This window comes from Meriones unguiculatus, chromosome 2 (genome assembly GCF_030254825.1).
Source record: "Meriones unguiculatus strain TT.TT164.6M chromosome 2, Bangor_MerUng_6.1, whole genome shotgun sequence".
NCBI classification, from domain to species: Eukaryota; Metazoa; Chordata; class Mammalia; order Rodentia; family Muridae; genus Meriones; species Meriones unguiculatus.
The window spans coordinates 9739991-9884169 of record NC_083350.1 but is presented as its reverse complement, the minus strand read 5'-3'; the positions used below and the strand labels follow the sequence as shown (position 1 = coordinate 9884169).

Below are 144179 nucleotides of genomic sequence, written 5' to 3'. Positions count from 1 at the left end.
AAGAAGCTATGGGAAGTTTTAGGGAGAAATTATGGATATTAAGTAACATATTTTAAAAGATTCACATTAACCGCACAGGGGGAGGGAGAGGGAGGAGGATGTAATTATCAAAATGAGAGCTAAGGCACCTAGACTAAAGTTAGTGGTGATGGAAATGTTTTAACTGTAAGTGCTTGATAAATTCAACAAGATTTGCAGAGGCTGCAGAGAAAGACGAACAAGCATGGCATGGAGTACGGCATGGAAGAGTTAACTCAAGTAGCTGATAAGACAGAGTTCCCATTTGCTACAGTGAGGAAGAAAGTGGAAAGTTAAATTCAAGGTCATTGACATTAGGGGTGTAATTTTACACACAACTTAACATGTCTGTTAGGATGTACAAGTGACTATGTAAGAGGTGTGTAGGAGTATGATCTGAGTTAGACGAGAGGGACAACAGTTACAGACTTCAGATCTGTCTTCCTAAAGCAGTCTGTACCTTAGGATTAGGTAGGACTGTGAGCAACAGAATAACAGCTTCACTCTGGAACACAGAAACTAGGACTTTCGTGTGTCTTTCACAAAAACTGAAGATGAATGGTCCAGGAATGTGACTCCGCCATCGCCAGGGAGCTGGGCTCCTTCTGTCCGGTTTGCTCTGGTAATAAAGATCTTACTATGTGTTCTTTCTCAGTTTTCAGTGGCTGCCTGGGCTGCTGCCATCTGTCTCCATGTACGACAACTGGAAGGGGAGAAGGGAAAAATCTAAAATCTGCTTGTGATGCCTCTGAGCTCAGCCCTCTGGACAGAGCTGAGTCATCTAAACACACTTGGATACAAAGGGGCTATGAAATGAAGCTGTTACTTCATTTCACGTGGAAAGCCACATGGGAGCTAAAAACTGACATTCTTTCTACTAGGGGTCACTTATATCACATACAATGTCTACATCATGAGGTCACTTGGATGTAGTAAAAGAAAGGTAAGCTCATACGTGCCTGAAACATAGATATTTCTATTGCCTCAGTCTTGCTGCAAAGGTCAAAATTGTATTTTGCTCTCAAAAGCCTATTGCTGTGGAATGAGCCATCCCAAACCCAGTGACATAATTACTGCTCTTTTACTTTACTTATGCACCTTTGGATTTGTAAGTGTTTATCTGAGTGGTGGTTTATTTGCTTTTTTCTCCTATTGATTTCCCTTTCTGAGGCTACAGTTGCTACCATCGAAGGGTCATGGGTCAGTTTTGTTTTCTCTGTCCATTAAAGATTTAAAAGGCAGGAAGTAAATCACAGTCAGGAAATGCGAGCAAGCATAATTAAAAGCTTAGGAAAGCACACAAACACCACAAAGAGACAGACTCCACACAAGTTTCTAGGGGGATTTTGAAATTGAAATTCATCCCTCCCTCAGGGGATGGGCATTTTGGATAATTTTGGTAGCCTGGGACAGGTCCCCTTACCTTAGTCTTGGACTGGTCAGCATAGACCAAAAAAATAAAAATAAAAAATAAAGGGGGCTGTGAGCAGTCATGTTCAGGACCTGGCTAGGACATGTCCAACCAAGTCAGGCAGAAGGGGGCGCCCACCAGAAGAAAAGAAAACCCATCAGGTCTTTGTCCCCAGTGGTTAAGAAGCTAGAAGTTTGCCATTCAGTGGTTTATTTATGGCCTCATCCCTATCCAACAACTTGGTGTCTGGCTCCTACATCGTTTCCCTCACACTCCACCCAGTACTTTAACTGTTATTTAGGGATTGTCACAACAGTATTTCTGGCTGTTTTCTGCTGACAAAATGAGCAAACAACACGGAGACAAACAGCAGTCATAATGCTTCAGAAGAGGGTTATGTAACAAGTCGAGGCTGAACTTGGTAGATGACAGAGAGAAGGACAACCACCTGATGGTGTCATGTCCCCTTACTGTGTACGACACTAGTAAGGTAACACCTGTATCACATATAAAGTGAGATTGTTATAATCTGTTATATCAAAACTAAGAGCATGGTTTGAAAAAAAGAAAAATGAAAAGACAGTTGGAGCCATTTTTCCTTTGTTAGAGAAAGAGAACAAGCAAGAAAACCACCCTAGAACCCTCTCCACGTTTTCTTACAGGAATCAACGAGGCTGCTGATATCTTTGCCACCATCCTCCACTGTAAGCTGTTCATTGAAAAGAAGGCCATTGGTGTGTCCCAGGAGCTGGAGGAACCTCTCATCAGCCAGTCTCAGTTCAGAAGCCAGCTGTTGGATCTCTTTTCTCACAACCCTATGGCAAACATCAAGAGATAAGATTAACAGGGAGAGGTCTCCAACATCATGGTTGATATGTCTTGTTTAATAATGTGAAATGTAATTGACTAATTGGCTGAACTGTGCACCAGAGTCTTGCGGGGGAGAGGGAAGGTTGGTCAGTGAGAGCGACAGCATCATTAGCCTATACCTCCCAATAATACATGCTGCTTCCCATATGGCAAATATAATTCTTGCTGGGACACCAAGGTCCGTACTGTGTGAAATCTGAATCCCATTCTTCTTTAGGGCAGAGCCAGATACCATTTATAATTTATTGTCTGGAGGGAATTGTAATCCCACTGGATTTTGGTCTATATGTTTACTCATGGATGTCCAGTGGGCATACTATAGGTACTTTGAATAATTTCTCCTCACCCTGTGAGTTTGATGATTGCCTGTCCAGTCATAGAACATTGGTGATCAGGCCATAGGATGTCTCATTACAGTAATGCAAGGTCATTTACAGAGAGAAGAGGGATGGACTGTAGGTGGTGAGAACATTGCTAGACTTAGCTTCAGTATTTAGGACGGTGGGCCAATTCAGATCCTATTTGAATTAGGGTACCTTGTTGAGCCTGGGCACATGTTCTTTCTCAGGTTGTGTGGAGGCATATTACTGGAAGAGCTTTTCTGTGGGCACTATCCAATCCTTTAATCTTGCGTTTTTGTTAGTCAGGATATTTAGCCCCTCCATTACTCTTGAAACAATAAGCCAACTGTATCTCCTGTGGCAGCCTTTTTTGGAGTTAATGGCAAATTTGGAGTTAATGGCATCTGGACAGTGGAATTCGGCCATTTGGATATTTTCCAAAGTCCAGTCTCTCATAAACTGACCTTGGTGGTCCTACAGTGGACTGCTCTGACCCTGAGAAACTCTGTGCAACCATAATAACCAGACAGCAAGCTCTGTGTAACCTTGAGTGAGCTCTCCTACATTTTGACCAAATAAAGCTCCTACGTGAGAAACTGCTTGTACTTTTTTGCCTCCTTAAGTGTTAACCTGACATCCATTAAATCGACACTTTGATCAGCATATAGACTTGGTGTCCTTCCCTGTGTCGCCCTGTCTTTCTCTCTCCCAGCCCTCTCTCAGGTGGTATTCAGGTGTCACTGCTGGCCGGTGACAGTCTCCTGTCTTAGATGGAGAGGCCTTTTCTACATTTGTACAGCCCATGAGGTAGGCTAGTTCCAGATGGCTGGTGGGCCCATCTAGTCACTAAGTAAAGTTGGTCTTGGGAGCCTGGAAGTCCACCAAGTCACTCCTAGCAAGTGGGGTTGTTTATTAGGGTCCTTCCATGAGTGTCCCTGCAGGGCAGGGAACTCTAAGGACAGTGTTCTGCATTGCAGTGAACCTTACATAACTATCAGGTTCCTGGCTGGATTTACAGATTACAGCCAGTTAGCCATCCCTGTCCATGAGCATTCATTGTTCTGGCAGTAACACAGACAGGGGCCTGACAATTTTGGTCTTTAAAATAGGTTCCATCCAGAAAGGGAATGAATGGAGTGGTTTTGTTAGTGTCAAGGCCAAGGTAGAAGAGTATTCCTGAGAAGGATTCTTTGTAAAGGTCTAGAGTGGTCCTTTTCCATTACAGGGCAACATACACACAAACACACACACACACACAAACACACAAACCAAACACACATACACACATACAAACACACATATACACACACATACACACACACAAACACACACACACACACACATAAGCAGTTATGAATGAGGAGTGAGGCTGAAAACCTGTATGTATCTCTCATTAGGGACTGGTATTGGAATACATGCCCCAGTAGCAATGGGATCAGTGATGCTACAGGAATCATTGATGCCACAAGCATCGCTTCCATCAGTTCATTCCCTGTAGCTTGGCTCAAAGAAATCAGGATTCTGGGCCTAGGAATGGGGAAAGGGACTGGATTAGAAAAGGTTCTTTGAGAACCACAAGAGGTTATTGAGGGGAGTTGTACCACTGAGAATGCTGTTGCATGCTTGGTAACCGAAGGCTTTACCTACGGCAGAGACTGAAAACTGCAATGGCCCAGCCAACTGGTCTCATTTAGTTTTGCAGAATGCTAGTGTTTGAGAAGCCACCTGAAGTCCTCACAGGTGCAGCTGGAGTTGGCAGTTTCCTGAGAGTCTGCCGGAACTCAGGTGAGCCAGTTGCAGTAGACAGGTTGACACAGTTTGGTGGGTTTCATCCTGTGGGTAGGCAAGGCTGGCACTAAATCCTCAGGACAGATCATGGGAAGTCCTTTTTGTTCTTCCCCTGGAAGCCCTGACTGAAGCCCTGACAAAATCTGTTGAAATGTTGTCAGTTGGGGGATGTGAGTCACAAATTGGACTATTTTGGGGTCTGGTACAAAGTCGTGTGTAGGAAGGTCAGCCATGTGGGTTTTGAAAATCATGAGACCTTGAGGATCAAGCATATTTCTAAGTCTGATCTGCACTAGGGGCAATAGTGGAACCCACAGAGATGGGGTTCCTTGAATTAGTTTCTTTAGGTGTATCTTTAACAGATCACTAGCCTTTCGAACCTTCTGGAGGACTGGGGTCACTGGGCACAATGTAGATGTCCATGCTTTAGTCACACCCTCAGTAATTTTGGCTTTGAAGGCAGCCCCATTGTCACTATGAACACTTTTAGGTAATCCAAATAAGAAAATTATTTCAGAGAGAAACCCCCTAGTCACTTCTATGGGTCTTTATGTTTCACACAGGAAAGCCTCTATCCATCCAGTAGAGGTGTCACCAGGACTATCAGATATTTGAAACTGGGTCCACTGGGCATGTGTGTGAAATCCCGCTGCCAGTCCAGGATAACTGACCTGCCTGTGAGTCCTTGGGGACTAGAGATACCTATTAAAGGGGACTGATTTTTCTAGTATGTCCTTGTACCACTGGTTAGATGGTTTCTTTTGAGCTCTGTGCTGTGGACATTCTTTTTGCCAGGATAAGTGTGTTCTTCTGATCCAAGTGACACATCTGATACAGGAATTTTCAGAGTTCCCATGGTGGGGTCTTTGGTAATGACAGTTGGTCATTAGGTATTACCTCCATCCTCAGGAGTTGTGTGGCATCTGATCTCAGAGGCAAAGGCCATTCCCTCAAAAGCAGCGGTTCTCAGCCTTCCTGCTGCTGCGACCCTTTAATACAGTTCCTCATGCTGTGGTGACCCTCAACCATAAAATTATTTTTGTTGCTACTTCATAACTGTAATTTTGCTGCTGTTACAAATCATAATGTTAATATCTGATATGCAGGATACCTGATATGTCACTCGACTCCCAAGAGGTCGCAACCCACAAGTTGAGAACCCCTGCTCTGAAGAATATTCAGGTTTCATGGGAGGCAGCAAAGTTTCCTCCCAGAGAATGAGGCGCTCTGTGCATACCAGGGAAGTCCTCTTGGTTTCAGAATTAACTATTGTTTTTCCCTTTGCCACTGGGTCATCCCCATCTGGTGTCCAGGATAGTAGATTGCAGCCACTTGAGGGAGCAAAGGGACTGCATCTGGGAGCCTCGGAATTTCTTGGGAGTGTTTTGTGGAGTCCTGGCTGCAGCGAGAAGGTCTCTTCCTTCCATTATGGCCCCATGGGTGTGGAGGATGGGGACGCTGTATGCAGGTTCTGTATAGATTCTGACTCTTGTTTCTTGGGATAGTTCCAGAGCTTGAGTGGGAGCGATCGGCTCTGCTAGCTGGGCACTGGAGTTTTCAGGTATTGTTTCTGATGTAAGAACATAAAAGTGAGTGCCTATTGTGTATCCCTACATGTCGAATTCCTTCTCTTACAGTCTCCATCCATATAAAGGACCAGACCAGGGTTTTCTGATCTGGAGGATCGGTATGGGATGGATAGCTCCCCATGAAGCCCTCTCCCGGAAGCAGTGAGGCTTCCTTCCCTTCCCGTTGTGTCTGATAAGTAACTGGATTCTGGTCTTGAGAGAAAGCCCTGATACTTAGGGAGCCTGCTGTCAGCCAGCCATGAATTTGCCTTTGAATTTAGAACGCCCTCTATGTCATAGAGTGTATGGACCATGAGAGGGCGCCTAAGCGTAAACCTTTGAGCCTCAGGGATCCGAGTCTAGCCTCAGCGACATCCGGGCCATCCCTTTGCTACCTGTTCGAATTCCTTCGTTGGGCTTCCGTCCGACAGGCTGTGGGGAAACACGTGTGAATTACTCACTGCCCTATCTTTCAGGAACATACAGACATGGGGAATGTAGACTGGGTGGGCCAGCCCAAGGCAGGGGCTTTTACCACACATTTTAAGTCTTGGGAAAGTTTATTTGGACTCCGGATTCCTTTTAACCTTAGTAGTGAGTCTCTGAGCCTGAACTTCCATAAACACTCGACACAGAGAATGTCGCCCTAAGCAGAGGTCCAAACGATACAATAGCCTGTAACTGCTAAAAATGCCTTCATCTGTCGAAGGGTTTGAGGGAGCCACAAGGCCAAAATGGACCTGACTCTTGCAGCCCGAAGGCTCTGGTCCCTTTTGGCAAGACAAGGCTCAAGCAAGTAACCTTGGTTTTGCCTATCTGGGTTGTTTTGTTTTGTTTTGTTTTTTGTTTTTGTTTGTTTGTTTGTTTGTTTGTTTGTTTGTTGCTAAGATATGCGGCAGCCCCTGCCAGCCAGGAAATTAAGGAAGAATTCTGTTTGTCCTCGGGAAATGATTTCTTCTGTTGGTCCACTTAGGAGGATATCATCTCCGTATTGAATAGGAATGACCGACCGGTGAGTCCATCCCATCCAATCTTGAGGTGGAGCTCAGCCAAATAAATGGGGGCATCTCTAAACCCTGTGAAAGGACAGTCCAAGAGACTTGTCCTCGTCCTACTCTACTACAGGAAGGGTCTTGAAAACCAAACAGAAGAATGTCTCGATGGAGCAGACTACAAAAGAAGCATCTTTAAGACTGCATTAGGGGGAATCTGAGTGAGGAGAGCACAAAGACTAGGAAGTGCTAGATGGAGTGGGGTCACTGTGCCGTTAGTCAGACTGAGGTCTTGGACTAACCTTCATTTGTTGAAGCCTTCGCTAGCACCAAGAACAGGACTGTTGTCTGGACTACAGCATTCATTCGATGACTCTTGTTTTAGTCCTTGAAATGGGAAATAGCCCGTCTGACTAGAATAGCAGAACTTGTTTTTGATGCGGGAAATAGATAGTCTTCAAGGTATATGACTCCTGGACTGTCTCTTTAAGACCTCCCTATCATGTTGCCGTTTGTCCATATAAAGGCCTTGACAGTGCTTTTTTATTAGAGATAAGCAATAGCGCTGCTGTGGAGGGAGAAGCATTTTGACTTTGAGCTTGATAAGAGGTTTTTCCTCAACAAAGGGACATGGGAACTATTTAAAAAGAATAATAGAAGTGGAAGTTTCTCTAGGAATGAGCAAATACATTTTAAAGTGAGTAAAGTTACATTTTAGCTGCTGCCCCAATTTGCCCTGAATGGCTGTGGTTCTTTGGAATCTGGGACAAGGGGGAGATGACAGTGCCCCCAAATCAATCATAAAGTTCACCTTATAGTCCTCTACAGTCAAAATTATCCAGGGCTCTCTAGATTAACGGACCCAATGAGAGTCAGCAAGGGAGGCCCGGGACTTATCGTTGTGGACAGCATAGTGTGCTTTGAAACGGCTCAGTGGTTAAGAGCACTGCTTGCTCTTCCAGAGATCCTGAATTCAATTCCCAGCGACCACATGATGGCTCATAACCATCTATAAGCCCTCTTCTGGCATGTAGGCGGAGAGCTTGATGGTGTGAGACCTGATTGGTTCTGGGGTCATCAATTCTTCTGATGATTTCCCTTGTAAACACAGCAGGGTCTCAAGGGAAGAACCAGTTTCTGAGGGCAATTCCAATAGAAATTATCCTCCCATCCACAGGGCAATGAACTCCTAGGTTTTGGCTCTGCTCCTTGTGAGGAAACCCTTATCAGGTTGGATCTCCGTAGCCATTAATTCTCCATGACACTTGTCCTTTTTCATTTATTTTTCCTGGTCCCAGTTATAAAAGCACAGCCTGGACAAACTGTATGAGAGCCTCCTTCTCTTCCGGAGTCTATGGTATAGCTGGGAGTAGGTAAGACTTTTTACCTTAGCCTTCCTGAGCCCCTACTGACACAGTGGAGGAAATTTGCCTTCTTCCATTCTCCTGGTCATTGATTGGGTTCCAGTGGGGACTTGGGAAGGGAATGGCTCTCTGAAAAGTGAGAAAATCTTTAGCCCTCAGACAGCTCAATCCAGTATTCTCCTCTTTGCTAAAGGGCTCAGGGTTTGTGCTAACTTCTCTCCAGGCCAATTCATGTGTCTGGCTTAGCGGATGATTCAGATGATTGAACATGTTGGTCCAGATCAGAGTTCTCAACCTGTGGGTTACAGCTGCTTTGTGGGCTGACAGACCCTTTCACAGGGTCTCCTAAGAGACCAATGCAAAACACAAATACTTTCATTACCATCCATAACAATAGATAAATGACAGTTACAAAGTAACAGCAAAAGTAACGCTGTGGTTGGGGCCCACCACAACATGAGGAACTGTATCTAGGAAGGTTGAGCTCCACTGTTCTCAATGCATCTCCCAAATTTCTCTCCTAATGTCATTCAGTTCTGCTAGGGAAAAGGAAATGTGGACATTTATGACTGTTTTCTCCCCCTGGCATCTTCTTAAGAGGAAACATCCCTCCCAAGGGTTGGGGAGAAGGATAGTTCCTCTTTCTCATTAGAAAAGAAGTAGGGGCAAGTATATGCAGAGTACCAGGGGCCTTGACCCCCCAGAGATCAAGATAGGTTTCTGGAGGCTTTTTCTTTACTACCAGGATTTTCTTGAGTGAGACTTTTTGTCCCCTTTGCATATCATTCTCCCCTGGCTTGGGGTGTATAGCAGTTATGTATGATATGTCCTGCAGTTTTTGGCAAGTTCTGGATGCTGTCTGAGGTGAGGAGAAGATGTACAGAGGTGATTTCAGAGAACTTTCCACCAACAAAATGAGTCTAATTCAAAGATGGTATTAGAATTGAGAGTTTCTTCCAAGGACTATTTTTCATCATTCCCTCGAGTAGCCAGGTCAAGCACTGATAAAGAAAGATCAAGATCTTGTTTCTAAGCACTTGGGCGTTTACCTTGCTCCTGTCCAGGAGGTAAACCAGTAGAGAAATCTTGGAGGACTCTCTCCCCCACCTGTGACGTGAAAATACAATTGGCAGAGAGAAATGGAGGGTCACCTAACCCTCCTCTTATCCCTCAGCCCTAAATCCATAAATGCAGCTCTGACCTATGATAGGGGCAATCATCATGAGCTCTTTAGAGTCCCCTGGGACAGAGTGGCAATGATTCAAGCTCACCCACATTTGTGGTGCTGGTCCCTGTTATTTTTGTTTGTACACTAGAGATTTTTTTATGCCTCCATTCCAGAAAATATCTCAGCTTTCTCCTGGCTTTATCCATAACAGGTGGACCGAACTGAGAATAGTCTGTTATCTAAGAGAGAACTTTCTGCCTTTTCCAGGAAATCATATAACGGTGTCAGGTACTCTTGTTTTTGATATATGCTAAAGCAATCGCTCATCTCAGGCAGAGGGAAGTGGGACCTTAGTGCATCTCAAACAATGACCTGAACAAATAATTCGCCCAAATGAAGGTGATGGTCTCCCGCAAATTCTGGAAGTTCCCAGCTAGCCAAGAGAAACGGGGAAGGTGTGTGAGGTCTGCGGCGAAAGAAAGCAGGGAGGAGCTCCTCTGGCCACGGATCTGCCTGTTTGCATGCCCGGTTCTTCTTTGGCAGGGGCTCACAAAAGATTACAAGGAAAGGGCAGAATTTAGACACACAAAGAGAAAACAATGATCCCGTCTGCTTCCAAGCCACTGCTGGCTGTCCAAATATCTCTAAAGAAAGTTACCTTCTGTCTCAGGCAATAGAGACAGGTTTGGTTTCCTAGGAGGCTCCTCCTTGTTATGAAAACCAGTAGAGGGCACCACAAAGATCCTTCTCGGGAAGACAGTCTCTAGATGAGCCACTTAGGTCCCACAAGGCGTTTCCCCGCATTCTTTTCAAGTCAGGCCAGCAGGGGGAGCTAGTTAATCTTTATTGACAAGCCTTTGGTAGGGGTGGCACACAGCATTTAAACTACCAAAAAACTTAATCTGCTTAAAGAGCTCTTGTACAATTTTAAGCGCTTTGCTAATGGCCCCATTCTGATTTAGATAAGTGAAATAAGCACAGGGAGGGAAGATACGGGTCTGACAGAACCCTGCTGCCAGTTAGAGAAGACTATAATTAACAGGATAAAGGTGAAGATTTACATCTCACTAGGAGTAAAGTTCATGGAGTCCCCCTGGAGTCAAGTAAGAGAGCTTCTTCATTCCTAGGGGTGGTGCCAGCGAGTAATCCTGGCCAGAACTATCTGGGGAGGGGAATGGGGCGGGTGGGGGGAGGGGGGCGGGGGGAAACGTTCGTCTCTAACACAAAGCATTGTGGGTAAAATCTTCCACTGGGAATTCTTTTTATCAGAGAAAAGGGAGAAACAAAATTACCAGACAGGGAGTTCCACCACACTAATCTTGGCGAAGAGGGTTTTGCTTTTTGTTTTTTTGTTTTTCTATTTTAGGATCAAAGGAAAGGCCCTGGTCAAGTCAATGGTGACTTTCTCTCTGCCTTTCACGGTTTGATTTGGTATACACTGACCTTAATGAGTCAGTGATTCTCAGAGGAAATCCCGGAGGACACGCCTCCTAGAATGCTACGATCTAGGGGTCCTGGGTTGGGTTAGTTTTCTCTGCTGATTAAGGAGAGGCTGGAGAGAGATTACAATCACCGTGAGCAATCGAAGTTTCTCACAAGCACAAGAGCACACGCTCACAGGCACATGCGCGTACGCGCGTAGACACACACACAGAGAGAGAGAGAGATTGCCAACAAGTGGGGAGGGGATTTGGAAATTTAAGTCCTTTTCCCCTGGAGGGCTGGATTTTTCAATGTTTTAGTGTGGCCTGGGACAAATCTTTTGGATTGCTCAGTTTAGAAACAGAAGAGTGAGCTGCCTGACTCACAACTCGTGTCCAGAGCCTGCCTAGGACACCTCTGGGCAGGTCAGCTGGAATCCCTCCCCTCCCCTCCCCTCCCCCCCCCCCCCCCCCCGTCTTGGATGAAGTTAAGAAGCTGGAAGTATGCCATCCCGTTTAGTTACGGCCTCTTTCCCTTTCTGTCCGCCTGTGGGACCTGTATGCCCCTAGTGTTTCCTCGCAGTCACATGGTAGTTTTAGCAGGAAAGTCTAGGGTGGTTTCGCTGCAAACTCTAGTCTTTCGGAGGACCAAGAGACAGCCAGGCTTAGATGGGAGACTGGGATGGCCATGCCTGTGTTACTCCGTGAAGTGTCAAGACACGGCTCCCGACAGCCCCCCTGCGTCAGCCCCCCTGCGTCTTAAATCTTTTCATGCAGTCTCTCAAGCAGCATAGCTAGACTCGCTACAGATGAATACAAGGGTCACATGATCATAAATGCAGAAGCCACTGGAATTTTGAGGAACCACTCGTTGCTGCTCTACACTCTAGGTTGTAGGGTCTGGTGGCCCGCATCTTATTTTAGGAGGACCCAACACCACAGCACCCATCGGGAGGCACAAGTTCGTGGGGGGTTATCGCTGCATCTATGCACATTAGCTGTTATGTGCTCTAATGACCAGGCGGGCTGGTACATGTTATGGATCTGCACCATCTAAAAAGCAGGTCAAAACATTATTTTACTCAAGTACAGAATTATAGCCTCCTCACTGGGATCGTGGCAAAGCGCCCCACAGGGATGTGGCAATGGAGATTTGCGGAAAGTCAAGTGAATAAACAGCTTACCCTGGTGCTGTCATGGGAACTGCGTCAAACTACCATTGGATTTCCACTCGTGTGCACAGATGTGCTATGTTCCAACGCTGAAAAACATGGTCATATTAAGGCCTCACTAGAACACCACAAGAAGAGTGCATCAACAGATGAGTCAGAGCAAATGTCAAGGCTACAGACTGTAGACTTTGGTAGATTTCGCCTCCGTGATTCTGTCATATCTCTACCCACTGGCTCACTTAGCAGCTATGCCTGTGACTTTGAAAATTATGCCCTTCTAGAGGAACTCTTCTGCTCTGGGTACCTGACATTAATTTCCTAAATACAGCTCAGACAATATCTTCTCCAAGGCCTTCTCTGTCTCCCATTTCTAAGGGCTTGAGCTGTCTCTGCCCTTCTTAGTGGCTTGTATATGCTTCTTGTACATGTATGGGGTATATGACATGGGCTTATGTTTCTAGCATACATCCAAGAGCATAAGTGCTTTGAGTACATATGCTGTATTACATACATGCTTGCATATATTTCTAATTATATACGTGTTTATTTCTAAACATCACTTTAATAACTGTTTCCCTAATTGAGTTAAGCTTAAATAAAAGTATAGGCATTTGAAAAAAAAATATTTTTATCCCAGAGAAAGGTCTAGTTCCATTTAGTTAGTGAGTTTGTTAATTTGAGAATTACACTGGTTTGGGTCAACTTGACACAAGCTTTGAGTCACCTGGGAAGAGAAACGTCAACGGATGAACTGCCTTGATGAACCTGGTCTGCTGGCATATCTGTGGGGTATTCTCTTGAGTAATGATTGATATGGGAAGTCCAAACCATGATGGACAGTGCCATCTCTGGCAGGTGAGCCTGGGCTGTCCAAGAAAAGTAACCCAGCAAGCTCGAGGAAACAAGCCAACAGAGACTCCTCCATGGTCTCCGCCTTGGTTCCTGCCTCCAGGTTCCTGCTTTGAGTTCCTGACTTAGTTTCCCTCAATGATGGATGGTGATGTGGGAGTGTAAGCTGAAATAAACTCTTTTATCCTCAAACCGCTTTTGACCGATGTTTCATGACAACAACAGAGAAGCAAACTGGGACAGAAATTGGTACCAAAGAGTGGGTCTTGCTATGATGGACATGATCACATTATTATAGGAGGATTTGGGAACTTTGAACTGAACACCTGTTGAGTGCTGGAAAGTTAGTGAGCTGATATGGGAACTTGGAAGATGATGTTGAAAAAATGCAGGGGAAGGAGGCCTATCTTGTAAAGTTTCACAAGAAACAAAAGGCTATCGGGCTGTTAGTGATATTTAAATCAAGAACCTGTGGGAGGGAAACCTTTGCTTTACTGGAACAACGAATGCTGTAATTAAGGAAGCCAGCATCGTTGAAGTGAAATCTCTGGAAAGTGTTTCCTCTGAGGTCTGGTGGGACAGGGAAGGCTGCACCTCAAGCTGGCAACCAGACTTGCTAATGTGTAAGAATCTTCCACTCGGCACTGGTTTTGGCAGCGTAACAGCTTCAGTGTTGAAAGGGTCATGGAGAACAGGTGAGGCTGGGCACCACGTAGCAGGTTGAAGATGCTGAAGAGAGGTCAAGAGGCCACTGGTAAAGGAGAAGCCTCAACTGCAGTGGAGAGCCCAGCATCCTGGAGATGCCAGAAATATGGGGTGACTATCAAGGACAGCAGCAAGTGTGGTACAGAGCCAGCCTGAGCCTGCACGATAAGCTGTGTGAGCTGGGGATGGTGGAGCCAGAGAGGTCGCGCTACCCAAGCCATCCAGCGTACCGAAGATCATGAGTGAGTCCCAGATGCCAGACACAGAGCTGTGAGATCTGACTTATACTGTACCCTGCTTCTTCCCTCTTGGAGTAAAAATGTAATAACTTAATTTTTATTTTTCAGAAACTCAGTTTTTAAAACTTTGTGTATTTTAAAAGAGACTTTGAATTTTAAAGTGTTTAAAGACTGTGGGACTTTTAAAATTATATGTTTTGTGTTTTTTGGGGGGGGTTGTTGTTTGTTTTGAGACAGGGTTTTTCTGTGTAGCTTTGGCTGTCCTGGACACGCAGGCTGGCCTTGAACTCACAGAGATTTGCCTCCTTCTGCCTCCCCAAATGCTGGGATTACAGGCGTGCACCACTGTGCCTGGTTTATATGTTTTATATTGTTATATTAACACCATGTCTTGGAAGTCATGTGTGCTTCTTGTTAAATATAAACATGAGGTGGCAGTGGTTAGTTTGAGGAAGGAGCTGACCTGTGTTACCCTTTGACAAAAGAGCCTCAAGACCATGATCCAGCCTTGAGGTGAGAGAACATTAGAAAGGAACAATGCTATTGTATTAAAAACTTCAGATCCTGGCCTCAAATGGAAGAAAAGGCTTCCCTTAAAAACCTGGAGAGGAGCGTGAGTGAGAGGGGCAGGTCAGAAAAAGCAAGAGACGGCCACCGTGGACAGAATGACTACAGGAGAAAAATCCTCTGAGCAAAGGAAAATATCTTGTGTTTTAAGTTTTTGGAGGCTAGCTGGAAGTTTCACATCACGTGATTTAGTTCAATATAGTATACATGACAAAGAACAGGGAGGAGCCAGGTCCGGATGGAGGCCGTAAAGTAGAAGCTATAGTGATGTATACGCAAGGAAGAAATTCTTGTTTATCCCAGGGAGTGCTGCAAGAATGTAGACCCCATAGCCCACTTTTCCAGGCTTTGGGGCCTGGCTTCTTAGACTGACCAGCCGAAAAGAACAGGCCATGATCTAAATGCTTCCTATGTCTCTAACATCCAGGTGTGCTCCACTTTATGTGTTTTAAATATTGGCCATCTCCTAACTTTTACAAATAAATAAAGGGTGGTGGCCACTGCTCAGATTAGCCAGTTTGTAGTACTGTATTCCTGACCTTCCTTTTCTTTTTTCTGCCCCCATTCTTTTCTTTCTTCCTTTTTTTCATCATATTTTAAAATAAACAGCACATTACAGATACAGAGAATGATAATCTTTCGGATTTTTGTCCCCTCTTTTCCTCCTCAGAAATAACATTTATTTGTTTGTTTGGTTGGTTGGTTGGTTTTGTTTTTTGAGACAGGATTTTTCTGTAGCCCTGGCTGTTCTGGAACTCCCTCTGTAGACCAGGCTGACCTCAAATTCAAAGCCTCCACCTCTCAAGTGCTGGGATTAAAGGCATGCTCCAACTTTTCCGGCAATAGCCTTTATTTTTAAACTGTCAATTCCAACGTCCATTTTATACCTTTGTTTTATTACATGTATTCCAGAATAATACATAGTACTTTTTGTATGTTTACACCATTTTTACACGTGGTAGATGCTGCTGGTTGAGTATTTGTGAGTAGAAGACTAGTGTGTAGAATATTTAAGTAAAGAATAATCTTAAGATTGAGAGGATTTGATTCCAAAGAGCCACCCAATTCCAAGAGGAGTCATGTAGCCCCTATGGGCACCAGCCAGTTCCAATTGGAGTCACAGTAGGAATTCCCCTTTCTGGCTATAAAAGGGGCCTTTGGGCTCCCCTCAGGGTTGCTGCCATTTTGAAGGTGGTGACCCCAGCACACTGGACTTCTGGAGAATAAGCCATCTTTTATTGAGTCTGGGTTTTTCCTTCAGCGAATTTCAGACCCTAACAAGATCATCCTGGAAGCATGGCAACACAGGGAAAGAGAGAGATTCTGCTAGCAATGCGCTCCCAGTAAACACTCCGGCTAAGCCCATTATCTAACAGTTTGAATATTTCCCTCGGTACAGCAAACCTGTTTTGATGTGGAGTCTAACTTTACTGGAGTTTGCTGTGTGTGCCTATGTGCATGTGTTACACGTGGGCCCCACGGTTGAGCTGCATCACCAGCTCTCTTTTACTTGTTTTGACACAGTCCCACTAACGCCTTTCTTCAGCTTAGCCTTTAGCCCAGGCTAGCCCTGAGTTAAAATTTGTCTTCCTCATCCTCCCAAGAATGATTACAGGCCTGTCCCACCAGGTCTATCTGGGACTGCTCATTTTTAAAAAATGGATTCCAAAACCCTATCTCTGTCTTCCCCCTGCCAGAAATCAGTTCCCTTGTTTTGCTTTTTAATTACCAGTTAATCACTCTCACATGTTTGCCTTTCTGTCTTTGTGGAACTTTACTTGCATTTCAGTAATTGCCTAATTGTATTTATGGTTACTGTTCTCTTATGCACCCAAACGGCCTCACAGATGTACACGTTAGTTCCCTGCCCTCCGATGACATGCTGTGTGACATGCAGGTGTTTTAAGTCTTGAGCTGCTATGCATTGCTAGAGGTGATTCTCTGTCTGCTATTGCCTGTGGTGGGCTTTATTCAGTCATCCTGACTTGAAGTCTGCTCCACACGGGGTTTTGTTGTCTTGCTTACAACAGTTACATGAAAACATACCAGTTGTCTACAGACACACAGCAGTGGTTTAGAGAGACTATTTTTTTGTTGTTGTTTTGTTTTTGTTTGCTTGTTTCTGAGACAGGGTTTCTCTCTGTATCAAGCCCTGGCTGTCCTGGATTCACTTTAGACCAGGCTGGCCTCGAACTCACAGAGATCTGCCTGCCTTTGCCTCCCACGCGCAGGGTTTAAAGGCACGTGCCACCATGCCCAACTTAGCGAGACTATTTTTAGCATTATTATTATTGTGTGTGGGTGTGAGTGTGGGGGTGTGTAAAATGTGTGTGCATGTGTGTGATGTGTGTGAGTGTGGCACACAGTGGTGGTTTAATATTTATAACATTATTATTATTGTATGGAGGGGTGTGTGTATAAAATATGTATGTAAGTGTATGTGTGAGATAACGTGTGTATGAGTGTGTATGTAGATGTGTGTGTGTGAGTGTGAGAATGCTCATGTCATGAGATGTGTGTGTCAGTCAGAGGAAATCTTTGTAGAGTCATTTCTCTCCCTCCCCCTTTATATGAGTTCTAGGAATTGAGCTCAGGCTTCGGCAGCCAGCTTTACCTGCTGAGCCATCTCACCAGCCTTTGTTTTTAGAGTTTACATATATAGTTTTAACTATTGGAGTAAATTTAACCCAGACAGTTCCTGAAAGTTTTAAACAAATGAGCTAGCTAGAGACTAATTCAGAAGTCAAAAGTGATGGGTATAAGCTGGTCATATCTACTTCAGACTTATGGCAATCAATAAATGGTACTTTCATAACACTATAAGTAGATTATAAAACTCTCATCAATGATACCTTTTTTAGGACTCTGATCTGCTGAGGCAGCAGAATTGAAGGAAGGTCAAGCTAGAGCAGTCAGAGAAGCAGCCAGACAGAGCTGTTTACTTTGTCCTAACAGCAATTATTTTATACTCCTCCTGTCACTCGAGGTTATAAATTCATTTCTATCAATTAAACACAATTTATGCTCATCAAGGCATCCTTTGTAGCACTCTGCTTGTCAGCTAAGGTTTAGCTCACCAGCGTTCATGTCTTTCACAGCTACTGTTACATTAGAAGCTCTATAAATGTCAAAATGCTTTCTTAGCCTGATAGACTGTGAGGCTCTTTGGGGAGATGCAAATGGATTTGTTTTGCTTTGTTCTGCTTTGTTTATGTATTTGAGACAGAATCTGCATTTTTATCTTAGGCTAGACTTGAGTACACCATACTGCCTCAGCCTCAGGAGGGCCAGGGCTACAGGTCTGTGCTGTCACACCCAGGATGTCTGCCACATTTTTGAGTCTTGTAGATATGGCAGGAAAATTAGACTCACAAAATCTCAACAATATGGCTACTTCAACAAGACATAAACAATGAGAACACCAATTGGCATTCCAGTATAGATGGGGAAATCACACAGGGCTCCACCACTAGATGAAAAGCTATTGGCAGCTAATGGCTGCTGAGAGAGGGAGAATTCATCACCCCCAGAGACAAGCGTTCTAATTTGCATATATATGTGAGACAAAGAGACAGAGAGACAAAGACAGAGATAGAGACAGGCATAGAAAGAATAATAATTAAAGAATAAGAGGCAGTAAAATTGAAAGGGTGTAGAAGGAGGAAGGGACATTGGAGAGGCTGGAATGAAAGTGGGAGAATGATGGAATTACTTATTATTCTAAAAATTTTTAAATAGCATCTTCGGGAATGGAGATGTGGTTCAGTAGTAGGATGGTGACCTAGCAAACAAAAATATCTGGGTCCAAACCCCTGTAATGTAAAACCAACCAACAAAATGTTCAAAACTATGTCTTACTGCTACAATTTAGTTGTTAATGTAGCTGGATTTCTCTTTGTAGTTGGTAGGTGTTTGGATTTCCTCTTTTGTGAATTGCCTACCTCTCTCTCTTTTTCTATTTATACATTGGTTTCTCTTTTTTTTGTTGTTGTTGATGATTTGTAAAAATTGCCTTTATAATATAGACAAAAATACATTTCTTAATTTTCAACATTAAACACAGCTTTGCTCCCTATCCCCAAAATATATCAATTTTTGTTGTTGTTTGTTTTGTTTTCAAAGACAGGGTTTCTCTGTGTAGCCTGTCCAGAACTCACTTTGTAGATCAGGCTGGCCTGGAACTCACAGAGTTCCACCTGCCTCTGCCTCCCAAGTGCTGGGATAAGGGCATGTGCCACCATCACCCAGGTGACATCAGTATTTTTACACGCTGAGTTAATGAATCATGTGTTTGCCTCTGATTCTCAAGTCTTCTGGAAAGCCCATCTTTCCATAAGACTTAGCCATTGCATTTACATTTTGCTTCCTCTATTACATTAGACTGTGAAGCCAGTAACAACAAACTACTAAAATAATTCACACAAGCTCTGAATAACTAAAACATATAAAATAAAATTTAAACTGGAATTTCAGTTTGGGGAATTAGGTTTTGTTTCTCAAACGGCAAATAAAAAACTAGTTCGATACACAATTTGAGAACGTTTGGGTTCAGCCTCAGCCTAAGATAAGTCCCCTTGAGAAATAGCACTTCTAGAGTTCTAATGTCTGATTATTTTGAGAAACAATTGGCCTGGTATCATGAAAAAGTTTCACAAGGTTCACGAAACAACCTTTATCCTGAGACTCTGGCTCTAGACTTTGAAATGTGCGCAAGTGTGGTGACATTTCCACAGCCAAGGCCTGTTCGCTGGAGTGATGTCCCTCTTTTCTAGGCTTCTCAGCCACGCGGCTCTTCCAGGAAGTCACAGCGGATCCCCCTGGTCAGCGGCGCTGGCCCGGGTTCATTCTTCATAATTTAATAATTCATCCAGCAGGTGCAGCGCAAACAGATCTTAAGAACAGGATATGTTCCTGGAAGAGCCTGGAGCGCATTACTGCCTTTTTCGTTTTCTTTCAGATCCTGGCAAGCAATTTGAATGCTGAGTGATTCAGAAGTTCCAGGATATTCAGGCACCAGAGATTTATTTGTTTTATCTTTGTTCTTCTTTCTTTTGCCAAGTGATTTCAATCCATGGGATTCATTAAAGGGCCATAGATATCAATAAGCAGCTAAGTGTAGCCAGTCCCTGAGCTATAGAGTTGGGCCTGTGACATACGCAGAGCGTAAGGCATGCTGTCTGACATAAGCATCGCCATAGCTTCATCTCCCTGGGGTGCAGAGACCTGACTTCCACTGTGAATGCTTACGCCCAGCTTAAATTGTCTGGATCCAAGTATTCGCCTCTGGAAAAATAGAACAAGTTGATGTATAAAAAATATTTCTGAAGTTTCAAGTAGACCAGAAGTTCCTCATGCATGTTGACCCAACATTGCCATTCCTGTCCTCACTCTCATGTGAAGATCTTACTGTCATTTAGGATTTTTGCTCATGTATCTAAAAACTGAAAATTTCATTTTTAAATATTTTCATTAAACTGGTAAGATATTGGAATGATAAAACTTAGAACAAAATAAAACATCCATGATGTGAAGTAAATCCAAAGTCTAAGCATACCTTTGGTTCCTAGAAGGCCAAGACTGTTTCTCCATTTCTCTGTCTCCAGGTTTAAGGACACATTTCTCAGCACACAGCTGAAGTTTCAGGAGTTGTAATGGCTAAGAATGATTGGTAACGTGACTTCATCTGGAATTAACTATAACCCAAGTGGCTGGGTATACCTGAAGAGTTGGTTTGTTGTTGTTGTTGTTGTTGTTGTTGTTGTTGTTGTTGTTGTTGTTCTTCTTCTTCTTCTTCTTCTTCTTCTTCTTCTTCTTCTTAATTAACGATTTTGAGGTGGGGAGACCCATCTTTAATCCAGACCTTTTGAGGTGGGAAGATCCACCTTTAATCTGGGCCACCACTTCTGGTGGCAGCCTTCATAAGGACATGGAAGAAGGAAATTTGCTCTCTTTGCTATTGCCTGGCTGCCATCACTCTCACAAGTAAGTTTATTCCTTCACTGGCATTAGAGCCTACTGCTTCAGGGTTCTAGTGTGTACTGAAGACCAGCTGAAACATCAAGCCTTGGAGACTGGACAGTTAATGAATTCTTGCCATTTGTAGACAGCCATTGTTGGACAAGCTGTGAAGTACTCTCATAAATGCGCTCTCTCTCTCTCTCTCTCTCTCTCTCTCTCTGTGTGTGTGTGTGTGTGTGTGTGTGTGTGTTGTTCATTCTATCAGTTCTGCATCTCTAGAGAGTCCTGACTCATACAGAAGTGTTGACTGAAAGAACAAATAAAAGCAGGCAGTGTGTGCCTATGGAGGAGATTTTATTAAACAATTTACAGCATGTGATCCAGGAGCACAGTTGCAAACTCTCCACCGCTTGAGAATTCAGAAATAGAAAATGAGCAGTTTTGGCCAGTTGAACACATTAGCAGATCTCAGGGGCCCAAAGGTCTAGATCTAATTCCTCTGGGGCTGTTGGTGACATGTCATGCAGCTCTTTGAAGCGCACGCTGAGCAGACGCTGCTAGGAAACGTCACATTGACTTTGGTTAGGTGTGTCTTGAGTGTTCTGTCTTGGGCTATTTAAAAACTGATCTTACTAGGCATACTAAACTCACTTTCTTAGGTCCTCTAAATATTTATCTGTTTCTGAGGAGGAAGCTTGAATGTTCGGGAACTAAGAGTAAGATATACAGATGGCTAGAGTTGGAAGGAATTTAAATGAACTAGCAAAACAAGGCCACGTGATGGACTGGGAGGCAATGTGTGCTCTAGTTGTCTCCATTGGCTCTAGGTACAAATGAAATTGACAGAGCACTTTATCTCTGAAGGAAGCTTGGGTGCCATGCAGGGCTTCCTCCCCCTTCTCTCCCTCCCCCTCCTCCCCTTCTTTTTTTGACTTGAATTCAGATAACAGCCTTTAAGATTTTGTCATTTGAAAGCATCATTAACTGGCAGTTTGGGGATAGGGCTGCTAGTATTTTGCTCACACCCCAATGGACACATACCCACATGGGTATGGGCAGCACTCATTGGGTTCAGGAGCTTATTAATAACAAATGTTCAGTAAATAAAAGAAGGAAGTGAACCCTGGAGAGAGATGGGGTGGCAACATCAGGGAGAGTTGGAGAGAGGATATGGGTGGATATGATCAATATATATTGTACAAATGTATAGAACTTTCAAAAATAATTTTAAAACATGATGTCTTTAAAACCAGCCTTAATTCTCCTACCTGACAGTAAGAAAAGGGGTTTGCCACCCTCCCTTTTCTTTGAGTGTTCACCTTAGAAACCTTCTGATTGTGAGCTCATGCTTGTCTTACCTGTCTGTTTAAAATGCAGCCAAATCTTCTGAAAGTTTAAGAAGCATCTTAGCAGAAGGTTCATCAAGAACCCTGGGAGCATCTTGACATGTAATCAAGATGTCTCCCTGCTCCTAAGTCCAGCTTCAATGGAGCAGTAGAAAGCTGAGTTCTTTGCGCTCCTGGATGCAGTTTACAACAGTACCACTTTACTTATGTATTTCCATGGCTGGTCGACACGGTTACCAGGAAAATTAGGGGTGAATGGTATGTTGCCAAGTCCTCTTACTCAAGGATAGTTACTCTTTATGTGTGTGTGTGTGTGTGTGTGTGTGTGTGTGTGTGTGTGTGTTGAGTTATGTATGTTTGACTGTATAAAAGAGCAAGGATTTTTTTTTTCTGTCTTTTTGATTGTTTTGGAGACCTTCTGTGATAAAAGGCACATTCTAGTTTAAGGTTATTCAATATTATGGCTTTCTGTTTCTTCCTTTGTGTGGCAATAATTTTATGGGTTTGGAGACTTTGTATTAAATTCCATTTTGTCCTAAATAATAACAAACTTAACGCTACCCCTAACCCCGATCATGTCTTTCCGGCTTCAGCCCGGCCCGTTCCCACCTGTGCTAATGTGGGTGATGAAACAGCCATCTGCTTATCTTCCCATTCAGCCGTCTGGACCTGCGATGCATCTGTCTGTCCAAGCCGACCCTAGAACGGGCCTTCCCTGCCCTCTCACCTTGTTCCCGGATTTGCCTCCGCACCTTCTTTCTCAGCCTTTCCTCCACATGCTCTGACTACGCAGAGCCAGTTTCTTCCCTGCAGCTGGTTTGCGTTGAGCATCTTATCAATGTAGACTTTATCCAGATTTCTATCATCTCACTACTGAAGACTCTTGAAACCAGAGGCAATCACTTAACCCTCTGTTTATTTCCATAGACCTACCTGCAGAGAAGTATTTACTGTGGGGTGTAAGTCATGAGAGTTAATATTAGTCATCAACACTATGTATCGGCCAGATTTCCAAGGAAAGCAAGATTTTCAGGCAAACTGTTGCCTACAAAATAGTCAAACCCAGTGAATATATTATTATCCAATAAATTCTGACATTGTGGAAAGACACAGGATGTTTATCTATACTAATGGTGTAGCGATCCAAAAATGGTTGACACTAACCTTAACCAAAACCCTAACCATAAATCCTAACTCCAGCCCTAACTCTAACCTTGACCCAAGTCCTGGCCCTAACCCTAACAACCCTAATCTTGATCCTACCCTGAATAACTTTAATCCTAACCTTAAACTCAACCCTTAACTCTAACTTTTAACCATTGATTCCTGACCTTTGACCCACTCACTGATCCATGGCCCATGACCTTAACCCCAATCCCAATCTCTAACACCTAGCTCCTAATCTTAACTCATTGCAAATGCTGAGAAAACACTGCAGGCATAAGTCACTGGGAGATTACTCGATTGGGGACAAGTCCTTATTAGGAGTGGTGGTGAGCCTGTTTACCCATTCTGCATGAGCACACAGCTAGAAGGAATGATCCCAGAAGAGTTTGTTCTCACCAGACACCAGGTCTACCAGATCTTGATCTTAGACCTTAACTGTGCTTTTATATAGGAGATAATCAATGGCTGTCTAATTGGACTTAAGACTCACTCAAAAGAAGATAGTTGGTACTGGATGCTGTAAATCCACCCAACTACCAGTGGCTGGAGTGGTCATAGACCAAAGGAGAACCTACTATGTCTATATTTTCTAAACTAATGTAATTTCTAACTATCATCTTAATACTTATATTTATACCCACAGATAAAGGTAACTCTCCCCTGTCATCAAAGAAGCATCTTACTGCAACAGACAGAGACTATTACAGAGCTCCACAGCTGGTCAAATGCAGATAACAAATGCCCACGGGGTGCTCATCACCAACCGATGCATCTGCAGTGAACTCCCTACACTAAGGCTCAGGAAATATTGCAGTGGTGGAGGTAGAAGACTATAAGAGCCCAAGACCCAGGGTGCCTGCTGCTAGACAGTGTCCCCTAGACATCGCAGGGAAAATGAACCTATGAACTCTCAGCAATACATTTGTCTGAATAGTACAAATCCAATCTCATTATCAGTTGACAAGCCAAGGTGGATGGATTCAGTCTTCCAAAGCTCAGGTCTAGATGAAGAACTACAAGCAGTCAATGATGGATGAAAGTGGGAGAATCATTTTTCCAGGGATGAGCTTCCACACAGGTTGTCCAATTGTCCAACCTCGTGTGGTCAGACCAGAGCACATGTACATATGAACAACAATAAATGAACTCAGTAGAAAGAGAGAGAGAGAGAGAGAGTGTCACATCAGAACAGCAATTCTGTCGAATCCAGGTGTCTGAAGGATGAGTTGTTTCTTTTGTATCTTTTTGTTTACACAATTTTCTAATTTTTTAATAGTGAGCAATATCAACTAGAATTTAGCCTTTCTTATACTTGCCACAAAAAAATAAATAAATAAATAAGACCTGGAGTTGGGAGGAGATGTGATGTCAGGTCTTGGGGAAGTTAGAGGGTAGGTGAAAGGTGGAAATAATCAAGACATATTGAATACATGTATGAAATTTTCAAGTAATAAATAAAAATGAAAATAAAATGAGAATTTTCATTTTCCAAAATCATTTCTAATCTCAGGTACTTAAAAGTTTGGGTGAAATCTGTGCAAGTTAGTTTAGGGTACAGTGGTCTGGGTTCCCCCGGTGCTTGGCTGAAGAAAGTCTTTTTCTCTGTAGGGTGTAACCGAGGTAAAGAGCCTGGGCATGCAGGAGGAGGGTTAAGTGGGATGGGGAAAGGAACTGTGCTAGCAAAGGCTGCATCAACACAGCCTAGAGAGTAGCAAGCACAGAAAGGACCAGAAGAACTGAGAGGATGGAGGCAGCTTCCAGGGAGACAGTGGGCTCTGCAGAACACAGAGCAGTGTGAGCCTAATGCATATTGGGGGAACCTCTGTCCAGATAGCGCAGGTGAGAGGGTCCATATGGAGAGCATCCAGGATGACATGCTGACATTAATGACCCATTTGGGAAAGACAAGAGCAGAAAGGATGAGATCACCTTCACTTTTTTGCAGCCTCAGCTGATGAGTGTCCAGAGAGATTACCTAAGAATATCGCTTAGGATCTGTTATGTATGTGTGTGCAGAAAAGAGAGGAGACCCAGGTTTCTGGACTTTTTTTTAATACCTGATTTTATAGTTATTCTCTGCACTTAAATAATTCATAAACACAAGAAGAGGATGCAAAATGTGGGGACTGAAAATGGAACCAAGAGACAGAAATCATATCAGGAAAATGAGTCAGGGCATGGAGAGTTTCCCAATTTGTCCTGACACTGGACAACAGCACTGGGGTTCATGGTGGAATGTTTGAGACAAACTCATTATTCTATCGGCATTGCTGTGTCCTCAGTGTTTCCCTTGCCCTTTATTGTCCCCTGTCACAATCGTTGCACGTTTGTTCATTTCCTGTGGCTGTTTTCCTTCATTCTAGATAGATCTCTCCAGCACTGCCCAGTGGGCTGGCAGGTAACAAAATGGGTTCTGTATTCATAGATTCTGTTGCATATATATGAGGACAGAAGGACCTCTTGGCTAGACAACTGAATTGCAAGCTTATTACTACTTCTCTTCTCTTAGGTTAAGAATGGCTACAGAGGGCCAGGCATGGTGAGTGGTACATGCCTTTAATCCCAGCACTTGAGAGGCAAAGGCAGGCAGATCTCTGAATTCAAAGCCAACCTGGTCTACCTAGCTAGTTCCAAAATAGCCAGGGCTACACAGGGAAACCATCTCCTAAAATAGCAACCTCCTTCTCTCAAACAAACAAACAAACAAACAAACAATGGCTACAGAAGTTTTCTTGTTTCTATCATCTGGGTGCAGAATATTAGACTTAGAGCCAAGTGATTTGGTAACTTCCAGATTTCTCCCAATCTGAAAGTGATGAGCTGACAAGTTGGTTCAAGAATGAATGACCTCTGCATGCCTGGCTACAGGGTTGTTATTCAGCCAAGAGCCCACAGCCAGAGGGCACGAAGGATTCCATGGTGTTTGCGTAACCAGCAGACAGCACCACGGCAAAATCTGGTAAATCATACATCGTCTTGAAGAGGGCCAGAGTTGACCCACTCCAGAGCTGTGCTGACACAGACAAGAAGGCTTGTCCCATCTTTTTCTCCTCCAAAGCCTGCAAGTAGTTCGAACCTTCAAGCTACCCAGTAAGAGTACCAAGAGATGATCGTCCCGGTAATCAAAAGCTCCACAACCGGGCTGGCCACTTCTTTCCACACTCAGTTGAATTTGCCAACTCAGCAGAATAAAGCTACAAGAATCAGCCCCCACCGCACAACAACAACGGAGATTTTAATGCATGATTAGTGTGATCTTTGGAGTGAGGACTTCATTTCAGGCCCTAGGTACTTTTGTTTACATTTTGAATACTTGCTCCAGAGATTCAGTGCGAAGCCAGAGATCAGGGTTGTCCCTGCGTGCCTTTTGCTTTTCTGTCAGGACACCTGCGAAGAGCCCCACACAGACCTGTAAGAAAGCTCCACACTGAGCGGGGGGCTTCCAGCAGAGCCACTTCAGAGGACGTGAACAGATGTGAACAGCAATTTCCACATGGCTCTGGAATGTGGGGAATTTATTCTTTTGTGGCTGAGCCCACTGTCTGCAGAAGCTGCTGCTCTGGGTCTTTGCTGTGAGTTTTCCTCACAGGTCAAAGCATTTTCACCACAAAGGCAGAATCATCCTCTGTGAGTAAATAGCGTGAAACCTGGGAAGATGTGCGCCTTTCCACGAGGGGCAAGCGATGATGATGGTGCGCTACTGGGCACTTGCTTATTTCGCCCACAACAGGAATCTGCTGTTTTCTTGTCTCACCCAAGGAACATATACGGTGCTCGCCATGTGCGAAAGCACATGATTCAAGCACCATGGAATGCTTTCCAAGCATCAAAAAAACATACCTTAGAAAATGTTTTCCTGGGAAATTGTATCTCAACAACCTGGATGTAAAAGACCCCTCCCCCTTGCTTAATTGTCAATAACAATAGATTCTATGAGTGATTAGTAGAAACGGAGGTATTAAACAATTATATTGCTCAAATTGCAATGAACCTAAAAACAAAACAAAACAAAAACTACACATGTTGGAGGAAGATCAACGCAGTGTGCGCCTTCGTGTTTTCTGCAGTGGCTTTGGACGGCTTTCCTCTCACCCCACACATCTGCAGCAGGAGTTGCAGCAAGGTCTACTCCCGAGCGGCAATCCTCGCTGCTCCTGTCTGCCGAGTCTTTCTGTTTGGCTTCAAAATTATGATTTGTAGGTCTGTGTTCTAAACTGCTTCTTTTGGGGGAGATCCTGCTGCATCTTCTCTTTGCCCTGTAACATTCTATAGTCACCACTAGAACCTGTTACAGCTAAAAAGAAAAGAATGAATGAATCGTCCTTGGTAACCAACCACTTACTCTAGTGCCTATGACACATCACCTGGTCAGGTGGGGGGTCAGACAGTAAGCATTTGCACAGAACACGCCCATCAGAAAGAACCCCAAGTCCTAAATCCTCTTTGTCTCCTGTACTTCTTTGTGGACCATTCATGGTATCACAGAACCCTGAGCCTGCGGCTCAACAGGACCCAGAAACTATTTAGTTACCTGCCAGTACTGGGCATATCAGACATAAAATGAATACACTGTGACTAGTGTCGGGACAGGGGACATTAGAGATGCCAGGACAACTCTGGAGATAGAGCAGAGGCAGGGGGAGCCTCGGGGAACGTCTACAGAATGCTGTTCCTAGTGTTTTCTTTTTAAAAATAAAACAAAGCAGAAGAGTTTTACCTCTTTGAAAGCGTTAATCTATTAAGTAAAAGTGAAAGCACATGGAAATCCAGCAGCTGTAGAAGAAGATAAAGAAGACAATCAACACTAGGGTGGAGACAGGAAACACCTCAGGCAGGAGATGAGCTCACAGACCAACCAGAGGAGGCACAGTGACTGGATGATGAGATACAACGCCAGGCTCAGCAGCACCCGGTGGCCCAGGTCACTCCGTTTGCCATTCTCCCTGTAATAACTGGAATAGGCTCTGGGCAAAACTGTGGGCAGGGCATACTTGGCATTCACCCAGGTGCCATACCCCACCCCCAGGGTTCTGACTGATCTCAAGCCTTGGCCAGAACCCAGAGCACCCAGGATGTCCACTGTCCTCTGAACTGGAACCTCTAGGGTCCTCCCTACATACACTGATGCCTGATGGGACACAGCAGAAGTCTGAGTGGAGCCCTCTGGAGTGGAATCCATTGCCTTACGAGGAAATGGGACTTGAGCCACTAAGTGGATATCTTATATTTATAATTTTATTTAATTTCAACCCATTTTCTTAGGAACTTTCACAACAAAGTACTCTTTTAAAAGGAAAGTTTCCATAATGAGATTTTTCAGTGTTTCATCTTTTGTACACAGATGTGACTTGCATCGTTTGCTTTTCTTTGAAGTGCTGAGGAGCTCAGAGCAGAGCAGAGCCTGATATTTATTTTTATTGGTTTCACAGCAGGCTGGCTTTCCCCAGTCTTTATCACCAGACTCAGAGACAAAAACAAGGGCAGCACATGCCTGCCTTTCAAAATGTGCAGAAGAGTTCTGCAAACTGAGGTTCCTGCGGGGACCTAAGATGAGGGTGAAGAATGAGTGGCAGGAAGGGAAGGTGGAAAACAATAGTCCTGGCACAGCTGAAAGGTTGGCTGGGTGGAATCCCTTTTTGTAATAAGGGCTGCCCCCATGGCATCCACTGGCCTCTGCCGTCAGTGGCACACCCTGCCTTCCTCACAGTGGATGCTCCTAGACATTGCCAAGTTTCCCATGGCAAAGGGGAGGGCAGGGCAAGGTGGTTTGCTTACGAACCACTGAGCAGACCCTGGCACTATCACTCCTGAGATCTCCGGTGGGATGCTCTGTGAGTGTGCAGGCCTTACCTGTCTTCTATCCAGGCCTCTTGGCTGGTGTCAACTTTTCAGTACAGGCAGCAACATGAGCCCCACTGCCCGGATGGTCTAGAAATTCTCAATACTGCTTTTCTCTATCACCAAGTGAGCCTAAAAACAGCTCCTTTTAGGGGTGTTTTATTATCTTAAAAGCTGAAAAAGCAACCAAGGTTGCCAATCTCCTTTCTTTCTGATAAAATGTTTTGAGCCTCTACCTATCTAGAAATGTGAGATTTTGAAGTTCTGTGTTATTTTGCTTTCAAGGACCGACAGCCTAAAGCAGAGGTTCTCAACCCTCCTAACGCTGTGACCTTTTAATACAGTTCCTCATGCTGTGGTGACCCCAACCATAAAATTATTTTCCTTGCCATTTCATAACTGCAATTTTGCTACTGTTATGAATCACAATGTAAAATTTATGTTTTCTGATGGTCTTAGTTGCCCCTGTGGAAGGGTCCTTCAACCCCATCATAGGGGTCGCAACCAACCCACCAGCTGTAAAACACTGACCTGCAGGCTATATTCAGAATCTGCATTCGTTTACCAGGGGTGGATAAGTTGTTTGGTTAGTTTGAGACCATCTCACTATACCGCTCGGGCTGGCTCTGTGCTCTCAATCCTCCTAATTTGACACCGAAATAACTGAGACTATAAGGCACGAGGCACCAAACTCAGGGTTTTGGTGGATTCTTTGAAGCCATAGCTTGAGGAAGATTAGGCCTGTCTATCCCTATTTTCTTTATCCATCTTCAACTAAAACCAGTCTACCAGTAAGGGTTCAAATGTTTCTGTGGTCCCATGGATATGTGGAAAGCCAGGCTGCCAGGCCAGGGCCTTATATGGAGTAGCTTGAAATTCTAAGGCTTAAAAGGCCTTTCACAGGCACTCGCTGGCTGTGCACAGTTGGGCACCAGCAGCTTCCTCCTGTGGCTGCCTGCTCCTTCAGCCACACTCTGTGGGCAACAGGTGATTAAGATCCAAGTGCAGCCCCCCTGCAATGCCGCTGTGCTCACCAGCTAACTGGGGGTCTCATTCAGCTGCAGTTTGGATTCAGTAGTGATGGAACAGGTGGGCACCGCAGGCCTTAGCCCCTCACCCTGAGCCACAGGATTCACACAACCATCTTGCTCCCATCTGGCTGACCTGTTGCTAGCCAAGGACAACTGGAATCTTGGTGCCTCCTCACCTTTCCCTCCCAGAGTCTTGAACCTAACCTCACCCTTAAGACAGGGTTTCTCTGGGTAGCCCTGGCTGTCCTGGAACTCGCTCTATCAACCAGGCTGGCCTCGAACTCAAAGAAATCTGCCTGCCTCTGCCGGATGTAAGGTGTGTGCCTCTGCCACCTTGCCTGAGCCTGCTCTTGGCCATTCATCCCTACCCACTCCCAAGATGCTATTCACCCCTCCATTTTTGAAATGTCAGCTTATAGCTTGTGTTAGTCAGGGCCCATCTAAAGGACCAGAAGTGACAGAATGAATGAATATGAATGAACACACCATACACGCACACACACACACACACACACACACACTCGTGAACATGCACACATGCAGAGAAATTTATTAGATTGCCTTACAGGATATAGTCTGGGTAGTCAGACAATGGCTGACTCCTACTAGAGAGGCCAAGAATCCTGCAGTTGCTCAGCCCATGGATGGATGTCTCAGTAATCTCAAACTGATGCTGAAGGCTTGGAGGATCCCTGGAGAGCTGGAGGTCTTCAGTCCACGTTAGGAGCTAAAGATCTCAGCTCTAGCATCAGCAAAGTATGCTGCCGCAACAGTGTAGATGAACATGCCAATGAGAGTGAGGGCGAGCCGGCAAAAAGCAAAGTTTTCTTTTTCCATTGCCCTGTTATCTTTGCGTCCACCTGAAGCTGCTGTCCACGTTTAGGGTGGCTCTCTCTGCTTCGGAGAATCTGATCAAGAGTCAATATATAAAAAAAAAAAGCCCAAGAAAATAGGTGGATTTGGAATTTAGGAGTAAGTTCAACATTTGCAATACTAGCTCTGTATTCCAGGCTGGCCTCAAACTCACAGAGATCTGCCTGCCTCTGCCTCTGCCTCCTCGAGTGCTGGGGTTATAGTGTATGCTAACACACCCCAGTCAATATTTCTTAAAAAGCCTCAGAAATAAGTGAAACATGGAATTGAGCATATTTATTAGTATGTATAAACTGCAAACATAGCCAATAAAATGGAACTGTTAGAAGTTATACCTTTATTCACATAAGCAGCTTTTTGTAGTTGTTACACAGCACGCAGCTTTAAGAACATTTTCTAAAACCTGACGAAAACATCCGTTATAACTCAGGTACTGACATAAACATATTGCAAAACAGGACGAGTTGTATGATGACAATTCTATAAAGAATATTACAGTGTATACAAAAGCAAACAGAAATGAAACGTACCCCGAGGTTAGTACAGTTTGATTGCTAAGCAGCACCACTGCAGGTGATTTCACTTCTATCATCTACTTCTTTGCGGTGACTTTATCACGACGTCTTCATTCGTTGTTAACTTGTAAATTACAATAATGCCTAAGACGTCTCAAGGCAGTTTTAAAGCCCGTGTCTCGACCTAACTTCTTACAAACTCTTGAGGAGTAAGGTTCCACATTGTTTTTTTTCTCCCCTCTTTCTAAGTGCTCTCAATCAACAAGTCTTCTATGATATAACTAATAATCAGTTCTGTCTTTCTCCAAACTATCCTATTTTCTACAAACTGCCTTAGGAAAAAAAAAAAACCTTAAATCCACCTTAAGGTTTTGTTTCTCTCGCTTTTTAAAGAACAGTTTTAGTTCTTGTTAATACTACATATTTGTTTTAACATTAACTACTTCGTTACAAGTTGGCATTGTTTATTATCTTGTCGTTTTTCGTCCCGCCTGTCCTGGACTGTGCGTTAAGAAATCCCCACCTCAAGGGCGGGACCACCTACAAGCTGGCAACTAAGGCAGGCCGGTGGAGCCCAATCGGATCAGGCTTGGGGTGCTTCTCATTAGCATGCATCTTACGAATCAACCAAGAACCCTTTTCCCAGGCGGACCGCCTTGAAGACGGCAAACCCGTGGGCCCAGAAAATGGTCCAGAGCTTTCTTCGGAAGGGCACCGGGAGGAGGCGTGGCGTGGGCGGGTCCTGATGGGACTCAGGAGGCGGGGCGCGGGAGGCGGGGCGCAGGGGGTGGCATCCCGTAGCTCCTCCCACGCGCGGCCCCTGGAGTCCCCGAGGCGCGCGGCCAGCCCAGCTCCGACCCGCCTCACTCGGTGCAGCCGGGCGCCCTAGCGAGCGCGGGCCCGCCGCCGGGCCCGGGCAGACGGCGGGGGGCGTCTCCGCCTCGACTCTCTCTGCGGCCCCTGAGCGGCGAGGGCGAAGGCGAGGCTGAGTGGGGCCGAAACCATGAACCGGAGTTTTCACAAGTCTCAGACCCTACGCTTCTACGACTGCAGCGCAGTGGAAGTCAAGAGCAAGGTAAGTGCCGGAGGCCCACCGTGGCGGTCTGCGTTCGTCCCCGTGGCAAATGAATGGGGCCACCCCGCGGAGGGGAGCTGGAGCGGTGTGGGAGGCCACCGACAACTTTGGAGCTTGGGCTCTGCATGCTTCTGCGCGGGGTCGGTGGGATGTGCTCCGCGGCCCCGGCGGTCCTCCCTGCTCCCCGTGCGAACACAAAGCCCCGCGGCCGAGGGCCATGGGACAGTCAGTTCAGGCTCTGAACCCGCTCCACGAGAGCTGCTCTTTTGTTCCACGAACTAGAGACGACCCGGGAGCGCCACACGTTGGAGGGGAGGGCTGTGTTTCCGGGGCGATCTTGGAGCTGAGGACTGCTGGGATTCGGGTCGTGGAGGGGGTCTTTGGGGGCCAGAACCAGGAGGGGGGCCTGGCTGCGCCACCTACTTGGCTGTAAGGAGCAGACTGGCGGTCGGCTCCCAGATCAGGGCCCTGGCCCAGCCTCCAGTCTGGCGTTGGGTACCAGACCTGGAGCCCCAGGCGCCCTCTACCCCAAGGCCCAGACCCCTTGATTATTCACCTGGCCGAGGTCCAGTCCTCTTCTACCCAGCCCTGAGCACCCTTCCTACCCAGACATCCTTCCCAGACGCTCCCCTGTCTTAGATCCTCCTGGTCTCTAGGGTGCATAAAGTCTCTTCTGGGCGAGCTACCCCCAGACCAGACTACAATCCGCTACGGGGCGCGACCCCGGCGCCGACTCAGACCCCCTGGGCGCGCCCAGGCCCCTCCCGCTGCCTGTGCCTAGGCAGAGCGTGCCCGAACTTGCGGGTAGCCTTGTGTCTGGATAATTGGCTGATAGGATCTGGCGCTTCTCCCCTCTGCGGGGGCGGCTCCTTCCCTGCAGACGCTTTAGTCAGGGGGGGGGTCTACCGTGTGGACCCCGCAGGATGGAGAAGTCGGGTCCATCCCGGGTCTGGTGGGAGAAGTCCCTCGAGCCTTTTACTGACTAGGAGATAAGTTGCCTTGTTTCTGTGGTGTTCTGGGTGAAGAAGACAGAGGTCCCGGTCACCAAGGATGAATTCCCCCCCAACGCTTCTTAGGTGCGCCTAAGGCCTGGGATTCATTCTCCTGGTCTGGAGCCCTCGCTAGACTATTGACCAGACCCAAAGAGTCTTTTGGTGTCAGATTTTCAGGGTGTCTGTAGAATCCTGGCAAAGGGACAGTCCCCTAGTAACAGTGGGGTTCCGTTGCAGACCCTCTGTGGAGAGTGGCAGGGTCTCCACATTTGGGGACTCTCTTACTCATAATGAGACCCTACCCTGCTTCCAAAAGGTAATTCTATGGCTCTTGCCCCCAACCCATCCTCTGTGTTGCCCAAGGGTGCTCCCAAACCGCCAAGCTCATGGATCTGTGAAGTTGGAGTCCTCAGTTGCAGTGGGAGGTTGCAGTAATTGCCCATTTCTTCAGCGCTGTAGTACAGCAGCCGCTTCATTTCTTTTCACTGTTTTGAGATGGTTGTCCATTCACACACAGACGTGAGAGAGAGTAGAGAAACCTGAGGTCAGCTTTCCCGGCCGACTACAGTGTTGACCCCTTGTGTGAATAGAAGGGATCTTACTAGAGAGCTCTGTGCTTGCTTGTGTGAGCACGCAGGTGTGCGCACTCGTGTGACCACCATCACAGCCAAGGTACAGAGCCATCCATCACAAGGATTCTTCCCCACCGCTGAGCTTGGACTGAGTGTGTGCTGGCGCTCAGTGGCTGTGAGTGGCGCGCTGTGCATTATCAGACTCAGCCCGAGGCCGCGGGACAGATCTGGAGGAAGTGCCCTCACTAGGCCTTATTCTGCAGTTCTGGGCTGTGGTCCATGCGGGCTCGGGGGAGAACAGGCCACCTGCCTTTGTTTCCTGGAGCACCAGCCCAGCGGCCTCCTCCAGCTCTGCACAGTGGAGAAATGCCACTTCGTGCCCCTGTGGTTCCAAGCTCAGGCACCGTCTTGAGTGTAGTAAATGGCAAAGCAGAAGTTCGTTTGAGCTAGGGAGACGCTGGCTGGCCCATACTGACCTGGACAGCACTGGAATGGCTGTTGCACACTCCCTACCCCACCGCTTGGCACACTCATTGCCTGTCCAGAATGTCCCCTGTGGCTCTTCCTCCCTCCCGCCTCCCGCTTTCCTCCCACTCTGTAGTTGATATGTTACTGTAGAGTCCATCTCTTCAGGGAAGGGCCTTTGTCACAGTGCTGGAGGCAGCACTTCCTATCAGCAAAACCTCGTGCAACAATGTATAGCCACAACACCATGCCTTTGCTTGGGAAATGGCATCCAGGGGGCTCAGGGCTCCCACGTTTTGCCCCTCTCTGCAGTTGGGGGTTGGGGGCAAACCATTTAGTTTTCCTGTCTCAGTCATTTTGTCTGCAGCATGGGTGTGACAGAGGAGATGCTCACCTCCTGAGGTGAAGGGGACCAGCGAATGGGCGCTTGGAAACTGCTGCACATCCACGAGTGCAAGCATCCCCCATCAAGGTTCGGGGTCTCATGGCTAAGGTGCCTGGCCTGAAAACTGCCACACATCCTCTCAGGCCCGTGATCCCTGAGCATCTGCCACAGCTGTCCAGTTCCTGGCTGTGCCGGGTGTGTTTGCAGAGGGCACAGGTTCCTGGCCTGGTGGCTGCCGCCCATCTCATGTCCCCCTGCACTTCCCTCAAATCTTTAATTCTAGCTCATTGTCTCTTCCTCTTCAGAAATGCATGCGCTTCTGATTTCCTGCTTCCGCCTGCCCTTCCCACTCCACTTTGACTTTTGCCTCTCCAACCTGGAGCCAGAAGGGAGAGGCGGGAGATGTGTAGGGAAGGGTGTCTCAGGCTGAAGGAAGAAGGGCAAACGCCTGCGCTGCTCGAAGGATAGCGAGAAGGCCGCTGCTGTGAGGGACGGGGTGGCTCTCCTTCCTCATGCCTTCTGCTCCAGCATTGGGTCTCCTCTGTACGTCACCAGCCACACCTTCTGCTTGAAATCCTGAAAGGAGGAACAGGCCCTCCTCCCACCTCAGTAGCATCCCAACTCTGGAATTAGAGTTACCGTTCCGGGTTCTTTTCTGCACCGTGTGGTGTTGATCCACACCTGCCTTGGCCTGTGCCTCTCAACAGGAGTCTCTGCTTTTCCTTAGCTGAGAGCCTTTTCCAGACCGTTCCCTTTCCACAAGGCCATTCTGAAGGTTCCCACACCAAACCAGACTCACTCTGTCTGACTCTTTTCTACTCGTTTTTCAAGCATCCACCACAACACACACTCAACCTGCTTGGCACTGAAGGTTTCTTTTTGGGTGTATGTGTGTGCACGGCTCCCTAAAGAAAGCTGAGGGGGGAGGAGGATAAGTGCTTCAGGTGATTCTGTCTGCAGATGAACTTTTCTTAAATGCTGCCTCATGGCCTGCTGATGGCACGCGCCTCATTACATTATGGTTCCTAAACTAGCATCATTAAGACATATCATGCAGTCTGTGTTTCAGTTTGGCCGTGTGTAATAAATGTTTCTTCATGCCATTAAAATGACTGCATAGTGTTACATGTCATGTCCAAACCATAACTGATTTAATCAATATCTTGTTTGAGTTCTTCCTGTCTTTTCCATACTTAAACTGTGCTGTGAGCCATATTGAAGTGTATATATATATATATATATACACAACATAAGGCCCATGAATAAAATTATTGGTTGTATTAAGTCAGTACAGAACTCTGTGTATTTAAAATTATTTGAGAGAAAGATGTGGATATTTTAAAGGCTTTGAATACATAATTAGTAAATGTTTGGGCAGGTGAGATGGCTCATTGGCGAAGGCACTTGCCAAGCAAGCCTGACCTCCTGAGTTTGCTCCTTGGGATCCACATAAAGGTAGGAGGAGAAAGCTGACTCCACAGAGTTGTTCTCTGATCACCACACACACCACGGCATGCACTCTCATGCACACATGCACATCCAAAGCTTTCTAAAATGTTCTGAGAAGTCACTTCTGCTCTTTTATATACGCTGCTCGATATCCGCCCATTTTCCTCACCCATTCCTCCCCCCTCCCCCCCACCTGCTTTCAAGCCCTGGCCGCTTTCTCTTTCCTTCCCGATTGTGTAAGTGAGGCAACAGCCTCCTGTTTAAATTTGTATTTTCTTGAGTTGTGAACAAACTGGAAATTTGCATGTGCTAGTGCACTCTTTGTCCATCTCCTTATAGCTTCCCATTTTTATCCTGTATCCTCTTCCCATTCTCTTTGTGTCTACTTTTGGGTGGTGCTCATTGATGGGGGCCTCACCAGAGCCAGTGAGACTGATCTTCCGGGTTCTGAGTGGAGTCGGTGTCCTCTTTCTAGTAGAGCCTAGCTGAGACATTAACCTGGGCCCCCGGGAGGGCATGTGTGCGAGCAGCACCCAGATGGTCTGGCTGATCACGCGCTGGCTGGCAAAGCTGTGCTGTGGACAGCTGGGCACACAGTGTCTTCTGTCAGCCTGTCTCCTCTGATCCCCGAGATCTTATCTCTGGCTGTGCGTGTTGGCTGCCTGGCCCTGCAGGGACCCACCCTTCCACCTGGCATGAGACAGCGGGTGGGATGGAAGCTGGGCCAGGCCTCCCTGTTGGATGACTGAGGACTTGCCTACTGTGGGCCAGTTGAGAACTGTCTGGACACGGTTTGACTCACCTGTGTGTCAGCTACACCCTTTTGAGATTCTGGTTTGTTGTATTTGTGCAAGTATGTGTTTCAACAAGTTCTGGGACTTGATTTGAGAAGTTGCCTTCAGAAGAGGCTCTTGACAGGGACCCAGGTAGGATGTTAGTTTGGGGAGCATGGATGGTGTCATTGCCCCTAGAAGGTTTCCCACCTTTTCTGGGTGTGTGGCCAGGGGCTACTATCTCTTGCTAAGGAGTCAACTATTGCCTGAGGCCTGGGGCATTCCAGACATTGGGCTGGGGGTTTCCTAAGTTTAGAGAAGGAAATGGTATCAGAAATTTTGAAGTGGAACCTCTAAAGGTCTCAGACGCTCTAGCATCCGTGAAATGTCTGGATTGACAGAGGGGAGGTGCATTCTGGCTTGAAAGGGTCTCTCGATCCTTCAGGGGCAACAGAAAGGGAGCATGAAGTGATGGCAGCAGAACATGCAGGCAGACCTGTCCAGCTGGCTGCTCAAATGACAAATCCACATGCTTACTGACTCCTCACTTCCTTTTGGGCGTAAATTCGGGACCCAAAGTGGAGGTGTATACATACTCCTTCATGGCCACTCAACTTCCTCGCAGCACACTCTAAGCTCTAAGGCTCTGCTGACGCTGGGGATGTAAAACATGGCACAGATGAGGTGCTGCCCTCTCTGAAAAGGGTCCCACTCCAAAGCAGTTAACATTGATTAAGCACCCCAATACATGTGTGAAATATGTGCCAGACATGGTTCCAAATGCATTGAAGTTACAAGGAAGAATTCATCAGTCCCCATCATAACCTATAAGAGGGTTCTCCTATCACTTCCATGATTCATAAGGGGACACTAAACCCTGGGGATTGTTTTGCTCTGCCCAGGGTCTAACAGAGGTTCTGAAACCCAATCAGTGTACTAACAGCTTATGGCCACTAGCGGGGAAGGCTTTTCATAGGGACTGTCAAGTCAAGAAATCCAGCCCATGACACGGGCCCCGCATGCCAGCTTCCCCATTCAGTATGAGAGCCTTAGCTCTCTGGATACCTGCGCAGTGTGATGGTTTCCCTATGGGATGAGAACCTGGTTCCCCAGGTCTGCAGCTCATGGAAACAGCTGAGACTGTCTGCTGGTTTTAAGATCTTTCTTCCCTTGCATGTGGAAGAAGGGTCAAGAGAAGCCCTCTATTCAGTACCTGGTTAGGAAATGCTAATCCTGCCCTCCATTCAATCGTTTGTGGGATTTTTACTCTTTAACTGGGCAACTGCTGTGTGTCAGGTGTGGAGGCCATGTTGGGTTACAAAGGCAAGAAAGCAGGCTCTGTGTCCACTATTTTCAGCTGAGAGCAGATTTGGATGAGGTGGCATTGTGTGTGTGTGTGTGTGTGTGTGTGTGTGTGTGTCGCAGGGGGTGAGGTTCATCCTATTATTTGAAATGTGATAGTCCCAAATCTCACATTCATGTGAATGCAGAGGTCAGCAGCCCAGCTGTCTTGTCATCTTCAGGGTCAGTCACTAGGCTTGGTTTCCGGGAATGCCCTCATCTGTTCTTTGCCACTGTACCAGCTCTCCCGTTGTATCTCCTAGTAGGCACAACAGCTGGGGTGTTGGGCTCTAGTCTTCCCCTTGTTTGGAGTTCTTTAGTCCTCCCATCACATGCACACAATTGAACGTTCTAGAAGACCAGCCCAGAAAGGTACTGGCATTCCTCAACCATACGTAATTCATCATCAACCTGTGGAGTTGTGCATATAGCACCTATCCATTAAAGGCTCACTGGTTCAGATGGAAAACAGATGGGTTTTCCTTACAGCTACGGCTTTGGCAGTGGCTTGTGAGGCTACTTTAGAAAATATCCACTTTCTGAAGGTAGCAAATAACGTGATTCGAGCTTTCGGCCAAGAGCAGTCCTCCCTAGAAAGATAACTATGCTAACACGATGGGACAGGAGGAGAAGAGAACTGAAACAAAGCAGAGAAACTTGGAAAATTAAAAATACATCTTTGCTGCCCCTGCTGTTGATGTTGACATCTCCAAGTTTGCATTTGGGTACAAATGTGTCTCCAAGATTCAGCCTGACCCACTTGCCCATAGCAGCTACGCCCAGTGCACCAGGCGCGCCCCTTGGGGATGAGAGGGGCCTTGCTTCTCCCTGGGCTGGTGTGTTAGCAGCCATTTGTGGCTGCTTCCTCCTGGCTTCTCCTTTCGTAGGTCTTTGGCTCTGACAGGTAGGTTGGGTCCCACCCCACCCCTACCTCAATGTCCTATCAGCAGATAGGGTGGAGTATAGTGTTTTACTTGGCTGATGGGAAAGCATGCTTTATTTACCTGCAAAATTGGAAAGCAGCCACTGTGCAACCTCTTATTGAGGGTGCAGGTCTTCCTGTGTGGACCACTACATCCATTCAGTGACCTTCCAGCAAGCCAAGGCAATGCCAGGTGGTGTGGCATGGGTTAGGACTAGGGCCCTGCAGATGTGGAAATGGCAGCGTTGCAAGTGTCAGTGGATTTTGTCTGAGTGCCGCAGTTCTGCTGAACCACAGCTCATCAGGTATTTATGGGTTAATCAAAGTAAAACAAGAAAAATCTGTTTTTTGCAGAGTTCGGGTTGCCTACTGCCGATGTGTCTCATGTAAAGCCTCACCATGGCTGAATGGTTGCTCCTGCACTTAAATTTCTTGGCTTCCCATTTGTGTACGGCTCCAGACCATTCAGAGACCCCTGTAGTGGGCTGGGGTTTGTGACTGAGTGAGACCTGAGATGAATGAGGATTGGCCTAGGCCACACACAGCAGCTCATAGGCCATCTCTGGGGCCATCCATTTATTCTTCACGAATGGGGAAGATTGGACCATCTGCCTTTGGAAATGGGAGTAGTATGTGTAGAAAGAAGGCTCCATAGCAGTGTCATGCTTGGTAGGCCACAGAACCGAGACAGGCAAAATCTTGCACTCCACCTCACTACAGGGGGAGCCTGGGTCCCCCTGGACATCTTCTCACCCGTACACACTTGAGAGGGTTGAGGGTCTGTGTCTTATGAGTACAGCAGAGCATCAATGGATTTCTCTGCTCCTCTTCAGACTCCTGGCTGTTGAGTAAATGCATCTGGTTTTTGTTTGTTTGTTTTATGTTTTTCATTTTATCATATCGCTGTCAAAGCTATTTGACATTCAATATGATGGAATTCCCTCTCTGCCTCTGCCTCTGCCTCTCAGACCGAATGGATAAGACAAAGGTATCCAGGCCCAGAAAGCCTCCCCTCAGGTGATTTTTATGAGGGGTTCATGTGATGCTAACAAGACCCTCAGAGGCACTATTATGAAAGAGAAATTTCAGGGCCACATGTGCTATTGTTTTTAGGTGGTCAGCTGTTGTAGAGGAATTTAGCAATGAAAGTAATATTAGTATCCTGTTCTTCATGGCTCAAGATCCTAAGTCTCTAGCTGCCCCACCCCCAGGAGAGCAGTGTGGCCTTATTCCCTCAGTGTTCTGAAATAGCAGGGTGTTGCTATGGGACAAACAAACCTCTCTGCTGCATGGTGGTCCCTTGCAAGGCGGAGGAGGTGCGCCTGCTCATGACACTGCCCGCGGCCTGTCAGCACCAGTGCTGACAGAGATGAGAAAGGAGAGAGACGGTGTAGCTTCTCCCTGAGGCTGAGCTCAGGAGTTGATGCTGAATGTTGGAAACTGTATGGAACCACCTCAAATGTTCAGTTTGGTCTAAAACCTATGCGCATGTGTGACTTTTGCTGGCGATAGGAGTGTTTGCTAGAAGGTGACCCTGTTAAGTCTGAGCAGGCAGTTGTCATACCTACCACTGTTTCCTAGGGTTGACCCTACTGGATGGAGTGGACAGGACATAGAGGTGCCTTTCCCAGCCCAGACGGTAGCCACAGCCTGGCCCAAGCTTAACACCTGGTGCTTAGGTGGATATAATCTACTCCAGAAACACAATCAAGCCTGTGTGGGAAGCTGTCTCACAGACACACCGTCAAGTGCAAAGTCTAGGCACGGCACGGAGGTACCTACTCCTCAGCTTGAATGAGTCTAGTGGTTATAGCCTTGGGTAACATCTGTACCAGGCCTCGTTCTGGGCACGTACAACACAGGGTTTTGTTGATGCTCAAAACACCTTACACGGTATTGTTTTTCCACTGTGACTATGAGGATCCCGAGGTGCATCCAGGACATGAACTCATGACAAAACCATTAAGCCCTGTGTGTTCAGGTCCAGAAATTTGAGTTGCAACACCATCCTGAACCATCCAGTTCCATGATCCATGATTCCACTTCCTGGGAAACACACAGCACCTGTCTGCTGAAGTCAGTATCCACCCACCTCCCTCCCTGCTGTCTCCCGGACATGTGCTCAGGGCTGGGCTGTTTCCTAAATGGCCTCCTGTATCCTGTGAGATCCCTATTCCTCAGCAGCCTGAGCCTTTGATCCTGCCTGTTAACACAGCATGGCTGCTTCAGGCCTGTGTGCAGCATGTCTGGCGGATGCAGGGAGCACAGACCAGGAGCACCGGTTTGGAGCATCACCCCTCTCCTTCAGCAGGACTATGGCAGGCTTTTGGTGGCAGTGTTACTGAGCATTACCGGGCCCTCCAACCCTGACACAGTCAGGTCACTTAGCAGAGGCCCATTAATCACACAGCTGGGAAGAGAGGCTAGTACCCACCCAAAGCTTCAAGCTCTGGTATTATTTGAAAACAAACAAACAAACAAACAAAAAAAAAAGTTGTTTGGTTTTGAAAACTGGGCCTGAAGAATAAGCGCTTGAAAGCGAAGTCAGGGTAGTCCTCAGAAGTAATGAGACACAGCTAACTGATGCAGAGCAGTGTCTCGTCCTTCGCACAAGCATCCCCAGACTGTCATGGATGCTGCAGAAGTTTACAGGTTTGGTTCATGAGGAGAGCTGAGTGATGACACGGTGGTGGCCTTGAGATGCTGAATACCTTCTCAGGCCTGCAGAGTACAAGTAGCTCCAGGAGTCCAGCTGTCCTGCCACACTGTGGGCCCAGAACGAGCCTTCCTTTTGGATTCTCACACAGCCCCTACAAAGAGATGCTCTTCAACCCTGCTTATCAAGGAACCTCAGACCCAGAGACCTGCAGTATACTGCCCAGAGTTAGGAAGCCAGTCCAGGGAGCAGAACTGTGTGCTGATGTACTCTTGAGCGTGGTGCTTTCCAACTTGACTCTGTTGTCTGAACCTGTATCGTGAGTCACCCAGACCAGCCGGCTTCCCTTGTGCAGCTCCCAGCCTACAAACTGCCTGATTCTTCCACATTTCATAAGCATAGGTCAGACTGTTTCCTCTATAGCCAGGGTTCTCGCTGTGGACTTACAGTTCAGGAAAGTCCTAAGGAGGTGGGGACAGATGAGCATCTACATTCACACTCCACCTACCTTGAGTCTGTTTCTGCCCAGCTACTGTGCAACCTACATCCTCACTGGGAGCCTCTTACTCATGCCCATCCATTGCTTCAGTCCCCTCCTCCCACCTGTAGTCTTCCTTGTCTCTGGCTGTCCCATTACTGTCATCTCAATCCTTCCTGTGATTTGGCCTCAGCCTCTTCATTACCAAGCTTATTACTGAGCAGGCCAATGAGTCCCTCTAGGTCAGTGGTCCCCAACCTTCCTAGCATTTCAACCTTTTAATACAGTTCCTCATGTTGCGGCGACCCCCACCCATGAAATTATTTCACCGCTACTTCATAACTGTAATTTTGCCACTGTTTTGAATTGTACTGAAATATCCAATATGCAGGCTATCTGGCATGTGACCCTTGTGGGGATCAAGACCTACAGGTTGAGAACCGCTGCTCTAGGTCTTGCCCTCCTGGCCTGTAAAACTGGGCAGTGATACAGGCCAGTATCTGAGTAGACTTGCCATCAGGATTGCAGAGTGCCCATAGGCTGCCTGGCAGTGATTTTGTTGACTGTGTCATGCCTCTTTGTCTCTGGCCTCTGACCCAGTCCTGCCTGTGTTGGGTCCCCAGTGCACAGTACCTGAGTGAGCCAAGGTCCAGGCCTTTCCTCAAAGGCACATGGCCTCCTAGACAGAGCCCACGCCAGTGAGGGTTCTTGGCCCAGAAGTCACCCTGGGAAGAAGTCTCCTGCACCCTGTGGTGCTGGTCCAGGCAGTACAGCGGGTGTGACAGTTGTGCCATCATCACCATGGATGGCAGTGGGAGGACAGAGCATAGGAAAGGACCAGGCACCACCCTGCCTGACTCACAGACTTATGGCCTGATTCTAAGTGGTGTTCCAGTATAACATCCAGAGTGGCAGCATGCATGCTATATCTATCTATTATCTCTAATCTGTCTGTCTATCTATCTGTCTGTCTATCTATCTATCTATCTATCTATCTATCTATCTGTCTATCTATCTATCTCTGTGTGTGTGTATACCCATCTGTCTATCTATCTGTCTTCTATCCATTCATCCATTTCACCCCACCCCCACTCAAGTTGGAATCTATGACTCTGACCCAGGTTCTCCCTTTCTCCTTAACAAATCCTATTCTGGCCAGGTCAGGTCTCTAACAGTCCCAGGCAAGCCTTTGCCGTAACTTGGGTGGAACCATTGTTAACCGTGCCTGAGTCCTTCCTGTGCAGTTAGCTTGTTATGAAGCTGGGACCCACCCCCATGAATACTGGGAACATCAGGGACATGCAGAGGGCCTTGGCTCTCTAGTGCCTGCCTTCCTATCCTTTCCCTACAGCAACTAACACAGGGCAGAGTCCCCTTTTTCTGGCCCGTGCTGCCCTTCAGCTTGTACCATAGATGAAATGAGTATTCCCCAATCTACTTACCTGATGATTTACTTGCTTCAGAACACACCCAGTTTGAATTAAGGCCTGGGTTCTCAGTCACTTCCCTGGCATTCCTCGGTGTGTAATTACGAGCTGCATGTGTGACTGCTGCCTGGTTTCCTGCCGGTCAGCAAACCTCCAGCCACAGGAAGGCAGGTTGTTCGTTCAGCACCGTGTACTCACGCCAGCTCAGGGCCAGACCTAGCAGGCATTATGTGAAATTTTCTCGAATGAAAAATACTGAAAAGTAGACCATAACTGTGAAAGGCTGTTGACAGCCCTAGCTGTCAGTCTTAAGAGTACGGCTGAGGGCTAGGGACACAGCTGAAGTGACAGAAAGATTGCACAGCACAGGGGAAAACCTGGCTTTGATTCTCAGCACCACCTAAACCAGGCATGTTGGTACATGCCTGCAATCCTAGCATTGGTAGGTGGAGGCAGGAGGATTAACTACTCAAGGTCATTCTTTGTTACATAGATACCTGCCATTCTGTCTAAAAAATAAAGGATAGGAAAAGAAGATGTGCATTCATTTTGATTCTTCAGAGCTGCATTGTTCCCGTAGGCCTCAATGGTAATGCTGTGTGCTCTTCAAGATCACGTCCATGCAGGAGCCAGCACACCCTAAGACCATGTCTGGGACCAGCAGGCCAGCTTCTTCCCTCGTGTGCTGGACTTCTCTCTCAGAGATCCTTTGACTAGGATTTGCTTCTTTGTTGTTGTTGTTGTTTTGTTTTTGTTTTGTTTTGTTTTGTTTTTGTCCAAAGTGTTGCTGACCTAATCAGAATCACAGGGCAAATTCAGTCCTGAGTTCTATTTGTCTCACATATTATAAAGTTCCTGAATTCTTAAACTCTTTTTAAACCATCACTTCTTTTTTTACTTTATCTGGTATTCAGTCTATGGATGTGACCATTTTAGCCTGTTGTATGTTTGTTCATTTACTGTTTCCATTTTTCACTCCTGTAAATATTTTGGTGAGCCTTATTTGTGGGAATTTTTAGGATGCTTCTAGTTACATGAGATTATTCTCATTTGCAGGCCCCTATAGGAGATTACCTGTACAACGCGGAGCCTACATGGGTGGGTCTCACCAAGAGAGGCCTGAGGGAAAAGGGGTGTGGAGCAGGACCTTGTACAACTCAGCCCTACAGGGTGGGACCTTGCAGGGACAGGCCTTGTAGGGTTGGGGCAGGAGCAGCCAACCTCCAGGGTTGCAGGACAGATTTGGTTTAATCTGCAGAGTTATCCTTGTGTAGAAAGTTGGAAGAGCTTTTCATTCACAGTAAACCTTCTAGTTCAGGCCTCTGCTCTATTCTTGGCTGGGAGCAGAGTGAGAACTGCATAGGTCCCTCTAGGGTAGGAAGGAGTCTGAAGGTAAATGTCTCTGTGATGCCAGGTGTATCCCACTCTATCCCTTCCCCGTCCAGAGCAGTTGGTGGCACATTCAGGGCCTCTCCCCTCTGTCAACTACCCTGTGTTCCCCTGTGTCTCTGAGAGGTCCTGGCTTGCTCAGAGTCCCTCTGTGAGGTTCCTGAAGTCCTGGGATCTAGGTGGTTGAATCAGTGGTTTCTAGGCACTGAATGCTGGAGAGGAAAGGGTCTCTTCCCCAGTTTTTCCAGGCCTACGTTACACGTGGGCATTCCTACAGCTGCTTACGGTAGAGCCTTCCTTGGCTACCTCCACCATCTTATTCCTCTGATGCTTTGTTGGGTATATAAGCAAGCAAGTGTCATTGCAGCTAGGTCATTGTCCCTCTGCTCCATGGCTGGGAACAGATATATGACGAGACTAATTTCACTCAGAGAAAACCTACCTAGGACTCTCAGAGATAGATTCCCATCTTTGAGATGGGAGGGAGGGTAATGAAAGCGTCACTTCGGGCTATAGGGAGCCGACAGGGTGTCCACAAGCAGGCAGCACTTCAGGGATCTTGGGCCGTCTGGACATTGTGAGCAACACCCCGTCCCAAGTGGGAGAGACAGATGGGGCCTTGGTTCACAGGAACAATGTGTGAGACCAAAACTAAGGCTACTGGAAAATGGGGCTGAAGATCAGGCCACAGTTTGGGGGGTATGGGCTTCGCCCTAGAGGAACAGGTGTGGGAACTGGGAGCCTGAGCCACCCCAGGCAGAACTAGCTTTAGGGGGACTGGCCAGCACAGTGACTCTATCATGTGTAACCTCAAAGACAGTAGAGTTCCTTCACTTCTATTTTCCCCATGTTCTTACTGGCTCTAACCTCACTGAAGAGTTTGCTATTTTCTGCCCACCTTCTGTAGGGCACAGATTTCCTGAGGGCAGGCATTCTCTGGGCCCTCTCACCCAGGCATCTGGGCACAAAGGTGCCCCAAGAATATTCATTGGATGAATGAATGAATGAAAGTAGGACCATGCAGTGCATTGTTTCTTGTTTGATCATTCAGTAAATGTTTTTTGGATGTTATTGTATACTAGGTTCTTCAGTGGTTGAAACAGAGACTGTTTTTCTTGTAGGATTCTGAAGCACAACGTGGTTCAATGAGTAAGCTCCTGCTTACAGTTTGAAGTTCAAATAAAGAAAGATGTATCCCCCACAAAGGGACGTTCTGTGACAGTGTCCTGGCCCTCCCTCAGCCCTGATAGCTCAGTGGTTCCTGTGCTGCCCTTTGATGAAGCATCCTCAGGTGCTCTCTTCCTAAGTGACTATTCAGAAAGCCAGGTCTGTGACAGAAGCCTCAGACTTATTGAGAGATTCCCTGCCTGCAGCATTTGTGTGATATAGGTCACGGTTCATGGTAAACTGGGGCGCCCACTGGAGTGAGCCAAAGCAAATAAGTATGCCACAGTGATTGATTCACTCTGTGTCCTTCTTGGGTAATTCTTGGAAACAAAGCCTTTATGTATTTTTTTTTTCTTCAAATAGGTACCCAGTACCTTCTGGCAGCTAAGAGTCTGTAGTCACTTGGCATTGTTTCTTATTCTTGAATTTACAGGTATTCTTTGAAACGTTCCCTCCTTGTTTTTGCCAATGTGTTGGCTGGCATGTTGGCTTCAGAGGGTAGAGAATTTGGGAAATGGATGTGCACCCAACAGGGCTAGTGGAACTCATTGCCAGTGAAAATCGTGGACCTGTTTCACAAGTTTCTCATCCCATCTTGCTTTATGACCTCCTAAGCTAGAGCCAGCTTATAGGCTTATATAGACATTTTGGATTAGTAGTAGGCTTAATTCACAAGAAAGACTTCTAGTCAGTGGTGAGTTAGGGCAGTCCCTGCTACTTCCTAATATAGATAAGCTTTTTAAAATTTGTCACTGCTTGGGTTTGGGATGTGGACTAGTCTCTGAGTCAATTCTGGCTGGTATAGACTGTTTGCTGATACCCGGATCTTCAGCAAGCTTTCACCAGTCAGTATGTGTCAGATAGCATCCTGTCCTCTGGCCACCTTATGAAGCCATCAAGCAAGTAGAAATAACCCATTTCAAGTTGAAGGTCATCTGAACATGGGGGTATCTCCTCCATAGACCATAATACCAGGCAAAGAGACATTTTCACAATGTAGCAATTCAGTGAAAAAAGTAAAGCTTACCCTTGTGGATAGATAGTTTGTTATTATTGTTTAGAGAAGAAGACTTGGTGAGCTAGCACCTGCCTTAAGCCCAGGATTCCAGAGAGGAGGGCAAGAGAGTCACAAGATCAAGACCAGCCAGGACTGAACAGCAAGACCCCCGTTGAAGGGAAGGGGAGGGAAGGAAGTCATGGAGTTCATGTGTGTTTACCCTTTGCATAAAATCTTTTGAAGACCACATCAAAGATGGAATATTGATTGCTTGGGGAAGAGGACTTGATTGGCAGGGAGTCCTGAATCCCTTTTGAGTTTAGAATTATGTGATTGTATCCCTACTTAAACCGTAAAGAAAAGCAAACCTCATACCATGTGATCTTATTTTAAAGAGGCATGCTTGTTAGGCATAGCTGGGAGAGGCATTCTTAGCCATATCCATTGGGCATTTCTTTCTACATGGCATGTAATGTCTCCATCACTCATACATTGGTGGGACCTAGAGACCCAAACTGAGGTTGCTCAAGCAGGGACACCCTAGGCTCAGGCACACATGAATCATATTGTCTCCGGGATATGCTTGGGGCCAGCGCTAGACACCGGACTGCCCTTCTTCAGAAGGTACCTCCAATGAAACAGGTTCCTGTGGGTTTACCCACAACTGCTGTGCTTGTAACATGTGTGGTCCACTTCTCTGGCCAGTGCAGAGACAAGCAGTGAGTTAACTTGGGTGCAGAAGGGGAAAACACATTTCTCAAAAGCAGAATATTTTAAGTAACTAAACAACAAAGGATAACGGTCAGAAATTCGTGCCTTCCAATTTTTATTCTGCCTCTTCGTGTAAACAATTGTGAAAAACAATTGATCTCATGGACACTCAGACTCTGGCAGAGATGAGGGATCAGGGCTGAGTCCTGCCACGTGAGTTGTTGGCTGTCTCTATAATGGAGATGGTACATCTCCGCATGATAGCCGGAGATCAGAGGAGCTGTTTCTCTCTCTCCCACTGCCGCATAGCTGTTCAGAACAGGACAAGGCATGGCTCTTTTACTAGATGACAGACTTTCCTTCTGAGACATCAGAGGAACCAGGGGGCTCAAACCCAAGCAACTTGTAGGGAGACAACAGTATATAAGGACAGTGCTGTTACTAGTTTTCATTCCTTTGAACCTAGAAGGAAGATGCAGTCAGGGCTCAGTTTGAGTGTGGTAGCCAGCCAGCTTACCATAGACTCCAAAACAGGTTATGCAGCTCGCCAGGAATGGTATCCAGGAAAAGTGCGCTTCGTTCAGCAAGAAGTGTTTTTATTGTTTTTAAAGATGTGCATGTGCATACAGGTGCCTTCAGAGGCCAAGGCTTTGGGTCCTCCTGGCTATGAGCTGCCAAACTCAGGTCCTCTGGGAAGACAGTACGTGCTTTAGACTCTGAGCCATCTCCCCAGCCTCTTTAACAATATGTCTTTTAAGAGAAAACAGTATCTGCACGAGTTTGATGTGAAGTCAGGGGACCATGTATAAGTTGCTTTTTATCATAGGGTTAAAGCACTTGAGAAGCAATTTTAAAAGAGAAACAATTTATTTTGGTTCACAGTGTCATAGGATTCAGACCATGCTTGGCTAGTGGACCCATGGCAAGGCAGAGCACCATGGCAGAAGGATGGGGCAGGGCAGAGTTGCTCACTTTATGGCAGCTCGGAAGCAGAGACACAGAAAGAGGAAGCCTGTAGGACAAGATAAACCCTACAAAGGTACCCTCTTGATGATCTGTTTTCCCTAGCAGGCCCCATGTTTGGTTATGTAAGAACCCTTCTGATGCAGTCATCTTTAAAAACACCATCAATTGGCAACCAAGTCTCTAGCTCACGAACCGTAAGGGGCCATTTTTAGATTGTTTTCTAAACCACTGTTTTCTGCAGTAAAAGAAATACACGGGTTGTTGGCCACCAGTGGCTGCAGCGAATGCTTCAGAAAGAACAACAAAGGAGTAGTCAAGAATTAAGGGTCCCCCTTCAGCCAGCCTGGAATCAAGTCTCTGTGGCCTCCCCTTCCAGCCAGCCTGGAATCAAGTCTCTGTGGCCTCCCCTTCCAGCCAGCCTGGAATCAAGTCTCTGTGGCCTCCCCTTCCAGCCAGCCTGGAATCAAGTCTCTGTGGCCTCCCCTTCCAGCCAGCCTGGAATCAAGTCTCTGTGGCCTCCCCTTCCAGCCAGCCTGGAATCAAGTCTCTGTGGCCTCCCCTTCCAGCCAGCCTGGAATCAAGTCTCTCTGTGGCCTCCCCTTCCAGCCAGCCTGGAATCAAGTCTCTGTGGCCTCCCCTTCCAGCCAGCCTGGAATCAAGTCTCTGTGGCCTCCCCTTCCAGCCAGCCTAGAATCAAGTCTCTGTGGCCTCCCCTTCCAGCCAGCCTGGAATCAAGTCTCCGTGGCCTCCCCTTCCAGCCAGCCTGGAATCAAGTCTCTTTGTGGCCTTGGCAGAGTCTCTTAATGCGCTGAGCCATCAATGTAGGGGCTTGTAAGGTAGCCTGCTGAGAGGCCAGAAGCTTACAGTTTAATTGAGGCTGTAAAGATGGCTGAGCAGACTTGAAGAACATACCACATTAGATTCAGCTCTGGTGACGTAAGGTCCCATATGAAGATGACTCTTTCTAGAGCCATCCATGCTCTGAATTGGATGTTTCTCGCAGAATGCATGTGTTTAACTATATGGTAAGTTTACATCTCCTCTAAAATATGAAGAAAAATAAAACCACAACAATGTCTTTTAACTTGGGAAGTAGGGAATTGCAGTGGAAATAAATGGATAGGTTGAATAACAAAAATAAACTTAAGTGACCAGAACCCTATGAGTCCAGAAACACCATTTATATGAATTTAGTTTCTGAATTAAGAGAAGACCAGAGAACATTTGCAGTTTGGGGTCAGGGTGGAGACTGGAGTGTGAGGGAAAAGGCAAGCCCCACCCTGTTCGGAGGTAGTCCTCCGACCTCCTTTCCATTCAACACCTTAGGACCCATTCAAACTGGAAAAGCTGGCCTTGCCAGCTGAGCTGGCCCAAGCCTCCCAGGCCATCCCTCCCTCCCAAGGCTCGGCAGACATAGGCCTTCCCTGATCTTTTAGCTGTACGTGTTCTCTTAATTGTGTGCTGACAAGTGCTAGACCCCTAGTCTCACAGGGCTCCCTGATTACTGGAGCAGAACCAGAGCTCTATGTGCAGCACCCGTGCAGCGCCTCCCTCCAGATTTCTGTGTTTCTAATCACAGCTTCCAGTGAGCCTTCCCAACTGGCTGCTTTACAAACATAATCTTTAAGGGGAGCTCTTCTAAGTAACAGCTGTAGACACTATAATTAATATGAAATGAAATTCACACCTATAAATTGTAAAATTCAGTGGTTTTTAATGTAGTCTCAGAGTGGTACAGTCATTACCACTATCTAATTTTAGAACATTTTCTTCACCCAGACAGAACCCGTGTGATCATAGCCACTAACAACACTCTTACTTCTTTCTTCCCTTCAGCGCATGTCATTTCCATAGTGCACTGTTCATCTGTACTGGTTTGCCTATGCTAGATATATCAAATAAGCAGAATGTGTAATAAGTGGGCTTTCGTGTCTTTTCCTCCTCCTCTTCTTCTTGGGATAATATTTTCAAAGTCCTTGATTGTTGTAGCATAGATTGATGCGTCACTCATTCATTCATCACTGAACGAATCTGGGTATATGCATATAACATAGATTGTATGTCCTGTCAGACAGTTGGCCACATGTTTTCATTTTGAAAACAATGTTATTATAAACATTTATATACAAATTTGTTTTATTTTTGTGGACATATGTATTCATCTCTTTGATTATATACCTAGGAGTGAAATGGTTGTTCGTATAGCAACCCCGTTTAACACTTTAAGGAATTGCTGAACTGTTGGCTGGCCATTGGAATTCTATCAAGTTATGAGGCCTCCTATCCCTCCACACTAGTGTGTTCTTACCTTTTCAACCACAGCCGTCTGAAGAGATTTGAAGTGGCAAGTTATTGGTTGGATTTCTATTACTATCATGCGATATCTGAGGCAAATCACTTAGAGAAAAGCTTCTTTTGGTTTGTGATTCTGGAAGTTCTGATCCAAAATCATGTTCTGAGCCTGTAGTGAGCAGCAGATAATGACAGGAACCCATGGCAGAGTAACCCACTTACCACATGAGCAAGACAACAAAATTAAACAGCTGGGGTCTTAGAGTCTCTCCTGAAGGGAGGTCCCCAAGGAACTAAGGATCTGTCACCAGACTCCACCTCTTTGCAATTCACGTGGACCTTTGGAGGATACACTTTGGCACCATAGGAGTGCCTCCTTACAGTCTTTTTCAAGGTTGGAGTTTATTAATAGAGACAGTGAATGCTTAGATTAAAATGCAGGCAGCTAAGAGAGATGTTGAAGAAAGAACAGCCGTGTGCACTCTGGAGGACCCGGGCTTGAGAAAGCTGCCCCGTGCTTTGATCCCCAACTCCCCAGTGGCTGGCAGTGCTGAGAACCATCTGCTCCTGTGTTAATTGGCCATCTGTAGATCTTCTTTGGAGAAATGTCTATTCCAGTTTGTTGACCACTTTTTGTTGGGGTGAGTCATCTTTCTGTTGTTCTGTTGTTCTGTTTTGTTTGAGACAGCTTTTCTATGTGGCCCTGGTCTGCAGCTCTCTGTGTAGACCACCAGGCTGGCCTCAAACTCTCAAGAGATCTGCCTGCCATGCGCCGTCATGCCAACTACGTGAGCCACTATACCTGGCAGCCTGTTGTTGATTGATTGTTTGTTTTTTTAATTTAATTTTTTTCTTCACAACGTATTCATTATATATCCTCCCGCAACTCCCCCCAGTCCTACCCTCCCTCCCTTGTTTCCCCATCCCCTTCCTCTAGTTCACTGAAAGGAGGAGTGTTGAGTTTTTAAAGTTCTTTAGAGAGTCCTGATGCAATTTTCTAATCGGGTATCTAATTGGCAAATATTTTCCCCACTCTTTAAATAACCTTTCTACTTTCTTAATAGTATCTTTTGATACACAAAAGTTTTAAATTTTGGGGGCTGGAGAGATGGCTCAGTGATGAAGAGCACTGCCTGTTCTTCCAAAGGTCATGAGTTCAATTCCCAGCAACCACATGGTGGCTCACAACCATCCATAATGTGAACTGATTTCCTCTTCTGGCAGGTGTAAATGCAGATAGAACACTCATATACATAAAATAAATAAATTTTAAAAAATAAAATAAAATAAAAGTTTTAAATTTTAATGAAATTCAGTTTGTCTGATATTTTTGTTGTTGTTGTTTATGCCATGGGTATGATATCTAAGTAATAATTGCCTAACCCAAGTAATAAAAATTTAATCTTATGTATTTTAAGAGTTTTTAAAATACCAGCTCTCACGTATACTCCATGATATAGTCTGAATCAGTTTTCTTCAGTTTTTTTTTTTTTCTTTTTTTCCTTTTGTTTTCTTGAGACAGGGTTTTATTGTGTAGCTCTGGTTGTCCTAGAACTAGCTCTGTAGACCAGGACAGCCTAGAACTCACAGAGATCCATCTGCCTCTGCCTCCTGAATCCTGGAATTAAAGGTGTGTGCCACCACCATCAGCCCTGAATCAATTTTTATGTGTGGTGTAAACTAGGAGTCCAGCTCCATTGTTTTCACATGGATATTCAGTTGTTCCAACACTAGTTCTTGAAAAGATTCTCCAGGCAGAGGAATGTTCTTGACAGAGATCAGCTGGTCACAAATCAAGAATTTTATTCCATGTGTTTGTTTTGATTCTGACCCATTGATCATATGTGTTAGTCAGACTTTGGGTCATTGCATGAGCAACTAAAGGAGAGAAGATTTCCTTCAACCCAGCTTCAGTCCATCGTGAGTACACAGGACTTGGCAGGGCAGAGCAGTTCACATCCCGGTGGCCAGAGACAAGAGAGTACCAGTCTGTTCTAGTGGATTCTTCACTCCCAGGACCTCTGAGCCCCACCCCATGAGATGGGACCGCCCACACCAAGGCGGGTCTTCCCCACTTGGTAACATGTCTCTGGACATGTCCAGAAGTGTTTTCTCAGTCTCCTAGGTCAGCAGTCCTCAACCTGTGAGTCCCAACCCCCTTGGGTCAAATGACCCTTTCACAGGGGTTACATATCAGATACCCTGCATAGCAGATATTTGAATTACAATTCATACAGGAGTGAAATTATAGTTATGAAACAGCAATTAAAATAATTTTATGGCTGGGGGAGGGTTACCACAACATAAGGAACTGTGTTAAAGGGTCACAGTATTGGAAAAGTCGAGAAGCCACTGTCCCAGGTACTTCTTCATCCAATACAATGGACATGATTAATCATCACAGTGCCGCTCTAGGAATTTTGAAATTAGAAAGTGTGAGTTTTCCAGCTCTTTTTTTCAAGACTGATTCTTTTGGATATTTTCTGTCTTTCACATTTCCAAACACTTTTAGGACCAGCTTAGCAGTTACTATCCCAAAAGCAGCTGATTTTCATAGGAGTTGTTAGAATCTGTACAGCAACTCAGAGAGTATTTCCATTTTAAGGACATCAAGTTCTGTAATGCATGAACATGGAATGTCTTCATCCATTTGTATCTTCTTTAATTATTCAACAATCTTCTGAGTTTTCACATCTTTTGTTTACCTTGTTTCTAAATATTGTATCCCTTCAGTGTGCTATTAGTAGAATTGTTTTTTTAACTTTATTTACAGATTGATTGCTCATTGCTATGATATAAAAATAAAATTTGTTTCCTGTAATGATAGTGTGTCTTTAAACTGTACTGAACTCCTTCATCAGCTCTAGGGAATTTTAGATAAATTCTGTCTATGAATAGAATGTTAGAACATCCTCCTTCTCGCCTTCTTGCCTGTTCTCAAATGTGAAAGTGAACATTCTTGATTTCCTCTTAATTCCAGGACAAACTAGTCTGCCTTAAGCCCTTAAGTACACCATTGGCTGTGGTGGTTCTAGTTTGTTGAGTATTGTTTTACTTGTTTTTCATGTTGTGATGATTGTGTTGCTTTTGGCCTTTAATATTGTATAATGCAATAACTTATTTTTCAGATATGAATTCCACTTTGCATGCCTGTAGTTCACTTTGCTGGCTCTGGTTGTTTTTGTATGTTAATGAGTATAGATTGCTAGTGTTTTAATGGATTTTTGTCCTCTTTATTGCTGGATTTTGATCTTTAAATTTATTCTAATGCCGTGTGTGTGTGTGTGTGTGTGTGTGTGTGTGTGTGTGTGTGTGTGTCTTGTTATCAGGATAAAACTGGCCTGATAAAATAAGTTGAGACATGTTCCCTCTTACATTTTTGAAGAGTTTGTGAAAGATTGCTATAAATTTTAAGAACACTGGTAGAATTTATGAGTGAAGGCATCTAGACCTAAAATTGTTTTGGTGAGCATTTTAGAAATCAATTCAATACCCTTGTTACAAATTACTCAGAATTTCTCTCTCTCTCTCTTTTTTTAATAAGTTGGTATAGTTTATACCTTCTTTGAAATCCATCTATACCACTTAGGGTGTCCAGTATTCAGCATATGGTCACTCACAGGATTCATGTATAATCTTTCCTTAAATTTATTTTAGATCAATGAACTATATCCACATTCATATCCATGTAATTACTCACATATAAAAAGTAGAAGCCAAGGTTTGCATATGAGAGAGAACATGTGGGATTTTATCTATAATATAATATTTTCTATTATATAATATTTTCTATCCATAAGACCTTAGAAAAGGAGCCATGGAACAGAATGGGGGTGAGGTGTAAGGAGGGGTGTAGAGAAGTTAGCAGAACACATACAGCATGGAAATGAAAAGCTGAGCACTACGAGCAGAAAGGTATGAGCAAGGGGGAAGGGACATGGGTGTGAAGAGCAGAGAGGGTCAGCCAAAACAAAGTGGAGACGAAAATGCCACGAGGAGACCTGTGAAAATGTTTTAAATGCTTTAGAACAGCTTTAAATACAGAAAAACTGCAGAGAATATACAGAGGATTCTCATATAGACCACACCCATTTCCTCGGTTTGGGACATCTAATGTACCATGGTACATGGAGTGAAGAATCCACTAGAACAGACTGGTACTCTCTTGTCTCTGGCCACCGTGATGTGAACTGCTCTGCCCTGCCAAGTCCTGTGTACTCACGATAGACTGAGCTGGGTTGAAGGAAATCTTCTCTCCTTTAGTTGCTGGTACATCATAATTAATTGAGCCCCATACTTTATTAATGTACGTTGTTTCTAACCTAATTTCCAAGATCTCATCTAGGAAAGACCATTCCACTTATTTGTGACATCTCCTTGTATTCCTTTTGATTGTGATAATTCATCAGCCTTTCCTTGTTTTTGATGACTTTTTTTTTTTTTTTTTTTTTTTTTTTTTTTTTTTTTGAGGACCACTGGTCAAAGTTTTACAGGATGTCCCTTGATGGGGATTTGTTGCTTGTTGTGCTTTTCATCGTTAGACTTGGATTGTGACTCTGAAATAGAAAACCAAAATGGCAGGGTACTATTTGTATCCATCATACCAAGCATCCTTGCTGGCCGCTGTGACTTGCCACTGTTGATGATAATCTTGATCCCCAAGCAGAGAAACTTGTGTTCAGATACCTCCACTGTGAAATCACTCTCCTCCCTTTCCATACTGTACTCTTGAGAGCAAATGCCTTGTGCAGAGCCTATAAGTGAAAGGTGGGGAATCCTGCTGCCCCTCCTTGAGGGTGATGTATATAGATAGTTATTTAGTATTCTTCTGTATGGAAGTTCCGTCTGCCCCGTTGTTTACTCTGGCATCTGTTTGTATCAGTGTGGACTCATGGATATTTACTTTGTGCTATTTTATTTTCTTGCTCAGATTGTCCCGGCTTTGGCCACTGGCACGTTTCCCAGTTGGTTCCTGTCTCCTTCAACATGCTCCGTTTTTGTGAGGTTTGTTTTGCTTCCTGGCTTTTGCTATTATGAAATGGCCAGGCTCATCTCGCATGTTTCCTGTGCCATGTCCCAGAATCCGATATCTCTTGCAGGGATGCAAGTTCCTTATCACAGTGGCCATTGCTATTGGGATACTCATTCCTCCTTCTTAAGAGTTGATGACAATATCCTCCCTTTCATTCGTGATTTGAATGTTTTTTTTTTTTGTCTACCCTACCTAAAGATGTGTTGGTTTTGTTGATCTTTTCAAACATCCAACTTTCTGTTTTGTTTCCTTATTTTTTTTCTCAGTCCATTTATTTTTGCTTGCTTGGGTCAGGTTTGCAAATTTTTTTAGTTTCTAGTGACGATGTTTAAGTTGTTGAGCTTTCTTTTAGGTTTTTAGATCTGTAAGTTTCTGTGTGGGCTGATTTAGCTGCTTTCTCTAAGTTTTGATGTGATCTATTCTCATTGGTCTCTGTGTGTGTTTGAATTTCTCTTGTAATGCTTTCTTTCTGTTTATGTGTGGTGTGTATGTGTGTGGTATGTATGTGTGTGTTAGGTATATGTGTGGCATGGCTGAGCCTAGGGCAGGAGGATGTTGACCTCTGGCTTTATTGCCTTGAGACAGGTTCTCTCACTGAACTGGAAGCTGTTCATTTCAAGAGATGGGGGAGGAGAGAGGAGGAGAGATAAGATGGGAGAGATAAGTGACAGATGGTAGATTAATTGAGATGATATATATGTATAATATACGAATATATATAATATACATACCATCTCAACTATGAGTACTACTAGGCTCACAGGCATGAGCCACTATGCCCAGCTGAAGACAGGGTCCTTTTGTCTAAGAGCTTTGTCTTGAGATTGATTTCTTTCTAAGCCTTGGAAGGTAAAGCTGTCCCCTTCCCTCGGTGTTTATTGTCCTATTGAAGAAATAGACTGCAGTCACTGATAAAGTGTGTTAGTACCATCAAAATGATAGAGTGGCAATGTATTTCGCTGAAAGCTGTGGGAACTAAGAGGTTTCACAAAACTCTGGATTTCCAGAGTCAAGTACTCTTCCTTTAAAAAAAATACTTAATTCTTTTATTTGACAGTTTTCATGATCAAGCTGATTCCAAAGCACTCTCCAAAAGTACCAATTTGTGTTTTTATAAGCACATGAGAAAAGGTCCCATCCACCATGGGTTCAAGACACAAAAAAGTAGCTGGAAGATTACTCAGGCTAGTTGCTTTTTTCTTTGATAATGACACTTCCGGAAAGGTGACCCTCAACAGCTCATGTTCTGTCTTTCCTTGTGCCTAGATTAAATCCTCCAGGGAAAAGATCCTGCCTGCGTTGAGTGTTGGTGGGAAAGGTGGACTTTCTGACTGTGTGCGTGCATGTGCCTCTCGGCACGTCCCTGCCTGTGTGCGTGTCACCACACCCAGCTGGTCTTTCCAATGGAGAAGATGAAATCTGAGTGCGGTGGTTTGATATTTCCATTAGATATTTTAAAATAGAATAACAGTCTTTTTTAATGATCAGAAATTTATATAATTCCTTTTCTCCTTGATTTCTTTTATCCATTATTATTACAAGAGACTTTTCTTGTATTTTTTTGTCCTACTAATTTATGCTTGATTATCCATCATTCTTCTATGTAATAAAAAGTTTAGATAAGTTAAAGTTGAAACATTTCTCATATGGCTATAAAATCTTTCTTAAAATTACTCCTAAATTGTTGCTCATGTTTCAGCTTGCAAAGTGGTAGGAGCTTCAGAGATAGGAACCCCATCACTCAGGAGGCTGAGGTACAAAAATTTCTTAGTCCGTGAGTTCAAGACCAGTTTAGACACACAGACACACCACTGTGAGAGGAAGAGACACAGGCACATTTTACATGTATTGTAACGATCACCCCTGAATTTTATAAATGACTAAAATGAGCCTTCTGTGGTGTCACACTTCTGTAATTATCTCTCACTAGGCCGGGGCAGGAAAATCAAGAACTGAACTGGGTCCAAATTGGTCTACATATAGCAAGACCCAGTCTCAGAAATGAACAAGTAAAAGCAAAGCAAAACGGTGGCAACAGTGAAGAGAGTGACTGCTGATAAGTTGTCTGTGCTCAGTAGATAGTCTCACCCATGTGCATGCAGCGACTGCTTCCAAAAGAGGAGGATATAAAGACGCGTGGGTGTTAGGGAGGCTGGAGGAGTGGGAGGGAAGATTGAGGCTGGATGTGATCAAGAAGCATTAAGTATATATATAATAACATATATAATAGTATATACAATATAATATAATATATGTAATATATAATGTACAAATAGAAGTTATATATAAGACAAAGTTATAGAAGAATTCATTTTGTTTGTTGGTTTTTGAGACAGGGTTTCTCTGTGTAGCCCTGGCTGTCTTGGACTCCCTTTGTAGATCAGGCTGGCCTCAAACTCACAGCAATCCTCCTGCCTCTGCCGTCCCGAGTTCTAGGATTAAAGGCGAGCGACACCACGCCTGACTGAATTAAAATTTTTAAATTAAAACAAAAATGACTAATGGGGGTTATAGAATTTACCTTTTAAAAGTTCTAGATTGGGTTGTTGCAATGTTTATCACATTATGTTGATAAATAACTGTAGGCCATCCAGAATAAGCATCTTACAAATCCTTCATTTAGCAAAAGGTATTTATTGCTCAGTGACTGGGCAATACAAAAAATGATTTCTTTGTTTCCTGCTAAAGATGTCAGCACCAGCATCAGCTTTGTTTCCATAAACAAATGCTGCGTAACTGGAAGTAGAGCCAGCGAGAGCGAAGGCGCCTAGGGGAGCAGCTGAGTAAAAGGCTCTTTGACCTCTCCCCAGGTCACGTGCCAAGAGGAAATCAGCCATTAGAACCGTTTTCGACAGTCTATTTGCTATGAGTTCAATATGAACAAGTTCTGATTTTGATTAAAGTAAACAACAGGAAAGCACTTGACATGCAAGATTTATTATCTGGTCATTAGAGCCACGTTTTTTCCTGTTTTGGGTGTTGGTTTTGTTTTGTTTGTTTGTTTGTTTGTTTTCGATTTTTGGAAGGTAGGAAAGTCTTGGCATTACCAAGAATTCTATGGCATTGAGTTGCACCTACTAAATCCTTCATTCAGAAGCCTCTTGTTTACTCTGATGTTAAATGGGAAAGCTTTTTTTTTTTAATTTTTAGATGAAAAGCATTTATTGCATCATCTTTTCATATCTCTGTTGGAGATGTGAAACATGTAACATTTAACACACACATAACAGGCTCTCTGATTGAGTGACAAACCAGTCACCTGGTCAGACACAGACCCGACTTTCTTCACCTCAAGAGACGTGTGAATTCTTTCGCTTTTCCAAATTGCGACCGGAAGGCACATGTTTTAGGAGAGTTGCTTACGTAGTGAAAACTACCCTGAGCTGCATGCAGGTTAGTTGCCGAATGAAATGGAAAGGGGGGCCTTGTTGGGGAACTTGGGTATTTAATTGCTGGCTTCCGGCGCTGAGTCTGCAGTGAGGGGTGCTGGGTGCACAGAGGGAAGGGTGTTCCTCAGGTGACTGTATAGTCGCGCATCCTGCCGAGGATACCCAAACAAGGCCTGGATGTGAGAGGAGTGCTCCCAGGGTTGCATTACTCATCTTACACTCTTCCGTGTCTTCAGTGGGAAGAGAGGGTGTATGCTCACAGGCTCGGGAGAAGCCAGCCGCACAGATGGGAAAAGGAGGCTGCCTGCTTTTAAAATGAAGGTGTCATGATATGTTTGGATAAACAAATCAGGTTGTGGGCTTTATCTCTTGTTACTTAGGGCTTTTCAAGCCCTCTGAATGAAGACCGATGTGCTCTACCCCAGCTACCCGCTGCTGGGGCATCTACCTGGGGCATCCTTTGTTAAGTGCCAAGAAGAAATAACATACTTCACTGAGTAATGGCAGCTGGGGTGAAAGTTTAATCTGCACCTCTGGCCCAGCAGAGACAAACAGAGCCCTTTGCTCTGCTGTTTCCAAGGCATTAGCCATTATAAATGTAACTAGCCAGACACTAATTCTGGGGCCATCCTTCTTCCCTACCCAGTGTGTGTGAGGGCCATACTCCTCCCCTTACTGTGGGGTAGGAGGGGACAGTAGGCTTCTGACTAGTCACTGAATGTAGCTTTTTGCCAGAATTTTGAATTGGTTTCTTCCTGGAGCTTTTTAAAATCACGAATTCCTGGGATATATCCCAAATCTGAGTTTCATAGGTGAATTTTGACACAAACCTCAGGGACTTTAGATGACTCATTCGTTATAATGTCCAGATGTTATAATGGCTATTCTCATGTAACATTAAGCATTTAATCCCTATGTACTTTAGAGCCCATTTATTTACCTCTTAATTATACTGAAGACTATTCTGAGCTAAGACTCTCAGGCCAGACTGGCCATGGCCATTCCTTGCAGCCCTCAAGAGGTGGCCCATATGCTGTGTGTGGGCTGTGGTCCTGTGGAGGTGAACATTAGCTTTGTGAGCATCACCATGGGCAAACAGGTCTGCAGAACAGAAGTTGGCCCTGGGCCTTTGTGTTTGCGGAACCACCAGTTACCGTCCACAGGTGGAGTGTTAATGCTCTTTTGAAAGAAAGCTGGTTCTTTTTTATTTTTCCCCTATTATTCCTTTATTTTTCTAATTTTCAAAAAGTATTTTTTGTTGTTTTACAGTTTCATATACGGCATTCTGATTACTCCTTCCAAACACCTCTCTTAACTCTCCTATTCTTTTCATGCCTTTACCTCCTTACCAGTCCCGTTCTAAGGTTGATGGCTTTGGGTTTGTTTGTTTTTTTTTTTTCCTTAGAACTTTATTTTTTTTATTTTTCATCAATTATACTTTATTCATTCTGCATCCCCCCATAAGCCCCTCCCTCCTCCCTTCCCAAGCTCACCCTCCCTCCTCCCTCTGCTTGCTTGCCACTCCCCAAGTCCACTAATAGGGGAGGTTCTCCTCTCCTTTCTGATCTTAGTCTATCAGTTCACATCAAAAGTGGCTGCATTGTCCTCTACTATGGCCTGGTAAGGCTGCTCCCCCCCAGGGGGAGGTGATCAAAGAGCAGGCCAATCAGATTATGTCAGAGGCAGTCCCTCTTCACATTACTATGTAACCCAATTGGACTCTGAACTGCCCTGGGCTACATCTGTACAGGGGTTCTGGGTTATCTCCAGAAGAAGAAAACAGGAAACAACCTAGGAACCTACCACAGAGGGCCTCTGAAAGCCTCTGCCCTACAGACTATCAAAGCAGATGCTGAGCCTGATGGGCAACTGTTGGGCAGAGTGAATGGAATTCTATGTAAGAACTGGGAAATAGTAAGAGCTGGAGAGGACAGGGTCTCCACAAGGAGAGCAACAGAACAAGAAAATTTGAACACAGGGAACTTCCCAGAGACTCATACTCCAACCAAGGACTATTCAAAATAGCTATTATTAACATGTTCAAGGAATTTAAGAAGGATATGGGTATATCCCTAAGGCTTTGGGTTTGTTTTGTGACCCATGAGTTTAAGCCAGGGCTGTCTGTGCAACCATTAGACTAGAACTGACCATTGAAACCTGGTGGGGTCACTATTGGGGTGCAGAACTAAAAAGACTTCCCCTCTCCCTGAATCTATCCATAGCAAATAGTTCAGCAGCGAGGAGTAAGGCCCCTTGAGCCCCACCCCTTCATCTTTGTCTGAATGTTGAAGGACCCATTCCTGTGCAGACCCAGGGCAGCATCTGCAACCACTGTGAGTTCATGACTGCGATGGCTGTGTCATGCCCAGAGATGGCATTTCACAGCCCCTCTCCCCATCTTCTGGCTCTTACACTCCTTCTGCATCTGTCCCACTTTCCACAGGGTTCTCTCTGAGCTTTAGAGAGGATGGTTTAAGTGTCTTATTTAGGGTCAACCACTCATAGGTCACTTATTGTCGGCACCTTGTGCAGCCATCAGCCTCCTGGTTTACCACCTCTCACTGGAAAGAGAACCTTCTCTGATTAAGGCTTACAGTAGTATTTGTGGCTATAAATATAAATAATTAGAAGGCAGCTCAGAGTGTTGTCAGTTTAGCTAACCATCAGTGTTCAATTCCCACTGTAGCCTTTTGTTTCCCCTGCCATGGGTTCTTACCCAGGTTTCAGTGCCCAGCGTGGATTCCCTCCTATGGCATAGTATTAAATCCAATTTTTAAAAAAAATCAGTTGGTTACCCCCTAACGGAAGTGCCACTATTGTGCAAGTGTCACATTTTTCCCAGAAGGTTGGTGTCATAGTTTGCAAGGTTCACAGTTAATGCCTCTTCCTCCCAGCAGCCTCCATAGCATCTTTATTTTGTCCCTCCTATGTGGATTCCAGCTTCAGATCTCTAACTTGTTGTGTTTACTTGAAGTTACTGTAGAAGCCAGGAAACTAATAAGAGGCCTTATGGGTGTTGCTTAAGGGAAGATAGCAGAATATAGGTAATTTGAAAGTAGATTCTGTGGGTAGAAAGGTTTAAGCAGGGAGGGGTTGGAAACATGGGGAGGAATAATCAGAACAAAGGGGATATTTTAAAAACACCATCTGAAAACCTGCTACTTTACTTTATATGTTTTAAATAGAATTAGACTTGCCCAGTCAACGAGACCGCAACATGGGCTGCACATGCCTCATGGGGACTTGGTCACCACATCGCTCCATGAACACATTGTACCTTCTTCTTGTTCTCTCCCCAGTATTCACTCACCTCCTCTCTTGCCTTGTAGTTTGGGGCTGAATTCCGAAGGTTCTCCTTGGACCGTCATAAGCCCGGGAAGTTTGAAGATTTCTACCAGCTGGTCGTGCACACGCACCACATCTCTAACACTGACGTGACCATTGGCTATGCTGATGTACACGGGGACCTGCTGCCCATCAACAATGACGACAACTTCTGCAAGGCGGTCTCAAGCGCAAACCCCTTGCTTCGAGTCTTCATCCAGAAGCGAGGTATGAGGAAGCTGTGCCACTCTGCTCACTCACTTAAGAAAGAGATGGAACTTCCAGCTCTGCTGCTCTGGGGCCCTGAGAGTCAGTCTTCTGGCTGTGGCAGTGGACTTTCAGATTAGTTCTCAGATCAATACTAATTTGTTTAAAGGTCTTAAAAGTAGCCACACTGCCTTTTCCACCTTAAATAGCATTGACCTCTGCCTTTTAAAGATGTAAGAAAATACTACAAATACTTTCAGTCTTTGATGAAGAATAAATAGTGCTTATATTTTTGGTACTTTGGCTAGAGGCAAGTAAATTCAGTGTTAACAAAGAGGCTTTTGTTAGGATCTTAAGAATTAAACTTGAGGGCCGTTTTAGTGTGTATTTTTCACATTTTCGTAAGACCAGGAGAAATATTAGCTTTAAATTATAACTTTGGTTAACTTTAACCTCTAAAATCCTAGCGTTGTTGTAAGCAAATACTGTTTTGTATTGAAATAAATTGCTGCCATAGGTAGGTTGGGCATTGAAGGTGGCGGTGGGCAGCGGTGGTTTTCTGTGAACCCATCCTGCCTGGCTCTCAGAAGTGCATGTCAGATTTTTTTTTTCTCATATGTAAGCTTAGCAGAGCCAGGACACAGGGCCACTTATGACCCCATCATTCAAGGGATCTGTAGCCGGGAACTTGTCTGTTTGCTAATATTTACTTGTAACCCTAAATCAACACTCACAGTGGTTTTCTGGTCACCAGAGAGCATGCACAGAGTGGAGAAGGTTAAACTGAGTCACTTGATGTGTACATTCCTGGCTAATAAGGACACCCAGCACAGCATTTCGTGCTGTCTAAGCTCCTACCAGCGTCCCCCTCCCGCACACTTGAGCTGGTGCTACCATGGTCGCTGTTGTTTTCTTTGTTGGTGATTTCACTCTGTAAAGTGGCCTCGAGCCCAGGGCTGAAGTGCTATATCCAATGTTCTCAGCTTGGGGGGTTGTGGTGTGCCTCGTGGAGATGTTATGTTGTGGAAGCTTCAATTAAGCCTACTGGCCACAAGGTCAGTGAATATTAAACACAGACCTTTAAACAGAAGCAAGGTGGTACAATACTGACTGGCTGTTGAAAGCATTATGATTGCAGTCTTGAGACAGCCTGAGCATATCTTTCTCCAGGGATCATGGCAGTGGCTTTCTTAATTCATTTTACAGAAAGAAAGAACTCTCAGTAAATGAGAGTTTATGTGAAAAGTCTGGATGAGCAAATTCATAGGGACAAAAAGTCGATTCAGGCTAGGAAGACACCTCAGGCAGTGAAGTGCCTTCCACATAAGCATGCAGTCTTGAGTTTGGATCCCCAGCACCCATGAAAAAAGCCAGGTATGGCAATGAGCCTGTGACCCCACTGCTGGGGTTGGGCAGAACAGGTGTATCTTGGGTTTCTATGGCTGTGATAAACACTATGATCAAAGGCAACATGGGGAAGATCCTTCAGCTTACAGTTCCACAGCACAGTAAGGACAGGAACTCAAACAGGCAGGAACAGGGAGGCAGGAGCTAATGCGGAGACTATGGGAGAACGCTGCTTGCTGGCTTGCTCCTCGGTTTGCTTGGTTATATACCCCAAGACCGCAGGCCCAGCAATGTGTCATTCACTGTGGGCTGGGCCCTCCATATCAACCACGAGTTTAAAAAATGAACCACAGGCCTGCCTACAGGCCCGTCCGGTATGGGCATTTCCTCATTGAGGTTGCCTCATCCCAAATGACTCCAGTTTTTCAGTTTGACAAAACAAACAAACAAAACAACCAGCCATCACAGGGCAGCCAGCCTAGCTGAACTGAAGCGCCTTGGGTCCGTGAGACACTTGTCTTTGAAAAATAAAGGTAGACAGTGATCGGGGAAAAACATACAATATCAGCCTCTGGCCTGAGCTTAAACATGCATGTGCACCTGCACACACCCACGCTAACAAGTCCACAAGGCACACATGCACATCACAGGGGTAAAAATGTTTCAGAATTGGAGGCCTCTGTGAATATGAAATCGTGTACTTTCATAAGTCACTTTCATGCACTGTATCACAGCAAAGCTGGGTACCAGGGCTAGCTGCTGACAGTAGTCACCAGACGCTCTTCTGCTCTAAGGTAGGCCTTTAGAAAAGGTCCTAGGGTTTTCTCCAGCCTTTGTTTTCACAATCCAGCCATACTCACTATGTGTGAACACTTTGACTCTTTTTTTTCCCCAAGGTATGGTATCATGGAGGCATCAGAAACTCTAGCCTGCAAATTTGAGTCATCCTGCCCAGAATACTTTGCCTTTTTAATTAACTTATTTGCTTGAAAGTTAAAAAAAAAAAAAAAATCATCTCTTCCCCAGATTGTCAGAAACTTCCTGGGTGTTTCTTTGGGTGTGAGCCATATCCCAAATGCGTGCTGAGCCCAGCTGTGACCCGTACCTCAGATATGAGCTGTGCCTGGCTGTGAGCCACACTTCAGGTATAAGCCATATCCAGTGTCGGTTACGGCCTGGTGTGATCTAGGCCTGGGTAGGAGTGGGTCCCCAGTGTGAGCCTGTCCAGGTAAAATGTTTGGCATTCTTCTAAGAAGGTGTTCTCAAGTATTCTCATGGCAGGGCTTACAGTACAGACAGGTCCAGGGTCCCCACTTGGAGGAAAAGGCTGCATCTGGGGTTCCGATAATGAGCCAGGACAACCTGCCATTTGTTTTACTGCGTCCTGGTCAGGGGGTGTTTTCTTGAGGACTACAACATAACCTTTCTGTCCATGGACGCCTGGGAAGGGCACATGGCAGGTCCCTGGTTTCAGTCCCATCGACTTCTTTCAGACTCTTTCTTCTGCATTTGTTGGCTTCTGCCACCATCTTTCCAGGGCAACTCTTAAAAATCCTGCTCTTCACGTTAACGCTCCACCCGTGTGAGTGAGGTCTGCAGCCGGCCCAGTACAAAGCCCTCAGAACGCACGGTTTGCATGCCTCAGTTGCAGCCGTGGTGACTTTCAGTGACTCATTTTTCTAGTCACCTGCTTTTCCCTCCCACCCAAGTGCAGAAACACTTGGGAAGCTGCTGGTGGTGCCAGAACAGAGGACTGAGGCCATAGAGATGCTCACAGTGTACCCTGCCTCTAGCAGAATAACCAGGAAATACAAAAACTAGCATCTTTACCACTAATTCATCCTATGAACCCTTCAACCCCCGAGATGCCCATGATCTTGTTTGCCCCCAGGCCCTGCCCAAGACAAAGTGGGCTAGGGTGGAGAGGGAAGGGGTTCCCAAACAAGCATACGTGTTGTACCTGTGCGCGTGTGGTTCTAAGCTCCTCTGAGCACTTTGGGTCCTTAGAACAAGCAAAGCACATTTGCAAACACCTAGATTAGCAGAGATTGTGTGAGGTTACATTTGTTTGCGTTTCATTTAAATTGAGTTGCTGTGAGAATAACAAGGAATGTTCTTCAAAGTAAGTGGAACAGTTGTGACTTTGGTTTCAAACCCTTGCAGAGCCTTAAAGTAAAGCATAAGGACTCTGCTGCCGGTGTTTCTCCTGGATTCTCATAGATTGCCTCTTGGTAGGAGGGTTACTTAGCAGGAAACCTCAGTGAACGGCCAGAACTCCCCGAGTTACACCTTCCTCAGAGGCCGCCTGGTGCCACTTCTAAGATCCACTGTGCTGCGCTAGCCCCACTGTATCACTCTGTCCCCGTGCTTACAGGGACAGGCGTGGAGCTGGCTCATACCCCCCATGCAGCATGTGACCTTCAGTACTGCCATGGTTCCCAGAAGCCTCCGTGTTTGGGAGATTTCCTTTCTCTACCTTTTTTTTAATGTTCATTTTTTGTTTTGTTTTGCTTTTGTAAAAGCAAAAGGTCTCTCACTACACTACCGTGGGAACAGGGAGAAAACAACAGGCCTGCGGCCCTGGCTCAGAGTAGGCGTGAGGAGAATGTGCTGAGGCAGCTTGTGAAAAGCCACACACCAGAGGCACCCACCACCCAGAGGAACGTGGCTGCCTGGGAACCCACTCACAGACACCCATAAGCCTCAGCTGTGTCTGCCCTGTCCTGTGTCCTTCCCATCCAGCTTGTCTGTGAGAAGCATAGTCTCTAGCAGCCCCAGCAGGAACCTGATGTGCAAATGGTGAGATTTCACACTCACTGAACGGATGCTTTTTTCCTAGTCAGAGCTGCTTTTCACACGGTCAGCCCTAGTGTGTCTATGATTTGGTTTTCTTGTTTTCTGAATGTAATGTGTCAGAAATGCACCGATCATGAAATGCTTCATAAAATGTTCTTTAAGAGTTTTCTGATTATAGCATATTTGTGTAAAGAAATTCAGGTGATGTGGAGTAATCCCTTGCCCCTAGACAACATTTAGCGGTTGGCAAAATTATTGTAGACCTTGGATATGGTGTCATATAAACAGGTTGTTGTATCCATGCCATGGAGATGGCTTTGGCCTGGCATTGTATCTTTTGTCTCTTTGCAGCTGTGTAGATGAGCATCACCGTGTCATGATGAACATAGGTGCCACCAGCATCTTTGCAACTGATTTTTCCAGTTTTCTCATTCTAAGTTATGTTGGGCAACTTTATAGGGCTGGAAGTTTCTCTCTTGGGATAAACAAATGAAAATAATCTTGCTGGATCAGATTAAGTTAGCAAGGGTGTGTAACTCCAGTGTCCCTGTCCTCAGTAGGACAGGGAGAATGTGCGTGATCTTTGGAGCATCTTTGAACATAGCTACGCCCTGTGGAAACTTGTGGCCTTTAAATTTGTCTTGTCATGATAAAAGCCAACCTTCCTGCCAGAGTGACTGGAACTACGCACATGGTGGCCGATCCTGGACTTCTGCGAACCCTGGGATCCTTCCTTCCCCGGCACCTGGTGTTTATTTCCATTTATGTTCCTCTTGGCCTCACCTTTGTCAGTCTGTAAAGTCTGCCCTTTTGTCATATGTCATCTGGCAGTGTGGATTCAGCTCGTGTGAGCAGTTCACATGATGCAGGAATTAATTTGCTGTCACTTGAACCAGTATTACTGGAAGGCTAAAAACTATCATCTTGTTTCTTCTCTCTGCCCTCAGAATCACTCGCCGGGTGGCAGCAAATAGACTTATATTATAAATTTAGGCTGATGACAACCTGGAGTCAAAGTGATTGGTTTTCAGACCTATTTCAGAAATAAGACAAGATGTCTTTGAAATAACTTTTGAAATACAAAAATAGTCTAATGGGTAATCTAAGAGGGCCGTGCTCCTCCGCTTCCAGAGTAAGCGAGGGCCACGTCATGTGAGCTATTGGCTATTTTAGATATGAGGAATTCTTCAGCCAGCTATAGTGGCTTCTGGGTAAACCTGCACCCTGTCTGCACCACTCAGAGGCTGCTCAGCGAATGTTAATACTACCAGTGGCGAGCTATCTCAGATGTGCAAAGTGGAGCGTTCCCCCTGTCTCCCCCAAAGCTTGGTAGTCTCTCCTGGGTAGTGATGAGCCAAGATGGCATCATCTCTCGCAGCACAGGTCTCCACTGTTGGGGACCGCGTGCTGAATTAAAACGGGCAGTGTGGTTTCAGTCACTGTGGGGGTGTGGGGAAAATCAAGCACACTGCCTTGCATTTCTGCGCCACCTGAAGCATGGATGCCTGAATAGGGCTTCCTGAGAGGCCGTCAGAGGCTGCTTATACAGAGGAGTCCAGTGGAGGTGAGCAGGAGCAGGCCTATAAGCTGGGAGCGGACCTCCCCACAAGGCATGCACACTGTGCTGTCCAAAGGTCTCCAGTGGGCACTCCAGAGCTGACCATGTGGTCTGACAGTGCAGGGGTTCCCCAAGCAGACCTGCCGTGGACCCCACTTCGAAAGGCCCTCCCTCCTTCACATCTGGAATGTGAATGCATGAGCTTGAGTTGGTAAGGTCTGGCAGAAACTCTTTGTGCTGGCGGGAATAAGTGAAAATTCAGCATGCCTCCCTCCACCCACAGTAGGCCTTTGCTCGGCCAGGGTGACTGATCTTTCCTGGGTCTGTGGCCACAGGGCTTTGCTGGGGTTATTTGCTTCAGAGATCTCTCAAAAGTTGCTGTCTTTTTTTTTTTGTCCCCTTTGACCTACATGTTGGCCCCTAAGTCAGCCAGCTCAAACTTTATACCATAAAATCTCGAGCCCCCCACTATAAATTAATTAATTAATTAATTAATTAAGAAATTAAAAAGCCCAGGGCATAGGCCACCATCATCACCATGGCAAAGCTGCCGCTTCTTACTCCCGTGTTTACACCCCCATCAGCAGCCCTCCTGTGGGCTTGTCATGCCCGCTGCATTAATGCCTGCATCTCTGAGGGGTGGTCCAGGTAGCTCCTCAGTTACAAGGCTTCCTGTCTTGTTAGGGACCCACTGTGCTGACTCTGCTGCCTCCTAGGGATACAAGGTTAGGTCAAGACTCCTGCCCCTGAGTGGCCTGCAGCACTTTCTCCAGGTGGCAGGTGCTGTGCTCAGGATGAGCAGGGCCTGTGTGAAGGAAGGCAGGGAAAGAAGGCTACAGCGTCAGACCAGGCCTGGAGGCTTTGTAAGGAGGCAGTGCCCATGTCATTGGAGACTGGACTATGGAGTGAGAACAGGGCCATCTGGGACAGAAACAAGTCATGCAGAATGTCGGGGAGGGAAATGAGGTAAAGGTCAGCTTAGAGGTGCTAGCAGAAGTGTGCATTTGGGAAAGCAGGGTAGGGATGCTGGGAGCCACAATGTCCATGAGTGCCTGCAAACGGTAGGTGCTCACTGAGGAGCTGGTTGGAGCCCTGGGGAAAAGCTCATCTCCACAGTAGGCTTCAGAGAGAGTAGAGTGAGAGAGTCCAACAACAGGTCAGTGGGTGGGCGGACCAGCTCTCCAGGGAAACCTGCACCTGAAGTACCTTGAATTGGGACATCTGAAACATGATCACAGTGACTACTTGAAGTAAGACATCATGGGCAGCCATTGATCTTACTCTGTGTTCTGTTGAGCATCTGTGGCATCTTTGTCAGAGGAAGGACCGAATCCTCATGGGGCACAGTTCTCACTCTCCACCACAGGCACCCTGCTTGCTGTTAGTCTGCCAAACTCCAGAGCCATTCACATACCAAGTTGCTGGTGATTCTGAATCCAAAGCCAAAACTGCTTGAGGGAGAGTTGGGTAGGTGTTGGTTCCATAGTCAGTCCCTAGGAGAAGAGACAGACACTCTCCCTAGTCTGTATTCCACTCTACTCAGAGGGCTTACGGTGTCAGAGAGATGCCCTGGTCAGATGGTAGCCAAGGAGCTGCAAGTCAGTGGGCGCAGCCAGGCCCTTGCACAGCTCGCCCTGCAGTCTCATCAGAGAGGAGGGAGGTCATAAGAAGCCACCAGGAACAGGGGACGTACTTAAGTTGTAACCTTAGCCCTTCTGATGCTGAGCTTGAAGCACTGAGTGTTTGCTTGCCTTTTCCTTCTTTTCCTTGTGTCCGTTCCCAGGCTCTAGCAGTCTTCTAGCATCGTGGACAGTCTTCCCACACTCTTCCTGGCTCTGCTTCTCTCAATTCTCCAAGGATAGTCCTAGACCCCAGCTAAACTGGCCTGGTCACACTGTCGCTTCTTTCTCCTGTTACCACGAAGTTCATGCCCAATGGCAGTTAACACAGCCTCAGCTGCCTCCCTCAAGAGAATTCACTGAGCAAATCCCAGTTAAAGTGTCACTCCGAGCTTCCACAGGGCCCTCAGGTTACCTTGCCTCAGTTTCTCTGTCCCATCTGTGTCATCCCCGACTCATTCTCCCCAACAGCTGTCACCTTCCAGAATTCTCCTCTCTAAGAATTCTGACTTCATGATCCCTCCGAACTCATTCCCCATATGTGTCCTTATGTAATCTGCATTCACCCCAAATCTCAGCCCCAGGAATCTTCGGACATAGTCTGTGGCCCAACTTCTCTGTGACTCAGCAATTGGGGATTCTAAACTGTCACCTGAGCGCATTCAGAACCCTTACTTCTATGCATTACGGTAGAGAGTTCATGGCAGGCCTGATTTACTTCTCCTGGTTTAGAGCCCAGAGATGTAAAACTTTCCACCGTGAACTCCTTTTTTCCAGCAACATAAGGGAGGGTTGGATTTCCTCTCACACAGCACTTTTCTCTTCCTGTTTTGCCTGTCTCTCTGCACTTCCCACCTCTCCCGTGGGAAAGCAGTTCAGCACGGGGGTCAGCACCTGTGTGCCAGTGCTCCTCTCCAGCCATGCTCCTGCAGTCGGCAAACACGCACAGAGGGTCGGCGTGAGGGCTCCCACCGAGCTCGGAGCTGTTTATGCCAGCGCTGTTTTTATGTGGCAGTGATCTGGGGTGTGCTCACCCTGGCTGTGTCCAGCCCCACTTCAGTTCCCCTGCAGGGAGCCAGCTACACAGGTATAAGTGAGTAAGGACTGAAGGTAGACTTTATGAAACCGTAAAGGATAGCAATAACGCTAGTGGTATTGATTTGCTTTTTATAAACTGTATTGTAGATTTAACAGCTATTTCCAGAGGCGTGTTTTTCGGTGGCATTCAGCATGCCCACACTGTTAGGTGAGCATCTCCACCCACTGCAGCACTTTCTGGTCTTTGGTACCTAAAGATTCAGATTCCTATAAAACATCAGTGGAGAGCTTTTATCATTGATATCCATCTGTGGCCTTTTCGGATACTCTGGGTCGAAGAAAGGCAAGGAATTACATTTCTTTTCTTTCCAAAAAGCAAATCACTTGAGAAAAAAATTATCTCATGCTAAAGAGTTCCTCAGGGCCCTGGGCCGTTGCCCCGTGACTGTGGCCACCTTACCCACGTGTCTTGTCCCTGGCTCCCGTGCACAGACACTGCATGGGGGAGGCGTAGGAAAGATGGCGGTAGTACCTCTGATTTGACTAGAGTTCACAGTCAAAAGCCAGGAGGGTGCTTCCCAGCTCATGCCAGGACATGCAGAGCGCTAACTACTCTATCATCTCCCGGGGCCTTTATGAACCAGAAAAACATCCTCTCTCGTAGGAAGTGAGTTCTGGAGAGTTCAGTATTCCACACTGAGTTTGCGAGCAGCAGGGCCCAGAAGTGACAGCATTAACATTACTGCTCCAGAAATATCTGCAAGGTCCATCCCTCAATATCATTCTCCTCCCTCCCAGATGGGAGTGAGGGGAAGAACACAGCCAGATTACAGGTCCGGGGCTCCAGGTGTGTCCCGCATCCAGGTTTGCGATTCTTGGAGCTGGGAGCTGGGACCCTGCCAGCGGGGAGGCCATGTTCAGAGACTAACCAGAAAATACCCTTAGTTGTGGGAATGGGTACAAGATCCCCTCTGTAAGATGCACTGCAGCAATTGCCATCTCTCCATCAGCCAGGATGCCCCCCCCCCCCGCTGCCATACTAGGATAGAAGTCAAGTTTGTGCTTGCAAGGGGGTGCTCCACCAGTGAGCCAAATCCCCAGCTGTCAGGATTGTTAATAATCCCTTGAAGATCAGATGGAAACATTTGTGCAGTTATACTGGCTTTGCCTAGAACCATGTGAAGCACATGCCCCTAGTGTTCAGGATACCTGCTGGCACACATTTAGGCACAAACGACAGTGCTTAGGCTCAAGGCTCAGATGGCTGGGATGAACGTGCTGGAAAACAAACCCAAACTTGAAGCGAGTCTTCCTGATGTCAGTTCCCACAGCAAACAGCTCTTCTACCCTTGATGTCTGGTGTCTACGCCTATGCACACCTGCACTTTGGATCGCACATGATCGCCAAGCCTCCTGCTAGTGAGAGTCACAGAACTGTGAGGTTTCCAGAAGGTTCTCCTATTTCCAGCCAGCCTTCCTGTTTCCGGGAGGGAGCTGGGACCTAGTGAGGCTGTGTAATGGCCTCCATCCCCCGGCGAATGTGACGGTACTGGACACTGGCATTTGTAGATTTGGCTTTTCACAGACCAAAGTCCAAATGCTTTAAGGGTCTATAGAGCGTATTGCTTGAGCACAGACCAAAGACCCCGCAGAACTCTTGTCCCTGAGCTCCCCGCACTCACCTCCCGTGGCGGAAGCTCGAGTGGAGGCTGCTGTCCACACACTTCAGGATGGAGCTGGGTCTTTTAAATAATGGTGTGTTCTCATCTCTTCTCAGCCGGACAAGGTTTTCCTCCATCTTCGAAGCTCAAAAAACCATATACAGGAGGGGGGCGGGGAAGCAGACAGGAAGTGCCATCATGGAAGGAGAGTTCACATGTATAGTGCACAACAGGGCCACTTCTTGGACTGTGCTAAGGCAAGAGAGGAGACGGTGTGGACAGGGGTCTCAGTCCGCAGCCCACTTGCAGGGATGTGCGCAGCATGAGCACTAGGCCAGAGAGCCAGCCTGTCATCCAGGCCAGTGGCGTAGAAAGATTTCCCTGTGCCTGTCCCCAGCTCTTCCAGGAAGATGCTCTTTCCTCCGACGAGCCCCCAGCTAGAGTCATGTCCAGCAGCTTCTGTGTAAGTCTTAGGGAGGAGACCAGTGCAACACAAGGAGGTAAGAGATTTGTTAGTAATCGCGATCCTCTGGATTTGCCAAGGGAATCCTTGGAATAAGCTTTCATAGACCTTCTTTCCTGCAAGGAGGCATGTCTCACACTAAAAATACATGTGCTTCACTCTGTCTAACTGTTCAGTGTCTATCCAGGCAATGCTTCAAACTCCTTTCCCACCCCCATACTGTGTGGCTGTTTTTCAGAATAACCCAGGAGGGTTAAAGACCTCAAGACACATGGGAGGCCCACAGGTGGAGGTGCTTCAGAAATCCTAGCCAATGAAAACGGGCACGCAGTTACTGATTGTTGTTTTAGGCACAAGGGAGTAGGGGTGGCAGTGAGCCCTGCCTCTTGCACATGGATGAGGTTTGTAGTACAGCCAGGACCTAGGAGAGTACCAAGGACTCCTTGCTTCCAGGAGGAGCCAGAACCCTTCCCTGCGGCTTCAAACACACTGCCGGCAGTGGGGCTCCCGCCTACCTTCTCCTTGACTGCAGGGTTTCCCCACCCATAGTCTTTCTCAGAAGTGGAATTACTCTTTTTACAGGGGTCAAAGCTGAGTTGCAGAGGCCATGAGACTTTCTAGAGACACACAGCTTCAGCTGATGAGCCAGGATGGTGCCTGAGTCTGCCCCTGAAGTCGCCATTCCCTCCACATCCTCTCGATGCTGGGCTGACAATGTGGGCAAAGGAGGCCTGGTGCTTAGAATTTCACTGGACCAGATGTCCATGGGCTGTACAATGCCCTTGGTGACAGTCTCCATAAGAGACAGACATACACGTATGTCCATCCCTGCAGGCTGCCACTCAGGACCCTTATCCCCTGGGTTCCCACACCTGGCTCTGGACTGTCACCCTGTACTGGACCTCCTTGAACAGCAGGAAGAAGGCTTAATCAGGAATTAAAACCCGGGTCTTTACAAAATTAAGTGGCAAACACAAGGCATTCTACCCTCCAACAGGAGGAAGAACCGGGTGCACATCCACATGGCTCTTGCTTGTGTAAAGAAGCTCTGCAACAGCCCCTGGACTGGGAAACACCCCCGCCTGGGGGGGTTGGCCAAGGCTAGGGAGGGGTATCCTTATTCTGGGTTTCTTTTAGGGGTGATGAAAACACTCTGGAATTAGGCTGTGGTGGTAACTGTGCAACTCTGAATTGCTGCAAGCCACAGAACTATACGACTTAAACAAGCGAAGCTTGTGAACAAACCATGCTATAACTCCGTGACATTACACTCTGGCCATCTCCACATGCTCTGTCAGCAGTCTTCGGTCTGAGTTTTCGGCCACTGGGGTTTCAATTTACTCTCTTCCTCCTGGGAGAGGTCTGGTCTGATGAGAGAAGAGCCTGTGAGTGAAGGGCCTTCAAGAGGCCGCACTTAGTCCCTCATGAGGTGGGGGAGGGGAGGGTAATCTGTGAGCCAGTGAGGCGTGGTTGCAAAGTGCCACCTGGAGTGGTCCCAGTGACCCCCAAAGTGAGTTTCTGATGTGGCACTGGGTGGATAATTGAAGGCCCTAAAAGTTGACACTCTTCTTGAAAGAGAGAAAGGAGAGGCACAGTTGTCCCATGTCCCAACATGTCCCACTGGATCCTTAAAAAACCAGACAGTCTGCTGCTGTCACCTGTGTAGCAGGACCTGCTGTCCAGTCTATCTTGCTGTCACCTTATAGGAGGAGATCAGGCCCTCGCTGAGGATGTGCAGGGCCTGGTGGCCTTATTCTCTGAGATCTTGGCACTCCTCATTCCTTTGTGAGACTTCTGCAGTCTGTCTGGACTGGTGACTGCACAAAGCCCTGGGAATTACTGAAAGAGGTTTGCCCTAAATATGGGCTTTTCTGCCAACAGTTATTTTCAGTTTTTTCGATTATGGTTGTGCTCTCTGGTAACCACCGCAGTATCTCATAAATACACACTGAATCACAGCCGAGCAGCGGAGCCAGCCCTGGGGTGGAGACAGCATGGGGATGGCCTGGAGACTGTCTTCTGCCCGCAGCCTGGGAGTGTGGGGTCAGGCAGTTCACGGAGCTGGCCAGGGCCAGGTGGTCCCCAGGAGCTATATACTGGCCACAGTTCTTTCTCATGCACTTTCTGTTCTCACTTGAAGTTTCGGGGGATGCATGGTGAACCTAGCATCCCAGACTGCATGGCTACATTCTACCCTGATCCTCCTGGCCTGTTACCCGCTGTGCTGTGCCCGGGAAACTTAGGAAGGCCATTGGCCAAGGCCCTGCCTGCCTCTTGTATCTCTACAAGAAATGCAAGACCCCTGTTTCCTTTATTTCTCCTCCATGGTGAACATTCAAGGAACAGGAGGAGGCAACCATTGTTTGGCAAACTGAGAGTGGGAAGAGGGTAAAGCTCTCGCTGATGCTTCCTGTACATGGGAAAGGCAAGTTGGAGAATGGGCAGGTGTCGCTCAAGGCCTAGGACAGGAATCTGGGGAGGCAGGTTCGCATGAGGAGGTACCTAGCTCTCAGAAATTTGCTTTCAGTTGACCTCTTAGTTGTGAGTTACAAATGAAGAGGAGTGGGGAGAGTTCTGGTTGGAAGAAGCACAAAATCTGGAATCCAAATCCCCATTCCCCAGACAGCCACATGGGTACAGTATGCAAACCTGAGCACTGGACACAGCGAGGCCCCTCAGGTGCCTGGCAGCAGGGCCTGGAAACAAGGGTGCATGTCTTCCCCTCCACAGTGCCACAAAGTCCTGCCGTCTCTAATTAAACTGCAGTGGAGACTGGGGAGACACAGTCGCATGTTTTTAGTTAAGCAGATTATCTGAGAACAGTACCCAAACATGAGTGTTCCTAGACTCACACCCTCAGAGCCATAAAGGTCCTGGCAGGCACAAAGCCTGGTGACTGACTGCAAGCACTTCTCATGCGGCCTTGAACAGGTGCCTTGTGCCTCAGTTTCCTCATTTCTTAGCTACAGGTCTGGGACGATTGACTCTCTTAAGGGTCTTGTGAATGTCAGCTGCCGTCACTCTGGGCTCAAGTGAATACAGGGAGAAGGCTTTGCTCACTCAGTAGGTGTGTGGGTACAGGAAGCCGCCTTCCAGGCACTGAGAAGCTGAGTGTAGGCATGCCTGGCCCTTCCTGCCAGGCTGGAAAGCGCTGAAGTAAGCTCCACTGCTTTCCACTACTCCCATAGCACCAGAACAGCCAGGTAACTGGCCAATCAACCCGCCACAGTGGAGGGCTGTCTTCAGGCTGCTTTGAAGTAATTTGCTCACATTCACTACCTGTGGATTTCAGTGCACTTCATGTGGCATTTTCACGCTTTCTCTCGCAAAAAGCATAAGTTCCATTCATTTTGAAGCAAAAATCTACAGCCATTGAAGCCTCCTGTCTCCCACCCAGACTGGTCCTCACAAGAAGGAGCCTGGTGGAGGTGCTCACCTCATGAGAAGAGGAACAGGATGTAGGCTTTGTGGGGTCATGCACAGCTTGGTTTGGCCCATCTGATGGCTTTGGGGAGAAGCCCTCCAGCCTTGAGGACAGTAGAGGGATGCTGCATAGAAGCCTCTTTCGAATTGCCCCTTAAACTGCACTGAGCACACAAGTCTTAGTTTGCTCCCTATTGCTGTGATAAAGTCATGGCCAAAAGCAACTTGGGGGTAAAGGCAGGGTTTTTCGGCTTATACATCCCAGTCACATTCCAACAGGAAGGGAAGTTGAGCAGGAGCTCAAGCATGACCCTGAAGACAGGAACTGAAGCAGAGGCTGTATTGGGCACAGCTTACTAGCTCACTTAGCTTTCTTATTTATTCAACCCACGACCACTTGCCCAGCAGTGGCACTGCCCAGAGTGGACTCAGCCCTCCTACACCAATCATCCATCAAGAAAGCGTCTCTCGGGCTTGCTTGTAGGCCAATCCGGTGGACACATTTTTCCAGCTGAGCTTCCCTCTTCCGAGAGGGCTATAGTTTGTGTCAAGCTGAGAAAAAAATGGACCAACACAGTCAGGAAGTACAAAGATGCAGGCTGAGGAGGTTCCGGGACCAAAAGTAAGGTTTTAAATGGTACTTCTGGTGTTTTGAGATAGGGTCTCCCTCTGTAGTGTAGGCTTGCCTCCCGTTAGCAATCCTCCGGCCTCCATGTTCTGAGGTCTGGGCTTATAGTCATAAACCAGCACTCCTGGTTGCTGTGTGCTGCTTTTTACAGAAATAGAAGCTACAGACATCCAGAATCCTCTCAGCACATGATTGGTGATAGGACTGAAAGCAGCAGCAAGAGCTAGTTAGTTTACATGCGTGCACACTGACCAAGTATGCAAGGATGTAGGTTCACACATGTGTACTGAAAAAGCATATCTGCATCTATTTACACATATATGTAAAGGTTTGTGTGTGCACACAAAGTTGGAGTACATGTGAGGGTGAGAATGAATGTGTGTGCATGCTAGGTACCCTGGGATGTTTGATTATGTACCTAAAAGAACTTCAGCTCGAGGTGCTATCATAGTCAGGTACTTTTGACTCCAAACTTAAATAAAAAAGCCAATACAAACTAGTGTTCTTTGATTAAAATTCATTTTAATCACTGTACAATACTTTAAAATGTGTTGCTTTCTGAGGAGGGTGAATCAAGGCCACATGTTTGTGCCCACTCGGCCCTCACTCATTCATTAGTGAGGGCGGGACATTTCAGCGTTTAACTGGAAAATGCCCAGGCTATGAAGCTGGCCTCCGCACGGTATCACACACGCACAGTGTGAGCTGCAAACTCGGAACTTCTCCTAATGTGCTAGAAAGAATGCATGTCTGAACATCACACTTAGCGAGAGAAGCTGAGGGCTGGTGTGAACTTGCTACACATAAGCCTGTCCACAGGGATGAACACCCCTGTGTTCCTGGTGTACATCTGCCTTCCACTTGAAGCCCCACCAATTCCAGCTAAACAACCTGAGAGAATGGCTCAGGAAACAGGCCTTGCAGCCATTTGGCTTTAGCTTTCTAGCTGTCAATATTCACCCCACTGGCTTGAGTGAGCCCCTCTGTGCTGTGTCACCTAATTAGTTCTAATCATAGCACTGATTGGAGGCCAAGAATCATGAGGCAGTGTCATGGATTCATGTCACATCCTACACGAGAGGGAGGGGTCCATGTGCAGGATGAAGTCTTGTAGGCAGCAGGGTGAATGGACATCTCTCTTATAGTCCTCTGCCTTCTCTCCACCCTTTAGGGATCCCCAAGCTGCCAGGACATCACTAATGAGTGAAGAACCGACCTCTTCCATCTTGAATGTGTATTTTAAATTCCAACTCTTTCCACATTGCCTTAACAGCTTGCAGTGTCCTTCTGTCTTATATAAAAATGATACGATTTTATTCATCAACATCTAAGCAGGGTGTGATTGGCACTGTCAATGAAACCGTGTTAGCAGATTCCTGAGAGCAGTAGAGAAGAAAGCCCCTATGCACACACCACATCATTGAAAGGACAATGGCTAGCAGCTGCTTTTGCTTCTCTTCATCATGTGCTCTGACTGAACAGGCAGGCAAGATCCTGGGGTTAACCTTCTTGACAGCACCTCACTGTGTTCAGCTGGGCCCAGCAGTCTCAAATTGCTGAAAGGCCATTGTAACCAAAATAGAAGCAATCAGGAGTTGAAAGAATAAAGAAACTTAGCAGCGAGGAGCAGCATGTTCCGTTTGACTAGAATTCACAGCTAGGATAGCCAGACTCTGGGCACGGGCCCCTTTGGGACACAGGCCAGCTCACAAGCCCGTGGTGTAACTCCCTTACCTTGGGAGGTAACACGGACCTGCTTAAGGATGGAGGACGGGCTATCCTAGAATAGGGGTCAGATGTGCAACTCATGCAGAAGAGTAGAGCTGGTAAGCTCAGGTTTCCATTTGTTAATGTTTTAAGGAAGGAGGATAGACTAAAAGCACAGCAAAGGTTGGACTTTCTCAAATCTCTGAAAGGCAACAGGTCAGAACCTTTTCTGACAAGGGCTTTCTGGAGAAAGAGTTCATACACCATGTCACTGGCCCATCCAGGCTCTCTCACTGGCCCCTTGTCAGTGCCTTCTCAAACCTATGCAGCCACTGCCACTAAAATTTAGAACATTTTCATCCCCCCCCCCAAAAGACTGCCGCCATCAGCAGTCACCCTGACACTTCACCTGCCCCTGAGAACCATCAATCTACCTTCAGACTGTGTAGGTTTCCCCATTCTGGACGTTTTGTACACACAGGACCCTACAATTCGCGGTCCTCCTTCTCGCAGCATGTCCTTTTCAAGGTCTGTCCGTGCTGCAGCGTGTGCGGGCGTCTCCTTGCCTCTGCTGTCAGGAGGTAGCTGGGCGGAGCACTGTCTTCCTTTGCTCTTTTTGGTTGGCACACATTTGGTCTGTGAGCACGCTTTAGCTGTCGCAGTTGTGAGCATGCACAAGTGTGTGTGGCCCCGTGCACTCGGGTAAGCTTGGTGGTCACAGTGGAGCCCAGCAGTCTCCCAGAGAGAGATTTACTGCTCACCTGCATCCATTTTCTTTCCTTTCCCTGCTTAGTTGCTAAGACAAGAAGAGTAAGGAGGGACAGTCTCACCCTGTGCCTGACCTCATGAGTGCCCATCTCTAGTGAGAGGCCTGGCACCCCTCATCCACCCCAGGTAGACTGACTTTTTTTTTTTTTTTTTTTTTGGAAAGCAGAGAAGGCTAAGGGAAATGAAGTTGCTCAACCACTAACATATTTATAAATCAAAGTCCACAAAAAACACAAGTTAGGAACTTTTAGGCAGTGTTCCCCCCGCTCCACACGTGGACTCTGACGTCATAGTTTCACCAGCATCCACAGGTGCGCACACTTTGCCCTGTGGCCAGGCTCTGAGCCCCGGTGGGTGTCCACATCCACTCTCCAGCTAAAAGACTTTAAACTCTCCTCGCAGGTTTCACTTATTTTATTTTCCCTTCTTTGCTAATTAAAATTTTATAGAAACTGTTTCAGCCACTTTGAAACAGAGGAACCATTGTGACTGGTTTTGCTGAATTTAGACGATTGTGGTCTGGTAGGCAATGAGCACTGATGCCAAAGGAATGCCTCGGCAGAAATAAATGGTGGTTCTCCCATGCAGAAAACCTGACCAAGACAAAATGACCCCCGGCCTGCTTGGCATCTGGAGAGAAAGCTGTTGTGGGTTGCGCTGAGCTGAGGTGTGTGGATACCTTATCCGGCACGGGCCTGAACCCTCAGGAAATCTCCCTGCAGTGGGAATTGTCTGGCTCCAGCGGACTGATGCTGAGCTTTAGAGCAGTTGGAAAGACAGACATGTGTTCCTGCTCTGCCTGTGTGGCATTTCCTGAGTCTTGTCTTGTTCCTCACCAGCTCTCACCGTGCCAGACTCTTCCTTCCCTCTTTAATTTTCCTCCAGAAGCCTAATTCAAAAGGAAGCAGGGTCCCTGATCACAGCCTTTTTTTGAACATGCTTCTTGCAGGTCTCATAGGGGTACCACGGTGGAGAGCAGACTGCCTGAAGCAGGCCCTGCGTGAGGCCCGAGCCATCTCCTTCCTAGTGAGCTGTGGGAGGAAGGCTGAGGAACAATTTCTGACAGCTGGGCTGTTCCTTACAGCCCTTTTAAAGCATCTGCAGCTTCAGTCAGATGAACAGCCCTGTGGCCAGAACTGAAAAACAAAATGGAAGCACCAATGAAAAAGGCCTCCAGAAACATTGGTTCAAATACTAGGCCATGATTTTCCAGTCAGTCGGGGGTCTAATAAGCCCTGTTGAGTGTGCATCATGAGGACCGAGGGCTCTTCTCACCTCCCAAATGGCCTCTAGATGACTGAGTGTTGAATTAGCGTCCTTCATACCAGTGAAAGCTATTTTGTGCTTGTTTTCAAAACACATTAGAGAGAAACACTCCTCTAAACCTATGAAGTGACTTTTAGTGTACATTTTCGGCTATTGTAGGAAGTAACTTCAGAGTTCAGGTTCATGGTGTCTGGACATGGGAAGACTGACTCTTCAGGCATTAACTAGCAAAGACTTTAAAAACTTCTTTTAGCCAGGTGGTAATGGCACGCACCTTTAATCCCAGCACCTGAGAGGCAGGTGGATCTCTGAGTTTGAGGCCAACCTGGTCTACAGGTTTGTTCCAAGACAAACCCTGTCTCAAAAAAACAAAAACAAACAAAACCTGTTTGTTTACTTTTGCTTATGAGAGTGAACCCAGGATTCGGGAACCTGCCCATCCCTGTATTAGTGAGTTGAGACTATTTTCCATGAACAAGGGAAGTGATGCTGAGAACCAGCAGGAGGGCTAGGTGCACTTCGGAGACAGCGGATGGGAGCACAGGGACGCGGGCAGATGGTTCTGTGCTGTGAAGAAGGCTGGGAAGAGCCAGCAGCCAGGGAAGTTGATTCATCCCACTCAGCCCTTGTTGCTGGGTTGCTGCAACCTCATTTTCGCACCTCTCAGGAAGGAGGCAGATGTGCAGAGGAAGCTAAGGAGGCAGCATGGAGTGGGGGATCCACAGGCAGCCCTTCCAGTTTGAACCTCATGTGCATGCAGTCCCTGCACTTTCCCCAGCTGTGAAAACAGAGGCACTCAAGTAGACCCCTCCCAGGGCCTTCGGGCCTTGGGCAGGGGGAACAGGAGAGCCCCTGGGTGAGGGAGAGTGAGCTCCGACAGGGCCTGTGTGAACCGTCTCCCCTGCAGACTCCTGGCTGAGGCCTGAGCCTCTGGGCTGTCTGCTTCCCCTCCTACCCGAAAAGACTTGATTTCCAGCTATTTCCTATCACACAGACTCAACCTGTAAGATTTGGGCATGTGAAGAGTCCTCTTCGCTGGAGATGTGGGTATGAAGCAAGGCTCTCCCTTCCTCTCGGGGCTGGCTTGGCTAGGTGACTCTGCTGTCGGGCACTGGGTAGCAGAGACATTTTAAAAACATTTTTTAAAACATTAGAAGCCTACCTGCACCCCTGGCCTCTCCCGGAAGGTCCCAGCGATGCTCCCACTGGTCATAGCTCCCTTGGGTCCTTCCTTTAAGGGTGTTGTGGACTGTGCTACCTCGCCCTCCTGAAGGGCTGGAAAGGAACAGCAAGTCCCCCATGATGCTTTGTGACCAGCTCTCCCTGTCCTCATGCTTTGTCCTCATTCCCAGGCTCCTGGCATATTATCTTTGCACTAGCTTCACAGGATGCTGGTTCCCGAGTAGCCTTTACTACCACCTGCACTCAGCCTTCTTGGAGTAGTGAGCCGTGGCCCTCTGGGACAGCCCTGAGAGGGAGGACTGACAAGAAAAGGAGCAGACATTTGAGGAGACTGAGGCCGACTCTGCCTTCACCCTCTCCTCAGCTCTCCACCAAGCAGCTCCGCTGACCACTGTGTGTCACATGGGGAGACAGCCCTAGGTCTCCAGGCACTGTCCTAAAGGAAACATCCGATATCTCTGGGAGGCCCCACCCTCCCGATCCTTGTGAGAACCACCAGGCCCTGTGCTGACTCATCACCGGGCAATCTCTGGGGAGGCCCCGGGGCTATACAAGGTGTCTTAACAGATTGCCATGGTAAAGACAAGCCATAAGGTTGGGCTGGGCATTTGTGTGTGTGTGTGTGTGTTGGGTTGTAGCTGCAGCTCCCTTTGGGGCTCCCCCAGACATGCTGTGCACATCTTCTTTGTGGCACTTCAGTCCCCCAAAGGACAGAACATATTGGGGGATTTCTCCTTTCTTCAGAGGAGCCCATGTTGCTGCCCTTCAACCATTCCTGCACAGCAAAGGAAGCAGCTGCTGAGCAGGCAGGAGTTGGGGGCTCTCAGTAGCAGTGACACACACGATCCTGTGAGATGGCCAGGAACACAGGCCCCTTAAATTTGGGTAGAGGCACCAAGTTTGCAAAGTCAGACTGAGGTAGCACTGAGCAAAAGGTGCTGTGTACCCAGTGACTTGGAACTGACTCTGCTGGTTGGGGAGGTTTTTATTGAAATCAATGCCGTTGTAAGGAATGGTCCCATTTCCCTCAAAGGTGGTGATGCCAGGGTTCACATGGATACAGCTCATGTCTCCAAGAATGACCAGACTGACTCATTTGCCATTGTTCAATTTTTTTTTAAGGGACAAATCATAACTGTCTGGTCAAACTGGAAAAAAATATTCACTTTTCCTTGTTAATAGTGATTTATCCTGTATGTGCATACACATATTTGTATGGTTGTGCCCTAGTCTCAGGGTTATATAAGGGAATAATGTTTTGTGTGTGACCCAAGGTCTGTGCTCATGGCCCAGTGTTCAGTTTATCCTCATTTGTTTGCTGTTGTATTGCCCCATGTCAGTTGGGGAAGCTGGGTTATGCAGTCACATTGCAGCCTCCAGCCTCAGTTTCCCTTCTGTCAGAAGATGTCAGCCACAAAATCTGTAAGAACAAGGAGGACCTGAAAGGGCAGCTCTCGAAAGCCCTAGGAGCCTTTCTGGGAAGGTCATGACCTTGCTGAAGTACAAAATACAAAGTGCCAGGTAGGCAGCATGGCTAGCATGGTCTGAAGTCATGCTTGTCACAACTGGGCTTAGACGTAGCAAACAGTTCCACAAGACCAGCAGACTCCAGCGCATTGGAAAGTGGCCCCTGGATTGACCAAGCAAAAGGACCTTTGTGCACCTGAGGCCTGGAGGTTGGAATCATGCAGCAGTGCCCTTGTTCACCACCTGGGATTCTTGAATCTACAGAGAACTTGGGGTGATAGACCCGAGATGTGTGACAGCACACTGGCTTCTGTGTGCGAGTAGCATGAGCTTCAGAAGCCCACCAGAGCCCTCACCCCAAAACTCTGGCATGCTTCTTTTCTGCAGAGAAAGTGTCATGAGCATTTGGTATTCTTTTTAGTTTGCAACTTTCAAGAGTTGTTTGAAGAAACTTATTTAGTGGGGTAAAAAAAAAAAATTACCTATTTCTCCTTTCTTCCCCTTTCTGCAAATGGGTATAGATGCCCTTCCCTGTGGCTGTGGCCCATTCCGAACAGTGGCTTTAGTTCCCGTTATAACTGTGCTTCCTACCTGCACAGGTAGCTCTGCATATTTTCAGCTTCTTACCTGCCGAGGAGATGCTTTTCAGCAGCCCAAAGCAGCACAATTCCTGATATATAACCTGTTCACGTGAAGTTGGAGGTTCTGACAGGTGTACATGATGGCCCTTGATCTCTACAACTGATCCATTCATTTTACATCATGCCACTTCTCTTAGCGCTTGGCAGAGTAGAACCAGTTCTCTAAAGCAGGGGGAGAAGCACAGAGAGGCGCTTGCCTTTCTGTTTTCAAAATCCAAAACAGTTACTGCGTTTGGTGCATAACAATGTATGAGGATGTAGCTTTGAGTCTTTATGAATTCTACATTTGTAAGGGAGGAAGTATTTATTTTGGGTCATGACTTGAAGGTACAGTTCATTGTGTTGGGAAAGGCATGGTGGCTGCAGTTACTTTAACTGTGATAGCAGGGGTATATGAGGTGGTCGGCTGTATTTTATCCATAGATAGGAAGCAGAAAGACGAATCCTAGTTCACTGGAGATGGTTTCATTAATATAACACACACACAAACAAACAAGCAAAAGAAATATAAATTGCACATCAAAATATAAAGTGATGACTTTACCTGTAGCCTATTACTATTGAGAAAAAGAAAAGATGTTAGAAAAATGGAAGAAAATATTTGCAAATCCTCCACCTTCTAAGGGACTTGATCTAGGATATGTAAAGAATTTTCACATCAGTGATAAAAAGAACAAACAATGGGAAGTGATCTGAACAGTCCTCTGTCCAAAAAGCATATACAGATAGCTACCATGCCCCTGAAAGAGCAGTATCGCTGGTCAGGAGGGAAAGGCAAATCAGGACCACTCTCCACCCACTGTGATACCAGCAGGCAGACAAAAAACAGTACTGTCAAGAAGACAGGGAAGCAACTGCACACCCTCCCTCCCCTGTACAATGTCAGTGTTATAGAGTACATGCTTAACATGCAAGGAAGACTGTAGGTTTGGTCCCCATCACCACATACCACACACACACACACACACACACCAGTATTACCAATGAGCATAAAGCTTGTAGGTATATGTGTTTGCAGCAGCACTGTTCACAGTAGGCGACAGCAGGAACAACCCAGCGGATATCCATGGCTGGGGGGGTACATTAATGCCATGCATCTTCTGCAGAAGGGAAGAGAAGTCAACCATGAAAGGAAATGAGCTTGTACGATGTGGACGAAGCTTGAGGAAACACCGAGAAGTGAAAACATTTCGTGGCACAAAAGAAGACAGACACAGAGAACTCTGTTGCCTGATTGTGTTCACATGAAGGATTCTGACAGGCAAATCCCTAAAAGAAGCAATGGGAGGTCACCAGGGTCAGGAAGATAGGGACATTAGTGGTACAGGCTTCTTCTGAGGTGGCAATGGTTCCACCGCATCCTAAAAGTCACTAAATTCTATATTCTAAAAAGACAAACAAAAAAAATGGAAGCTAAATGGATGAAAAGCAAATGGACACCAATGAGCAGGCAGTAGGTAAAGGGTCTCATTGCCTTGCCAGGCCACGTGACGTGGATGCCCTTCTGTCCCATCTTGATTTTGTTCATGGAGACTTTCTATAAAGAATAGAGATGTTTACTATGCTGGTCTCTCTATGAGAGTGTATAGGAGACAGAAGCTACAAGAAGTTGTTTGTGGAGGACTTAATCGTCAGAAAGGAAGCACCAAGGTGCCAGCGGGCTGACCCTAGGGGTGCAGAGACATTACTGGAGTGTTTCGGTCATTACTTTTGCACCCGCTTTTTTCCGGTAGTAAATATAAATGATCCATCCCCTGCAGAAGCTGAGGTGCACAGGGCCTCACATCTCCCAGGCACATTCTCATTCCTGAAAGGTGGATTATTTCTAATGGGGGGAAATAACAAAGAGGCTGGAGCCAATGCTTGATAGGAAATGCTCATGTTCTGTTAGAATGTTCCTTTCCTGTCTTTTCACTTGCGTCTGGACAGGGACAGGACTAACCCCTCTTGCCTCATCCTGGGAGGCAGCTATTGGTGAAGCATTCCCAAGCAAAAGCACAAACAGACCTGCTGTGCAGAAGAAAGCTTGAGTTCCTTTCTTTCCATGGAAGGAAAATGTTAAAGGAAAGAAAACCCTTTACAGATACAGAAAACACTACCTACGTGGAGCTAAGTCCTTTAGGGGTGCTGAGGAAAGCCCCTTTTATATACGTGCTCCTGAAATCTCATGCCGGTTTACTTTGGGACTACCTGTGTCAAAGTAAAGTGGGGTCTCGGCGACCTCGTGGGCTTTTCTCCCAGAGTGAATCCTGGTGCTGTGTGCTTGCCTCTTCCCTCTTTGCTGACCTCCCCTGACAACTCAGGGTTGCCTCTCATTTCTGTATCCCCAGTGCTGCTTAGTGGGGAGCAGATGCACATGTCTTAGACCCTCGTGTTCCCTGCTCACCTGATGGTTGCCCGTTTGCTTATAGGGAACAGGAAAAGAGGGCAGAGGTGACCACAGACAGTGTTGTAGAAGTTACCTCTGTGGTGAAAGCTGACCTTGTCATCTGAGAAACAGAGGCTGACTGAATGCTCCTAGCATTCAGGAAATGCATGGTAGGGAAGCTCTCCTACCCTGGGACAGCACAGCTTAGGAGGGCCACACCTCCCTCATGGGAGCCAGTTATAGCCTGAATAGCTCAGAGAAGAGCCATTGCAAGAGACCCATACCACAAGGATACCTGATCCTTACTCACCTGTGCACTCATTGGAATGCACCAGTCTCTTCCCCATTAACGTGGTAGTTTGGTTCTGGCTCTGGTGGATTAGTGGTGTGGTGCTGTCCCCCACTGCAGGGTCATCAGGGACCCTAAGGAACCTTGCAAGGGGCCCTGTCAGCACATACTGCTGTGACACATGAGACAGGCAAGACCGTCCTCACCATAGCCTATCTTCTGCTACTTAACATCACATGTTGTATAACATGGATGAGCCTCCTTTCTAAGGAGGCAGGAGGATCAAAACTCATGTGTCCTGGGTAGAACATTCTAATTTCACTGTCCTGTGGAGGAGTGCAGGGCAAAACCAACCGGCTTCTGGAGAAGCCCAGACAGCCCACGTGGATAACCAGAGCATGACAGAATGCCTGGAGAGACAGCCCTACTCCGAGGCTCCTCAGATGAGCAATTCTCAGGATGACTGGGCACCCAAGATGCTGAGTCAGCTGGTCCAGCATTTTCAGCTCCGTGAGCTATCAGCCTTCTACCAGGAAGCACTTGCTGAGCCCCCATCCCCTCCCATTCTGCCCTGGATTTGAGTCACTTTTTTGTCTGTGTTGTTTTGTTTTGTTCTCACGGACAGGGTTCCTCTCTGTAGCTCAGGCTGGCCTCAGATTCTTGATCCTGTCTTGGCCTCTCAATATCTAGGCTTACAGGTATGAACCACTGTACACATCGGGCTGCTCCTTGTTGTTAGACATGTAGCCCTCATGTCTTCCCAGAAGCCCTGAGCTTGATGGCAGAGTCCAGCAGAGCTGGAGGTGGCTGTCTATCTATAATATTAGAGATAGTAGACACCCTGACCCACAACCGTAAGCCCGTGTCATCGTTTCTTCTTCACACTAGAGAACATACGGGAAACCAGCTCTTGAGCTGAGCATTGCAGTGCATGCAGCTCTGAAACTGTAGGGTCTGTGTGCTGGTACTCACTGGCCCTGCCCCATGGCTGGTGCTCAGGACTGCCCCACAAGGGAACCCCATAATGCACTTTTCTGTACTACCATACCTTGGGGTACCCTAGGGGGTAGGGGTAACAGGGAGAGTAGAGGGAGGAAGTAAGTCTTAAGGCTTCAAGACAAAGTTGTGGGGAAATAAAACTGCTGAGAAATCTAGAGATTCCATCTTAACACAAAGCTCATTTTGCTTTTCAACTATGACAGGCTTTAAAAATATTGATGTCTCTTTTTGTTGTTAAGAAATAAGATCTTGCACCAGCTTGTTTTGTGTGCAGTGATGTGTCTCTTCTAGATGTTTCCTGTGTGTCTATGTTTGAGTTATGTAGGGAGAGCAGCTGGCTGGTCCAGAGCTGCCCACAGACAAGTCGAGGCTGGGGGACTCCCGTGTGTAGGCATGCCACCGAAACAACTCAAGTCTCACAAGTCCCATCATTCTGATGTCCTTGAGAGAAAAAAGGCATGTCCTTTCTTTCTGTTTCCTCCCTTCTGCCTCCCTTTCTTTTCATTTCTCAAAACTGTTCCCTTTTAAGCTGGCAGCCCTCTCCTCAGGAGCAAGGCTGGCTGCCACTGAGGACACTGCTAAGCTACAGGTATGCACCAGGTTGAGTCATAATTACAGGTAGATGTTAGCATTGATGGTGTTTTCTTAAATTTGTTTCTGTGGTTGAGTCAGGATGTGTGGGGCCCAGCAAACGCACTAAGATAGGTTATTTTATACTATTGCAAGGGGACTGGTAACAGGGTCTCTCCTTCAGGACACACTCAGTAATGTGTATGGACTGAGCTCCTGCTTCATCAGCACTGTTAGATCAAGCTGAAATTTAATGAAATGTCTGACAACAGGGTGGGTTGAAAATTTTCAGGAAATCCCATACATTGTAATCATATTTAGCCATTGAACATTTTCCAAAGTGGAATATTTACTTAAGAAGTATTCCCAATCTACACATTAATGAAAAAGCATCACACTGTATGAGCCACATAAACAAAAACGCCAACATAAATCAGTGTCTTTGTTCCAAACTGTGAGGACCCAGGCGCTGTAATGTGACCTTGTGTGTGAGTTACTTAGAAAAGCCATGAGCATGCTTTGTGGCATAAACCTCCAATCTTCCCACTCCACGGCAGAGACTGGCAAATCTCTGTAAGTTCAAAGCCATGCAGAGAGACCCAAAGAGACCCTGCCTCAAAGGTTTTTAATTTAAGGTTAATTATGTCATCTAAAGCAGCTGCCACAGGACAGGCAGTTGTGGGAGGTACAAGCCAGGGCTGTCCTCAATGCCTTATGGGCCCAGGAACATGGCCAAGAGCCTGAGGCAGGACAGGTGAGACAGGTTTCTTCACCTGCTTCCCCAAGATGTCCCCACACCTGCTCCTTGCTGTCTACTGGTTAAAGTGACAGTGAGACAGTTCTGTATGCAGCGCTGACATACAACAAAAGCCCCTGACAAAGTCCACTTTGAGACTCGCCTTTGCCTGCTCACAGGTACTCGTCCACCTCATAGCTGAAGCTCTCTCTGCCCTACCTGCAAGGTCATCTTGAATGAGTTTCTGTATTCACAGCTCCTGTCTAGGAACATAAAGCCCCTTCCTTGCTTGTTCTTCAGTGTGGATTGTTGGTATTCCCAGTCCAGGGGACATGCAGGCACATGTTCAGGCTGCTGCTCTCTGGGAGACTTAGGATAAACAAAGGGCAGAAGTGATGTCATCCTCTGTTCAGGGGGCAGGTTCCCAGGATGGGTGTAGATCACAGTGTACCTGCCTGGCCTGCCTGTTGCTCCTGATGGATGATGAGACACTGTTTTCTTGTAGTTCTGTTTTCTCTGAGAATGGGAATGCCAGGGATGCAATTGTCCACAGCAAGGAAGCATTGGAAAGCATCCCAGCAGTATGTGACCCTGTGAGTATGGAGCTCTGCCGAGAGCAGAGGTCACGGAGCAGATGGGCTTTACCCATGATGAGGCCAAGACAGCAGGTCCAAAGCCTGGTTCCTGGCCTGAAGATCCCCATTGCTTAGAAACAGCCTGTTCAAACATGCAGGTGCTCCAGGGCCTAGAACAGGATGATTGGTGATTCCAGATATTTCTCTGTCTGATGCAGCCAAGAGTCCCAGGGCAGTGGAGGCTGAAGTGGTCAGGTGAGTCTCTTGGTGAGCCAAGAGGCACTGTCATCCTCGGCAGCTGCACGCATAGAAGAATGCTGCCTGGGGCTGCCACACTGCCGTGAGCTGCCTACCTGGCTTTCATAGTGCAGGTTGGGTATGGCCCAGTGCCAGAGCTGGGCCCTCACTACCATCCCCTACTATCCGATGTTAGACGTGGCACCCGTGCATCGTCTCCACCTAAGGTCGCTATCTGTAGCCATGATACACAGCAGTGATTTGAAGTAGATTCTTATGCCCATTCTGATCCTCATCCAAAATGCCTAATGGAAAATTAAGGGGGTCTTTATTCTGAGAGCTCAGTAGGCCTGGCTTGACACCAAGCTGTGGGTTTCCCTAGTCCCGGAAGCAAACGCCTGCATTCCTAGAGGAAATATGAGGATGGGCCATCTTCCCATTGTCCTTTGCCAAAGCCCAGTAATGCAGTGCCAGAGTCCTCCAGAGAAGTTAGGCAGATTCCTCTTCACCAAGAAAAGGCTTGGCTCGGGGTCAGGGTCAGTTTAAACAAGCCAAATACATGTATGCTATAAGGGATTGTCTATAACAAAATATCTCTTTAAAAAATATTTTTGACGACCTGTAGCCACCAGAGTTTTACAGGGTCAAATTTCCATTTCCTTTCATGGCCTCTTATTGAGGACATCTTGAAACAGAAGTTAAAAAATATGTTTTTAAAAGAAAATATGAGGGAAAACAAGACAAGATATAGTCAGCTCAAAAAATGAAATTCTTTTAATTGTTTGCCTGTAGAAAACAGAAAGTTTAGCATGCTACTTGGTAAAGAAACTATGACAATTTTTCTCTCTTAAAGGTATTTATTCCAGAAGCCAAGGTTGGAATTTTAGGAATGGGGCATTCTTTAAGAGCAAATTTTGTTTTTAGGAGAGTTTGGGATTTTTTATAAATAAAGTCCATGTGTGGTGGTTTATATTTAAAAAGAGAAACACATCGCTGTCTGAAACTCCAGTGTGCAAGTCTATGGGCTGCCGTTCATCTTGGTCCTTCGTCACATGTCCTAAAGCCAGCAGGGATTGTGTGTTCTCCACCACAGTTGTGAGGAAAGACAATCCAGGTTAAGTCTACAGGAGACACATTTCCCGGAGAGTTCAGAAAGTACCAGAGTCACACACATTATTCCATCTCATGAGGCATCTGCCTGCTTTCCCCAGAACACTTAACTCTCTACTTCCTGTCTGGAAGTCAGCATGCCCTTTCCTTCCACAGCCATTTGCCAGGCTAGACAGTCTCCGACTTTCCAAATCCAGGGTCTCAGGATGAAGCTATAACCCGGAGCACGGCCCATCCTCACTCCTTGGTACTAGACTTGACTGGAGGGCCAGACCTGCTGGGCCGGTCTGCAAACCTGGTCAGCCTGTAAGCAGACTACACAGGCGAGCACAGGGCCTGCTCCGTGTGCCCCTGGTCGTTCTCCTGGGGCACACATCCTCTGTAGTAATGGTGTGGACAAGCCAGGCAGCCGTAGTGGCACCAGCGCCATCCTTGGCAGAGCCTCTTCTAATGGCCCCTGACATCAGACAGTAGTGAGGCATTCTGCTACCCGGACAAACCTTGTCTTTCTTGGGGCTCCCCACGGACATTGCCAGGAATACCATCTCCTGGCTGGCTGTGCTGAGACGTGTGATCTACAGCCATCCCACACTGGATGCACCTAACCTCATCAGATACTGTGTTCCCAGCTATGACCTGTACCCCGCCCTTCACATGCATTCGGCACATATAGCTCATGTATGATATCACAGTGTTGGGAACTGTGACCAACGACCTTCAGTGCAGCATGGCCCCATAAGTTCCCAAGGTCCCCCTTGTTCATTTTCACTGTTTCTGTGGACCAGTGTCTTGTGCTGAAAAGTGAGAGACTTCTGTGAGTCAACAAGATGGGTGCTCAAGGGAGAAGCTGCCTTCTCAGAACCTTTAGCTCTGCTGAAACTTCTCCTGATACACAGTTACACAAACCTGGGAGCTGGAAATACAGGGTCAGGGCCAGAGAAGCAAGGGCTCTGCACCAGGGGCTAGTCAACAACATAAATGCCAAAAGTTAGGCAGCCTGTTTATTGAGTCTTACTGCTTACAGTTGCAGGCTCGCTAACAGAAGAGGGGCAGTGCATTGGTGTTCCAGTCTCCACAGTATAGGAGAGGCAAAAATCCCACCTTCCAGCAGATAGTTTTGCAAAACAGATGAAATGTTTCCATTGAACCAGGTTCCTGGTAAGAAACTTAGATTACAAGTTGGTGAGAACTTCCCACGTGTTAGAGCAAAACCTGACCACTTGTGCTGTGGGGCTGAGGACCAGCTTCAGGGTTGGCAAAATTTGGTTCTCCAGCCTTCGATCACCGTGCCCTGCGCAGTAAGTTCCCACTTCTTTTTCCACATGTTGGGTCTCACCTTCCTGGCTTCCCAGCTGCTGCTGCTGCTGCTTGACAGACACTGCCTCAGTGTGATGTCTGGGGAACTTTGCGTCACAGATGCTGGTGTTTGTGAGGTGCCAGGGATAGGCTTCTGGTGTGTTCTATGCAGAGGAACTCAGCTGAGGCAAGGAGTTGAGTCACACACCACAAACCATTGCTTGGCTGGCTCTGGCTCGGTGAGTGTGGTAGGCCATTCCTGGAGAAGGCAGACTGGCAGTGATGCCATGTGCTGACTGCAGGGCTGGTTCTGCTTCTAGCTTCAGGCATTAATCTGCAAGTAGTGATGGCACTTCTTGAAGCCTAACCATAAAGATGCTACCATTCTTGTTACCAATGAGGAGCCTTTTCTTCCCAGCCCTGTACTGAGTAGACAGCTGCTTCCTCTTGATGTGGCCTTCACACACTCCCAGATGGGGACATCTGCCTGAGAAAGGTCTCAATGCAGTGGGGCTTCTCTTTGCTGGGCTTTGCAACCTAGAGGTTGTCCTCTTTGGCCCCACCCCTAGGCCGAGCCCTCTTGTCTTTAAGTTTCTTGTCCATGTCAAGCTTTTGGACTTTCCCACAGCCTTTTTAAGACAAGAAGTTTTCCTAGGTGTTTAGAGTTGTCTTGCCAACTCTCCAAGTGTTTCTAATTTGTTTTCCTTTTCTTCTCTCTTATCCATCCTTCCCTGCCTGTGATCTGGTTTTCTTTATTCCATCAATCTTTTGTCTTTTACAGGCATGCAGGCCAATATTAGCGTCAAAGGCTGCTAAAAGACTGTTGTGGGGCAGGGCATGAGCTGGCCACCTCTCAAGTGGCCTGCTTGTAAGGGCATGGGTCTGAGAAATGCTCAGCCTTTGAACAGAGGGGTTTTTCTTGGCAAAGGAAGGCACCACACCACCCCAAGTCCGTGAAGAGGCCACCATAAGGTGCAGACTCCACAGGACCAGTGTGCAGATCACAGACACTAATGTATCCAGGGAGGCGAACCATGGGGATTGAGGCCTTTGATCTGAGTCCAGATGTGCTTTCTTGTATAGCTTCACATGTCAAATATAAAAGATTTAACATAAAAATAAATGTAGTATGTTTTGCTAACCTGAGGAAACGTTCTCTTCAGCGTTTCCTAACGCCAGGCTACCCGCTTTCACCCTCTAAGAACTGCTTTAGACCAGGCTTCTCAGCGTGTGCCTGTCTAGCTAATCCATCCGCATGTGCTTTCCCTGCGGTGGCCTGTCGCCCAACTGGTGCCAGGTGCTGTGTCACCCTTCATCAGCCACTAACCAGAAACTGGAAAAAAAAAAAAAGATTCCCTAGGAAATGCCTTGTCGGGCCCGGGGTCCTGCTTACCCCGTAATGTTCACAGAGTGGAGAAGTCAGTCTTCTCAGGAATCAACCTAGACAGACCTAGTCCTCTGCCCTAACAGCTGGGAGGAGACAACAGGTCATCTAGGGACTTGGCTGGATGTGCTAAAGAAGCCCCCCTCCACCCCCGGCTGTCTGTGGAAGCTTCCTATAGCCAGGCCCTGCTGCGCTGTAACCCATGTTCTGTTTTCCCAGCCTTCCAGATACTTAACCCTTCTTTCTTTTGTCCATTCTCTTTATTACAGGCTCTTCATTCTACTTCTTACCCTCTAAGTCCTTTTGTTTCATTACCTGTGGGCAGGTTTGGAGATAGCCCCTGGGAAGTGAAGTAATTCCAAGTCACCCCAGTGTTTTCTCCACATCAAGTCCCAAGTACAGTAATTCTTCCAGAATTCTAACTTGGGGAGGCAGTTGCCAGGCAGACAGCAGAAAAACTGGCATCTCTGAGGACAGCAGGTGCAGGCTTCCTGACACTACAAAGATACTAGGGCTCTTTTCTGCCTGTGTGTGATGCACGCCTCTCATTGTACTCTCTCTGGACTGTTTCAGAAGAGGCGGACCATTTCAGCTTTGGAGCAGGCACCCTGTCAAGGAAGAAGAAGGTGCTGGTGACCCTGAGGGATGAGGGGCTGCGCCGGCGTACCCACCTCAACATCAGCATGCCTCATGACTTCCGCCCAGTGTCGTCCATCATTGACGTGGACATCCTCCCTGAGACACACCGCCGAGTAAGGCTCTACAGACACGGCTGTGAAAAGCCACTGGGCTTCTACATCCGAGATGGCACCAGTGTGCGTGTGACACCCCACGGGCTGGAGAAAGTACCTGGCATCTTCATTTCCCGAATGGTGCCGGGGGGCCTTGCAGAGAGCACGGGGCTACTGGCTGTGAATGACGAAGTCCTGGAGGTAAACGGGATTGAGGTAGCTGGAAAGACATTGGATCAAGTCACAGACATGATGATCGCCAACAGCCACAACCTCATTGTCACCGTCAAGCCTGCCAACCAAAGGAACAATGTGGTCCGCAGCAGCCGCACATCCGGCAGCTCTGTGCAGTCTACAGACAGCACCGCCAGTCACCACAGCCTGCCAGTTGCCCACGTGGTGCAGAACTTCCACCCTGAAGAAATGGAGAGTGACGAGGAAGCCGACATCGTCATTGAGGGGCCTCTGGAGCCCCAACACGCTCCCAAGACACAAGTTTTTCCTCCAGGCAGCCTCTCAAGGGCCAATGGCACCAACCTTGCCCACAGGCTGCAAAGGGACATGGTCCTGCATAGCTCTGGCCGGGAGAGCAACGGCAGCATCCATAGATTTCTCAGCTCCCTAAAACCAGACCCCCGAAACAGCCTGGTCCTCCCGCAGGGAGGGGTGGAGGAGCACGGGCCAGCCATCACACTCTAGGGCTGAGCAGCTTGGGCAGGCTGAGGTCACAGACAGACTCTGGGGCAGCAAGACCCATGGGTGGCGAGTTCTGAATAGCATGGAGATGTATAGTGACTCCAGAGGGAAATACTTTACATTTTTATGTCAACTTAAAGTAAGAAAAATAACCATGTACTTCATCTTTTTCTTTCCTTTTTTTCATCGTCATTCCTACAACCCTATTCTTTATTTAAGCTTTTGAACAAGAACACTATTTTTATAGGATTTTTCCAAGGAACTTAAACTACACACAACTGCACATACTCTGGGCCTGGCCCCAGTGCATGGACAGAGCCTTTGTAAAGTGAAACAAAATGCTAACGTACAGAGAGTATTTTTAAATTTTTTTTAAAATACTTCTTTTTAAAATGAAGCTTTATAGATAACTTTTTAAAAATCGTAAAATTCATGTTTTTTAAACAGTTCATGCAAAAGATCTTGTAATGTCTGAGCACTCCATTGACCCAGTGTGGCTGTGACAGGAAAACGGGAACTAAGATGGGTTCCAGCACAGGAAGAATCTGTTCTCGTTGTGTTTACAACAGCTCAGAAAGCCCAGTGGCCTCCACACAAGTACTGGGGTTTCAGTGCGCTGCAGCTGCAGCTACAGCGCTGTCCCAGGCTTGATGGTCAGCACTGTGCCAGGCTTGATGGTCAGGCAGTCACTGCTCTGCTTCTTAAAGCGGCTTTAGGAGGCCAGCAACTCTGCTGGCTGGAAGGTGAGGCCCCGTGGGATTAAAAGCCAACGTTTCCACCAGTGTTTTCTTTGAGTTGACTGACTAGGGCAGTTTTAAGATGTCTTCAGTAGAAATGTGAGGAGCACCACACAGCCCAAAAGCCCTGCAGCAGTGGTGTGGGTGCACACCTTAGCTTTGCTCTTAAAACAGCCGATTGTTTTTGTACGAGAAGATTAGAGCATGTCAAATGCTGGTTCCTAGGGCAGTTGTCAGTGGCAGGAATCCTCCTAACTACAAGTTATGTGGAACTTAATAATTTTGACAGATCACTTTTTGTTGAACTTCTTAGAAGCTTATTAATGTCTGACCCAATTAAATTTTATATGAATTGTGTTCTGTTTAGATACAGTGTCGGGGAGAGAATAGCACATTGAGAACTGGCCAAGTGAATCCTTAATGTTATGCAAGTTTAGTGTCTTCCCAGCCTTCCAGGTCAAGAGCCCCAGCTGCTGCCCTTGTGGTCTAGCATCACCTGCTGGTCAGAGGCAGAACTGTACTGATTTCCTGAATGGCAGATGCTGCATCTCAAGTTCTTTCCCTTTAGGAAGCTGTTTATTGGGCAAAAGTGGCTTGTGCTGAGTGAGGACTGTTTTCTCGGCCTGTGTCCACTTCTCAGTCGTGCACTGAGCATCATCGGCACAAGGATAACAAGATGCGCCCTGAGTCTGAGTCGCAGTGAGGATCCAGACACCCAGAGCCACAGCTCCCGTAGTGCTAAAAGCATCTGGTGTGTACCTGCAGCTGTCTGGAATGTCTGTTACTAAGACAAGTATTACAGAACCAACAAACTGATGATCAGTTACTACAAGACTCACTCTTGGCTATGCTGTTGCTTGGTATTCTGTGTTGAATACACTATTTACACTACCAAAAAGGAAAGTGATGTTTCTTTCCATGCTTAAGTTGTTTGGCAAATGTGAATCAGTTTATTCAAGAAACACACATGCAGTCCTGTGATCTTTGTGAGCTGTTGCCTGTGAGGAATTACATGCGTTTAGCAGATGCCCGAGTATATTTTTCTAAACAGAACCCTACTCCTACCATTTTATTTCATCTTTCAAAAAAAAAAAAAAAAAAAAAAAACCAAACTGTCATTATATATTAAAGTTTTGTTTTATATATCAGAATAAAAACTTTTCTCTTTTGATTTAATGTGTGTTACTGTATCAGTAACTGTAACCATTCTATTGCTGTGGAGAGACACTATGACCAAAGTGGGGCTTGACTAGTTTCAGAGGGTTGAGTCTATGAGGATCATGGCAGCAAGAAGCACCACAGCAGGCAGTCACAGCACTGGAGCAGCAGTTAAGAACTTAGAGCTGATTCACAAGCACAAGGCAGAGAAAGAGCTAACTGGGAACGGTGTGAGCCTTTGGACCCCCAAAGCCCACCTCTAGCTAAACACTACCAACAAGGCCACACCTCCAATCCTTCCCAAACCTTTCCACCAACTGAGGACAAGCATTCAAATATATCAGCCTATGCGGTGTATTCTCATTCAAACCCACATATAGTTTAATTGTGTCCAGAATAAGGGAAGAGAGTTTTGGTGCCAGTGGCAAGATGAAAGGATTGAGTGGCATTTGTCAAAGCCCAGCATGTGCCATATTGTTTCACTTAACCCTTGCACATTCCCTATGTTGCAGTTACTATTTTACATATGAGGAAATAGACCCACACTCAGATTGAAGTCTTTGGGGGAAAGTTTTCCTGAGTCCCTACACAACTTTGCTTATTTACTGTCTTCATTCTGACATTACTAAAACTCCAGTGCTGTGCTCAGGGATCACTGAAGTCTCAAGTGCTACACTGCCCCAGCGGAAGCACGCATACACCCTGAACGGTACCCACAGTTTTCACAGCAGTTATCTTCATGATGACCCTGATCTACAACCTGGGGAAACTCAACCATCTGCACTGTTGATGCTACTAGTCTGCTGTGGTGGGACTGCCAGGTGCAAGCCAGCACTTGATATTCTTTCTGAATCTGTTCAGTTTCACTTCAGTTATCAAAATGGATAGAAATTGTTTATTACCACTGGTACCCACTTATTTTCTTGTGAGGATTATTATACAGTCCTGACCACTTGCTCACAAATTATCTCCACTCCATTCACAGACATACGTTTGTTTTTTTAAGATTTAATTTTATGTCAGCACTAGGGAGGCAGAGGCAGGCAAATCTCTGTGAGTTCGAGGCCAGCCTGGTCTACAAAACAAGTCTAAGACAGCCTGGGCTCTCTTACACAGAGAAACCTGTCTCAAGAAAACAAAACAAACTTTTACTATTGTTTGGTAGGATGGTCATTTTCACAACATTAACACAACTGTTCTGTGAACATGCGGTCTCTGAATTCTTAACTTCAGAAACTTGAAGTTTTCATTATAGAGGTCTTTTCCCCCTTGATTAGATTTTTTTTTCAGTTTGTCTTTACTATTTTATTAAATGACATATAGTGCAGTAAATTTCTGTGAATGTTAAGCACTTTTTTAAATTTTTTATTTAACTTTTATTAATTACACTTTATTCCTTTTGTATCCCCCCATAAGCCCCTCCCTCCTCCCCTCCCGGTCTCACCCTCCCCCCCCTTTCTGCAGGCATGCCTCTCCCCAAGTCCACTGATAGGGAAGGTCCTCCTCTCCTTCTTTCTGATCTTTTTTGTTGTTGTTGTTCTTCTCAATGCAGTTTATTCAGGAACCTTGAACAATCTTCTGACCCTGGGGAAAGCCAGCCCACAGCTTAAAATAGCCTCTGGGTAGCCAACCCCAGTGCCTTGTGGGCAATGCAGATAGGTCCACATACACGGAAGCAAGCCAGATCCTCAGCCTTAGCCAAATATGGAGTTCTTTGTGACAGAGAGCACTCACCATCAGGAAGGTGGAAGGCGGAAACCAGCTCCATCTTTAAGGCGCGGCATTACACAGCTCTCTACAGTTCCCCCTTTTTGTTTTAGACGCATCAGGCAAGAGTAGAGGTCTGATCTCTGATATTAGAAATAAATTGGGACTTTGTACTGATGTTCATTTAGGTGTCATCCACCCAAAGAGCATCAGACCCGTCTGATACCTTTTTCTCAGAGGCGGGACCTGGGGCATCAACCCGCATGCAATCAGACATGCTCTTCTCTGGGTCGAAAGCAGCTGACCTTGAGTGCAGTGCTTAGCCTCGCATCCTGAGCGTAACATTTTAGCTTTTTATGGTATCCAACCATGCTTGGGGAGACTGTCCTGCTTCAATGGCTGTAAAGGCCTGAATGATCATGGCTGCATTACGCTGTTGTGAGACTCTAATCTTGCATATACACCACAGGCAAACCAAGGAGACCAACACCAGAAGGCCTGCTAACGCTCCCATGCCCGCCCATTCCTTCAGATGATTCATGGCTGCAGCAATCCATGATGATAATCCTGTGGCTAGTCCTGCGTCCACTCTGGTAGAATTTGCCGTAACAATAGCCACTCTCAGCATTTATTTCAAGGTATTTTATTGTTTGAAAGTGCTATAGATGGAAGTGGGCCCATTTGTGTTTGAAGGTTCTATAAATTGGTATGCTTGTGATCTTTCTCAACATGTTTGTTGTTAGTGCATGAAAAGGCTATTTCTAAGATTTTTCTAAGTTGATTTTGTATCCCCCTTCCCTCCCCCCCCCCCACTTTGCTGAACCTGTTTCTAGAAGTTTTCAGGTAGAATTTTGAGATTTCTTATGTATACTTAGGAATAATATTACTTCTCTTCCTATTTGTTTTTTAATTGCCTTGTTGCTCCAGCTAGTTTTCTGAGCACTAAATTTAAAGGTGGTGGGAACAGTGGATAGCCCTGTCTCATTCCAACTTTAATGGAATGAGTATTGCTTTAGTATCTTCTCTGTTTAGGATAATGTTGGCTGTGGGCTTGACCTTTTTATAGCTTTTACTATGTTGAGGTATATTCCATCCAGCCCTACTCTATTTCTAGACTTTTATCATGAAAGCATGTTGTATTTTGTCAAAGCCTTTTTCTTTAGATGATCGTGTGACTTTTAATTCTATTTATATAATTTATCATATTTATTATGTTTAATTATTCCTGCATTTCTGAGCTAATAAAGCCAACTAGATGGAGTGGATCATCTTTTAGACATATGCCGAGTTTTCGCACCTGTATTCATGAGGAATCTGTAATTCTCTTTTTGTCATGTCTTTATCTGGTTTTGATAGTCGAGTAATATGATTCTGGGAGTGTTCTTCCTTGGTGATATGAGAATTAGATGTACATCTTTGAAAAGTCTGGGAGGATTCTACTATAAATCCATCTGGTCCTGAGCTTTTATAGTTGGAAGGCTTTTTATTACTACTTCAATCTCATTTGTTTAGCCTTTTGATCTTCTAGGCTTAACTTTGATAGTTTGAACCAAGAAATTCATCCATTTCTTTTATTTTCCATGGAATGGGGTACAGGTTTTCTAAAGTATTATCTTCAATACTGTGAATTTCTTTGGTGTCTGTTGTTTCTTTACTCCTGAGTCAGTTACTCTGGACCATGGCTTTCGCTTGGCTACTTAGACCAAGAGTCTATTTTATTTCCTCAAAAATACCAGCTCTTACATTCAAGTAATATATATATAACTTATATATACAGTATATAGATAGATACTATCTATAGATAGTACTTCTTGCTTCCATTTCATTAATTTCTGTTTTGATTTTTCTTTCTTGCCATCTATCAATTTGGGTTTGGTTTGTCGTTTTCCCCAATTATTTGAGACACAGCCTATGTAGCCCCTGGCTCTCCTGGAAATCACTATGTAGAAGAGGTTGGTCTCTTAACAGATTGACTCACCTGCTTCCACTTCTCAAGTGCTGAGATTAAAGACATGAGGCACCACACCCAGCTGTTTTCCAAATTCTTTAGTTGCTACATTAAGCTATTTATTTGTGCTGTCTCTGCCCTTTTAACATAGGCCCTTCCAGATACAACTTTCTTAGAACTACTTTTAATGTGTTCCAAAGGTGTTGTTCTGTTTCCATTTTCATTTAGTACCAGAAATTCTCATTTCTTTCTTGATTTCTTCTTTGACTCATCATCCTGTAATGAGTTGTTTAATATCCATGATCTTACATACTTACTAGAGAAATTTTGCTATCAATTTTAGGTTTTATTACATGACAGTTTGATAGGATGCATGGAATTGTTTCAGTTTTTCTCAATTTGATAAGGTTTGTTTTGTGGCCTATTTTATATTTACAGGTTTAATACAATCCCAACTTGCCAACATTCTTCACAATTACAGGAAAAGAATCCTAAAATTCGTATGAAACCAGAAAAACCCTAGACAGCCAAAGCAATGCTGAGCAAAACAATAATACTGGAGGAATTGCCATTCCATATTTCAAGATATATTAGAGCTGTAATAGCAAAAACAATGTACACAAAGACACATGTACACCAATGGAATAAAACAGAACAGCAAAATATGAGTACATATGACTATAGCCATCTGATATTTGGCAATAATGCCATATATATAGATATACATATCTATATATAGCCATATACTGGAGAAAAGACAGCATCTTCAAGTAGTACTAAAAAACTGATGTCTACATATAGAGGAATGTAATTACATCCATATCTGTCATTCTGCACAAAAAATAACTCCAACTTTAAACCCAAAATGCTAAACCTGCTTAAAAACAAAACAAAATACCATAAGCAGTATCTTACAAGATACAGGTGTAGGAAATGATTTTGAATAGGACTGTACTATGCCCATGAATTAAGGCCAGCAATTAATAAGTGAATTTCTGTACAGCTAAGGAAATAATCAATTTGTTGAAGAAACCCACAAAGTAGGAAAGAAATGTTTGCATTCTATTTATCTGCCAGATGATTATGACCCAGAAAATACAAAGGACTCAAAAGACAAAGTCAATAAAACAAATGACCCAGTTTAAAAAATGGGCTATAGGCTGGGCAGTGGTGGTGCACACCTTTAATTCCAGTACTCGAGAGGCAGATGCAGGCAGATTTCCATGAGTTCAAAGCCAGCCTGGTTGGTCTACAGAGCTGAGCTCCGGGGCAGCCAACCTGCACAGAGAAACCCTGTCTCAAAAAAAGCAAAGGGGGGGAGGGGTTGAGCAAGCATGGATCTGAAGAGTTCTCAATAGAAGAAATGACTAGTAAATATGTCAAAATGTGTTCCCAGCCTTGGCCTCTGGGGAAATGAAAACTACAACTCTGAACTATCTCAGCCCAGGCAGAGTGGCTAATAACAAAACAAGAAATGCTGGAAAGGAACTGAAGAGAAGGGAAGCCACATCTACTCTTGGTGAGAAAGCAAACTGATGCAGCCTGTCTGGAATCAGTGTGGAGTATCTTCAAAATCTAAAAATAAACCTACCACATGACCCAGCCCAAAGGACTTAACATCCTACTCCATGGATACTTGCTCAGGCATGTTTACTGCTGCCCTAATGACAACAGCCAGAAAGGGGAAACATGTCCTTCCACAGATTATTAGAAAATGAAAGTGTGGTACATACACACAACAGAATATTATTCAGCTTTAAAAAAAAAAAAGAAATCCTGAAGTAAATGAACAGATATAGAAAAATTATACCGAGTAAGGTAACCAGACACAGAAAGATGAACACCGTATGTCCTCTTTCACCTGCAATCCCTAGCTCTAAGTCTTCAGATTTAAATATCTAACACAGAGTAGCAACCTAGAGGAGACTGAGAAGGGAATAGAAGAATACCAGTGATAAGAACAGGGAAATGGAAAAATATGGGATGGAGCTCTAACTGGGGAGAGGTCAATACAGAAGGGAATAACACCAAGGTTGTTTGATAAAACTTGAAGAATCATTTCACATTTACCTGTAACTATAAATTATATACTATACAGACAATATATACATGTGCAAATATATAAATAATATATGCATGCCTTAAGTGAAGATACGTAACTTGGGGTAACAACACCCCCAACAGTGCTTTAGACTAATTCTCACAGTACCAGACATAAAAATCTCTATTTGTGCTATTGGTCAGGGTAGCCCAAGCAACTCCCAAAACATTGGAGGTTACTGCTATTGCCCTTGGTTACCTCTGAGAATGAAGGTTAAGTCCCTGTTGCTGAAGACACCAGGACTTAGGAAACATGACTCAGATGCTTCAAGCTGCATCTAACCCGAAAGCATCCTTCCGGTGGTCTAGCTTCCACAACACCAGAAAGTGTTATCCAAGTGCCAAGGGGAGGGGAAGAAAAAAAAAATCAAGTCCCATCCAGCTGTGATGCCTGTAAGCCGCAATGGCAATACCGCAATATATTGACAGGTGTATGCTGTGTATGCTGTTCAGTTCTGAATGTCTAGCGCTTCAAAAATAGGGTCTCAACCACCCTAAGAACAGTCAGTGTCAGCAGTGAAGTATTATACCAAAATTCAGCACTCCCTGCAGCACAGAGTTCAGACTAAAGCTGTGGATTTTTCTAGCAGGTAAATTTGGCTTATCCAGAAGACTAGCCTTAGACTACCTGCTACAGAAGCCTCAGCTGCCTTTTCTATCTTCTATCAAGAGAAAAGCCGCCCCAGCTTTTCTATCTTCTATCTGGAGAAGGGACATCAGCAGTGGCTGACTTGATGCTTTGTAAGTATAAACTTCAAACCCTTTGCATTCCATTCCGATCATGTCTCTCTTATATCACATGCTTTTATTCCACTCATTTGAAAGCATATATAACGTGTAGACAAACTTTTAAAAACAGGTAAAAATTAACTTCAGAGCAGAATGTCTTTTCTTTTAAAAATGATCTAAGATATTTTGGTGGCACAAGTCCACACTTCCAGTAGTCAGATTGCAGGGCCAGGATCTCTGTGAGTTTAAGGCTAGCCTGGCCACACAGACCTTTTTAAAAAAAGCAAATAAACAAAACATGCTTGGTGGTGTACTTCTTTAACCCCAGCAGTCAGGAGGAAGAGGCAGGTGGATCTCTAAGTTTAAAGCTAGTCTGATCTATAGAGTAAAGTTCCAGGTCAGTCATGGCTACACACAGAGAAACCCCATCTCAAAAAACAAAAAAAAAAAAAAAAAGAGGAAGGAAGAAGGGAAAAAGCAAGCCAGATATAGTGGTGCATGCCTGTAACCCCAGCACTTGGGGATGCAGAGGCAGGTGGATGTCTTTGAGTTTGAGGCCAGCATGGTCTACAAAGCCAGTCCAAGCCAGCCAAGGCTACACAGGTTAAGCCCTGTCACAAAAAAAAAAAAAAAAAAAAAAAAGAAAGAAAAAGAAAAGAAAAAAGGAAATTTCACTTTAGGACTAGATCCTTTAGCACATGTGGATGTTTAAGCTTGTAGTTAAAATAGGAATAAAATCAGAACAGTTATCAGGAAGTAGAATAGTTCTGAAGCTGGGATTCTTCTACTTGTATAACTCTTAAGAAGCTGAGGCTTGAAGGTGGGCACAGACCAACATTAATGTCCTCTTAGGAAAAGGCAGAGACTAACAAAGACAGTGAACAGTTAGACAAAATGGGCTTGAACTGAAAACAGTGAGATATTTCTAGCATTTTGCTGGTGGGATCTTTACTTTTAGATAGCAAAGTTCAGGTGGGACTGCCTGAAATTGTGTACAGCAAAGCCTGTGTCCTGCTATGCTAACTTAATCAGGCCTTCTTTTCATTCCTCAGTAATTGTGAGTACCCAGATTTAGAGTGATGCCTAGCACACAGTAAGTATCCTAGACCTATCTCTGGATGAAAGATGCCTCACATCAGGATGTTCTATATATCTTGATATTTAAAGAGCTACAAAGAAGCCTAAAGACAGAGTGACATCATGTTCAACCTAGGGCAAATAAACTGAAGTTTAAAGGAATGACAAACTTGTCTCTACTTGATGTTCTAGTTTTAGCACAAATCCAGGAAGTACTTCAAATCCTGAGCAGACTGGACCACTGGTTGCTTACCTGAACCTCAGCTTCAGTCTGTAAAACACTAGTTGCAGAGTCCCATCTGCATGAAAGGATATGGTGACGCTTAAAGGGCACAATAACACATCAGTCAGGCACACCAGCCTCCCTACATCTGAGCAGCTGGGACCACAAGTATACACCACCCTGCTTGACATAGAGCAGTGCTTTAATGTTACAAGAACTGAACAGTTATACTTTCAGTGGTTTAACAAATTTTAATTAAAAATAGACACTCTGAAAATAAAAAAAGTCCAACAAACTCTGAGTTTACAACAGAGTACATCAACAGTCACAGACAACTGCCTGCATATGCACTCTAAAGCAAGTACTGCATTTTTAAAAATGCTACACAGCAACACTGCAGGGCTTCCCAGGGGCCATCAGACCCTCATATTCTGAAGGTGAGCCATCTCCGCTGCTTGCTGAGCATCACTTGAGGGATGATCTGGAACCAGAGCTAGCTGGTCCTCATTACCAACGCTGGTGCTTTACGTTATTTCTTTTCTTTTTTTGATTTCTTTGTGTAGAGTCTTGGCTGCGCTGGGCTCACTTTGTAGACCAGGCTGGCCTTGAACTCACAGAGATCCGATCCACCTGTGTCTGCCTCCCTGAGTGTTGGGACTACAGGCATGTACTACTTCACAGGGCTGCTTTACATTATTTCATATCATGGGGAAAAAAAAAAACATGACTTGGCATCCACAGGACTGTGATTCATCAACCTACCATCCCCTTCATCTAAAGGCCTAACCAGAGACAGAGCTCCTGGTCTGCCTGTCACCTCACGTCTGAAACCCTCGCTCCAGTTGTGTGTACGTGAAAGAGCAGGAATGCCAACTGTGTCATGGCCCTTCCTACTAGTTTACAAGCAGTGCCAAGGAAGGAAGCTTCTCGGTGTTTTCTGTTCATTCTGAAGGCACTCAAAGATTTGTCTTACCTCTGAATGGAGAAATGACTTGTCATCACAGCAAAAGACAGTTTGCAACATAAAGTATTTCTGTTCCTACAGAGACTTTATTTATAAAGCAACACTTGATTAACACTACACACCAAACCTCAGGCTCAGAGTATTTTTAATAAATGAAAACATTTGGGCTTTTTTTAATGAATTATATTTAAAAAAAAATAGCTGTCAGGGGAAACCTGAAAAGATGTAAATCAAATTTATACTCTTAGGCAAACAGCACTCACAGAATCGGCAGAAGTTAATGCTTAAAAGAATGTTCTTAAAGAGCCACACACATACTTCTCTAAACATGTACTGTCATTGGCTGCTCTCTGTAAACTGAGGGGAAGCAATGCTTTAATTTTCTATTAATCAGGTATTGTCAAGCAGAAATTTCATAAAATGAAAAACAATTATTTGTAGAGTCCAGGTTGTTACTACTACTGACACTCTTGGGAAAACAAGGCGTGCATGAAATACCAAAGATTTAATTTACATGACAGAAGGAAAAACTGAAAACAGCTGCAAACCAAACTGCAGAGAACAGTACATCTGTGGAAGTGTGTGCTTCCTTTTCAGGCCTTCTGAGCACCTGGAAACCTTGAAGGGCCTCAGACACTTAGAACAAAAAGCAAGAGGTGAGGGAGGTGGGGATAAGGGTAGGGGCTGGTCCAAAGTCAGCCCAACTTCAGACTTACTCTTCTACAGGTTTTGTGATTCACACTCGAAGTTCAGTCTGTGTTTGACCTTTTTAAGTTCAGACATATCAAAACCTAAAAGTACAGAAGGCTTCTGAGTTTTTATTGCTTTCATGCAAATATACCTTCTTTTCCCAAAAAATGAAGCGACGTCAATTTTCCACACCCACAAGAGTGAGGACAGCAGTTCCACTTCTTTTCTACTAGGATATGGTCTCTTGTGAAAATAGTCTCTAAGAAACTGTTTTTTGTCCTCATAGGATCGGCCTCCATACGCAGTGGGGTCTAACGCCAACACCTGCATGGAGTCTTCCCTGGCCCCTGACCCCTCTGTCCTGCTTTCATTCTTCTGTCTCTTCAAAGGCACAGTGATCAGCCCTTTTTCTGGACCTGGGCTTGCACCAGTATCTACAATGAGCTGGGGTTCTTCCTCATCCCTCCGGTCTTCCACTCCTAAATGGCCTTCTGGCAGCTTTCTCTTTACAGGAAAGGTGGAATCAGGGATCACTTCCCCATTGACCAGCAGCAGTTCACTACTCTCAATAAAACTTGGCTGCACTTGCAGGTCTGAGCTGCTGTCCTTGGGAGCACTTCTACAACGGAGCAAATGGACAGCAATGGCTCCTAAAGTCATGTTTCCAGTGTAGACCCCACAGCAGTAGATGCACTTAAAGGCTGGAGACCTGAGCATTGTATGGACTGTGGGCATGACATGGTGCCTCTCCTTCAGATGCAGCTCATAGGCATCAGCAGCCACAAATGTGCCCAAACAAAATGGGCAGGTCAGCTTCTGTTTGCTAGGCATCTTCGGTGCAACCTCAGGCTGAGGCCTCACCTTAACATACACAGGCACCAGTGACTTGGAGTGTATTCCAGCAAGGATAGCCAGGTACACCTCACGCTCGCCAAGTTTCTCTCGTGGAAGTATGGTGATGAAATCAAGATGCGGGAACAGCAGGTTCCCATTAGCATCCAGGTCCAGCTGGAAACCTCGGTTACTATAATCCATAGACAGTCTCTTCTTGCCCAGGTGCTTAGTCCTGCTGTGCTCTACAAGGCCCCGGACATCATGAAAAGTGCAGGGACAAAACAGGCACCCCAAGCCATGCACGAGCAAATGGTGCATCAGCTCCTCCTGAGAGACCAGGCACTTACAAGAGAGGCAGCGCACTGTCTTCTCTCTCATCCACTTCAGAAATGGGGCGCATGCAGCAAGCTTTTCAGGCTCAAGCTTCTCACTTGACTTGGGCTCGCTCTGCTTGTGCGCCACTTCCATGTGAACCTGGTACACATTGGCAGGAAAGAGCTCATTGCAAACCGGGCAGAGCTGAGGCTCGCTCTGCTTGTGCGCCACCTCCATGTGAACCTGGTACACATTGGCAGGGAAGAGCTCATTGCAAACCGGGCATGTTTTCCACTGCTTGGCTTGTCTGAGTGCTTGGTCTGCATCTGCCACAGGTGAGGTAGCCTGAACAAACACACTAGGGGCAGGGCTCACTAGCACCTGCGGAGAGGGAAGGCTGGGCAAGGAGCTGGCAATCTGTGTGCCTGAGCTTGAGGGCAAGAACTGCACTGGCACCTGTGCTGCTGGTCCAACAGCTGCTGCAAGGCCTCCCCCAGAGGGCACAGGAAGAGTGACAGACACTGGGGCCAGTGTATAGGTGGGAATTCCATTCACCTGTTTCCCAGTCGGAATGAGCTGTCTGAGGATAGAGCCTGAAGTAAGGAAAGTAGTGTTTTGTGAAGTCCCAGCTCTCACTGGCTGGCTCACAGGCAGGACACTGGTGCTGACAGATGAACTGAGCTGTAGTACACCAGGCCTCACTGGCGGGCCCACAGGAAGTACTCCTGGTGTTACTGGCTGACTGAGCTGCAGAACACCAGGGCTCACACCCTGATTCACAGGGACAACACCTGAAGGGACAGTCTGGTTTGGGGAAAGCAGCCCAGATGGTACCACCTGGCCCGCAGGGAGAACTCTCAGGGGCACTGTCTGGCCAGGAGGGAGAACTCGAGGTGGAGCTGTATGGCCAACAGGAAGTACTGATGACTGGACCACTTGGCCAGCAGGCAGGACACCAGAAGTGGCTGTCTGCCCCAGGGTCACCCCAGCAGGGGTCACCTGGCCTGCAGGAAGGACTCCTGAAGGAACTGCCCGACCTACAGAAATTACCCCTGGAGATGCAGCCTGCAGAACCCCTGAGTTGACAGAGGGACCCACAGGCAAGACACCAGGCCCAACAGGTCTGTTTATGGGCCCCACAGGTCTATTTGTGGGCCCCACAGGCTGAGTGAGAGGTAAAACTCGAGGGCGGACCGCTTGATTCATAGGGCACATGGCTTGATTCAGAGGAAGGATGCTTGCTCCAACAGACTTATTCGCAGGCCCAGCTGGCTGAGACAGAGGCAGCACAGAAGTACTCACAGGCTGATTGAGCGGCACACTGTGTGAGAGAAAGACAGGCTGGGGAGCTGAGGGCTGCAGGGTGAGGCTACTCTGGCACACAGGCAAAGAGCTGGAGACCAGAGCTACATGAGACTGGGCAGTGGTAGGTGGGGAGTGCGTAAGACTGCCAGAAGGGCCTGGGGCCACAGTCACTGGCTGCACAGAGCCAGGGCTTTGACTGTTCTGTGGCAAAGAGAGGTGGAAGCAGGGTGGAGGGGCTGCAATGCTTGGAGCACTGCTGTTTGGCGGTAAGGCCAAGTGGGTCACTGGTTTGGGAGCAATATGCATTTGCTTCAAAAACCCAGTCCTCTTGATGTGTTCGGAAATCACAGATCTCAGCTTATTCTCCAAGTCCCTATGTGCATCTGATGTCAAAATGTGATACATCAGGGCATCCTGACTACTGGCAATGGCGTTGCACTTTTTACAGTAGTATTTGTCAAATGGCAGGACTTTATCCACAGAAACAGGATCACTTGCCTTTGGTTGCTCTCCTGTTTCCTCAGTTCGAAAACCAAAGTAGGAATTAATTAAGTAATGGAAATGGGCCACCAGCACGTGCTTCTTCATGCTGTAGTACAAAGTGTTGGAAAAGTTACATTTTAAACACGTGAAGCTGATCACGTCACTCCTCGGCGTCTTCGCCTCTCCCAGAATATTCACTGTGTAGCTCTGGACTTTGCGAGCAGGCGCGTGGAACATCCTGAAGTGCTTGCCCACCACCCTGGGCTGCGAGGCAAACGGGCAGTTGGGGCAGGGGATCACCAGCTCCTGGTCTGCCTCATCTTCATGGTAGCGATGCAGGTGATTTTTTAGGGAGGTGAGCACCTTCGTTGAGTACCTGCAGAGACTACAGCAGTAGGGCTTTGTTCGGTATCTCTGTGAAAGAGAAGGCAGTCTTAGAGAGAGCAACAGGTAACTAGGCTTCCCTTCTCCGCTCTCCCTCATCTGTGTGCTAACATGACAACCCCAAGGAGCAGCGAGCTCTCTGTGGATGCTTTCGACTAGGAGGCCATGTGTGCACTGGCCTCGGCCTAGGCTCCGCCTCCACAAGAAGGCTTGTGAGTAAATAAAGTGTGCGCCAACAAAGCTGTTTATTGGTACTTAATCCAATTCCACAGAACTTCCACAGGACCCAAAAAGTATTTTTTTCTTTTTTTTTGCTCCGCCATCAGAGTTGTTGGTATTCATCAACAAGGTCAGTTGTCCCTACCAACATAGCCTTCATCACAGCGAATCCCTCATGCCGAGTCCTCTTTGTAGGTTTTCCAGAAAAGCAGTCAGTATCACTTTAGATTACGCATACACTTAACGCCAATCCCCCATAACCTTCAGTCTGTGCATTACATGAAGCTCACCACTGGCCCCCAAATTCTGCCCCTTTTCGTAGCTTGAACTGCAAAAACCCAGCCTCAAAAGGCGCGAAACCGTAACACGTACACAAGAACATACACACCTGCTCAGACCTTAGAGCAGCTCCGAAAGCGAATTTTTTTCTTAACATTTGGAAAACTGTCAACAATTATCAACTTATAGACTATACAAATACTGGATTTACTCCTAAACTCTGGGTTTGCTGACTCTAAGCTATTGCCTAAAACCACAAATCTCAGCATTCCATCTTGTACTCCACACTGTCCTTTCAATTAAATACAACAGAAACGCATTCAGTTAATTTCCTGCAACTAAGTTATTTTCTTCTTCCTCCACTTCACTATTCCCCTAGATTTTCACTCCAAATTATAAAACTTGGAATACAACTACAATTTACCTGGCTTCCAACTTCTTAGCCTTTTTTTTTTTCTTGGTTTTTGGTTTTTCGAGAGAGCCTTGGCTATCCTGGACACACTTTATAGACCAGCCTGGCCTCGAACTCAGAGATCCGCCTGCCTCTGCCTCCCTGAGTGCTGGGATTACAGGCGTGCACCATTGCACCCAGCTTGTTAGACCTCTTAATTGTCTTTTATTTCCCCACTCCTTGAGACAATTGAGAGCTAGGCTACATGGAAGCACTGGAAGGCAGGCCTGTTATCCCAACTCCTCAAGAAGGCACAGGGTAGAATGCACAAGGCTAGTTTTGTTTGGCACCTTGGTAAAACCGTAAATGGGATGGATGGATGGATGGATAGATGGATGGATGGATGGATGGATATGGGCTGGGCTGGCTGGATGGATGGATATGGGCTGGGATGGATGGATGGATGGATGGATGGATGGATGGATGGATGGATATGGGCTGGGCTGGGCTGGGCTGGCTGGCTGGATGGATGGACGAGCAGAGAGAAGACAAGCAGATTAGATACACCAGTCAGTAAGTCGTGGAGAGCTTACTAATACAAAGCCCTGAATCCAATCTCCAGTACCACCTGAGACAGAGAAAACAAACAAACAGATGACCCCTATACACACAACATGCAAAAATAAAAAATAAATAAAAAAGAGAGAGGACATGAAGTTAGGAGGGTGTCATAGTTAGGGTTATTACTGCTGTGAGGAAAACACTATAACCAAAAAAATGGAGAGGAAAGGGTTTATTTCAGCTTACACTTCATGCTGGAAGGGTTGGGATAGGGAGCACAGGATGAATATTAGCAGAATACTTTATATACTCTATGAAATTCTCAAACAATAAATAAAAGTTTTTTTTTTAAGCTGACAAGGCACAGGGGGAGGACGCAACAAACGCAGGGCCACTTGCATTAAGAAGAGCTGTCACTTTTACCACAGTGACACTTGTTCTCTGGAATAGCTGGAGAGTAAGTACATGGAAGCCTCCAGTCTCATCAAAGTCCAAAGACACAACTCCTACCCTTGTGCCACAATGGAAACAGACTACATCCACTATGGAGGCCCCAGCAGCTCCAGGCTTGCTCCATTCCTCACTGAAGCGGTGGTCTCCTAATCGCTCTGGCGCACATACAACTGCTCTATATTCCCTAATAACACAGTCCTTCCAACTGGCCCAGATAAGGTAGATGCACACATTCAACATCATATCAGTGATTTTTGGCAGTCAATAAAACTAGGCTCTAGGATTTATGAGGAATTACAATAGCCTCAGGCAAAATCACAACCTGAAGGTTAGAGACTGAAGACAAAAACAGAAAATTTCCAACATTTCTAAGAGACATACTTTTTGATATTTAACATGTGAAATCCACACTTTCTTCAGAACTGAAGGCAATACTAATTAAGGTGAAGCACACCTGTAGTTTCAAAAAAAAAAAAAAAAAAGCATACCTTTCGGCAGTCAAGCAAAGAACCAAGGAAACTGGTAACAAGTGCATGCTACATCTACCAATATTGAGTAAATATTTAAGGATTGCCACGTTTCTGAAATGCCTATAAGCATGATCAACAAAAGGGAAAAAAAATGACAAAATAGATTCGATTTTGGGAGCAAGAAGCTTCAACTCCTTAAAGACTGCTAAAGCTTTCAGTTCTAAAGTACTGAGTGGGACCTATAAACACCTGATAAAGGTGAGATGCCCAGGACACAAGGAGCAGATTCAAATTTCAATACAACAGAACAGATTTTAAAAGCTTATCAAAGAATGTCTCTGAATTCCAAGTCAACAATGGAGAATACCATCCATCACCAGCAAGATGGAAACTGAACCAAAGGCATTCCACCACACTCATGTTATTAGTGGGGCAGCAAAATGAGGGGGCCTCTGTGAAAAGCATCCTGGACAGTTTCCCAGAGAAGAAAATGGGGATTTGCTCCACAGCCTGGCAATGCCAGTTGGAGACACCTACCCATAGGGGGAAAAAAAAGGTGTACAGCCATAAATCCTACATGTGCAGGCCAAAGCAACAACTGACAAAAAGCAAACAAGACATCAGAACTTGAAAAGCATCAACCTGACAACAGTGTTGTCACAACTCAGGGCTGCCACAGACTCCAAGTATGGTGACATCTCCAATCAAGTGTGCACATGCCCCAAGTCTCCACAGCACAAGGTCTGTCCTCTGAAACCACTCAAGTGGGCACTGTTCTCATATCCTAAGAAAGCCTCAATTGTCCTGATTCCTTGTATAATGTAAGCCAGCATGATTGTGTGATAGCTCTGCCATCAAGCTACCTCTGTTCCTAAAACCTGTTTCCCCAGAGAATAAAGGAGGAGACAAGATGGGGACATCAGGCCAACATTATATGCGAGGCACACTCCAGAGCACAGCATCTAATACATAAAATCTCTATTATCTCAAGCTATTATAACTTATTTTTAATTATTTAGACTTGTTTCATGTGTATGCATCTATATGCACCATGTATAATGCCTCTGGTGCCTACAAAGGTCAAAAGCGGGCACTGGTTTCCCTAGAACAGATTTAAAGACAATTGTGAGCCACCATGCAAGTGCTAGGAATCAAACCTGGATTCTTTGCAAGAGCAACAAGTGCTTTTAACTGCCGAGTCATCATCTCTCTGGCTCCCTGTTATTAATATTTATGTGAAGGCCTTACACACTCCAAGAAAGGCAAACTCCATAACTAAAGAAACCTTATCTTGTATTGTTCCCTTCAGTATGTAATCTGGTATTCTACCTCGATAGCAGGCTCTTATTGACCACTCATCAGCAGAAATTTAAACAATATTTCCTAATTTAAAGCCTCTAATTCGCGCCAGCAAGGTATCTCAGTAGGTACTAATCGGCAAGTGTGAACATCTGTATTCCTTAGGCCCCATATAGTGGCAACAACTGCAAGAGAGTATCATGCATACACACACACAAATAAATCTAACTGAAGAAAATACTTAAGCCTGTAATTACATACAGTACACATATATACTACAGAAGAGGATATTGAGAGGATATTCAAGTGGGGCTTGAAATTCAAATCTTCAAGACCCCACCCCACCCCCAAAATTGCAAGCAAGACTATGCAAAATGAATTACAACAGTCTCAAGGAATCGTGTCTATAACTAGTGAGAAAGGTTTCAAACTATTAGAAATGTTACTTTAAGATTTATTTTCATTATTTGCACATGTATTTGTGTCTAAGTGTGTGAGAGAGAAAGGCAGGAAGACAAGATGGGGAAATAGAGAAATATTGGGATGAAGATTATTAAAATAAGGATGTCAGCAAACACTGTCAAGCTAAATCGGAAAGTATATTCATTCTCCAAACTGCACTACTCTATTTGCTGGCCCAGCAATAAGAAGGCATCTTCTCTTAGATAAGGAGCTGGGCTGGCCCTTCCTTCTTATTGTCCCTGTAGTGTTCTGACAATGTGTGCTCTGATACCCTGCAAAGCCAGATCAAGTGTGCTTAAGTTGGACTCTGTACTACTGCTCCCGAAACAGCTTTGTCCTCATACTCTGTGTGTGTGTGTTCTATGTACAGGAGGCCTCAGGAGGCTGCTGGGTGTCCTGTCCCGTCCTTCTGTCTCGGTGAACTTGAAGACAGACTGGTGATCAGCAAGCCCATGACCCTTTTATCTTGTCTTTTTCCCTCCATGTCACTGGGTTACAAACCTGTACACAGCCTAAATTTTATGTCAGGGGCTAAGGATGAAAACTTGGATATTTTTGCTTTCGTAGCAAACACCACTAAGCCATCTCCCCAGCCCTTGTCCTCAAACACTTTGAATGCAGCACTAACTTGATCAGCTGGCTACCAGTGAAAGTCCATTCAGACATGTGTTTCCATAAGAGCACTCTTAGGCCATTTCATGAAGACTATTGTCAGGCCTGCAGGATAGCTCAGTGGGGAGACACTTGCTGCCAAACCTGGCAGCTCAAGTTCATCCCGTGAAATCTACATGGTCAAAAAGGAGAGCTGATCCCCACAAGCTGTCCCTGGACCTCCACATCAAATGTGTGACCTCACACACATATGCAAACAAATAAAGGTTAAAAACAAGAACACAACTTTCAAGAAGAATTAAATTTTCAAAAAACTATTTCCTGATCTATAGAATAATCTTCCTGGTTTTCTGCGGTCAATAGCTGACCATTTTCTGGAGAGCACCACAGGACTTCTGTCTGTCTAGGGTGCACGAGAATGAGTATGATACCCACATAGTCTTGGACGTACGAACCTCTGGTTTCAACAAACACTGTTCCAAACTGTGTATCTCCCATGCAAAAGGAACCTCATGCTTTATCAGCAAGAGCCCCATGTGGATCAGATTTGCAAACTGAATCCACACTACAGTCCTACAGTCTCAGATAAGTGATTTTACGCAACACTCCACGCTTCTCCATGGAGCTGCCTCCAGAGCACAGTACTGTGCAAACCCTCCAGCAGCCAGACAACACTGCTCCCTCTCTGGGGATGCTTCAGCCCATAACAGTGAGGTCCTGTCAGTTCTGAGAACCTGAATCTGTTGCTGCCCTATACATTTAGTATTTTAGCTATTAAAAAAAAAAAAAAAAAACAGATTTCTATGTTCTTTATATAACAAAAGAAACTGCTAAGCCAGATGATGATTCTGGGGTGATGCAGAGGAACAGCTCCTCATACTACTGCCCCAAAGCCCCTCCACTGGAATACTGGGATGTGAAACAGGCAGGGTCGATCCTGATTCCAATCCTAACAGACATAGGCTGAGGAGAGGGAAAGGAAGAGGGGGAGAGAGAGAGAGAGAGAGAGAGAGAGAGAGAACGGGAAGGGAGGGAGGGAGGAAGGGAGTGTGTGTGCACACACACAAGCAGAAAACTAAAAAGTAGATAAAGGATATGAAATAAAGGTATAAGAGGATATTTTCATGCAGATGTGCAATACTTGTATTTTAAACTAATTCTATTTTTTTATAAAAGTTAAGAAGGTCAAATTTATAAAGAAAAATATTAAACTTAAGGTTAATTAAGGAGTTTTTAATATTAACATAGTAGAGCCTAAATGTGCAATATTCAGAAAGCTGGCAGTAGTCATCAGATAAATCCACTGCCTCACCCAGAACAACTTCCAGGAGGGGCTGCAAGCTCAATTCCTACACAGATATGAGCGTGTAACAAAATCTTTCATATACAGCATTTTCACAGTGCCACTTCTCTGAGCAGATGTGTTCAAATAATTACCACTGTGTTACCAGCTGTCCACAGTGCTCAGTACAGTAGCATGGGGTACACGTTTATAGCTGGGATGTATTCATGCTGTACTGGGTATGTCTGGGGAAGTAGCTTATCTGAACAATAATATCACCTGAGGACAAATTTCTAAGAACACATGCCCCTGTAGCAATGCACGCCTCCCTAAACCAGTAACAGCCATTATTATCAAGTACTGTGTACTAAGTTGTATGCAATACACTTGGCTAGCCATACGGGCTTATTAAGATTATCATTACACACATGGTATATACTCATTTATATAGACCTATAAGATAGGATAAACATACTAAAATATGTACACCTAAAGAAGATAAACAAGAAAGAGGTCCAGGGGTAAAATGACCAGTCCTCATCTAGAAAGACAAAGGAGAAGGACGTTGGAAATAGGAGAAAACGAGTAACAGGACAGTAGCCTACCACAGAAGGGACCTGAAAGACTCTACCTAGCAGTGTACTCAAAGCTGAGTTTGGTTATGCTGAGACCTATACTCAAAGGTTTGGTTATGCTGAGACCTATAACCAAACCTTCGGCAGAGTGTAGGGAATCATATGAAGGAAGGAGGAATTAGTATATTCTAGAGGGGACAGGGAGTCCCACAAGGTCCAAATATATCTGAGCACAAGGGTCTTCTATGAGACTGTTTATCCAACCAAGGACCATGCATGGATATAACCTACAACCCCTGCTCAGACATAGCCCATGGTAGCTCGGTATCCAAGTAGGTTCCCTAGTAAGGGGGACAGGAATTGTTCTGACATGAACTCATGAGCTTCCCCTCCCCAGTGAGGGAGGAGCAGCCTTGCTAGGCCACAGATAAGGACATTGCAATCATCCTGAAGATACCTGATAAGCTAGGGCCAGACGGAAGGAGAGGAGGACACCCCCTCTCAGTGGACTCGGAAGGGGTCAGGGAGGAGATGAGGGAGGGAGGGAAGGACTGGGAGGGAAAGAGGGAGAGGGCTATAGCTGGGATACAAGTGAATGTATAAAATTATTTAAAAATAAAAAAAAATTAATTAAAAAAAAAATATTATCATTACAACCAAGCAATGGTAGTGCACGCCTTTAATCCTCAGGAGGCAGAGGCAGGTGAATCTCTGTGAGCTTTAGGTCTACAGAGCTGGTTCCAAGAGAGCCAGTGCTACACAAAGAAACCTTGTCTTGCTAAACCAAAAAAATATTAGCATTACAGTAAAAAATGCAACCTATCACACTATGACCTACATCAGTAGGTAAGAGGTATTTTCAGTTCCATTATAATCTCCAATAATCACCTTTATACGTGCAGGCTCACACTGACTGGAATGTCACTAATGATGTATGAGCAAGGCATTTGATGTTACAGCACTCATTCAGAAGGTTTTTCTCATACAGCCACTTCTAATCACAAGCTTGGTTGCATCCCCAAACTGTGCACGTGGACAGTCTTTCCATCAGCAGTGACTCTGAGCTCTGCCTCCTCCCCACCTCATGAACACATTCTCCCAGTTCATCAGCAGCCCGGCAGTTGCGCTGTGCCTCAGCCCTAGTTCACTTGCCCCCATAAAAACAAATGACAAAAGCACATACCGCTTTCTTTCCAGAAGGTTCCCAAAGAGAAACATCTCCCCATGATGTGTTATAAAAGTACTTTTCTCCTGGATCAAAGCCTTTAAGATCCTTAAGAAAAGAAGAAAAAAAGAAAGAAAGAAAGAAAGAAAAACAAACATTATATGACAATCTGTGAGTTGCAGAAATATCTAAAGCTAGAAGGTACATGCCTGTAATTCCAGCTACCCAGGAAGCTGAAGCAGGAGGATTCCAAAGTTCAAAGCCAGCCTGGGCAACTTAACACCCTGCTGCAAAAATAAAAAGGTAAAGAAGGTTAGACCATGAGGCTCACTGATAAAGCATTTGCCTCATGTGCTTGAGGCCCAAATATAATCCCCTCCTACCAAAATTAAATCCATTATCAGGTGATCTGGTACCTAATAAATCTATATGTGCAAAGAAAAACAGAAGTATAGTCATTAACAAACGTTGACATTTAAAGTATGAGTGTCAAGAAAAAGATTTAGATGATCCACATTCAAACCACAATTTTATAGGCCAGGTGTGGTGGCGAACACCTTTAATCCCAGCACTCGGGATAAAAAGGCAGGTGGATCTCTGTGAATTTGAGGCCAGCCTGGTCTACAGAGTTCTAGGCTGTTACACAGAGAAACCTTGTCTCAAATTATAATTTTCTAAGAAATAAATGGAAAAATCCCAAAGAAAATATTCTGGATAATTTGTACAGGTAAGCAAGGCCTAAGTGTACATAAAAGTCCTGTAGCTTTGTGAACAAATATGAGTGCCCTGAGAGTCAGAGAGCAGACTCAGCACCCTCACCCAGCAGTCCTTCCCCAGTACTGCTTTACTACTGTTCAATCTGCTTTGGAGCATAAGTGTTTTTTATCTTTCCCTCTAATCCTTTCAGAACAGATCTTTTAACCAGGATCTAGAGAACATACCCCAGGTTTTCCTTTTTCCTCTAAATTTGAATTTTATTTTATATATATATGTGTGTGTATATACCTCACAGAAGCCAGAAGAGGACATCAGATCCCCTAGAACTGAAGTTACAGATGATCAAGCCATGATATAGACACTGGGAATCTAAATCTAACTCTGGGTCCTCTGGAAGAACAGGCAGTGTTCTCAGCTGCTGAGCCATCTCTTCAACCCAGAAGTTATTTTTCACAGAAAAAATTACTTGCTCCACTGAGTAGGTACAAAGAATTGTGTGATGGAAGTGTCGCTGCTGCTGACTGGAGCCAGTGTGTGCAAAGTGACACTCTTTCCACCTTGGCAGCACAGCTCACTCAAAAAAAAAAAAAAAAAAAAAAAATTCAAAGTGTGCCAAGTAGCAGGTATAACTTCAAGATAGGCACTGCTCTCATAGGAACCCAAAGAACCCAGAACAAGGGCCCATAAAAACATTTCAAGGACAGGCCATCATCACAGTACCCGTGGGCCTAGCAGAGTTCACAACAGAAGCAACAGAACTGCCTGCATGCGATAACCTTTTGACATCAAGACAGAACAGAAATATACTACAAAAAGGAAGGCCAACATAGGGCTCAGAAAAGCCCCAAGAAAAGGAGTGTCATGACTGAAAAGATTACTCACTACTTCGAAAGGCAACACTTCAAAGGGTTAAGGATCTCTGTGGTCACTAAGAAGGCCTGCTATTGACTAGGTAAATGACAGGACCAGATGAGCCTGTCTTCTATCAGCAATACTCCCGAGCCCTAACTGTGTGGCAGTTAGCAAAGCACATACTTCATGACAAGACAAAGGTAACCAAAAAGCCAGCAAAAAGTTACAACCCAGTGCAAACATGGGGAAATAAACCCTGTACACAAGTGCCCATATGCACAGGAACCAGAAGCTCAGCAACAGAGTCCTGCAGGCCAGCTGTTCTAACTGTGCAGTTACATTTCACTCTCTACAATTAGCTGTATTTTATAACATTAAGACTTTATAGTAATCTTCATAATCAAGGATTACCTTTAATAATCAAGAAGGAATTAGCTGAGTCAGACCAACGCTAATTAATACTATGCCTTGACCTACACCAATGCCAGTACCCTGCCTCATGGCTTGCTTAGCCCGCTCTTATAGAACCCAGCAGCACCAGCCCAGGGATGGCACCACCCCAATCACTAATGAAGAAAATGCCTTACAGCTGGATTTTATGGAGGTATTTTCTCAACTGAGGTTCCCTCCTTTCAGATGACTCTAGCTTATATCAAGTTCATATAAACCTAGCCAGCACAGCAGACCACAAAATTCAGCAGTCATAAAATTCATGATCCAAACAAAACTCAGTATCCAATCAAAACCTTTCAGGTATCCAAATAGGAATAAAATATTACCCCAAACCAGGAACACAAACCAACGCTAGGTAACACAAATTCATGTGGCAGAGAGACGGCTCAGCAAGTAAAGGTGGAAGGAGAAGGCTGGAGAGACGGCTCTCTGGTTAAGAGCACTTGCTGCTCTTCCAGAGAACCCAGCTTCTCAGCAAAGGCAGCTTACAACTGCCTATAACTCCAATACCAATGAACCCAACACACTCTTCTGACCTCCGCAGACATCAGGCACAAAAATGGTGCATAGACATACATACATGCAAAATACTCATACACATAAAATAAAAATGAAATTTAAATTTAAAATTTAAAAAAAGAGAAAGAGGTAGAAGAGATGGCTCAGCAACAAGATAATTGTTGCTCTTACAAAGGGCCAGAGTTCAATTCCCAGCACTTCAGTTCCGGGAGATCCAATTCCCTCTTCCTGTCTCTGCAGGCACCAGGCACACATGGTATACCTACATACATATAGGCAAAACATTCAAACACATAGAGTAATTTAAAAATCTAAAAAATATAATAAAAAGGGAAAAAAGTAGGAGAAAACTACTCTAAAGTCCTTTGGCCTCCACATATACCTACAGAAAAAAATAAGATTTTAAAAAAGAAAACAGGGCTGGAAAAATGACTCACTAATTCAGAGCACTTGATGCTCTTCCAGACGACCCAGTTCAATTCCCAGCACCCACATGGTACATGTAAATCCAGTTCCAGAAGCTCAGATGCCCTATCTGGCCTCCTCAGGCTTCAGGCATAAAAGTGATGCAGACATACATGCAGGCAAAACAGTCATACCTATAATTGCTTTTAATTTTTAATAAATGAAAAGTAAAATAAGAAGTTAGAGAGAATTATTCTCAGATCATTTTTATTTTACAAAACAGGAAACGTGGAATGCCAGGTTGAGGCTCCGACTCTACAGTAGTGTACTTGCCTACCACGTGTATGGTGTGCTAACCACCAAGAACAGGAGCAGAGGAAAGAAATAAAAGACATTTAAGAATGGACCAAACTGTACTTCCGTGAGTGCACATCTGTAGTCAAAATAAGCTGTCTAAAATGAGGAACAGATTTGAAAGTGCAGAAGAAAACCCTGGGAAATGTATTTACTTATTGACTGGCTCTCCTAGATGTGTATGTGTCTGTGTGTGTGCATGTGCATGCGCACGTGTGTATAAATGCACACATATTTACCATTTATCATTGATTGATGGATTGATTGATCGGCTAGCTCTCACTAGGTAGCCCAGACTGGCCTCAAACAATCCTCATGCCTCAGCCTCCCAAGTACAAGTGTGAGGGTTACAGGCATGAGCCATCAAACCCAGCTTGATCTGGAAGCCTTGATGCAACAAGAGAGGAAAACTGCAGAAACCCAAAAAGCTCTGATGAGTTGTAACTGGCAGAGCAGCATGTGTGCTAAAAACTAGAGTCTTGGGAACAGACAGGAGAGAAACGTCACAACATCCTCCAAACCCAAAAAAAACTATTTAGATAAATGGTTCTCAACATGTGGGTTGTGACCCATCTGGAGTCAAACAACTCTTTCACTGGGGTCAACTAAGATCATCTGCATATCAGATATACATGATGATTCATAACAGTATCAAAATTAGTTAATGAAGTAGCAACAAATAATTTTATAGCTGGGGTCACCACAACTGTATTAAAGGGCTGCAGCTTTAAGAAGGTTGGTTGAGAACCACTGATATTGATGCTACAGTTTAAGAAGCCCAGCAGGCCCAGCCAGAAAAAGCGAGACCACACTACCATATATCCAAATTTCAGCACTGGAAACACAGGCAAAGACACCAGCTAGGAACAGAAGCAGAGCAAAGACAAGAGCAGAAGAAAGGGGCATTCAAGTTTTATAACAAAAATGTCTACCAAGGCCAGGCATGGTAGCACAGGCCTTTAATCATGACACTCTAGAGGCAGAAGCAGGCAGATTTCTTTGTGTTTGAGATAAGTCTTATCCTCACAGTAAGTTCCACACCAGCCAGGGATAGACAATGAGACCATCTCAAAGTCTACTTACCATAGGCAAAACCTTACTTCAGAGAGAAGGCACAGACAGCTAAGTTGCTGACCAACATTACAACATAAGGAAGCCCTTGAGGCACAAGAGCATTAGCCAGAAGGTAACTAACTTTATCCATGTAAAAAAAAAAAGTAATTCTGTCCGTTTAAGCAGTAACAATGCACTGTAAGTCTAACAACACTAGAGAAACAAAATGCTTCAAAAAAAAAAAAAAAATCCTGGCTAAGGTGACCAGGAAATCTGCACTAAGTGTCTTCTAGCTAAGACAGAGAAGATGTGAGCCATGGAACGTCAACAAAACCATTGTTTAAACAGACCAGTCAACATGCTAACACAGATGAGGAAAATCACATGGGCTCACCCCCAGATAAGAGTTACAGCCAGGTGGTGGTGGACTATGCCTTTAATCCTGGTACTCAGGAGGCAGAGGCAGGCAGATCTCTTTAGTTTTCAAGGCCAGTCAGGGCAGCCACAGTTACAAAGAGAAACCCTGTCACAAAAAAAGCCAATAAACAAACAAACAGTCTAAAAAGGTCTTCTAACACAGGCATGATGGCAACACTTCTATATCACATCCTTCAGGACAGTCTAAACAACAAGAGTCTGAATAGCTTATATTCCTCACGGAGAAAGACAATGATGAAATCCCAGGCCTTTTTTTTTTTCTTTTTTTCTTTTTTTTTTAAGGAATTGTATCCATTCTCAACTCTCCAATCTCACCTCCAAAGGCCAGCCCTATCACCTCCAACATCACTGACCTCATCATTATGTGTACACACTTACCTTCAGCAGCTCCTTGCAACTATCAAGTCCAATATCCACAAGGATACCTTTCACCCTTTTCCGCACCTTTCTGATGTTCTCAAGATTCTGCACAGGAATTTGAAACATTTTTGATACTTTCCTTTAAAAAAAAGAAGAAAGAACTATAAGTAACATGTACATGCACAAATATAATTTTAACAGAGCTAGTAAAACATTGGCATTCATAGCAAGTGGTGTTGGAAGTATACAACCATGCAAAATAACTTAGGGTTATGGCATCATAACCCAAAGCGTTAAAACATACACTAAACTACAAACTTGATAAAGACCTAGGCATAAATTTTTATGGCTTCAGATTTGGCAACAGTCTCGAATATGGCACCAAAAAGCACTCACAACAAAAGAAAAAATATATGGATGGCTCCAGGGGCACTGTCAAAAAAAAAAAGAGGAAAAAAATCTGAGAAGAAAAAAAAGGAATTTTTAAAAATCACGTTTCTGACACATCTAGAATAAAGAACTCATTACTAAACAGGGTTGAAGAGATGGCTCAGTGGTTAAGAGCACTTGTTGCTCTTGCAGAGGACCCAGGTTCAGTTTTCAAAACTCATATGGCAGCTGTCTATTCTGCACATGTGATACACAAACACAGGTAGACAAAATACTCAAATAAAATAAAATGAATCTTCAAAAACAAACAAACAAACAAACAAAACTCAATTTAAATAAGCAAAAGATCTAAACATACTTTCCAAAGCACAGGAAAGCACTTTAAAAAGCAGGTTGTAGGAAACCGGAACTCACATGCATTGTCAATGGTAAGCTACACAGGCAACCCAAAATAAAAAGCAGCCTGAATTCCCCAAGGGAACAAGCATGCAGATGCCATCTGAGCTAGCAACTCCACCCAAGAGAAAAAGTTAAGTGAAGATGTTCACACAAGTTATTCGAGTACAACTCCATTGTCCATCACATTAAAGAAGTTGTGTACACCCACATTTTGGACCATAAAGAGAAGTACCAATATATGCTATAGCCTTAGAAACATTCTGCTGAGAAGAACCAAATACAGAATTATGATTCCACTTAAACATAAAGTGACAGATCAGACCTATCTACAGATAACAGTGGTTGCCTTAAGCCAGACAGAACTGGTGACAGTTAAGGGGACAGGGTTTGTTTTGGTGAAAGAGACAATGACAACTTTGAAATAGCCTCTGTAAATAGGGTAATGTTGCATGCCTCCAATCCCAAAATTTGGAAGGATGAGGCAGAAGGATCACAAGTTGGAAGCTAATTTAAACTATTTAATAAAACTCTGCCTCAAAAGAAGAAAGTCTACCTTTTTAATGGTGAACTTTACAATATATATCTGGAAAAGTAAATATCTGGAAAATATCTGGAAAGGTAAAAATTAAGATAAAACCTGCAGTTCTTAACTAGGAGGCACTAATGTGGACTTACTGTTTTCAACATACAAATAGAAAATATAAAAGCTAATGCATCATGGACAAGAGTGTGCATAGAGCCAGGTAACAGTGACACAGGCATTTAATCCCAGCACTCAGGAGGCAGAGGCAGGTAGATTTCTATGACTTCGAGGCCAGCCTGGTCTACAGAGAGTTCTAGAACAGCCAAGGCTACACAGAAAATCCCTGTCTCAAGAAACAAAAACAAACAAAGTACATATACTCACAGTCCACATCTTTGCCCATGAGAGCTCAGTAGTAGTTACACCCAGCCAGCAACAGAGGCACACATGAGGCCCCAATCTTAATTTCTAAATAACGCCCTCTACTAAGAATAATGGGGTTTGGGCAGTGTTTAATTCCAGCACTTGGGAGGCATAGGCAGGACGATCTCTGAGTTTGAGGCTAGCCTGATCCACATAGTGAGTTCCAGGACAGCCAGGGCTACACAGAAACCCTGCCTCAAACAAACAAACAAAAAACCAACAACAACAAAAGATTCAACAGGAACTGGGGACTGGGGTTATCCTTCAGCTTGGTGACTGCCTATCCATACATGCCTGGCACCTTGGGTTCAATCCTCAGCACAACATAAAGACAAGCATGGTAGCACATGCCTATAATCCCAGTACTTAGGAGGTAGAGGCAAGAATCAAGAGTTCACAATCTTTTTCATATACATAGCCAGCTCAAGGGCAAGCTGTGCTATGAGACCCTGTCTCAAATAGAGGACAAAAGGAAAGAGAAACCAAAACAGAATGCTTTGGAGAAAGAAAGAATTCTATGGCTAGAGCAAAGTAAAGACAAGATGGACAGAAAGACAGCTGTTCAGTTCCCACAGGCCAAACCCAAGACAATTTAGCCATCAGGCAAATGACAGCAACAGATTATAACCTATGGCAGTTTTCACAAAATTTATGATGGAGTACCTCTCCAAGAAGTTCCTCTTATGACAGAACCTATAATACCTACCAGAATGCTGGGCAGAATTTTTAGGTCAAACCAATCAAGTATGGCAGAAACAATGCCATACAAATGAACTCCAAAACTGGATGGTTAAAAGTAGCATATTTCATTGTTAAGAACTCTTATAGAATACAGCTACATTTGTACACACAACCCCAAGAGACTAGACAGGAATTCCACATTCCTTACCAGAGGAAAAACATTTCTGTTTTTTTTTTTTTTTTTTTTTTTTTTTAATATGGAAAGGTCTGGTCCCAGCTTCCAAATCACCACTGGTTCCCAGTCTCCTAACAGAGTAGAGGGTGAGCTATCTCCCCATTCCATATCAATTTTTAATCCAAAGACTAGTGAATCTGTTAATAAAATATTCTGCTCTACAAAGTGCTCTTGAGGTGATCGGTAATAAGAGAACACAGCACCATAGAATATAAAGTCAAGTCCATACTGATATAAACAAAAAACATGATAAAGAATAGGACATATACCTCTTCACAGTAAGTCTTTTAATAAGCATGATATCAAAGCACAGGTACCATCCCAGGATGCTAAAGCAGGAAGATCATTTTCAAGGCCAATGCTGACTATATAGCGAGGTCTTGTTCCCAAAAAAATAAATGAACTCAGAGACCAGGATGGTGGGGGTTAGCAGAAGAAAGCAAGAATAGCAGCTAACTTTGGAAACACCGACACAATTCAATGTCCACCAAACGGTGCACAGATAAGCAAATGTGCTATATACAAAGAAAGTAATGCTGTTTGGCAATAAAAAGGAGCTGATGCAAAAACATTCGTCTCTGTGAAAAGATGTTAGATGGGAGAGTCCCATCATCTGACTCATTACATCAGATGTCTACAGAAAACAAGTCTACACAGGTGAACAAATTAGTAGATGGCTGCTGGAGGCCAGAAAGTAAACAAACTGACTTTTAGGAGTGCTGGAAATTTTCTAGTATTAGACTGTGGTGATAGCTGCACATGTAAATTCTCTTTACAGATCAATGAATTTTACACTTTAACAAATACCATGAGGTAAGTCTACCACTGCCACCAGACTCAAGATCATGAGAGTGGCTGTGGCTCGCAATGGGGAGGGTGCTGAAACTTAGGCTTGCTTTCGGGGAGTAGGGAGAGAACAAGACACACAATATGACCACACAGAAAGAGACCACTTGTAAGCGCCTTTATTCTGCTTAGAAATAAAGTCCTGAGAAATGTCAGCACTTTCTGCATTTTAATGGCTTTACCTTTGAGTGAAGCTGCCATCTATGTTTTGTGGTTAAAATATGAAGGGCACTGTCCAAACATAAAGTAGTAATTATTTGACCTTTATATATAAAATCATGAGGGCCAGTGAGGTACCTGCTGCTGCCAATCAAGACACTGGAGTTTGATCCCTGTAGATGACAACTAACTCATGCAAATTGTCCTCTAACTTCCACAAACACTCAGACACTTTTGTAAATATACAAACACACAATTATTGTAATTTAAAAAAAATTTAGTATCATGAGAAGAAAAAAAACTAAGGAACTATTCCAGAATGAAGGCACCTAAAGATGACTGAACAATGCAACTCTAACCTATCTTTTTTCTACAAATGACATTACTAGAATGACTCACAAATTTTCAGAGGAGTCTGAGGTTAAACAGTATAATATACTGCTTTCCTGGTTCCAAAGACTTTGTTACAGGCATACAGGATGTTCCTGTTAGAAGAACACTTTGGGGGATGATCACCATATCTTGTTTGACAAGTTGATCTCAAATGATGGGGAGGGACCTCCTTTTACTGTATTTGTGACTCGGCTGTAAATCTGTAACTATTTCAAGAAATATTTTTAGGGCCAGCGAAATGGCTCAGTGAGTAAAGGTACTTGCTGCCAAGCCAGACAGATCCAGGACCCACATGGAGAAAGCGGACTTCTCCTAAGTTGCCCTCTGACCTCTATTTTGCAAGCGACGGACAGATGCGTATGCGCACACACACATACATACACAGACAAATAAACATAATTTTTAGATATTTTTAATCACGTAAACTATAAAAGCTTTAGAAAATATTGGTCAAATTCAAACAGTAAATGTTTTAGTCATTAACTTCATAACTAAAGAAAGGCCATATAAAATAGTCAACGTTTTACTAACTTTAAGATGGATAATCGTAATAGAGTGATAAATTATGTCTTTTTTTAAAACAATTGGTACCAACTTCCAAAACTCAACAGCAGTATCTGGGTCACCAACCGTCGCACAGTTTTGTAACTCCTATCCAAGGACAGGGTACCAGTCTCCAGAACTTAGCAGGACAACAGGGGACCCTCCTGAAGTTACTCCCCTCACTGGGCTGCCACCACCTATTGGCTGTTTCCTAGTAGACTGACCTTCCTTCAAGGAAGGAATGTCACCATGCACCATAAACACTAAGTAAACCAAAATTTAAAATTATAAAAAGCGCCAGGACCACATACAGACCCTAAGTACCACCCAGGCTTTTGTTTTCAAGAGGCTACGGCTGGATACAGACTGTGTTCCAACACATTCCAGGCAAAGAGATCACATCAAAAGTAGCAGTGAAGTTAAAGGAGAATGCCCCAATCTATCTAACAACCATTAAAACTGAAAGTGAGAAGAATCAAACCAGGGAAAGAGGAGGCAGAAGGTTAACAGAGAACTTTTAGAGATAACAAGGAAAAATGTTTTTGGAGTGGGCGAATTTAAAATAAGTTTCTTATCAGATCATTTACCTGGGAAAGACTGTTTTAAGAGCTTTAGGGACCATTAACAGTACAAAACAAAGGACCTTAAAAAATTTTGACAGGACATGAAATAAGAATTTCTAAAAAAAAAAAGACACTTTCAAAAATTACATTATCAGAAAAGCTGTCGGGGACTTCAATGACACCTTTCAAAACACCACACCATCACTATGCAGGTCGGACTGACCGCATTAGCAAACAAACCTTGGTTAATCCCATTCACTTGCTCTCTCAAATGAGCTTCTATTTCCTCTTTCCAGCTATACTATTATCTTCTAGGGTTTCTCATTCTCCAAACGCTGCTGGTTCTGCCCCATCCACTCTGCTCAAACAAGAAAGCTAAATTTACAGTTTGCAAAAGAACAGTATCAAGCCACAGAGCAAGACCTAACTCTTCATTCAGGATCTGGGAATCAAGGACCCAGGTCCTGGCACACCTCTACAGGAAACAGCATTTGCAGACTAGGTGGCTCTCTGAAGCACAGGGGCACAGGAGGAGGCTATGAGTGGCCCTGCAAGTTTTAAGCACGTTCTGTAGATACTTGTTCATTGCTTGGGGAACAAAGCCAAGAACTTTGGTTTTTGGTTTTTACATTTTAAAAACTTTTCACTCTCAACTATAAGTGGCCCCCATTCCTTGTTATTGTGGTTTTCCAAAATAAATGAATAAATAAGCAAGCACACTAAGGCTTTAAAAGAAAACAGCCATCATCACCCCCCCACACACACACACACACACCACCGTTTAGAATTATGTGCTTTCGGAAAATCAACAAGAAATGAAGCAGACCATTACCAAGTGAGCAGCCCTTCCAACATTCCTGGTCTACCCTAGACAATTACTTTGTATCTTAGCCCATTCTATGATACAACATTCTACACAGCATGCCCACTGGGTTAGGGAGGAGTGGTGCCCTATTTTCACATCTGCATATCCTCTTCACCTCTGGAAAGTGTCTTGTCAGCCAACTGAGCGTCCCTACCCACCCACCCACCCACAGGAACTTATCTTTTAACCTGTTTGTTCCAGAAACTGAAATACCTTAAAATACCCAACTCCTGCATAAAAGAACATTTCCTAAGGACATTCTTTTATTGCTGTTGGTTTCGTGCCCATGTAAGGAGAGTTCTGAAAAATGTGTACCTTATTAGTTTTTTTTCAATAAGGACATTATTTCCTCCTTCCCTTTCCTCTCCAAACACTCCCATATTCCACTCCTTGCTCTTCCAAATTCACAGCATTTTTCATTAATTGTTACATATCTATGTATACGCAATATATCTTCCTAAATACAACTTGCTCAGTCTGTATGTTACTCTATACACGTCTTCAGGACTGACCATTGGTATTTGATAACCGGTCAGCGTTCTCTTCCCTGGGGAGAGACTATTTCTTCTACTCTCAGCATTCGTTAGTAGCCTATGATACAGTTCTCCGTGAAGAGGCCTCATTTCCCCATCCACTGTAGTATGTCTATTGTCCTTATTCAGATTGTGTGGGCTGAGGAGACAGCTCAATGCTTCAACGCATGCACCACTCTCGGAGAAAAGCCGTTTGGTTCCCAGCACCCATACTTGTTGGTTTACAACCACTACCTCCATGGGTGCCAACACTGTCTTCTCCCCTCTACAGCAACTTCACCCATGCGCACACACCAACACAAAGGCACACACATAATTTTAAAATATAATTTTAAATGGTCAAAACGGAAGTACTTTTAAGACACAAAACATCTTAGTTCTATGACATCTGATTTTTAAAATGGTTTATTCCAAAGTGACAACACATAAAGGGTCACAGCACGCGTTCTGGAGCTCATTCCTCGGTGAACCTAGCTCAAGCACTTTATAGCTGGGTAAATTCAGCCAATCTCTGGGCCTCAGTTGCCTTCACGTGTGAAACAATGCATGGAATTTCTTTACTTCACGAGCAGCTGTCAAGATGACCACACTGGTCAACGACTTTACAGATAATCATCTAAATCAAAAACGAAGTGCCCCAACTATAGAACACGGGACTTTCTTCCAGCAACTTCCAAACACTGTAATTCAGAAAGTCTGCCTCAACCCGCAGAAAAACCCCTTTCTAGCCACCTGACCTCCTTCATCAATCTGCTTTCTCCAAATAGCAGCTCACCAAGAGCCAAAGGATTTGAGTGCAGTGTGGAAAAGCTCAGCTCTACTTTCCTAGAGTATTAGGAATCATCAATGCAGCAACAGAACACTGTAAACTTGACTTCCAATTAAAACGGTATCATCTAACTCCAAGACTTCAAACTAAAAATTTCCTGAACTGTTATCCCTTAAAGCCAATGATCCAGACCTCTCTTCCTCCCATTTCTCAACGAGATGCCTAAAATAGCCTAAAATGACTTCATTTCCTGCCTATCCTTTCTAAGCACAGATCTCTGCTTAAGGGCCTCTACCTAAGGACAAATGAGTCAACGCTGTTTTCTGAGCGGGGTCTCCATCTACCTAAAACATTGCTACATGGCCACCACCACTGCCCGGGCAATCTCTAGACAATATGCCTAACTTCCAACCAGAGCTTAACAGCACACGTTTCGTAACTACTTTTTATACATGCTGTCCCCTATTGCCACATCAGACCAGACCAGTCCAAGCACCCAACTAATAAAAGCCTTGAGATAAAAGTTCCGTCGGTACCAATCTACACAGTAGGTTACTTGTACGGGAGTGGTGACCCACACGAGTCTCATGAACTTTTAAACTCTACACTCAAAGTCAAACATTTTTACAAAGTTGCTTTATTTTCAAATTTCCTTTTTTACGCTCTTGAGGAAAACCTTTGCAGAAATTATGCGGGAAAAAAAATGTTTCAATCACTCTAAAAATTAAACTTTATATTCAGCATCAGTCACGAAGGCGGCAGTACCACGGATGAAGAGACCGGGATCTGCTCTCGGCAGTGCCTTAAGCCGGCCCCTCCGTAGGGAGAGAACTCGGGGCTCAGCTGCGACCACAATCCTGCCTGCATCCCGCCATCCCTGCCAACCCGCCGATCCTCGGGCTCCGGCTGGATTCCCGAGCGCCGCCGAGGGGCGCCCTGCCCGCCCCGCGACGTCGCCCCGCGCCTCCAGGTCCCCTCCCTCGCCACGCCCGGCGCCCGTCCCTGCCCCGCCCCCTCTCCATCCCCGGCCTCTGTCCCCGGTGCCGCGACTCCGCAGGTCCCTCTCGCCGCCCGGTCCTCCCCTCCGTCCTCCCCGTCCCCCGCCCCTCCCCAGAGCGGCCCCGCTCCCACGTGACCCGCGGGCGGGCGCGTCGGGGGCCCGAGCCGCGCGCGACAGCGTCCGGGACGCGGCAGGCATCGAGGTAGCGACGGCGCGGCGGGCCACAGCGGGGACAGCGCGGCGGACGGCGGTGGGGACGTCGGGGCGGACCCGGGGGTGGACGGCGGGTGGGCCGCGGGGAGGCCGAGGGTGGCGCAGGCCGGGCGGGCCGTACCTACCGCGGGGCGCGAGGAGCGCCGCGTCCCGCCGCCGTCGCAACACCGCCGCGTCCTCCGCCTACGCGGCGGGACCCCCGCCCCGCGCCCGTCCCTCCTCCCGCGCGCCAGAAAGAGAAGATGGCGCTCAGCTGCCTCAGGAAGTGACGTCGCCCTATTTGCATGCCGGCGAGGCCAGCCAATGGGTGTAGAGTGTGCCTGGGGACCCCTGGGCTCCTGGCACGGGCCCCTGCAGGCCCCTGGACCCCGCGGGCCTCGAGGACCTGGAGGAGGTGGGGCCTGCCGCAGCCCCCTCCCCTGGACCCCCTGGGTCTAGTGGGGGCTGCCTGTCAGCTTTCACCACCTCTGGGCAAGCTCTCGTGAGAATTTGAGTTGGTGGTGACGTCATTGGATGGGTGGGGCCAGTCCGTCATCAACCACGTGACCAATCACATGGGCTCACCAGAGCTCTGACTTCTTTTGCATGGAATGGGGGTGGAGCCAGTGGTGGCTAAGTGGGTAGCCACGCCCACGCCTACCAACCAATAAGAAGCCAGCCTTGAGGATACTGTCTTGCCATTGGAGGATAGGACTTAAACTCTAATAACTTAGACCAGTGTGCCTGTGATTGACATATCTTGGTAAGCCAACGGGGTAGGATCTCCTGACTCATCATTCTTAAGAAAATTTGTGTGACACCTTTTGAGAATTTTCACTTTAAAGTTACATCCATAACACATTTTATGAGATGAGGGTTAATTGCATGTATTTGCATAATAATAAAATAGTTCTCAAATTGGGTTGTTCATGGAGAAGGAGCTTTCAAAGTGTTTTCTGGGTCTCCATCCATGGAGACACCAAGCCCCTCTTACAGAAAGCCTGTCTGCTGTATATGCAGCAGGAGGCTCAGCAGAAAGTTTTGGAGAAGACGAATAGAAGCACCTTCTAAAATGCTTTCCAGTCCTTTTATAGGCCTGTCTCTCAGATTCCGCAGTCCGACAACTCTTGCCTTCATCCAATCTCCCTTTCCACGGAAGGTCATGTATCTGTCCATAAAACCAAACCAAGACTTGGGCCCCCGTCAACTGCCATCAGCTCATGTCTAGGTTCTACCCAGGCTGGTGGTGTGCTCCATGTCTGCTCTGTCTTGTCTGAAACCTTCATCCTTTGCCTCAGTTGCGCCATTTTCTACTCTGCCTTCTGTTCAGTTTGGTCCAGTTACTAGAAATTGTTGGCACTCGGTAATCACCTCATGTCTAGGTTCTACCCAGGCTGGTGGTGTGCCCCACGTTGGCTCTGTCCTGTCTGAAACCCTTATCCTGGGCCTCAGTTGCGCCATTCTCTACTCTGCCTTCTCCACAGCTTGGTCCAGTTACTAGAAACAGTAGACACTGAGTAAGTGGCCACATCAGTTTTTCAGTGTGTCCAATGTTAGGCTGACCCATGGTCTGCTTTTATTTCCTACATGGAGGCAAGTCATCAAGTAGAGCTGGCCCATCCTTTTTGTAATGACTTGATTTGACTGGGAAATTAAAATGGCAATGAGCACGGTATTCCTACCCACGTCTCCCTGGAGAAGTTGTGGGTGAAATCAAAAATTAGAGAGGCCTTCCTGCCTGCCTCATGCAGACCGAGAGGCCCACAGATGTCTCATCACAGTCCTCCTCATCTCCTGATGTCTCTGTTCCTCCTCTTCACCTGCTCTTGATTCCTCAACCTGCATTGCCTCCTCAGTGCCACCACTACAGAAGCTTGGACACCTCTGATTTCCTAGCTGTTGAATCCAAAGAGACTTAAGTCCTTATCTTCTGTAACTGCTACGGGAACTCTCTTCCTAAAGCCCTGAACACTCCCAAAACTTGCTCTGCAGTCTTCCCCAGCCCTGAGCTCCTTTGTGGTAAATGCCATGGCTCACAGAATCTGGTTGCTTTTCTTCATCATTCAATACATACTCACTGCCTACCCAGTTACTAGATCTCTGAAATCCATACTTTTCAGTTTGGGGGGTATTCTCCCTTTGTTAAGCTCAACTACAAGCCTCAATATTTTAACTTCAAGTCCTTATCTTACCAGGTATACTGGGACAGACCTACAGTCCCGGTACCAGAGAGGCTGAGGTAGGAGGATTACAAGTCAAAACCAACCTTGTATCCCCCCCCCCAAAAAAAAGTAGGAGGGGAAGAGAGAAAGAAGCTCCAGCTGCTAAGTAGCCATTGGACACATCACACTCCTAAAGGCCCCTCAGCACAGGCAGTGTGCTGCTCTCTCCGTCACTTTTCTTACATTCATTCTCCTCACTATGGCCTCAGTGTTCCTCACATCTGCCGCCCCACCTGCGGCCCCGCCACTGCGGTGTGCGGTGAACTGAGCCCATTTGTACACTGGCAACAGCCTCCTGACTAGCCTCCAACTTGTACCCTGGGGACTTTCCCCAGTCAGTCATCTCTGCGGTGCATCAAAAAGCGAGTATGATCGGTCAGATTGTATCATGCCCTTCTTGTTGCCCTCTTCAAAGAAAGGAAAGAACTAGAAGGAGCCATCTGGCAGCAAGAGAAAGCCAGGGTGACCTTCTGAGATTAAGAAGTGCAGGAGAAATGGATCCCTGGACATGGATCACATATCAGTAAAAGGGAATGGAAATTTTTCTCCCAACAGAAAGAAAACACTCTCAAGGGACCCTTAGGTAAAAAGTGGAGAACTCCTCCTTTGATCTTCTTATTGTCTTGAGGGAAAGAAGGTAACAGATAAGACCTAAAAGTCTGACACCAGGTTTTATTTGCTTAATGAAATGTTGAGCCTCACTCCCAGTGCGAGCAGGTTGGGAGATGCGTTTGAAGGAGAGAGCCTTGCACCAGTTTTCTTAGTTTTCACTCATGGGAATCTTTGGTTCCTTAAAGTTTTCCAGAATTTGCAGGTGGCCAAGGTAGGGTGGTTTTTGATAAGAGGTAGCATAAATTCTGTGGTGACAGTCCTGTGGTGTGTGTGCCTTGATAGCTTGGTGTGAATGTTGCCATGTTCTAACAGAGAAACACAGAGCCAGCAGGTTTTTAGCAAGTGTAAATGCTTCAGTCCATCCTGAATATAGACATCAAATAAAACATATTTAAGCTCATGGAAGGAGCAAATTGGACAAAATCTACCTGGAGGTATGAAATACCACATAAATGCAACTGTGTTTTTCAAGTTTCCCCACCAATACTGACTTAATGTACAACCAGTTTTTCTTTACTGTGACAAGTACTTTCATTGTGATTTGTGTGAAATGAATTTGACATCACCTGGTACCACCAACTGTCCTTCTGAAGGTGTCAGAGATTGGAAAATGGGAACCAGGCAAACACCTATGTTCCTACTCACAGCTATAGCTGAAGATGCCTCTACTGGCCTCTCAAGCTCCCGCAGGAGATTCCTTCCTCAGGAGCTTAGCCGGTATCATAATCTATGTAAAACTGATTGGCATATGGGCTTCTAAAAAGCATGTCCCTCTGTTTGTATGGAGTCTTTAGGCTCCAACCTTTGTGACAGGTGAGCACAGCTCACTACAAGTGGGAACAAGGAGAAGTGAGAAACTCTGCTTCCAGAGTGATGGGGGCCAAGGGGAACCAGAGGAACTCGCTCTGTAGACCAGGCTGGCCTCCAACTCACAGAGATCCCACCTGCCTCTGCCTCCTGAGTGCTGGAATTAAAGGCATGTACCACCACCCAGCTGTATTTCTTTGTCTATTCTCTATTTAACAATCTTTACAGGTGATTTGTTTGCTCTGTTGTTTGTTTGTTTGTTTGTTTTTACTTCTAGTCAACAAGAAAAGTGGGAGAACTTCTCCTAGCCAACAGCCAAACAATTTTGCGGTGGATACCAGCTGGGTATCCTCAACTCCAGTTCAGTTTTGACATCCTGGAGATCACTCAGGCTCTCAGTGCTCCACTTCCCATTAAAGTACCTTGTCAGTCACTTTACGTCCACCTGGGAGGGTCCAGCTTCCTTTATTGTTTGCACCTTCTCTTTCTTGCTTTGGATTGATTTGGAATGGCGGCTCTAAAATCTCGGGGAAACATGCCTACTGGTTTATTTAAACGATATTACAGAGGTTGCTTGAAGAGATGCCCAGGAATATGGGAAGAGCAGAACCCTTTGCCCTCAGGAAGAGTGTGAGAGTCCAAGAACCTCCAAATGCTCTATCATCAAGATGTTCCCTGAACCCAATCCTTAATGAGGCTGAAAGTTGAAATTCTCATCCTGACTTATAAATATCAGTACCCACCCTGAAGGTACCCCGAGACTGCTAGAGTCAATCAGCTTATTAGCATAACAAAAAGATACCTGGCACTTTGGAAATTCCTTGTATTTTGGAAATTGGTTGCTGGGAAATGTCTCTCTCATAGAGTACCACCCGCCTGTCACCTAAATTAATTACTCTCTTCTGACTAGTGGAGCAGCTGTGGTACTGCTCTGAGTCTGCAGAGATGCATCCTAGCAAGTCTTAAATGAGGCATAGCATCCTAGCAAGCTTTAAATGAGGCACACATCCTAGCAAGCTTTAAATGAGGCATAGCATATCCTACCCAGTTCACACTGACTAAAATTCACAGATAAGTAACCTTACAACAGAGTAACAGATTAACATCACCTAAGATAAAGCCCAACCCCATCTATTCTTATATCAAACATTGCCACTCTCCCCCATCTATTCCCCCAGTGAACATAACAATACCTCTTACTACTATAGCAAGTGTCCTACATATCTTTGCTCCCAGTTCTCAATCAGAATGTAACTCTAGGTAAGACATGGAAGTTCTCTAACTGAGGTGATAGCCCAAGGCTTCTTTCTTTAATGGGACAGCAGTGACAGGTCAACAGATGTGAGAAGACAGGCTCACAGGCTCTCAGAGGTTGGCTGGCTGAAAAGTGTGTGTTCCACTCAACAGCAGCATTTGGGGCTGCACAAGGAACTAAGAGGTTAAAAAGGAGACAGGCCTGTGTCACCATCACTTGTTGTCTTGAGGCAGGGTTAAGGCCCTTTACCTGCATCTCACCTTTGAAAGTGTTTCCTATTGTTCTCTAATAAATTCTATCTTCCACACTGAGCTTCACTTCATCTGAATTCATTCAAGGATGACCACAGGTCAGCATCATAGGGTACAGAGACCTGTTTTCCAGCTAATGGCTCAGGCCACAAGATAGAGAAAAAAAAAAAATCTGTGGGCCATTTGCAATACCTATGACCTTTGTGACACGTTCACCAGAGAAATAACTGGGCAAGGTGATAGTGTTCCCATATAAGACAAATGAGCTGTGATCACCAGGAATGGATGGATGGTTGACCATCACCTTGGGAAATATTAATTCAGTGAATCTGTCTTGGGTACTAAGAGCACGGCAGAAAGGTGGGAACCTCCATGGGAGCATACTTGTAATTTCCTCTAAGATAGGATGATTATATAACAGACTGGTAGTTTTCGTCTTGGTGGGTATAAACCCAAAACCAGTACAGCCTAGACATAAGAGAGCAGAAGACGGCTTATTATCTGTAGCAGGTAAGGAGAACACAGGAGTTATTTTAAAAGCATTGTCCTCCCCCCCCAAAAAAAAAGGAGGCATGGGGATTTCATTTGGGGAGTCTAAACATAGCCATATAAAAAAATAGGGGCAACCACATTCCTGAGTATGCACACGAAGGAGTGTGTCTTAATTAGGGTTTCTGTTCCTATGATAAAACACCATGACCAAAAGCAACTTAAAGAGGAAAGGGTTTATTTTATCTTATATAAATCCATAACCAGAAAGGAACCTGTCCACTTCATATTATACTTTCACAGGAGAAATAAGAATTATCCAATATAAGCATAAGCTAAAGCAATACATGATCCCTAAGCCAGCATTGTGGAAAATACTAAAAAAGATACTACAGACAGAAAAGGAAGAGATGTACAATTGTGAGAGCTTGGGAAAGAATAAATTTACCTAGAAAAAAACAGATATAAAATTGAAAATTAAAAAAGTTTCAAATATTATTAACACACTAAACTAGAAAATATCTAAGATGAATAAGAAAAAAATTAATAGATGTCTTTTTTTAAGTACTATAATTGCAAATTGCCTTAATTCTCCAATTAAAAAATGGTTGAATGGGGGAAAAACAATTTGCCATATGCGAAAAAAACGAGCCTTATAGTAAAAATACATACAGAATAAGAAAATATAAAAATGGCATTCCACACAAAAGAAATCAGAAGGCAATGAATAGCAGCTATAATCAAATCTTATACAAGAGATTCAGCTCTCTGACAAAGCTATGCACCAACTGAAAGAATGGAAAATGATATTTGAAAAAAAGAAATTAGAAAAGTTACTAAATGCCTACCTGACAAAGCAGATTCTCAAAATTAATCAGGAAAAATAAAGGTCATGACATATTATTAAGAGGAATACACCACTAAGAAGATATGATTGCAAATGTGTGCAATTTTATACATCAACTTGATGATGAGACCATTACTTGGTAAAGAGAAACAGGTCCAAAGGCAAAACAATTGGCTACAATAGTGCATTCTCATCAATGGATACATCATCTAAACAAAAATAAGAAAAGAAAAGAAAGAAAGGTCAGTTAAGCTACATCAGAGATGAAGTGAACCTAAAGATCTCTACAGAATATTCCAGCAGCTGTGGAATATAAACTCTTAATTATCCCATAGAACTTTCCCCCAGACTAGATCATATTTTAGGCTATAAGGCAATTTGTATCAAATACAAATAAAAAATTCAAATAAATACTTCTGTCTTCTGATCACTATGCAAAAACACTAGAAGTCAAGAAGAGGGATTAGAAAGACGGCTCAGTGGTTAAGAGCAATTTGTTTTCTTCCAGAGGATCTGGATTCAGTTCCCAGAACCCACATCAGGTAGCTGTAACTCCATCTCCAAGGGATCAGACACCCTCTTTTCACCTCTTCAGGTACCTGCACATAGCTGGCAAACACAGCAAAATATACACATAAACATAAATAAATACTTTTAAATAATTATTTTTTAAAAGAACAAGAAAATCTGGTTAACAAATACATGAGAATTGAACAGTACTTTTTTGTGTTGGGCTCTGATAATTGAACACATGTCTTTATTCAATTTACACAAGTGATCTACCACTAAGCTACATCCCTAGCCAGAATAATCTATCTCTGAAGGATTAGTAAGTCACTGAAGAAGTCAGGAAAACAATTTAGTTAATAAATTGAAATGCAAATTAAAACACAATCAACAAGAACCTTTGGGATGCACTGAAGAAGAAAGATCTAAGAAGGAAGTTCACAGCTGTGAGTACCTATATTAAAAAATGAGAAACACTCAAAAAAAAAAAACTTAATGGTATATTTCAAGGTTTAACAAAAGGAGAAAGTAAGCCAAATTCAAAATTATTAGGTAGAAATAATAAAGGCCAAGGCACAAATTAATAACATAGAAGAAATACAAGGGATCAATGAGGCAAAAAGTTAGTTCTTCTTAAGATGAACAAGATTGATAAGCTCTTAACCAAGTTAATCAAAAGAAATAAAAAATTAAAATTAATAATTTTTTAATCAAAGGGGAGAATATATAACATAAAACATCAAAATCCAGAGGAGCCTGTGAAATACTTTTAAAAACCTATATTCCAGTAAATTGGAACATTTAGAAGTGGAAATTTTCAAGATATAGTTGGTCTACCAAGATCTGAACCAAGACCTATTTTTAAAATGCAAGCATATCAATAATAAGCAATGCATTCAAAGCAATTATTATAGGTCTCTCAACAAAGGAAAGCCCAGAACCAAAGGAGTTAATGATGAATTCTACCAAACATTTAATCAAGAACTAGTATCAGCCAGGTGTTTATTTCCAGCGTTCAGGAGGCAGAGGCAGGCAGATCTCTGTGAGCTGAAGGTCTGCCTGGTTTATGTAGTGAGTTCCAGAACACCTGAGTCTGGGTATAGAGACAGAGTCTCAAAAGAAGAAATCATGAACTCGGTTAACTGCTCTTTGATTACTCACCCCTGGAGATTCGGCTTTTCCAGGCTACAGAAGAAGAGGATCCAGGCAGCCCTGATGAGACTTAACAAGCTACGGGCAGATGGCAATGGTGGAGAATTCCCTCTTTCAGTGGACTAGGGTAAGGAGATGAGGGGAAGAGGGAGGGAGGGAGGGAGGGAGGGACTGGGGGTAGTTGGAGGAGGGGATTTCAATCAGGATATATAATGAGTAAATTGTGCAAAAATAAAAATAAATAGAAGCCTCCCCCCAAAAAAAAATGAATAAGAGGGAGGAGGAGGAAGAAGAAAAAGAAGAGGAAGAGAGGAAAAGAGGAAAAGAAAACTTGTAAATCAAATTCAAGAGCACATTAAGGCGATCATTCTCTATGACCAGGCTTGTTTTGTTCCAGAAATACAAAAATTGTTCTTGTAATGTTCTGCTAATATTAAGCTACCCGGCCATAACACCTGTGCTACAGTCTACTGCGCATCCAGTAACGGGCACCGAGGATCCCTGCACCTCGTGACAAACACACTAGAATGATGACTGCCCAGGCTTTCCGTGGTGATGCAGTGCAAAGGTGATGGCGTCTGTGGTGGTGACCCTATGTCATGCAGCACTGATAGGCGAGGTGTGATGTGTGTGTATATACAAGATGGTCAGAATGTGACGGTTTATGTGTATGATGGTGACTTCCTTGGATGGTGACAAATAGGGTACAGTCAATACAGCGGTGTCGCTGTGGTGATGGGTGGAAGCCTTAAGGCAGCAGCTGAGAGTTTTGTGTTCTACTCTTTGCTTCTAGTCAACATTGAACGCTATCATTTTTAACCTCGCCAGACTTAATACCAACCCTCCGCTACTGACCAGAGACCGTTGAGGAAAACAAATATCTGACTAACATACATTTATGTTGTATAAGTGTTACATACAGGGTGCCCTGAAATACTGATTTTTACCAGATGTGCAACTTCATGGAAAAGAAGAAATGCCAGGGAACTCACTAGAACGACAACAGAAGGTGATGACAGAATCATCAGAGCAGTAGATCGTTAGTACAATTGGCTTGGTATGTTGTGATGAACAGTGAATGCCTACTTACATTTATTAACATTCCTCTGGGCTATGGACACCACTGTGTATAGTCTTTGTGTGCATAAATGTTGATAAAATTTATTACTAATAATAGATTTAGGCATACTTTGAAGCATGCGTAAGGGATTAAAAACATAAGCTTTACATGTTCCTTTTTATACCTAACTTTTAGTTGTTTCTTGTATTTCTAAGTGAAGCTTTTTTCCTCCAAAATGTGGCAAATATGCAAAAACAAGAGAAACACTTAAGTGAAGCTGTGCAGTTCACACCTGTGTTGCTTTGAGGGTCACATCTGCATGTGTGTGCAGATGTGCATGTGTGTGTGTGTTTCTATGTTTCACTATTTGAGAGACTGAGCTAGACAACACTTGCTGTTTTTCTCTTCTTATTCATCAACATCCTACAAGCAGTGAATTGGTATCCGGTTTGGGCTTTTAATTTATGTGTATTTAGTGACCACAGATGTTGGACATCTTTTCATATACTTATTGGCCATTTACATATATCTGTGGAGAAAATGTTGGATAATTAGATCCTTTTCATTGTTTTTAATTATATCTTGGTTCTGTTTTGGTTAAATTGTTTTGATTATTTGAAAATATTTTTGTTATTTCATTTTATGGTTTTCTAATTTCTTTCTTCTTTTACCATCATAACACTCTTCTCTATTCCTCTTCTTTTTCCTTTAATTTAGCTTTGCTTTCTTTTTCCTTCCCTTTCTCTCTGCCACATTCCTCTAACACACCCTCGTGAACTTTACTTTTCTACTGATATGACAAATACCATACCAAGGCAATTTGTAGAAGGAAGGATCTATTTGACTCTGCAGATGGAAAGGATTACATCATAGTGGGGAAACATGGACACAGGCAGGACGGTGGCTGGAGCAGTAAGAAGCTCAGAGCGCACCATCTGCAATCACGTGCAGGAAGCAGAGAGAGCAAACTGGGAAGCACTCCCAACCCCAGTGACACACTTCCTCCAGCAAGGCCACACCTCCTAGGCCTCCCCAGCCAGTACCATCAGTGGAGGACCAAACAGTCAAATGCCTGAGAATATGAAGAGTATATCATTCAAACCACCACAATCCTAAGCAGTCTTCACCCTCATAACAGGCTATTAGTTTTGAGAGTCACTGGTTGATATGTCAGTGAACTTGTGTTAATTGTAAGTGACTTTTGTCTCTTGTACAGGTTGGTGTTGCTGCTACAGCAGCAGTTTGTTTTATGTGCTAGGAATGGAGTCCTCAAGTATGGACTGCTCACTAAGAAAACCTCCAGGACCGGAGAGATGGTTTAGAGCACTGGCTGCTCTTCCAGAGGTCCTGAGTTCAATTCCCAGCAGCCACGTGGTGGCTCCTAACCGTATATAGTGAAATTTGGTGCCCTCCGCTGGTGCACTGGCACACACGCAGGCAGAACACTGGAAACATAATAAAGAAATAAATCTTTAAAAATTAAAAAAAAAAAAAAGAAAGAAAGAAAGAAAAAGAAAATCTCCAAGGAAAACTGAGCCGGCAAGGATAAATTACAACACACAAACACAGAGACGTGAAAATGCAAGGCACCATGACTTCTCAACACTTAGACTGTACCAAGACTGTAACTCAACACTTAGATTCAAAGACACTGAAATGGGTAAAATCCTGGATGAAAATCTCAAAAGCTGACTAACAAAAATGACTAATGATCTCATAAAGAATACAAGCAAGCAGATAAATGACGTTCAGAAATGGGTCCAGGACTCAGAAAAGAAAACTTGTAGCCTAAAGAAGTCGCCAAAATGCATGGAAAAAAAAAATCAATAATATGGATGAAAATAGAAAGTTCAACAAGGAAATTGAGATTCTGAAGGGGAAAAAAAACAAATAGAAATGTTAGAATAAAAAAAAAATCCCACAGTGAAAAGCACCACCAATAACTCAAGTAAGCAAAAGTAAAAATACCGGGATGGAGGAGAACAAAAGGAGAGATGGAGAGCGTTTACATGTAGATGCTAGAGATGGCTCGGCAGTAAGGAGCACTTGCGGCTCTTCCAGGAAACTCGGGTTCTATTCCTATTACCCACACCATGGCTCAGAACCAGTGGTAGCTCCAGTTCCAGGGGATCTGGTGCCCTCTTCTGGCCTTCTCAGGCACCAGACACATGTGCGGTACGCAAACATAAGTGCAGGTGAAACACACACACACACACACACACACACACACTCAAAAATGTCAAAAATGCAAAGCAATATATACTTAATGAATATGCGCTGTTAGCAATCAGGCACCTCACGCCCAGCTCCAAGGACCTGGCAACAAAAGGACACTTCGTTATCAGCCTCCAACTTGCAACACACTTCCGCTGTTACCATGAACTGCCTGTCCTCTCCCTGCGCATGCGCTTCATCACCTTCTAAAAGAACCTGTTCGCTCTGCTACCACCCCTCAGCCAGAGGGAGCCACTGTGTGCCCTCTCTTAATAAACCTCCCACGTGAGTCCTCTCACATGGTGTGACTTGGTGGATTCTGTGGTATAGTTCCCAACATTTGGTGCCTGGTCTTGAGTGGGCTCCCCTGGCATTGTGCTCCCCCATCGTGGGAGGAAGCCATGCTGGGACCCTGTTCCCGGTCTGCCTGCAGCAGGCTCACTTTCCGGCTACCCCATCACTGCATTCCTGCATCCACTACCAGGTGGTTGGTGGGTCAGCGTAAATGCTTACCTGGGTCCAAGGGACTGACCAGGGCAGGCACTCCTCTGGAACCCTTGGAGGAGGAAACCCCGGCCACAGTCTCAATGACTATGGTTGGCCCTTCATGCAGACCTTCATTTCATCTGGACCTTTTCCTCTAAACAAGATTTCTCTCTATCTCTCTCATCCTAGAACTAAGTGAATGATGTCTACTCAGGCAATTTGCCCCTGGTCCCTGACCAGCATGGGACAACCCGCTAGGACAGCCCATACAGATTTGTTCTAGTGTCCTTGGGATGCCTTGAGCTCAGGTCTCTGACTCCTCCCCTCACCCATGGGAACAGTATCTTTGTTCATTCCTCCAAGCTCCCCACTGCGATGCCTTGGGGAGAACTTCAGATCCCTAAACCTAGCACCCGGTTTAAGGG

The 144179-nt window shown here is 45.3% G+C and overlaps 2 protein-coding genes, 1 long non-coding RNA gene and 1 other non-coding gene across 8 annotated transcripts; 2 read left to right on the top strand and 2 right to left on the bottom strand.

Annotated features, from left to right (window-relative positions):
* Nucleotides 1–32043: 32043 nt before the first annotated feature.
* Nucleotides 32044–96806, top strand: Pard6g (par-6 family cell polarity regulator gamma). 2 transcript variants are annotated; one of them, XM_021640040.2, is made up of 3 exons: nucleotides 32044–32276; nucleotides 63009–63231; nucleotides 94912–96806. In XM_021640040.2, the coding sequence occupies exons 1-3, from the start codon at nucleotides 32205–32207 to the stop codon at nucleotides 95766–95768; spliced, it is 1152 nt and encodes a 383-aa protein (XP_021495715.1). In that variant the 5' UTR covers nucleotides 32044–32204; the 3' UTR covers nucleotides 95769–96806. The 2 variants fall into 2 exon arrangements, with proteins under 2 accessions (XP_021495715.1, XP_060232986.1); XM_060377003.1 differs by lacking the exon at nucleotides 32044–32276 and adding an exon at nucleotides 56180–56262.
* An 8869-nt stretch (nucleotides 96807–105675) lies between these two features.
* Adnp2 (ADNP homeobox 2) lies at nucleotides 105676–132331 on the bottom strand. Of its 4 annotated transcripts, none has more exons than XM_021640061.2 (4): nucleotides 131999–132330; nucleotides 123357–123477; nucleotides 118206–118295; nucleotides 105676–110449 (listed from the first exon to the last, which is right to left on the bottom strand). In XM_021640061.2, exons 1-4 carry the CDS (start codon nucleotides 132157–132159, stop codon nucleotides 107129–107131), a joined length of 3693 nt encoding a protein of 1230 aa, XP_021495736.2. In that variant the 5' UTR covers nucleotides 132160–132330; the 3' UTR covers nucleotides 105676–107128. The 4 variants fall into 4 exon arrangements, with proteins under 4 accessions (XP_021495736.2, XP_060232984.1, XP_021495735.2 ...); XM_060377001.1 differs by having other exon boundaries at nucleotides 131995–132105; XM_021640060.2 differs by lacking the exon at nucleotides 118206–118295 and having other exon boundaries at nucleotides 131999–132331.
* Nucleotides 110733–110809, bottom strand: LOC132652587 (small nucleolar RNA SNORD74). The gene has a single exon (XR_009590185.1). It is a non-coding gene; the product is annotated as a small nucleolar RNA SNORD74 (small nucleolar RNA).
* On the top strand, nucleotides 131693–143550 carry LOC132652269 (uncharacterized). Its single transcript, XR_009589739.1, has 5 exons — nucleotides 131693–131862; nucleotides 140027–140121; nucleotides 140433–140562; nucleotides 140945–141051; nucleotides 142271–143550. It is a non-coding gene; the product is annotated as an uncharacterized LOC132652269 (long non-coding RNA).
* Nucleotides 143551–144179: the final 629 nt, after the last annotated feature.

Bases quoted from the DNA above. Each gene is read 5' to 3' on its own strand.
- Pard6g (XM_021640040.2), top strand. From the start codon at position 32,205: ATGAACCGGAGTTTTCACAAGTCTCAGACCCTACGCTTCTACGACTGC. The intron at 32,277-63,008 runs GTAAGTGCCGGA...CTTGCCTTGTAG, and splicing joins CAGTGGAAGTCAAGAGCAAG to TTTGGGGCTGAATTCCGAAG. The intron at 63,232-94,911 runs GTATGAGGAAGC...GGACTGTTTCAG, and splicing joins AGTCTTCATCCAGAAGCGAG to AAGAGGCGGACCATTTCAGC.
- Adnp2 (XM_021640061.2), bottom strand. From the start codon at position 132,159: ATGCAAATAGGGCGACGTCACTTCCTGAGGCAGCTGAGCGCCATCTTC. The intron at 123,478-131,998 runs GTAGGTACGGCC...TTTTTTTTAAAG, and splicing joins GGCGCTCCTCGCGCCCCGCG to GAAAGTATCAAAAATGTTTC. The intron at 118,296-123,356 runs GTAAGTGTGTAC...TCTTTTCTTAAG, and splicing joins GTTGCAAGGAGCTGCTGAAG to GATCTTAAAGGCTTTGATCC.